The 138,915-nt window shown below is 34.9% G+C and overlaps 3 protein-coding genes across 7 annotated transcripts; all 3 read left to right on the top strand.

Moving 5' to 3' along the window:
- The first annotated feature begins 25,954 nt into the window (after window positions 1–25,954).
- On the top strand, window positions 25,955–77,711 carry LOC141406087 (ATP-binding cassette sub-family G member 1-like). Of its 4 annotated transcripts, none has more exons than XM_073991132.1 (11): window positions 25,955–26,082; window positions 33,831–33,948; window positions 43,481–43,816; window positions 43,885–44,123; window positions 70,485–70,602; window positions 72,814–73,149; window positions 73,204–73,442; window positions 73,530–73,774; window positions 76,586–76,754; window positions 76,834–77,090; window positions 77,168–77,711. In XM_073991132.1, the coding sequence occupies exons 1-11, from the start codon at window positions 25,977–25,979 to the stop codon at window positions 77,570–77,572; spliced, it is 2,568 nt and encodes an 855-aa protein (XP_073847233.1). In that variant the 5' UTR covers window positions 25,955–25,976; the 3' UTR covers window positions 77,573–77,711. The 4 variants fall into 4 exon arrangements, with proteins under 4 accessions (XP_073847233.1, XP_073847237.1, XP_073847236.1 ...); XM_073991135.1 differs by lacking the exon at window positions 25,955–26,082 and adding an exon at window positions 26,109–26,241; XM_073991133.1 differs by lacking the exon at window positions 25,955–26,082 and adding an exon at window positions 30,382–30,842.
- LOC141406102 (ATP-binding cassette sub-family G member 1-like) lies at window positions 45,132–46,208 on the top strand. Of its 2 annotated transcripts, none has more exons than XM_073991181.1 (3): window positions 45,132–45,292; window positions 45,352–45,608; window positions 45,694–46,208. In XM_073991181.1, exons 1-3 carry the CDS (start codon window positions 45,271–45,273, stop codon window positions 46,096–46,098), a joined length of 684 nt encoding a protein of 227 aa, XP_073847282.1. In that variant the 5' UTR covers window positions 45,132–45,270; the 3' UTR covers window positions 46,099–46,208. The 2 variants fall into 2 exon arrangements, with proteins under 2 accessions (XP_073847282.1, XP_073847281.1); XM_073991180.1 differs by having other exon boundaries at window positions 45,132–45,279.
- Window positions 77,712–87,856: 10,145 nt separating the features above from the next.
- On the top strand, window positions 87,857–90,068 carry TTLL12 (Tubulin tyrosine ligase-like 12). The gene has a single exon (XM_073957372.1). It carries the CDS (start codon window positions 87,864–87,866, stop codon window positions 89,835–89,837), a length of 1,974 nt encoding a protein of 657 aa, XP_073813473.1. The 5' UTR covers window positions 87,857–87,863; the 3' UTR covers window positions 89,838–90,068.
- The last annotated feature ends 48,847 nt before the right edge of the window (window positions 90,069–138,915 follow it).

Consider the following 138,915-nt stretch of genomic DNA (forward strand, 5'->3'; position numbering starts at 1 on the left):
TGTCAGATGCCACATATGTGATGAACCGTTAGGTGGTGATAGAGTTCGTGATCATTGCCACCTAACTGGTAAATATCGCGGGCCTGCACATAATCGTTGCAATCTGCAGTATCAACTACCTAAATTCATCCCAATTTTTTCCATAACTTCTCATTTTATGACTGTCACCTTTTTATTAAAGAATTATCTAATTTTGGTGGAGATATAAAAGTAATTCCTCAAAATAAGGAACTTTATATATCCATGTCTTATTTCATTAATATGAAAGATGATGAGTCGAATAACACTACTAGCTCCAATAGTAGTGTTGTTGTAGGAGAAGAGGATGAAGAAGAATTTAGTGATGAGGGAGAGGATTCAGAGGAAGAAGATGTAGGGGAGGAAAGACAATGTGAAAAAGACAAGAAGAAAAAGAAGAGACAAAACAGACTTGAACTACGTTTCCTGGACAGTTTTAGATTCATGCCTACAAGTTTAGACAAATTTGCAAAGAATCTGCCTAAAGACGATTTTCATGCGGTGAAATCATATTTCCCTAAGGAGAAAGATTTTACGCTCTTGACAAGGAAAGGTGTTTTTCCTTATGATTATCTTTCATCATTTGAAAAATTAAAAGATACCCAACTACCACCCATAGAAGAATTTTACAATAAAATGACAGATTCTGAATGTTCAGTAGAGGACTACAACCATGCAAAACAAGTTTGGTCACATTTTCGTTGTCAGACTTTGCAAGATTATATGGAGTTGTACCTGAAAACAGATGTCCTCTTACTAACAGACGTCTTTGAAAATTTTCGAGATGTCTGTATGAATATTCACAAATTAGATCCTTGTCAATATTTCACAGCTCCATCTCTATCTTGGGATGCAATGCTTCTCTGCACCAAAGTTGAGCTTGAGCTTTTTACAGATATAAATATGTACAATTTCTGTAAAAATGCTATTAGAGGTGGACTAACCCAGTGCTCAAATAGGCATTCTGTAGCCAATAATGAAGATGTCCCCAATTATGACAAAAGCAAGCCAGAAGTAAACATATATTATTTGGACGTTAATAATTTATATGGAACATCAATGACAAAACCTCTCCCAGAAAAAAATTTCAAGTGGGAAGAGGACTTGGAAAAATTTAATGATCCTAAAGTAATAGAAGCAATTCCAGAACACAGTAAAACTGGATATATTTTAGAAGTTGATCTCGAGTATCCAGTACACCTTCATGATCAACACAATGATCTTCCTTTTTGTCCAGAAAACAAATGTGTTGGGGGGTCAAAAACCAAAAAGTTAATAGCAGATTTGACGGACAAAACGTCATACACAATACAGTACTCTGCTTTAAAACAATGTTTGCAACATGGACTGATTCTTAAGAAAGTACATAGAGTTTTGTCATTTACACAACGTGCCTGGTTAGCTCCCTATATATTAAAGACTAATATGCATCGAGAAAATGCTAAAATGCATTTGAAAAAGATTTTTCAAATTGCTGAATAACTCGGTATACGGTAAGACTATGGAAAATATAGACAAGAGAAAAACTGTTAAAATTGTAACAGAGTGGGAGGACAAGAATAACAAGAAGAAAAGAAATGTAGCTAGCAAGCTAATTGCTAAACCAAATTTCCATAGTCTTTCTATATTTTCTGAAAATATGGTAGCTATCCAGATGCGAAACGTAAAAGTAAAATATGATAAACCATTATATTTAGGCTTTTGCGTGCTAGAAATATCAAAGGTGTTAATGTATGCTTTCCTTTATGACTTTCTGAAAGCAAAATTTGGTGATGCCTTTATTTTAAATTATATGGATACGGACTCCTTCATAATAACATTTATTGGACTGAATCTATATAGGGTATTGACTTTGAAAGAAATAGAGGAAAGGTTTGACACCTCAGACTTTTCCCCTAATAATAAATATGACATTCCTCTCATTAATAAAAAGAAATTGGGCATGATGAAGGATGAAAATAATGGCAAAACCATGCTTGAGTTTGTAGGCCCTCGTCCTAAAGTCTATGCTATCAAAGTAGTTGATAGCGAAGACGTGAAAAAATCTAAGGGTGTAAAGAAATCTGTAATAAAAAAATATACAATAGATACCTATAGAGAATGTCTTTATCAGAAAAAGTTTTGTATGATACAATGTATTCATTTAGGTCAAGGCAGCATACTATAACCACAGACAAAATTACAAAAATATCTCTAAGCCATCAAGATGATAAACGCTATATAAGAGAAGATGGCATAAGTACATATGCTTGGGGCCATTATAAGTTAAATAACATAAATGAGGATTTAAACTTGGATAATTTAGATTTACCTGTCCCAATGGACATTGATTAAAATGTAAATTTATTAAATTAAGGAATAAAATAAATGAAGCAAATTCATGTACATATATCTATATAAACAATAATTTAAATGTAAATATTAATTGTCTTATTACTAGTATTACAACTTATTATCATTAAAATATCAGCATTATTTTCATATTACTTTCTAGAAATTACACATGGTATTTGTATTAATCTTTTTAACAACGTTTTACTAAATAACAATATAATATTATTATTACTAACTTTACACATAAACACCATTATTTTTACTAAATATCTATGTACTATTACTAACTACATACATTTATAATGTTTTTTGAAAAAATAAAAATAAAACAATACTTCTTATATTTGAAATTACAAAACAATGTGTTTTATTTCATTATTGAGTTTACATGATATAAAGGTATGTATACAAAGAACTTATACTATTTTTCGAACGATTCCAGTCAATGGAACATACTTCACCAGACGATCATGGATAATTAAGCAATATGCTGAGGAATTGGTAATTAATGTTTATTCTTGGGTTTTTGTTGCAATATGAGAAACTCTGACATTCATCTCAACTCATAGCGGAGTTATGAAATTCAAAAGACGAACGAACCTGACCATCATCAATAATTTCACAAACTTGTGAAATTAATTGGGTATACATTGAATCTTATTTAAGATTATTTGCTTTTTATACGAAAACTGTAGTATGCTAAAACATGAATTTCACAATATTGTGAAATTAATTGGGCATACATATGTTAAGTTATGAACATGAATGAACATGCTCACAGAGAGACTGGCGGACGGACGGAAAAATCCACTTTGATTACGATCATGATTCGGCATGCTTACGGACAGACATATATTGAAATGTATTTTGTTTACATTAGCGATCAAATGTGGTTCTCTCTCAACTTCTCGGTCTGGCTCCTTCCCACACATATACAGGTTAAATGTGGTTCTCTCCCGAAAACAAGGTCTGGCTCCCTTCCACACATATACAGGTTAAATGTTGAAGAAGTTATTGAAAAATAACTTCGGTGGAGAATATCCACAAACAAGAAACAAGGGAACTGATGAGATCCAGTGGCGTGGATCGAAACTATAGTATTCCCTGCCTTACCCCTTGGCGAACAATGCCAAATCTTTTCCACTAATAAAATAGTTGTTTTAAAATATTAAAACAACAACAATGGGATTAAGCCAGACTATTTTGAAAAAACAAAATTGCAAACGCTATCCCAATAAAAAACGCCACAATGCTTCAAATTGAAGACACTGGCACGGCGTGTGTTGTTTTTGCTGTAAAGCAGACCAACCAAATTTTGGTGTGTGCATTCGTCAAAATTCGACGACACATACAAGTGGAAGAGGTTTGAATTGTTTCGCAGACACTTTCGTCGGAGTTGTATGAGGTTGCCAAGGAAAAACTTCTCATTGAACTTTTTTCTTTGCTTACCTTTATACTTCGAGCTGACGATTGATGTTTGGGTATAAAAAGTTTCTTGTTGAAGAAGTTATTGAAAAATAACTTCGGTGGAGAATATCCACAAACAAGAAACAAGGGAACTGATGAGATCCAGTGGCGTGGATCGAAACTATAGTATTCCCTGCCTTACCCCTTGGCGAACAATGCCAAATCTTTTCCACTAATAAAATAGTTGTTTTAAAATATTAAAACAACAACAATGGGATTAAGCCAGACTATTTTGAAAAAACAATATATTTTTTTTTAATTTTAAGGGCGAAACCTATAGCTCTGCGTGTGCGTTCAAAAATACAAAAACAAAATACATGTATTTCAAATTGAAAACAACAACAAATACATGTATTTTGTTTTTGTATTTTTGAACGCACACGCAACACGCAGAGCTATAGGTTTCGCCCTAAACAATAATAATTAGTATTCTTTAGGTTCTACCATAGTCCGTGTTTACACAGGGAAAGTTGATGGGAAAGAAAATTGAGTTTATGGGCGAGGGAGTAGAGAGGAATAAGAGGGGGTACACACACACCTCTGTACTGGCAAATTCTGTTTTGTTTCGTTTTTCTTCGTATACAACCTGAAGTTGGCAGCATATTTTGTTTTTGCATTTTCTTTCATTTTATTTTCTCTGTCGAGAAACAAACAACAGCGAAGACAATTGAAAAAATCCTTTTGGAGGAAAAACTATTTTTTTAAGCAAAAACAATTCGAAATAAGTAGAAATATCAAAATTAAAATGTAATTCAAGGGATTCTTTAATAATTAATTGTTTATCACTCACGTCCATTTGTACTTTTCATTACAATTTTGCCTTGGCTTTGTTTTTGAACGGCACAATGAGAAAATGAGTGTGAAGAAGAATAAGAACAATTATAAAATTGACACAAACATGATTTCCGTGTCTAAACAACAAGGAAAATTTTAAAAGAAATTGAGAAGAAAAATTTTCTTTCCAGTTGGAATGTCTAAACACGGTCATATGATGGAGGGATTTTGACCAGTAGTGGGATTCTGTAACTCATTTTTGCTGTTATCGATAATTGTCGGTAAAATTAAAATGCTTATAATTTCGATAAATAACGAAATTTTTCGGTAAGTTAACGATGAATAAAAAGTAGTCGCTAGCCTCTACCGACACAAACAGTGATACCAACTTTTATTTATGTTTTTAGTGATAATTTTGCGATTTAATTTTACCGATTTTTGTCGGTAACAGCAAAAATGAGTTACAGAATCCCACAACAGAGACTGGCTTTGAGTGCGATTGTGTATGATCGAACACTCATAACAAAAAACTAATTCAATTCAGTCAGACCGTCGGCTGTAAATTGTTTATTCGAGTCGCTCACACAAACACAAAAAATGTTGTAACCTAACTTGAATTGAATGAAGTTGGATGTTCACGTTCAAGTGGCTCGCTTGATTGCTTTGTTTACGAACTCATATTTGATTGCTACTAACGGGACGATCAGCCACAGCGAATGTTATTATTTTGATTTTTCCTTGTGAAGTGAGTGATTTGATCGCACTCAAACTCAGAATTTTTATTCTGATTGAAATCACAACAGACGAAAATAGTATGTGTGTGTGTTAAAAAAGGAGTTGCAGTGAATAATTGTATGAATGGTGGATATTTTCGATTTACAATATTTAAAATGTGTATGTAGGAAACAAAAAATTAATAAATTAGTAGAAATATATATATAAAACAAAAAAATCGTTTATTTCATTTGGATTTGAGACAACAGTGGTTCTTATAAAAGTACAACAAACATTAATTTCAATAAGTCCCGGTCCACACTAGAGTGATTTCATTATAAAAAATTGCATGAAATTATGTGTCTCTAGATCGACCTTCATAGTAGAGTAAAATCATAAAATTGCTGTAGTGGGGAATTCGATTTAACAACACCTAATTTCATGAAGCTTTTTAATGAAATTCACGTTAGTGTGGACCGGGACAAAAGTATGTACCTATATGATTTAAAAATTATGATTTAATAAATTAATTAATTCAAAATTAATTTCTTATGTTTCATATAAGTATATGATACTATACACATACTACAGCAAATGCTATTTAAAGTAAATATTTTATAAATATTATAAAAATATCAGTGAATTCATTTGATAGGTTCAAATTTCGTATTAATTTTGCATTTCATGCAATGAGAATTCATAAACAAAAAACTAACTGCTATTTACCGAAATGTTAAAAAACACTGAGTTGAGCGAACACGTGAACAATCATTGAGCCAGAGCAAACTCGATTGAAAACGAAAATCAGATTTATGAACGTTTACCAACGAGTCATATGTTCGATCATCCCTTGTTACTGAACAAAACACACAACCACAAACGGATAAAACTCATCAAACCTGATCGTTTTGTTCGAGCCTATTTAAAAACAATCATTCTATGCAGATCAAACACAACAACGTTATGAACAAAAATCGAGTAAATGATTTTGACATTAAATAACACCTTTTTTATTACTGCGTTGACAACCCTAATCACTAAAAACCGAGTGTTGCTAATTCGCAGCGACGAATGGTCAGCCGACTGCTAAATATGAGGCGTGGTTGTCGATTATGCCTAACGAAAAAAGATTAGGCGCAAAAAACGAAATAAGCAAAAATGTACCAAAATAAATATGCGTTCGGTTACTTATTTAGCCGTGTGTGTCAATATTGTGTAGCAGTTGAAGTGTACAGCTAATGCTAATGTTTTTAGATGCTGGCTTTTAAACCTTGAAAGAAATCAAAAACTTCATTTTGAAAAGGTGTCCGATTTCTCTCAGAAGTCCCCATACAGTTCACCACACTCAATTTTTTGGAATGAATAAAATTGTTTCATAGAATTTATGAAATGATTTCATAACATCAATGAAATTTGTCATTGTCACGCTACTCATACCCGTCCCTGCCGACCTAAGGGTGGCCACCTCCCCATAACGTAGGAACTATGGAGGGTTAGTCAGACTGGGAAAACTGGATACTCTAACTGTATCTGCCAGTTTAACATTAATCAAAATTACCACTATAACATATATGTAATAACAGAATCAAATATTAATAAATACACAGAAGTTATAAACCTGGCAATTATTGAGAATAGCTCTATAAACGAAGAATATAAGAAAAATTCAAGTTATTATAAATTTCACGGAGTGAATTACTTAATTCGTAATTAGATCTAACTAAAGACAGTTTTAGAGAGAGTTTTATATAATTAGGAGTCCTGCGGGAAAGCATATTAAAATTAATTTCACCACTTAAAACATTTGACAACGTAACAATATATCTTAGCATTATGCGTCTCTTTTCAAGTATCGGGAGATCTATAAGTGCTATGGCCTGTTTCACTAAGAAAATTTGAATTAAAATTCGTTCGAACTACTACCAAACTTCTGCTTATTGAAAACATATTTGTTTCATTTTTGTTTTTAAACAAACAAAAATTTTCCAATAACAGGAGCTTGGTAGTAATTCAAACGAATTTAAATTCGAATCGTCTTTGATAAACCAGGCCTTAGACGACTAACGTACAATGGATGTGCTACAGCTGGATCCCATGGTAAAACTCTAACAGCAAATAAAATAAATTGAGTTTGGACAGATTCAATTTTATTAGAATAATTTTTATCGAATGGACTGCAAGGTACACAACAATATTGAATCTATGTGGCAAATCCGATAAGGCGATGATGATCATATGATTTAATTTTGTTTTGATGACAATTTCTCTGACATTATTTTTCATATTTTTCGTTTGCAAAAACCTTCTGATTATTTATCTCGTCTCTAAAGAGAAAGGCAACAAAATTAAGGGATTTAGTTAGAACCTAAAAGTATGCTTTAAATTTGTAATTCTATTATTGTGCCAATGAATAACACAAAAACGTATTTAGAAAAAAAAAAGACAATTCACTTATCTGCAAAAATAACACTTGACGACCTAAAATTACACGTACCCACAGATATATAACCCTCAGCCTGTGTGAATCGAAACTTTCATCTATTGACAATATCGAATGGAATGCCAGATACCCAACCGAAATGCTTATTCCCAATAATTATGTATTTAGGAGGTTTTCAGATTTTGTAGCTACAGTGGCGGCCATATAATTAAGAACGACATCGTATTAAAAAGTATTTGACTTGCTACGTTCCAAATATTTGAATATTTATATGGAACAAAATTTGTAAATAAAGTACACGGTAAGCACTTTCAAATAAAGCAAAAACATGTTTTAATTCTCCCTCGTTTATACGAAAGAAACCACGATTTATTAAAATAGTCATAAATCGACCTGGCCACATAATTAAGAACGATATAAGTAAAGGTTACTTTAAGGTAATTTTCATACACAATATGTGAATATATCGTTATGTATTTTAGAAATCGGTTACTTTGACTAATTTTTAGTATCAAATGTCCTTCAATGGTACATATTATTGAGTCTAAGTTTGATAATTAGGGCATACCTAACGTTTTCCAAAATTTGCCCATAATTTGACGAATTTATTTTATTTTTGGAATCTAAAGCCACAGTTTTTGCTTTCTCTCATTCCCTCGATGACGATACCCTGTGATTGTCGTTCCATAGTCGGCGCTTATTTACCCTTGGGTTTTACCCCACTTCTTTGAGTCCTTTACGAGGGAATTGTCTGGGAAATGGTTTCGTATTAGCCATTTCCACCTTATAAATCGGTAGGATTGTTGTCTACAGGTAGTAGACAGGAAATAAAATTATAATTTCGTTTTGTACAAAAAATTGGCCTAACGGTATACCGAACAAAAATGAAAGGTTTAATATTTTGAAAGCCTTCATTGCACAATGTCTTTGTGGGTGTGGTAGGCATAGTTATGTAAGACTTTTTAATCAATGAAGCTCATATTAATATCAAAACCAGTCAAAGCAATAATTTTTAATGGATGAAAATACAATTTTTGTATAAACTAATGTCTGATGTACATACACAAAATTGTTGTGGAATTCGAGCATTCAAAACATTAGTTAATAAATGTTATATTCGGTGTGGAATTCTTCCAATTCGTGTATATACGTTATATTATTGTTTCATATGTTCTTTCGCTTCTGAAGTGGAAAAAATCATTTTCTGTTCATGTAAACAAACACCTTCGAAACGAAAATCTATGCGACAGACAAGCCATACGAAATAACACGTAAACGTACACTTTTCCATGTAAATTTGGGTTTATCAGGCATGTCACAGATTCCGATCGGAATGGTTTCAATCCCGTAATTTCATTTCGATCGTTTTTGTTTTAGCTTCTTCAGATTTCGATCGATTTGGTGAATTTTGAAAATCGTATTATTTAGTATGGCAGCATTAGAGGAATCAAAAGAAATAAAACAAAAACATATGCTTAGAAAAAAACTGTGCATGGCACAATAATACAGGTACAGCGGCAAAAACAGCTTATCTTCATACCAGTTCATGGTGGAATTAGAAGGTTTAGCGCCAAAAACATCTGATCATCATACTAGTTGTCAAAATGTATTATTGTGAATAACATCTCATACAAAATGTAAACAAGCAATTCACAGCAATGCATTATTGTGACCAAATTTGACGTTTGGTATGATTTGATGTAACACCTTCTTATTCCACCATGTACCAGTTGTCAAAATGCATTATTGTGAATAAAAACACATACAAAATGTAAACAAGCAATTCACAACAATGCATTATTGTGAGCATGGCACAACCATACAGGTACCCGCATCAGCCCAGCTGATGTACTGTGAGCTGTCAAAAAAGTTGTTGTAATTGAAAACACAAAATTAAAAAACAAAAATTTAAAAGAAAAATTGTGAAATTTAGTCGGATTTTTGTAATAATGTGTTTATTAATAACTGCCTAACATAATTTTCTTGAAAAAATTGTGTGAATCGCTTTATTTTTGGAAAACATTTTTGACATATCACAGTACTCAACCCGTTTTTGTTGTAGTTGTTAGCTGATGCATCTACCTGGTAATTGTACCATGATTGTGAGCAAATTTGACTTTTTGTATGATGGTGTTACTTCTTATTCCACCATGAAACTGTGGAAGCGAGAATTGTGAAAATATTCTGTTTAAAGAAAGTTTGTGTGCGCGAACAGAAAGTTAATTTTTATTTCGTACGGGTTTTCGTGCGACATACATAAGGTCTGTCTTGTTACCTTAAAACTTGCAACAATTTGTACCAATTGTTGCTGGAACTGTAACTCTTCTTCTTCCTGAAAACAATCAATCAGTTGTTTTAATTTATTCGGTGATTTATGTTTGTGAAAATTAAAAACAATTTTATTGTGGAAATAGCAAGCCTAATTGTATTGTTTTTTTTCGGAGAACAAAGTTGCAAAGTGGAAAAATTCCTTTTTTGGGTTATTTTCTTTTTTATTTTAAATAAAATACACGATTTTTGCTTCTTTTTGTTCTGTTTTGGCAAGTCAGCTGATTGCTTGCTGGTTTTTGCTGGGAAGGTGTCTGTTTACTTTTTACAATTTTCTTGCAAAAGAGAATAAAAACTCCTTACTCTCTGAGAAAGTTCTTGCTGGGCAACCAAGTGGGAAAGTGGAAGCAATGGTAAACGAGGAGGTAATGCATAAACACTATCAGGCATGTCACAGAAACCAATTCCGATCGAAATTGGAATTGATTCCGTATTTACAGGCATGTCACAGAAACGAATTCCGATCGAAAGTGGAATTTTAGCTTCTTCAGAAAACGAAAAACGAAGAATTTTTCGGAATGAAACCACTTTTGATTTTGCAAACGGAATTGTATTTTTATTTTGTTTGAATCTGCTACTTTAAAACACTCTAAAAACACTTAGAAATAATTAAAATGTTGTTTTATTAACAAATTTACATTTAATTTCGCATTTAAAATAAATAATTAAGTTTTTTGACTTCACAAAATCGATCGCAATCTAAAGAAGCTAAGACAAAAACGATCGAAATGAAATTTCGGAATTGCAACCATTCCGATCGGAATCTGTGACATGCCTGTTAGCTTCTTCAGAAACCGAAAAACGAAAAATTCTTTCGGAATGAAGCCACTTTTGGTTTTTAAAGTGGAATTGTATTTTTTTGGTAACATGTCACTTTAAAACACTCCAAAATCACTTGAAAATAATACAAATATTGTTTTATTAACACAATCACATTTAATTTCATATTTTTTATCATTTTATTGAAAAAATTCGGAAATTTCCATTATTTCTCAATCAACAAAACCAATTATGATTCGTATATTTATTTTTGATGGGCTTTTTTGGTCCGAAGCCCATCAAAAATAAATATACGAATCATTATAACCACCTGGTCACAAAAAAAGAAAAAAATTGGAAAACCAATTATAAACAAAGTGTTGCCACATAATTTTTTTTCGTGAAAATCAAGTTTTTCTTTGAACAAAGATTTGTTGTTTCTAAAAACTCAACAATCTGGCAATACGAATGATATCTTAAAGCAAACATAAAAAGAACAAAATAAGAAAGAACTCAAATACGGTATTTTTCAATGTTATGTTGATTTTTTGCGCCTCAGTTATAGTAAAAGTGAAAATCCAATAAAAATTAACAATCTTTTCGCACAAAAAAGCTTTCTGTAAACACTATATTTTTAGAATTGCCTCTTCCACAGTGTTTTCTAATCATTTGTTTTTGTTTTGTTTCTTTTGTTTCCTCTAATGTTGCCATATTTATACTAAAAAATACGATTTTCGGAATTCACCAAATCGATCGAAATCTGGAGAAGCTAAAACAAAAACGATCGAAATGAAATTACGGAATTGAAACCATTCCGATCGGAATTTGTGACATGCCTGTAAAGTATATAATTGATGTGTCTCAATGCATTATATTATTAGTACTTTAAAATTAGTTATATAATTCATTCCCCCAGAATACATTAAAAGTATGTTCATTAAATCTAAAAAATACATATTTTAATTCAATTTTTTATTAATAATAATCATAGTTTATATGAATTTTATATGCACGTATTCTTAGAATACAAAAACAATAATTGTGAATAAATATAAAAACATAAACATAAACAATAAATATAAAAACATAAAATTCTTTTATGGATATTATTTAAATAAATGCCTTTTTCACGCTACGATGTTTGTTGAGCTGTGATTTCTTAAACTGATTTAATTTAATCGGATAGAATGCCTTTTTAATCGCCTTTTTGTACTCTTTCTCGTCATATCCTTCGCTTATCGACACTTCTGTAATAATTTATATTAATATTTTTGTTATAAAAGTGTTTAATTACAAATGTTGAACAATTTTACATGTCATTGTCCAATGTCTTTACCGTCACAAAAATTAAACAAAACTAAACAAATTTACAAAAGTAAACAATAGGTCTGTACGATAACTTCGCAAGTGAAAAGTACTTGCAAGTACTCAGCAAGTTCTCAGTAACCTCTCTCCACTAATTTTACTGGAAGCACAAAATTTGCAGATTGTTATCGAACAGCAATTTGCCAACACTTGCAAGAAGTCAGCTGATTTGATAAACAAGAAGAAGAAGTTGGCGGGAAAGATTAAATAAAATAAATAATAAAATAAAAAAATAGTCACCACAAACTACAAAATAATTTATTTCACTTTTATTATCGATTTTCAAAATTTATTTAATATTTTTTCCATTTTTTATTTCTATTTATTTTAATAACCAAACGTTTGTTTATGTGTTTGTCAAGAAGTCCGCCATAAAGCATTCGAATTTAAATCAGCTTATCAAACTTGCAAATTCTTACAAGAAAAATTTTCCTTGCAAAAACTTGTAAACAAAACTCTCCAAAATTCTCTTACAATTTTCTCCAAATTCGCTCTCTTTTATGGGTACTTTACACGATATGTATTTTACATATGGGTTGTCACTTTTTATATACAAAATGTATACGAAAAGTGACAACCCATATGTAAAATACATATCGTGTAAAGTACCCATAAAAGAGAGCGAATTTGGAGAAAATTGTAAGAGAATTTTGGAGAGTTTTGTTTACAAGTTTTTGCAAGGAAAATTTTTCTTGTAAGAATTTGCAAGTTTGATAAGCTGATTTAAATTCGAATGCTTTATGGCGGACTTCTTGACAAACACATAAACAAACGTTTGGTTATTAAAATAAATAGAAATAAAAAATGGAAAAAATATATACAAAATGTATACGAAAAGTGACAACCCATATGTAAAATACATATCGTGTAAAGTACCCATTACTTTACAAGTTTGTTATCGTACAGCATTTAGTAAAAGTTTGTGCAAATTTGTACAAACTTTTGGGTTATCGTACAGACCTAATGACACGACAGGAAGTCGCCGACAACAACGGGATACAAAAATCAAGAAAAAACAAACTTTGAAACTACACATTCCATCATCTACAGATTCTGGAATATAGACGGTAATCAATGTGCAACTTTCGTCAAATGAAAGTACCATTTCATTTGGATTGGGATGAATAATATAATGCATCCTATAACAACAGTGTTTTAATAAATTTTTACTCAAATTGCGTTCTTTTCTAGATTATTTTTGACAAATTCTGTAAGGTTACGCTTGGTTTACACTACGAAATCCACTCTATTTCAAATGTCAATTCCTTTGCGTATACGTCAAATGAGAACTCATCTGAAATCCATTGGATTTCGTTCGACGTTTAATAAATGGTATTGACAGTTGAAATCGAGTGGATTTCGTAAATGTAAACCAAGCATTAACCATATAACGCAATAAATAATTTATTCTCAATGTAGTAGCTCATTTAGACTAGTCATAAATCCTCGACTGGATTTAATAAATCCAGTACAAATCTCATTGCATTTAGATATACATTTTGGAGGATTTAAATGGCAGTCAGCTGATTTTTGTTCATAGCACAATTACCATGGTAGATGCATCCGCCCATCTGATCGAATTTGAAACGTCAAAAGAACTTTTTGTAAATTGAATTCTTCTCAAAAAACATACGTCAACTTACAAATTTATTGTTTAATACTGCAAATGTTTGCACATTATGCTACTAATGATAACTTAAGAGCAAAAAAAGAATTATTTTATCGCTGTTTGCCCATCTAAAATAAATAAACGAATTATTTGATCGTTAAGACATCGTAAATATTAGTCTTGGTTTATTAAAATCAACTTTGTACATCAAAACAAATTTAATTTTTCCGCCTTGTTTAAAAATTTTTACATTTTAAATTATTTTTAGTGTAGCAATTCACCGATGCATCTACCTTGTTTCTTGTGCCAGCTTGCAACTTTTTGTATTTTCTAGCAACATGTTGCAAAAAACAGAGTTGTATACGAGGATTTATGCCAGATTTAAAACAAACCTGATAATGTGCTAAATCCGGCTAATGAAGTCATATCTAAATGGCATATAATGCATTCTCCATTTTCCCACTGGGAATTCTTGCTGGGAAAATAACCAGACAGACCTATAAACAGGCGGTTAATTGTTAATACCCAGGTTATAGTACGTTTATATATAACCGGATTTAACAAACCCACTGGGTTTCAAATGTCAACTTCTTTGCGTATACGTCAAATAAATCCTCATTAAGAAGGTTAACCCTACAAAAGGCTATAATATAAACATGGCCTTACACTTAACCGGATTAACCCAGTGGGTTTGGATTTCAAATGTCAATTTCATAGCGCAAACGTCAAATAAATCCTCTCGAAGTGGGTTAACCCGGCAAAAAAACTGTAGTGTAACCGTACTATTACTTTGATACTGTTTGTGTAAATATTTAATTCAATTTTTTTAATTAATTAATAATATGAGAATGTACCCAACATACCAAACAAAAATAAAAAGTAATAGGACTTGAGAATAATATTAGATTCGTTCCCGTACTATTTAATGGTAAAACTCGTAAAAGAGAGAACTGCAAAAAATTTGTTCTCACACACAAGTTTTTTGAAATAGTTCGGGAACGGAAAAATGGAAAATACGTCAAAAAACTGGAACAAATGTCAAAGTCGGCGTATCAGCCAATCAGACGCCGGCAACCATGTTACTATTTTTTTACTCGCCCAAGTTTGTCGTGTAAAAAGTTTTTAAAGAGAGCGTCATTCAGCGCCATTTTTGTTTAAAGAGAAGTGAACATTTTACAACTTTTTTGTGTACGGGAACGCTTTTTCGAGTAAAATGTGTAAAAGTCGTAAACATTTTAAAAACTTTTTAGTTCTGGGACACAGCTATTATAAAAATCGATAATTTACAATCAATTTGTAACAATGCTTGTAAAACTATTAAGCTGGGTACACATTGTCAGTTTTGAATGACAGCTTTGTTGTTGCTTGATAGTGTGGCCGTTCATTTTTGTCATTCATCATGCAACCACAAAATGTTTCGTGGTTGCTGGACGGTTTGACAGTTATCGATAATTGCGAAATATCGACATTCGAAACTGACAATGTGTACCCAGCTTTACTGGCACAAACTTTTCTAACCCTGCGTATACACATGACAGGACAGTTAACTTCATGTATTGATTGTCAAAATCCAACAACTTGCCTGTGTGACGTAGGCGTCCAGACAACTGCGAAAACAGTTGTAAAATTATGAATGAAAATCACCGATTTCTTTTTGTTTTCCGTTCACATATTTTGTTTTGTACACATTCTTTTGTTTTCAGCACATTTGAAATATCATCTCACTTCTTTTTCACAAAAATTCCAAAAATTTGTCAACCCGGCTGTCTGTGAAAAACTGATGGACAGCAGAGAGACAAACGACAAATGTATGCATGTGTTAGTAAATCAGAGTTGTATTTGAAGACAAACTGTCTGGTGTAAACGCCTAGTAAAGTCTGCCTGAAAATTATTTGTATATACATTGTTGTTGATTGACATATGTTGATAAATTAGTTTCGTAGATTTTTTTTTTTTTGTATTTTCCATCGATCTCTTAGTTTTTATGTGATTAAATGTACATATATCCGCGTTGTGTGAACTAAATAATTATATCCGTGTTGTGCTAAAATATAATTACCGATGCCTACAAAATTAATTAATTTTCTAAGGGACACGGTAGATTTCTTTCATATTAATGAGTGCATGCCGCTTCATATTGGCTTAATGACATAACAAGTATCGCCGTTTCCGAACGGCGTGTTTTACGACACCATTTGTATAAAAGTTTTTCATTGTTGATCCGGAAATGTCGTCTACATTACGCTGAGGGATATTTTGCCACGGTTGGAAGGTATGATGTTTTGCCCGACCTGAGAATCGAAACCGTGCATACAGAAAACTTAAATCACTAATCAACTTAATTTAAATTAAAAAATAACAATGATAAAATACACTACACATTTTGTTAATTTATAACTAAATCTCAAAATATGATCTGAATTTATAAAATTTTAGTAAAAATTTAAAAAGAATATATGTAAGCTTGTTTTACTATTACAAGGGTTATACTATGTTTACATTTACGAAATCCACTCGATTTCAACTGTCAATTCCATTGCTCAAACGTCAAATGAAATCCAATCGATTTCAGATCAGTTTTCATTTGACGTATACACAAAGGAATTGACAGATGAAATCGAGTGGATTTCGTAAATGTAAACATAGTCTAAGGTTAAGATAATATTAATTGGTCCCAATTTACATTAGGCGAGTTTACTTGCGGCAATTGTCAGTTTGTGGGTGAGAGAGGGTGTTGAGAGGCAAAGGGTTACCATATACCTCACCTCTCTCTCCATCAAACTGACAATTGCCGCAAGTAAACTCGCCTAATGTAAATTGGGACTTGCATAAGCTTGTTCTACAATTATAAGGGTAAGCTTATAAACAAGGGTTCCGCTTCGATTTTTCTACAATTATGACATAAGCTTTTAACAACTAATTTCTCAAGTCTTTTATAAGCTTAAGGCTTATGTTGATATGCTTATTATAATATAATTCTCAAGCTTTTTTGGTAGGTTGGGTAAAATTGTAGTTGCAAAAATTGTTTCTGCTGTTTTTCTTGACATTTAACATATTATATTGGCAGTTGTACACACAGTAAAAGGAGTTTCTATAGCAGTGGTGATCGAAATCGCGAGAGAGGGAAATTTAATACATCATTTTTCTTGACGTTTCTTTACTTATTTTAACATAATTTAATCATAAATATCGCCAAAAGACATTAATTTATTTAACAAAAAATGAATACACATCGATTTATTGATGGTTCAAAAAAACAGAAAGAAATTGACACCAACTTTAAAGTTGCCTAAAGCTCATGACTGTTCTATAGCATCTAATTGAAGTCGATTGAAAAAGCAACACATGCACACACGCTTGGAACAACAATAGTGGTGCTCTCACGGTGGCAAGTTCTTCGATACCGGATTGACCCGGAACCACACAACACCCGTGTTGCGGCCAGCGTCTGCCACCTCAGTGTGCACATGTTTGTATTTGTATCGTTTTTCTGTCTTGGGAGTAGCATATCCCGGAATGCCTTCTCTGAATTCGTTTAGTCCGTGCGGGGACGGAGGAAAATCCATGACCAATTTCGATGTGCTCAGTTTGTCACCTCCGCATCCACCACACTCAAAGTTCGGTGAGATGCAATGTTCTTGACCCGTCCATGTGAGGGACTATGCGTCGTCGTCATCATCAGAATACGCGACTTCCCCGCTGCCCACACAACAGCAGCCGCACACCCAGCACTTAACACCAGCCGTTGTTGTTCCAAATTCATCCTTTTTTGCAATTTAATTGTAATGACCTCAAGCTCAACAAAAACTGCAGCTTACAGCGTTTTGATGGTTACAACGTACTGAGGAAGGATCGCACCAGAAGTGGAGGTGGTGGATAAGCTTTCCTAATGCACCAGTCTGTTCATTACAGATCTACAGCAGGTACCCCCCCCCTCTTCGAAATGAAATCCTGCGTACGCCCTTGTTATTACTGTTGTTTGTATCTACAAAGCGACAAAAAAAAACAACTCGCTTAAGTGATAGAGTTAAGTAACTCTATTTAATTACTTATTAAATATTAAATTAATTACTTAATTGCTATTGATTCTTTCGTTTTTTATTTTTTACAGTATAAAACGCTTTAACTAACTTCTTTTGTAACGTAATTGAAACGTTTTAATTAAAATTGTTATTCGCTAGTTAGTTCCAAGCAAATGTCCAATAAAAAATATTCTGGCATTAAACGATTAAACTACGACTGCCGGCATAACTGGTCAAGGAAGGTTGAGCTTTATACCCCGGTTAAACTTAACCGGATTAACACAGTGAGTTTGGGTTTCAAATGTCAATTCCATAGCGCAAACGTCAAATTAATCCTCATGAAGTGGGTTAAACCGGCAAAAAACTTTAATGTAACCGTGGGTTAACCCGGCAAAAAACTCTAATGTAACCGTACTATTACAGTACGTTTGCATATAAACGGATTTAATAAATCCGCTGAGTTTTAAATGTCAATTCCATTGCGTATACGTCAAATAAATCCTCCTAAAGAAGGTTAACCCGGTAAAAAGCTAAAATATAAAAAGGTTATAACTTTTCATCTATCAGTCCTGTGGCTCAATTCTTGTTCCAAAGACATATTGTTTTTGCAAATAAAAATATACATATGTTTTTTTTATTGCATTTTTCCCGACGTTTCGTCGATGTTATGTCGACTTCTTCTGGGGAATTTTGTCTATTTAAATGAATTGAAATTACATTGTTCATAAGAAAATTTTATAACACAATAATTATAAACATGTTTACTTACAATAATATTAAGTTTCGTTTACATTAATTTATATTTAAAAGTAAACATAAAAATCTATGAAAAACGGCTTAAAATTATTATTACAGATTTTGTTTATGTTACTGCCACTCCATAACTTGCACTTATGTTATCTGTGTCTTCCTTTAAGTTCATCGTTACGTAAATTTTTTGTTGTATTCTTAAACTTTCTATTAGCAGTCTCTTCTTTTCATTGTTCTCTTTATCTAGAATTTTAACTCTGTCAAAATCCGGTATGTGGCCTGTGTTCATTACATGTTGTGATAGTGCTGTAGTCTCTTTTCCCTTTTCTATGTCTGATCGGTGTTCCCCCATTTTATGTTTTTGCTTGTTCTATGAAAATTTGAAATGAAAAGTTTTATAAAGGGAAATAAATGTCAAATGAAAAAATTTATAAGGCAAATACTAGAGCGAATTTCATTAAAAAATTTCACAGACATAGAACTAAAAAGGCATCATTTCAAAAACTGAGAAGTCAATTGATAATTCCCTTCGCCGGGATGAAATCATGATATTGGTAGCGATCAGTAAAATTTTGCAACACTGTCAGTTCGTTTTGAAAAACATTACTCTCTGTAATACCCTAGACAGACGGCAGCGTTAATTTGCATTAACTGCCTTAATTCAAATTAATTCGTGCATTATCCACATTCTTAATGCACAAAATCAAATTTAAACTAAATTTAGCAATTTCAATATGGCAACGCTGTTGAAAATCAATTGTCTTCTGTCAAATTTCCATGTTTAAGAAAATAAAAAAGAAAAGCAAATCAGCTATTTTCGCGTTTCTTCAAAATAAGTAGTGGTCTTTCGCGAGTAGAATAGCAGCTAATCGTTTTTAACGCCTTCTAACAAATCTGTTTTCAAAATTTTTATTTTCACAAAAATTTTTATTACCCACCATACCAAATCTATCGAAAATAATATCTTCCTCAAATGTTCCTTTAGAGTTTTCCGACATTTTTTAATATTAAAAGGACTCAAAAATATCGCGAATAAATTAAATTTATTTTTGCATTATCGTGGTGAAAGGGTCTATGGTAGAAAGTGTATTTGTTTCGCATATTTTGGCGAACTTTTGTAAAACTTTATGAAATGGTCTGCTGGGTACAAACAAACAACACAAACAGCTGTTTCATAAATGCAGAAACTATCGTCTGTCAGGGTGAAAAATTAATTCAAATTAGGACATTTTTAATGCAAATTAACTCTGCCGTCTGTCTAGGGTATAATAGAGAGTAATGATGAAGTTTAAGCCATTGGGGGTAACACTCCAGGCTTAAAAACAATCAAATGAGATTGAAACTTCAACCAAAAACAAAACAAGGACATAGAACTATAAAGACTAGAAAAGGTGCATAATGCAAAAATGTTTATGAAATAAAGTATATAAACATTTTGTCATCAACAAGGGTGTGTTAATGCTAAAAACCCCATTAAAGCGCAATTCGGGTTATACAAATTGTAGGAAAGCAAAAAATTTGGACTCAGCGTTATATTCCATAGCAGTTTCCACTTCATTGAGTATGAACTTACCGGTTAGAATCGCCTGTAGGCCTATTCTGTAACTTTTTAACAATCGTCCGATCGACAACGTTGTCGACACTAAAAATTGTTTGCAGTAACGATTATGCTATTCTGTAAAAATTTAGACAAATTGTCTATAAAGTCCCAATTTACATTGGGCGAGTTTACTTGCGGCAATTGTCATTTTGTCGGAGAGAGAGGTGAGGCATATGGTAACCCTTTGCCTCTCAGCACCCTCTCTCACCTACAAACTGACAATTGCCGCAAGTAAACTCGCCTAATGTAAATTGGGACAAACTTTCAAAAGCTTTCAATTTTGAATGTATTCAAAACATACACACAAACCAAAGGCAATTCCAATATTGAACATTTTTGTCGATTTTTAAACAACTACTATTTTTGTGTTGTTTTCATAACAACATTTTAAACAAAAGTTGTTAAAATTTGTTTACAGAATACAAAGGTTGTTAATTATGTTGTTAAAATGAGTTTAATAGGCCCACTGAAATGGTTAACTATTTAACAGAATGTTGTTATATCATAACAGCAGAGCTTAACTCCATCTATTGACAAAAGTTAACAATTCTGTTTTCCAATCTTTAGCTCTGTTCCAGAACTAAAAAGTTTTTACAATTTGATTGTCTAAGTCTGTAGTATTCCCCCATTGGCTTAACTTCATCACTTTCCTCTTTGCAGAGAAAAATGTTTACAAAACGCACTGACAGCTTGCAAAATTTACTGATCGCTACCAATATCATGATTTCATCCCGGCGAAGGGAATTATCAATTGGCTTTTCAGTTTTTGAAATGATGATTTTTTAGTGAAAACCTGAACTCTTTAAGCATCGAGTATTCTCATGTTAATGAGAATGATGCTCACTTTTCGGCTTTCCCAAAAAACACCAGAACAAAATATTTGCAAGCTGACAGCACGATTCAACTTTACAATTTTTACCACTTTTACACATTTTGCGTTCCCGTACACAAAATTTATATGAAAATCGTTTACGACTTTTACAACTTTTACCACTTTATAAAGTCGGGAACAGGCCATTTATGTATTTATATCTTTGAATTTCATAAAATTTGGCGTTCTTAGTTCCGGTCTACACTAGCGTGAATTTCATTAAAAAATTTCAAGAAATTTGGCGTTCTTCGGATTCCCCAGTACAGCAATTTTATGATTTTACTCTACTATGGAAGTCAATCTAGAAACGCATAATTTCATGCAAATTTTTCAATGAAATCACTCTAGTGTGGACCGGAACTATAATCGAGTTCCCCACTACAGCAATTTCATGACATTACTCTATTATGGAACTCGATCTAGGAACACATAATTTCATGAAATTTGTTCAATGAAATCCCTCTAGTGTGGACCGGGACTCAGAAACAAACTAACAATCAAAATGGCCGATATTACCAACATACAGTGACTGTAAACGTTGATAACTTGGAAACGATTTGAGATTTTTTAACAAGTCAAAAAACAATTTTTTAGGCTGAAAAGTTGTCTTTAAGATGGCATACAAAAATATCCCGTTTACAGTACCGTTATACTAAAATTTTAGCGATAAACAAAAAATGGCTATTTTTAAAATGAGCATTGAAAATGATGCACCACTATAATCGATTAATAATTTCAAAATTTTTCGCTTTTTATGCCATTTTAGTAATCAGAACGGTGGAATAATTTGTTCCCTATTGTTTTCAGTAGTTTTTTCATTGATTCCGATAGAAAAAATTATGTTCCTGACGTAATTTTGGCATGATCGTAGTTAGTGTCCCTTTGTGGCAATTTGGCTAGAAATTTCCACTTTTTGAAGTTATTTTCCAAAAAAAATACTATGAAAAATCATTACCGGTTATGTCTAGAGTACGTACAAACAATTCAATGATATTTGGAAAGTCCTGTTTTAGCCAGGTTTGCCCTATATTGTACTAGTATTTAACGGCGTTGCCCTGATAGAGGTAAAAATCAGGGTATAGAACAACATTTTTTGCACTTTTCTTTGAAAATATTTTTAACAATGTTTTGACCATGTTTGTTTTTATAAAAACAAAAAGTCCAACACTTTTTGTTGCCATTCAAGCCCAAACAGTGGAGAACTCAATCTAAGAACGCCTAATTTCATGAAACATTTTAATGAAATTTACGCTAGTGTGGACCAGGACATGTTTACACATTGGCAAATTTATAGGTGTGTTCGTTAATTCAACAATTTGTACAAATTTGTACAAGTTCAGTAACTTCTTGTAATCGGCTAAGGTCTTTTGCATTGTACTGTAGAGTAACTAGGCGTTTACACCAGACAGTTTGTCTTCAAATACAACTCTGATTTACTAACACAAGCATACATTTGTCGTTTGTCTCTCAGCTGCCCATCAGTTTTTCACAGACAGCCGGGTTAACAAATGTTTGACATTTTTGTGAAAAAGAAGTGAGATGATAAGTCAAATGTGCTGAAAACAAAAGAATATGTACCGAAACAAAATAAGTGAACGTAAAACAAAAAGAAATCGATGATTTTCATTCATAATTTTACAACTGTTTTCGCAGTTGTCTGGACGCCTACGTCACACAGGCAAGTTGTGGGATTTTGACAATCAATACATGAAGTCAACTGTCCTGTCATTTGTAAACGCAGGGTAAACGAACAACATCCAGTAACAATTCGTACAAATTTTGAGTAAACGAACACACATTATATATGGCCTGTTCCCGTACATTACAAAGTGGTAAAAGTCGTAAACGATTTTCATATAAATTTTGTGTACGGGATCGCAAAATGTGTAAAAGTGGTAAAAATTGTAAAAACTTTTTAGTTCTGGAACAGAGCTATAAGGTAAATGCATGAATTACAACAACTGACAAATTTACAAAAACAACATTGTTGTTATTGAAAATGTAAAGGCCTACGTACATAAGCTGCTTTGCCTGGTTGCCTCTGATAAAAGAATAAAAAAGAAAAGGGCAACCCAGTTCGAAATTTGATCGGCCTCCTTTATTTTTTTATTTTTATTATGTCAAAAATGAAGCAGGAAAGCAAGGCAACCAGGCAAAGCAGCTTATGTACCCAGGCCTTAAGGCCTGCGTACATAAGCTGCCTTGCCTGCTTACCTTGCTTAATTCTGATAAAAGAATAAAAAAGAAAAGTGCAACCCAGTTCGAAATTTCCTCGGAATTCTTTATTCTTTTATTTTTATTATGTCAAAAAATGAAGCAGGAAAGCAAGGCAATCAGGCAGAGCAGCTTATGTACGCAGGCCTTTAAGGTCAAAGAAAATATTGAATAATGGGGTCGTTCTAAAAATGTTCTCAGGAAAAACATAAATACATTTTGAAAATCCTCTAAAATAGAACAAATTTGAATCAAAATATAAATATAAGACATTCAGAACTGTCGTAGGTCATTATTATTACACGTTTAGGATGAAAAGAAATATTTTATGGTAGCAAATTTCGAAGTTTAAAATTTCATGAGTAGACCCTATTACATTTAAAAAAAACAGAATTTACAAAAAAAAAGGAAAAATACAGCTGATTGTCACTTCTACCTTATATAAATGTGCCTTGGTTGTTGCTTTTAGTACTTTTTAGGCTAAAAAGGAGATTTGTCTGGTTTCCCTAAAATTTGTAACAACTTGTACCAATTGTTGCTGGAAGTCGTCTGTTAACACAAAAGTCCAACAAAAGAGAGCTATTCGCGACAGACATTTTGACAGTTCATTTACGGACAGTTTGCAAATTTTTGCTGGACAAATTTCCCTCAGCAAGCACTTTCAAATCTTCTTCTTCCTGCAAACAATAAATCAGCTGTTTTTAATTATTCGATGATTTATGTTTGTGCAAATTGAAAACAATTTTATTGTAGAAATAAGCAAGTCATGTTTTTTATTTTATTTATTTATTTATATATTTGTGTATACCTGCACAACAAGACAAAGTCTTATAAATTACAGTACAGGTTTATAAAACAAAACTATTTCCATTTTTGAGAATTATAAAATTTTTGTAGAGATAAATGAAAAGTGTAACAAAATTAAGTGTCAATAAACATTTTTAAAGTTAATTAGCATTTATAATGTGATAAAAATAATAATAAAAAATAAATAAACATATATGAATGAAAGCAAGCAAAGATGATTACAATTATAATGACCACAATATTTTCAGATTAAGTAGGATTACGGAAAAGAGAAGGATTACGGAAATAAAGCTCAAGTGTACGTTTAAAGTGGGATGCGTTGTTGATTAATTGTAAGGGGTGTGGGAGAGTATTCCAAAGACGAATTGTACCAATGAAAAATTGCCAATCTGATACGAGGCTTCTACGGAGAAAGGGTTTGATCTTCCTTCCTCTTCTGGATATTGAAAGAGTAATTTTTTGATATAGATAGTTTGGGTTGTGAGTAGTTATGATCTTGTGCAAAAATTGCAAAGCTTTTATGTTAAGGACAGTGGTGAAACTGATTCCGTAAAGAGAATTGGTGAGATGAGATATATCCTGCGTTCTACTCAGCCCATAGACATAACGAATAATACTATTGAAAGCCCTGTTTAGTTTAAGACGACTCTGAGAGTCACAATGAGCAAATATTTCAGAACCGTACAGCAGTCCTGGTACCAAATAGGTTTTGGCCAGTAGACGACGTATGCTTAGAGGCGTAAAGGAATGGGTTAGCCATAAAGTGCGAATTTTTGCAAATGTCTGCCCAACAACAGTATCGACGTGATTTGACCAGCTTAATGAAGAGTTAAACACTACTCCCAAGTTTTTAGCAGAAGAAACTTGCTCAATTCGTTCATTATTTATACGAATATTAATGTTCTGGAAAGATAATCTTTTGTTTCTGTGGATGATTAGGCATTTGGATTTATTTGGATTAAGGAAAAGTCCATTAGATTTGGCCCAGTCGTGCACATGACATAGGTCGTCATTGATTTTTTCGACACAGTGGTTGATATTATTAATGTGACTACTCAAAAAGAGTTGAACGTCATCGGCGTACATATGTATATGACAGTTTTTTAATTGCTGGGGAAGGTCATTGGCGTACATGGAGAATAGAAGAGGACCAATTATTGACCCCTGTGGGACACCTGTGGGCACCGCTAGTGGTTCAGATATTTTTGTACGTGTGTACACCGATTGCGAGCGGTTCGCAAGATATGACCTTATAAGATTAGTCGAAGTAATCGAAAAATGGAAAAAATGTTGAAGCTTGTAACACAGATTATTATGGTCAACAGTGTCGAACGCCTTCGAATGGTCCAGAAGAATGAGGAAACAGACCATGTTGTCGTCAATGTCGCTTCTAATTGACTCCGCAACCTCAGTTAAGGCTGTAATGCAGCTGTGGCCAGCACGAAATCCTGATTGCAAGTCGGTTAGCAACGATTTACGATTTAAATATTCACTAATTTGGTTATGGATGATCTTCTCAAATATCTTGGAAAGATAGCAAAGAATTGCGATCGGGCGAAACTCATTATTTGTCTTGATGTAAAATGGATAGTTTATTTTTTCGGATCGATTTCTTTTTTATTCTTAATAAAATACAACATTTTTGCAGGGAAGGTGTCTGTTTACTTTTTTACATTTTTCTTGCAAAAGAGAATAAAAACTCCATAATCTCTAAGTTCTTGCTGGGAATATAACCAGACAGACCTAATTTAAAAACCCCCTTAGTCGTTATAACCAATAGAAATTTATGCATTGCATTTTAAGTGTTTTCTATGTCATTTTTGTTGTTGAAAAATTGCAAAATTATTCACCTAAAGCTTTCAAACATTTAGTATTGGTTTTGCTTTTGAAATGAACGGATAAGAATGTCGCTAGAATTGACTACCGTCGAAGAACCAGATGTATTTCGTTTAAGGGGCGTTAATTTAAAGTTTGTGGATCTAACGTTGTTTGCCACTAATGAAGATCAAAGTAAATAAATAAAAAAAAAAAAAAAAAAAATAAGCAGACCAGAAAATTATGCATACAAAAACTATGCAATATACTGTGAAATATTCAATAACTGTGAAGATGGAAAATAATAACAAATAAATCATTATAAACAAATAAAATATGCTATTAGTTTATACAGTATGCAAAACTCATACACTCTTCAAAAATGAATAAAATCGTTATTTATAGCAGATATGGCAGAAACAAGTGCATTAATTTATTGGATAGAGAATATTTAAGAATAATTTATATGAAACAAAAATATATAATAACTAGTTCTATCATTTAAGGTAGATGACGTTCAGAGTCGAGGCAAAATTCATATTCGAACACCTTCAGCCACAACATTTTTGCTTTGTTTGCAGGATTTGTCTAGGTACTTGATTATCCTTTCAGAGGCCTCTGAAACATAAAACTTAGTGAAGTTAAGGCCTGCGTACATAAGCTGCCTTGCCTGCTTACCTTGCTTACTTCTGATAAAAGAATAAAAAAGAAAAGGGCAACCCAGTTCGAAATTTCCTAGGCCTTCTTTATTCTTTTATTTTTATTATGTCAAAAATGAAGCAGGAAAGCAAGGTAATCAGGCAGAGCAGCTTATGTACGCAGGCCTTTAAAGTTGGAAATTTTTTAAAAATTGAACTGATAAAAGAATATAGTGAATTTTCTACAAAACTAAGTTATTTTGTTTAAGAAATGAGCAGTAATGGCAAATGGATATAGCTAAAAATAGCTAATCTTAGTTGTTCTATGACAAAATACGTGGTCCTTATTAAAGAGAAATGCATTCAGATCATGAGAATTTAAGTCTGTCTAAGCTTATGGTAGAACGTTTTTCATTTATACGCGTGAAAGTGAACACGTATCCTTCACTTAGTGGCATTTTAAGTTTACCGATTGTTGTCGGCAACTAAAACAATGAGTTAGAGAATCGCACTACTGATCATTACCATGATGACATAATGTGTTAAAAATAGGTCTGTCTGGTTACCCTAAAATGTGTAACAATTTGTACCAATTGTTGCTGGATGTCGTCTGTTAACACAAAAGTCCAGTAAAAGAATCGAGAGAGACATTTTGACAGTTCTTTTACTGAGAGTTTGCAAACTCTTGCTGAACAAATTTCTTCTAGCAAGCACTAGCAATTCTTCTTCTTCTTGAAAACAATCAATCATATGTTTTTTTAATTTTTCGTTGAATTATGTTTGTGAAAATTAAAACCAATTTTATTGTGGAAATAGCAAGCCTAATTGTATTGTTTTTTGGAGAACAAAGTTGCAAAGTGGAAAAAATTCTTTTTTGTGTCATTTTCTTTTTTATTTTTAATAAAATACAAAATTTTTCCTTCCTTTGTTTCCTTCATTGGCGGACAAATTGTTCTGTTTTGCAAGTCAGATGATTGCTTGCTGGTTTTTGCTGGGAAGGTGTCTGTTTACCTTTTACAATTTTCTTGCAAAGGAGAATAAAAACTCCTTACTCTCTGAGAAAGTTCTTGCTGGGAAAGTAACCAGACAGACCTAATATTTTGCACTTATTTCAACAACTAAATTTTGCTCAGTTTTATAGGTAGATACAAAATATTTTTTTGCATTATGTCGGCATGCTAATTACCAGATTACCATATTTTGTTGAATTAAAAATGCCTCATAACTCATCCTTCAAATAGATTTTCAATCTAATGACTCATCCAAACTGGTTAATAAGTAATTTAAGGAGAAATCTACACCCAGTGTATGGCTCTGAATAATGTCTGGAGTTATTAAAAATATAATTTTTGTCATTAAGAGCCAAATAAATATCATTTTTTTTGCTGCATTAACGAAAAATAAGGCCTAAAGCATATTATAAATTATTATAGGAATACTTCGGCCCCTTAAAGGACTTGCGGTGGGTGTAAAGCATGAAATCAGTTGAATACACTATAAACTAACTAATACAAGCAATTCTATTCCAAAACTGTGCATCAGTTAACCTTAAAGTTGATTTTACCAATTATGTCCCTAATTAGCTGGCCAGGTTAATATGGACCATTTTTAGAAAAGCGGAATGTCCCTCCCCATATATGGGGAATCTCAGAAGGTTTTTGACATCACTTGATAGTGCTCCTAGCAATTCTTTATGTAGAAAACTCATTTCATCAAAATCTTCACATGTTTAAATAAAATCGAGTAATCTACTGAATTTATTGTCCCTAATTAGCTGGCCACCATGGTACAATAATACAGGTAGCATTATCATGCCAGCTGATGGTAACATAATGTGTCAATTGCATTGAATTGATGTCAAATTTTGACATCTTATGTTGCCAACAATTGCCGATGCGGCTACCTGTGTATTTGTACCATGCTGGCCACCACCGTACATACATATCATGGCACAATTACCCAGGTAGTGGCATCGTAAAATTTTGAATACGTTATGTCAAAAATTTCTTTATGTTGTTGGGGAAATTACAACAAAAATAATTTTTTTATAAAGGGATTTGACTTTTCATATTCGATCAGCTGGTGTGATACCACTACCTGGTAGTTCTGCCATGATACATATACATTTGTCGTTTGTCTCCCACCTGTCCATCATTTTTTCACAGACAATAGGGAAGACAAATTTTAGGCATTTTTGTAAAAGTAATTGAGTTGAATTAAAATGTGTTGAAAACAAAAGAACATGAATAATAACAAAATATGGGAAACGGAAAGCAAAAAGAAATCGATAGTTTTCATTCCTAATTTCACAACTGTTTTTGCAGTTGTCGGGGTTTTTGACAATCAATGCATGATATCAACATAGGATTAAATATTCTCTATCCAATAAATGAATGCACTTGTTTCTGTCATATCTGCTATAAATAACGATTTGACTCATTTTTGAAAGGTGTTCGAATATGATACATCCATACATAATGCCTGTTCCAGAACCTGCAAGAAACTACTAATTTTTACTACGATAGCAATTTTTCCGTTATGATATCGAAAAAATAGTAAAAATTAGTAAATTCTTGCAGTACTGGAACAGACCAATAAATATATTGGTCCTGTTCCAGAACATGCAAGAAACTACTAATTTTTACTACGATAGCAATTTTTCCGTTATGATCCGTTCCAGAACTACAAGAACCTACTAATTTTTACTATTTTCTTCGATAACATAAAGGGAAAATTGTTATCGTAGTAAAAATTAGTAGATTCTTGCAGGTTCTGGAACAGAGCACATACATATGTATATACATTAGAGTGACCCAAAAAATCAAAAAAAAAATTTTGATTGGATTTCCTACCCCCTAATTTTTTTCCATGTGACCCAAAAACCTTATATATGAAATTTTATGACGATCGGTTAAGGTTAACCCGTGCCAACATAGCGATCTTTGTTTTCATAGGAATTTGTACGGGGCAAGAGGTGCCTTTTCACGACAATTCTCTAAAGGCCTTTAGAGAAACGCATTAGAGCTTTTTGCCGGGTTAACTTTTTTATAAAATGGGATTGACGTTTGAAACCAATTGGATTTATTAAACCTTAGTTTCCGTACTTCTTCAAAGGGGTCAAAAGAGCAAACCGTCGAAAATAATGTTGAAAACACACCCAACGTTTGAGTAAAATTTTTTGTTATTTCTGGTAGATGAAACAAAGACAAAGTGCCAAGTTGTAATTTTCCTTTATTCTTCTACCAGTAATGACACAAAACTTTACTCAAACGTTGAATGTGTTTTCAGCTTAAGTTCCATATGCATACACATTTGTCCAAAATGTACGGGTAGAGAAGAATGGTAGAAACGTCAAAAACACTGGAACAAATTTAAAAGTTGCACATTTTTGCTGCCCCAAATTTGTCGTGTAAAAAGAAAGCTATTCAGCACTATTTTTTGGTCTGTTCCAGAAGCTACTATTTTTTACTACGATAACATTTATTCCTTTATGTTTTCGGAAAAAAATAGTAGATTCTTGCAGTTCTGGAACAGATCATTTTTTTCAAGAGAGGCAGACATTTTGCATTTTTTTTTGTATAAAAAAATTAGAGGAGTTGTTAAAAGTGTACTTTGGGTATACATAAACTGCTTAGACTTTTTTTGCGGTTTGGACAGTTGTGACCAAAGGTTTAACTCGGTTTTTGGTGCTGAATTTATATTTTTGGAAAATTTTTATGTATATTCAATATGTTTTTGTGCTATTAGCGGTTTTCATTGTCATGGTAACATTGAAAACTCGCGAAAGAAAGAAGTATTGGTGGTATTCACTATAATATATATTTTTGGGACACCCTAATGTTGGATCACGCTAAAACGTGGATATTTTCCCGACACTGAGAACCAAAAAACATTATTACAGGTAATTCTGCAGAAAAAGGAGATATAATCTTATAAAGTACCGAAAAATTTAAAAATTTTTTTTTAAGTCATAGTTCGACCAATTTTAGCATTTTAAACTTTAAATAGCTTTTATTTATTCCAATTTTAAATAATCGTAACAGCAGCATTCAAAATTTACATTTTTACTCAAGTTATTAAAAAATTGAAAAATGTGCTATTCCGATGAAACAATTTAAACCGTACAACTTTTGGGATTTTTTAAAGAACATTAAAAAACTGTAACGGTACGTTTTCGAAGCCAAACCTTCTGTTGAAAGATACTTCATAAAATTACAAACCAAGATATATAAACTTTCCCGGGGTTATTCCACGGATATCGACTAAACTGAAGTAACAAAAAGTAATTTGAAATGTGCTATTGACATGAAACCGAGTGTAAGTAAATATTTAATTTTTGTTTTTGACGCTTTTTTGCGATTTTCATCATCCTGAAGATGCAATTCACGAAATTGCGGAATATTGATTAATAAAGAGATTTTTCAATATAAACATGACCTCGAGCTTGAATAATTACTCAACTTGATTTTCATGATTTGTTTGACTTTTGTTTTCAAAATTCAAAACACACACTCACATACACATATACAAAACATCCCAGCCTCCAAAGATGCAGTTAAATCATATGTACAAGTGATATGGATTTTCACTCATGATTTGTAAAAGAGCGTGACTACTGAAAGAGGCACTCCATTGCACTGCATTTTAACTGGCCCTTTGCCACTGCAATTTAACTAACCCTCTGGCACTGCATTTTAACCTTTGGGGTAGAATAGGATGCAGTCCAAAGCACGTGTTTTGATACAGACATTCTGCGGAATGTGTGCAAGCCATTACAAAATATTCCAGAACAAATAAAATGCATTTATTATTTGTGTAAAACAAAAATATGAAGAACTTTATTACATTAACACAAATTATGAAAATTCTCCATTGGACTCAATCGCAATCATGCGTGTTTCATCCGCTCTCCATTTATCCAAGCTGTACTGTTTTTGCTTCATCTGCTAAATGGGTTTGATATTGTCTTCCCATCACCAGTTAAGATTTCGACATGTACTCCAACAGCACTCCATTGGGAAGTTTTCTTCTCGTGAGTTACCGGAAAAATGTTCACAAATTAAATATTTTTTTATTTTATATTAACAAATTTTTGGAAATGCTAACACGCTTGTCTCTTTTTGAAAAATGTATGCCCCTGCCTGTAGAGATGTACAAACTGCTTTATGTACTTGTATAGATCTCTAAAAACATTGTTCCACAACATCCCATACGGGACAAGGGAGACTTCTCTCATATCAATGAGTGCACCCCGATTCATATTAGCTCAATGATATGGGACCTACTGTTTATCGCCGAGTCCGAACGGCGTGTCCTAAGACACCACTTATGGAGAAGTTTTTCAAGGCTGAAATACTCAGGAAATGTCGCCAACATTACTGAGGGGTATTTTGCCACCGTTGAAAAATGTTTGATGTTGTTTGGCCGGGGAATCGAACCCCCGACCTTATGCGTGCAAGGCGGGCGTGCATACCATTGCACCACGGTGTATAGATCTCTAACAACTAATAAAAGCTTTGTTCCTTTACATTTTTAATGGTTAGAGTGGTAAAAGAGAAAAGTGTCAAAATTGTTCAAAATTGCTCTCTCATGAACATTTTTACCAGAAAAGTAAAGGAACGGAAAAATGGTAGGTCTGGCAGCAATGTCAGAAAAAAACATAAAAAAATCAATTTTCGTCTTTTATTTCACAGTTTTTAATTTAGTGTTGTCAGTGTTCGACTTTTTCTTCGGGTTTTCGTCCATTTTGTGAAATAATCGTCAAACAAAAGTCGAAAAATCAGTTCTGCCATTTTCCACCTGCAGAAATTTTGCTGGTAGCCTGTGGTAGAAGAGAAAGCCATTTTCGCCCTCTCCCCTCTCACTCTCTTAAAAATTGCTTCCATTTTTGCCACTTTTCGGGGTTAAGGAACGCTTTGCAGGTTAAAAATGGTAACAAATGGTTAAAATGGTAACCTCAGGTAAGTAAAGGAACACAGCTAAAATGTAGCGAAAGGAGTGCCTTTCTCACGATTCCGTTTGGACTGCATCCGGATGCTGTTAAATTGTGAGGAACTGTTGTTCCTTTTTCACGTCTCCGTTGAACTGCATCCGGATGTTGTTAAAATGTGACAAGTGGATGTGATTCTTTGGATTGCATCCAAATGTGGTTAAAATTTGAGGAATGGATTGCCTTTTTCACGACTCCGTTTGAATTGCATCAAAACATGCCGTGAAAGAACTAGTCCACATTGCACTACTTCCATTTTATTTTGCTGGGTTAGGAATGGAGTGCCTCTTTCACGACTCCGTTTGAACTGCATCAAAACATGCCGTGAAAGAACTAGTCTACATTGCACTACTTCCAATTTATTTTGCTGGGATATTACACGTTCTGTCAGAGTTCAATTTTTGCAACATTAAATAAAATACGTTCGACGTATTTCGGCAGTACTCATAAGTCCCAATCTACATTACGCAAGTTTACTTGCGGCAAGTCTCTGTTTGTAGGAGAGACACGTAAGCGGAATGGAAGTGGAAAAAATTGCTCGTACTGGAAATTTTCAGACAATTCCTTTTATATTTTTCGTATTTAACATTATTTTCAATAGGCCTGTTCGATAACTTCGCAAGTAAAAAATATTTGCAAGTTCTTGCAACTACTCATTTCTCTTTTACTGAACAAGTTTGATATCGAACAGCATTTTGTAAAAGTTTGTACAAACTTTTGGGTTATCGAACAAACCTAATATTTTGAAAACAAGACTTGCCGTAACAGCATGGCAGAACTACCAGGTAGTGGTATCACACCAGCTGATCGAATATGAAAAGTCAAATCCCTTTATAAAAAAATTATTTTTGTTGTAATTTCCCCAACAACATAAAGAAATTTTTGACATAACGTATTCAAAATTTTACGATGCCACTACCTGGGTAATTGTGCCATGCGTAACAGCATTGCCTGTATAGGTCCATATTTATATTAGGAAATTTTCCTTGCGGCAATTGTCAGTTTGTACGTGAGAGAGGAAGTTGAGAGGCAAAGGCTTATCATAAGCTTCACCTCTCTCTCAATCAAATTGACAATTGCCGCAAGGAAAATTGCCTAATATAAATATGGACTAGACGCCGGAGGCAATTTTAAAAGGGAACGAGAAAAATTGCCGCAAGGAAAAAAGGCTAATGTAAATAAGCAGTAAGAATACATGTGTTCTACTTTTTTTACCACAAACGCTTTGGGAATACGGACGTATCTAGGCATGCCTCAGAAAAGCGCTGTATTAATTATTTAAATCAATTTTATTTGTGTTTTTGCTGCTGTAAAAGGTCAGAAACAAATATTAAAAGGTTTATGTGGTGAATTTCGTGCTGGAGAAGTAACAGCTTTCCTAGGACCATCAGGATGTGGAAAAACAACTCTAATAAATGTGTTGGCAGGTTATAGGTGAGTACAATTACAAGTATTCTGTTGTATATTAAAATCAGTCGTGCGATTTTAAAATTCCTTTTTTTTAGTTACTGATTGAAAATTTCAAATAAAAGTTGACAGCATTCTTGCGTTTGAATTTTACCGATTTTTGTCGGTAACTCAGAAAATGAGTTAGATAATCGCACGGCAAATGTTCAATTTTTCGGCAGTTGGTCCTAGTATATTCATTCACCTTTTCAAATTTGCCATTAACCCACTGTTTATGTAACTAATTTTTGTTCGTTCGTCTATATTCGTAATCCATAGGTCAGCCCCCAGATGACATACAGACCTTTGTAGACACGTTCCCTATATACATAGTTAAGAATTCCTCATTTAAAAATCAGCCGTGTACATTTGCACTAAGGCGAGTAAATCAACCTACAAAATGTGACAATTCGTGTGAAAAGAATAAAAATTGAAAAAAACTTTACAAACTTTACCCAAACGTTGGATGTGTTTTCAGCTTAAATGTGGTCTATAGAGCGATTTCTTTAAAATTTGTATGGGACCAAAGGCGAATTTGTATACATGCTTCTGTGTTTCGTGCACCCCGCAGTGAAGACATACATATGTTTCCAATCGAGTCACTATACTCTTCAAATATTTTCTTCGTGTTTTCTCTGTAACTGATTTGGCATTCAAGATTTGTGACGGGTTTATTTTGTATGAGAGCTTCTATGTACTGCGTTACAAACACTCCGCAATTGTACCCACCATCTTGATAGTCAATCGATGGAATTATAAGAGTCCAATCGTCAGCGTTATATTTTTAAATATTTTGAGAAATCTCTCGGCTGTGGTAATTCTGCGGCCAGGTTCGTATGAATTTAAATGGTGGAAAATTTTAATTCCTTGTGTCAAGGTAAACGAGGGAATAATGATGCGAATTCAGTATTGGTATGAATATTTTGTCATATGTATGTAGTTGTAAAGTAACATCTCCTGATTTGTAAAAAAAATATTCACCTTCATAACATGTTGTCGTGAAAGATTTTCTCTCTTTATCTCGGATTGTTAGTATTTTAGCATATATGTATGTATATCAACTATAGCATTAAACAATTGCTGGCCATCTTCCAAACCTTCAATTTCATCCATTCCAATGATTGTAAAGTATAAATGTATATAAGTATAAATGTATAAGCCTTCGTATTTGTATATTGCATAATGTCTTGTGGTTCGAATGTTCCTTGAAAATTTTTGGAAAGTACTGAGCATTTTATTAAAATCTATATACTTAGGTAATTTGGCTTTTTCAATATTTGGGGTACGCTCCCATACATTTTCTGCTTCTAGGCTTTGATGTACATCGTTATATTCATCCTGTATATACTTAGTTCTCTTAATTATTAAACGTTGTCGTGGTCATTTTTATCATCGGTTTACTTTTTGTGGCTCTATCTTTTTTATTTTTGTTTTTGGATTTAAATAAAAGTGTCTAATTAATTTAAGTTTGGCTTGTGCATAAACATATGATTTGCGAGTGTATTCTGTAGCTCGAATATGCATGTTTCTTCTCAACGTTTTGTTTTTATTTATATTGAAATAAGATTCAGCGGGGCTGTTGGCAATGCTAGTATTTTCCTTGTCAACGAAGCGTCCCATTATATTAGCCCATAAAGGGGCGTAGGGTATATATTTTGTTAAAACTATTTTTGCAAAGTCCTCATTATAATACTGATTATGTTTAACATCTTCCCTTATATTTTTCTTTACATCACAGTACATTTTTAAGGCACGTGTGTAAAAAGGGCTATTTTTATATATGTATTGACAACGGTTTAGTTTCTATTTTGGAAGTATCAATGTTAAAAGAAATCATACTCTTATGGTCTGTTCCAGTACTGCAAGAATCTACTAATTTTTACTATTTTTTTCCGATAACATAAAGGAAAAAATTTTATCGTAGTAAAAAGTAGTAGCTTTTTGCAGGTTCTGGAACAGAGCATTAATGTTAGACTTATCGATATTTTCAAGTGCAGATTTTTCATCAATCGATTTGTCACAATTTTCAAATTTAACGTTTTCCGTTTCAGCGTCTTCATTAAACTCGGTAGCTTCACCAGGAACAGTGTGCACTTTAGCAGGAGTTCACTTTTCAATTATCTGAAGGGATTTTAAAGCATCTTTAACAATTTGTGAATTCGTAGGGGTTAATAAAATTATAAATATGTATGTTTTGAACCCAAGCATAGAACTGATAGAAATCACTTATGTTAATAGCCACATATACTTGCCATTTCAGGTATTGGACAACTTTGACTTCAAAATGAAATTTTTGAATGTCGTTTACGACAACTTTCATGAAATGAGAGCAGCATAGTTGAACAATTGTATAAGACGGTTTTTTATTTTTAGAAATATTGACGTAGCAGCAGTTTAAATATTTGTCCATCGTTCATATATTGTGGATTTTATTGAATGTTATTAAAATAGAATTTATAGTTGGTCGACTTCAATCCGTACATATCCTTTTGGCGATGGGGCAGGTAATGTCATGTTTAAAACAATATGTCTCCATATATTGCAAAAATCGTACAATGTCGCACATATACGCCTCAGCAATGATAATTAAAACACCAGATTTTCCGTCCCTGCTTTGTCTAATATAGGATATTAGACTGTATAAATAAATTATTTTGGAAGTTTCTTCAAACACTTCCGGTGCTGTCGAAAAATAAGGTATTTCTGCTTAGTTCCATGATTCGCTGTTTCCTTACTTTTGTTAATTATTTTTGCTCCTTGGTAAACAAGTAAATGTTGTGAACTGGTGCATATTGTATATAACCAGACCAATTTTTGTCTCTCTGCTGTTTTATGAGATCGTAAAAGTTATCCTTATCTCTGTCGTTTTTTCTCATTTCCTCGGCTTTAAGTTTTCTGACTGCTTCCTGGATTAATAAATGCTGGTTATTGCCAACTTCCCATAAAGCTTCTGACATTTTATATAGACTGACATTTTATATAGACTGTATAAATAAATTACATATTTTGGAAGTTTTGTCAAACTTTCTTCAAACACTTCCGGTGCTGTCGAAAAATAAGGTATTTCTGCTTAGTTCCATGATTCGCTGTTTCCTTACTTTTGTTAATTATTTTTGCTCCTTGGTAAACAAGTAAATGTTGTGAACTGGTGCATATTGTATATAACCAGACCAATTTTTGTCTCTCTGCTGTTTTATGAGATCGTAAAAGTTATCCTTATCTCTGTCGTTTTTTCTCATTTCCTCGGCTTTAAGTTTTCTGACTGCTTCCTGGATTAATAAATGCTGGTTATTGCCAACTTCCCATAAAGCTTCTGACATTTTATATAGACTGACATTTTATATAGACTGTATAAATAAATTACATATTTTGGAAGTTTTGTCAAACTTTCTTAAAACACTTCCGGTGCTGTCGAAAAATAAGGTATTTCTGCTTAGTTCCATGATTCGCTGTTTCTTTACTTTTGTTAATTGTATTTGATCCTTGGTAAACAAGTAAATGTTCTGAACTGATGCATATTGTATATAACCAGACCAATTTTTGTCTCTCTGCTGTTTTATGAGATCGTAAAAGTTATCCTTATCTCTGTCGTTTTTTCTCATTTCCTCGGCTTTAAGTTTTCTGGCTGCTTCCTGGATTAATGAATGCTGGTTATTGCCAACTTCCCATAAAGCTTCTTCCATTTTATATAGACTGACATTTTATATGGACTGTATAAGTAAATTATTTTGGAAGTTTTGTCAAACTTTCTTGAAACACTTCCGGTGCTGTCGAAAAATAAGGTATTTCTGCTTAGTTCCATGATTCGCTGTTTCTTTACTTTTGTTAATTGTATTTGCTCCTTGGTAAACAAGTAAATGTTCTGAACTGATGCATATTGTATATAACCAGACCAATTTTTGTCTCTCTGCTGTTTTATGAGATCGTAAAAGTTATCCTTATCTCTGTAGTTTTTTCTCATTTCCTCGGCTTTAAGTTTTCTTTCTTCCTGGATTAATAAATGCTGGTTATTGCCAACATCCCATAAAGCTTCTGGCATATTATATAGTTGTTGGTCCCTCCATGTGGAAGGTTCTACATGTCGAATGGCTTCCTTAGCAATATCTCCCTGTAGGTTGCACAACTGGTGTTTTTGTTCGAAAGTTGGTGGGTGTACAACTTCCGGCTTCGTTGTGTACACGCAATAAGCATATAGGGTTATGGTTTTATTTTTGTTCATGCGTCTACTGTTACTGCAAACTTTATTTACTGTTTTAACCTTTTCACGTACAAAATCTTGGATGTATCTGTTGCAGTCTCGTAGAGGTCTGGCAGCGATATAGCCTAAGTACTGATCTTCGATTTTTGAAATGGCTATTGTCTTGCGAAAAGTAAACTTGTCACCTAATTCTTCTGACTTGAATTTTACTTCTACATTGGGCACATTGTCTATTTTAATTTTCTTTCTGACTGCCAAGTTATACTCTTGTAACGCTGGATCCACCGACTCTGGCGTTACATCTATAAGGTTTCCGGATTGTGTAGAAGAGAGAATGTTGCTTTTGGTAACTGTCGTACTGTATTCGGACTCGAAAACTTCGGAATGAGGACTTTTTCTTAAAGTTTTTCTTGGTTCAATAGGAGTCGATTGTCAAATTTTAACATCTAAAATTTCCACTTTATTATTAGGAATACTTTTGGGGCTTTTAATGTCTGTACTATAATTAACGTTATTGTCCTGAACAAAATATGTTCTTACTTCTTCATGGCTGAATAAATTTTCTACAAATTCATCAAATGAATGCGATTTTTTTTCTTGGTATTCGTGGATATTCCTCTCAATATTCTAATTATATTAATCCTCTCAATATTATATAGATTTTCTATTCTGCTATCTCCATCAAGGGTAATAACCCCTATTTCATTTGACGTAGAGGCAGCGTTAGTTCTTAATAGTTCAGGCAATGTTGATCCTTTTTTTACTTTCTCCACTTTTTGCGGCGATGTTGTCCAGGGTCTGGATTCTTGTTCTATGAAAAATTGAAATGAAAAATATTTCCTTTATAATTTTTTTCATTTGACAGTTTCCTCCTTTAGAAAAGTTTTCATTTCACATTTTCATAGAAACAGAATTGAGCCCCTGGATAACACCTTTGACATCTAGAGGATCCACTTTGCTGTCTAAATCAACGCTAGGTCTTGCTATTTCAGGCAATGTTGATCATTTTTTACTTTCTTCATTTGATACAATTTAGAAGACTTTCTGCGGAACCTCCCCCTGGAGTAAAGGTGAATAACTAACAGCAGAGGTGGATGTATGATTTGCCTCCCCCTGGAGTAAAACTACATTGTACACGTATATTGTTGGTGATTCATCAAGCTTCTTTTCAACACGCATTTTCTTCTTGTGGGTCATCTTTGGATTCGAATGCGGCAACTGGTTGTTCCAAGAATTACGCTGTGCTATTTATTTTGTTGTCCTCGGTTATTACTCACATATTGTGGTTAGTGCGGCCATGATACATGGACACGAGTTGGGCGCCAATATAACATCGTGCTGCCTTGGAATGGACAGCAAAACACAAGCGAGGATTGGTGTAGACCAAGGCACATAGAGAAGGTAGCCGATTCGGTGAATTGCTACAACAAAGTAACTTTTGCCGTAACATAATATGTCAACATTTGTAAAGAAAATCAATTCGCCTTGGCTCTTAAATTTGCAGCGAATTTGCTTCGACCAATCAGAACAAGATGTTTGTTTACATTTCAGAAATACAACAATTTGTTTTGACATTTCATGTTCAATCAGCTGGCGTGAGTCGGCAACCTTATGGTGTAGGTTATTATTATGATGTAGACTGCCGGATGAGCAAATTGTCTCATTGTGATCTTATCTGATAGCTACATAGCGTGTTAGAATGGAAATCACTCCTTGTGGTGTTAACTGATGGTTATGTTACGCGTTAGACTGTAGATCACCAACTGAGCTACATTATTGAATTTCCAAATTGAATTTCTAAATAAATAAAATAAACTTTAACATTCAAAAAGGATCAGTCACAATATGAAAGAGGAATAGTTACAAATTCACAATTACATACTTACAAAAAAAAAACTGTTCCTATTGAAATGTAGGAGTTTAACTCCTGCCTTTTTCTGTGTCAGCACCCGCTTGATATGCAACTCCACATTCGAGCCGAAACTCTACTCGCGGTTGGGGTCTAAACCACAGCCACCGCGATGATCCCACAAGGGGGCCAACACCAACTGCCAGGCCAGATCTGAAGATCTGGCGGCACCTGGCACTCGCGGTACCAGAATATAGCCTCCGGTCAGGCTTCGTGGCCAATCACCACTACCAGTTGGACTCCAAACATTCCTGGTGACCTCCTCCATTTAAGCCAGCGGAACAAACATACACGACTGGGCCACAAACAATTAACATGCTGTCCTCACGTACTGCACAATGGGCGCACAGGGACCGCGGCAACGGACAACAAACACAGTAGACGAAGCCACCCTCACGGATGACCGGCACGACATCCACACCAGGACCCGACGATACCCATATTGACTAAGTCCCTAATGTCATCATAGTGCCGGCATTCCGTCAGTATATGCCGCCAGTCCTCAGTCATCCCACACCCATATAAATCAGTCCCGGACAGGCCTCTCGCTCCCAGGTCAAAGGGCAGGTCGCCAAGTAGCACCGGCATTGCGTCCGTAGACACTTCCTACGACCAACAACAGATTCTGCTGCGGCACAAAATTCTGGCGCACCATATGTTGCACAGGCAACAAAGAGTCAACCATATATGGTGCGCACGAAACGTCTGCTCAAACCCCAGTCGGTCCGCAAGACCCTACTAACCATACCAGCTACAGCATTTAACTTGTCCTTCAAACGATCAAAGTTCGGCAGGAAGTTCATTCTCTCGACCATCGTTATCCCAAGGTACTTGACTTGCTTAACATATCGTATGCCGTAGTCACCAAATCGAACGTGGGGAGGTCGACTGTGCGCTAATCTGCCTTTCAGCAGCATTAGCTCAGACTTCTCCTCGGTCACTCCAGACCCCCACGATGCCCATGGCCTCCTCAGCACGACGTTCCAGTTCGACACGAGTCTCACCTTCGATGATGATGAGATCATCAGCATACGCACAGATCTTGAAAGTGGATTCTAACCCCCGCAGCAGAGAATCCATCGTGAGGTTCCAAATAAATGGACCACAGATAGACCCCTGAGGGCAGCCTCGCTCCACATCTGTCCAGACCGTCTAATTGGCTCCCACGACACAAGCCCGAGAACCAGAGAACAAACTCCCGACACTTGATCTCAGGCAGCTTAGCGAGCACGCTATCCCACGAAAGGAAGTCAAATGCGCCTTTAAAGTCAACAAATATGCCTAAGACATATTTGGCGCTTGACCCGCTCAGACTGTTCTGCACATGCATCCACCGTACCTCTACCCTCGACAAAGCCGAACTGATCCGGTGAAGGTTCCACGTCGTGGCACTCCCCAAGCCTTGCCACCATAATCCTCTTCAGCACTTTTCCAAGCACTGAGAGAAGGCTTATGCACCGATACGAGCGAGGATTACTCCTTACCCGATCAGGCGACTTGAGGAGCACCACGACGCGAGCTTCCACCAAGAACTGACCCAATATACTAAGACATGACCTTCCAGATGACTTTATACATCCTTCCGGTCATACCGTCTATACCTGGCGATTTTCTACTTCTAATCCGGCAGATACTGCCGGAAGTCCGAAAGCTCAAACGTACATACTTCGTGGTGCTTATTGTGGGTACCTGCCTACCCCACAGTGCTCTTAATCCGGGTGAATACAATGCGTCTACCAACGCCCCCGCACGGAAAGTACGAGTACCAATTCGCTCACACGCATTTGGACGTGATCGCCACCTTGGTTAGGAGCGGAGCCTATCTAAACTCCTGCCTTTCTATGGGTCAGGCACCCGGTTGATATGCAACTTCACATTCGAGCCGAAATTCTACCCGCGATTTGGTTCCAAACCACAGCCACCGCGATGTTCCCACAAGGGGGCCAACACCAACTGCCAGGCCAGATCCGAAGACGCGGGGGCACCTGGCACCCGCGGTACCAGAATATAGCCTCCGGTCAGGCTTCGTGGCCAATGACCACTGCCAGTTGGACTCCAAACAGTCCCGGATTGGTGACCTCCTCCATGCAAGCCAGCGGATCAACCTACAACACAAGACCACAGACAATTAACATGCTGTGCTCACGGACTGCACAATGGGGCCACAAGGACCGCGGCAGCGGACAACACAACACAAACAATGGACGAAACCACCCTCACGGATGACCGGCACGACATCCACACCAGGAAGAACGACGCCGCACCAACTCCAAATCTCTTCCAACACCAACACGCCCCAACTGTAGAGATGACTATGCGGAGGAATTACCTCCACTAAGTCTAGTCCTTCTCCTATCAAACACTTCACGTGCATACCTACTTAAACAACTAAAGGCCCGACTGTCTCCAAGTGCCCTACTGAAATCCCACCCCGCCCCTCCATACGTTATACCCATATTGACTAAATCTCTAATGTCATCATAGTAGGGACATTCCGTCAGTATATGCCTCCAGTCCTCAGTCATCCCACACCCACATAAATCTGTCCTGGACAGGCCTCTTGCATAGAAAAATGCATTTAGAGAGCCATGCCCCCTCAGTAAGAATCCCAGACTCATGCTGAAGCAGAAGTCTGGGCGGTCCAGTACGAACGTTGCGTCACGAATAAATTCGTACGTCACCCGCCCTTTGTCACTGTCCGTCCACCTAGTCCGCCACCTAACAGCAGCACGCTCCCGAAGGATTGCACTGCGCAGCCTAACATCCGCCTCCACCAAATCAGAAGGCCCGAGCCAATCATCCTCAGACAGCTGCGAACCACGCTTCAGCTTGTACAGAACCGTCCTACATCTCGCTTCCAGGTCAAAGGGTAGGGCGCCAAGTAGCACCTGCATTGCGTCCGTAGACACAGTGCGACACACTGGCAGACATGCTACCATGACCACTCGTTGACACGACAGGAGCTTTCTACGCTCAACAGCAGATTCAGCTGCGGCACACCATACAGGGACACCATATGTTGCACAGGCAACAAAGAGTCCGCAATATATATGGTGCGCACGGAACGTCTGCTCAAACCCCAGTCGGTCCGCAAGACCCTTCTAACCATACCAGCTACAGCAGTTAACTTGTCCTTCAAGCGATCAAAGTGCGGCAGGAAATTCATTCTCTCGCCCATCGTTACTCCAAAGTACTTGACCTGCTTGACATACCGTATGCCGTGGTCACTAAATCGAACATGGGGAGGTCGACTGTGCGCTAATCTGCCTTTCAGATCCAGATCTGTACGATTCCCGAATTTGATAGTGTATGGGACGCTTAAAATATGGATTTCTTCAAAATTGTATTTTTATAGCCACACACATATGTATGTACGAGTGCAAAGTTTTAAAAATCTACAATTTTCGTTTCAGAATTAAGCGTGCAACGGATAACATTTTTATTAACGATCGGCCACTGAATAGAGACACATTTTGTAAAATTTCCCGTTATGTCCTCCAGGAGGATCGTATGTCTCCATATTTTACAGTTATGGAGACAATGATTATGGCTTCCAAGTTCAAATTAAATCCTCGCTGCAACCAAAAACAACGTTCTGCCACAATCGCATCACTTTTGGAATTTGTTGGCCTGCAAGAACAGGCAAATACAAAAATATCAAATTTATCAGGCGGCCAACTGAAACGGGTGTGCATTGCAGTGGAACTAATTGCTAAACCCGGGGTGATATTTCTCGATGAACCAACAACGTAAGTTGAAGACTATTTTAGGGTTTTGGGAGTTTGTCTTTCGATCTAATAAATCTTTCCACTTTTAGAGGTTTAGATGAATCCACAGCCCATCAGTGTTTGTTGCTGCTAAAACAGTTAGCACAAAAAGGTCATACTGTCATATGTACCCTGCACGCACCTTCATTTCGATTGTTACAATTGATTGACAATATTTATATAATGGCTGACGTGCAGTGTGTCTATCAGGGTGCTGTTCAAAATATAGTCGAGTATTTGGAACATTTTGGTCTGAACTGCCCGAGTCATTATAATCCAGCGGATTTTCGTAAGTATTTTACTATGATGATGATGATCATGGTCCAACTAATGGGTACTTTACACGATATGTTTTTTACATATGAGTTGTCACTTCTCCCATACAAAATGTATATGCAAAGTGACAACTCATATCTAAAAAACATATCGTGTAAAGTACCCATAACCGGGATTGGGATTAAAGCAAAATAGTGTATTACAATTTGCTGTGGGATATGTTATTGGGCAATGATTCTAAGCGTTAGGTACGTTACAAAATTCTAACATAGCCTCTACGTCCATATTTTCTTCATATAGTCATCGAAGTCACAAGTCATGCCTATGGCAACTTTCATGATAAAATGGTAACAGCTGTAGATAATGGCAAAGTAATTGATTGGCGCCCAAATAATGGACAGATACAAAATAATATTGTAAAACCAGCGCAAAATCCTAAAATGGCATCCGATATGGAATTAAATGATTCCATTCAAATTTCATGGTGGTTACAATATAAGTGGCTAGTGCAGTGGATATTTACTAGCACTTGTCGTGATAAGGTAATTTTTAAAGCTATTTGATGCACAATAAAGGGTTCATACAACATCCGTGTTCTGGCCAGCGGCTGCCAACTCAGTGTACATACATATGTTTGTGCGTATTTTTTGGCCCGAGTCGGGACGGAGGAGAACGCAGGACCAATATGAATGTGCTCGGTTTGTCAGACCCACCACACTCAAGCTCCGGTGAGATGCAATAAATGTGGAGTGTATCGAGATTTTTCTGCCTTATATATTCTTGTTGACATACACATACATATTTTCTTTTCTATAGCTCAATATTGGCTTAAGAGTATTTGCCCATCTATTTCTGTCTGCATTAGTGGGCGTGGGATATCTTGGCGTTGGACAAAATGCCTACTGGGGAATGTATAACTACCACTTTAGTATGCTTTCGGTGGTGTTTTGTGCCTTTACAGCAGCGTCGCCCATAATATTTCCATCAATACTACAGCATATGTGTATGCATGGGTGAAAAAAACAACAACCACATGATATTCATCGTTTGTTTATTTACACTTACACTGTACGTGAGAGAGAGAAGCAAATGCAAAAACAACTCAGTGGGCGCCCTCACTATACTTCTTTGCAAAGACAGCGCGACCCTGCTTTACAGCAATGTCTCCAGTAATAGGATCAAGTATTGGAGTTGTTCTGCATTTTTAAAATCTTATAATATTGTACCCCATTTTATTGCAGCTGGATCCGAAATTAAATATCTGCAAAGACAAATCTACAATCAATGGTATTGTCTGAGTTCATACTTTATGGCCCTGTTAACAACACATGTCGTGATGGTTTTGATTATGTCAATATCGGCTTCAGCCATTCTCTATTTCACTACCTATCAGCCGCTGCAATTCTTTCGTTTTGCATTATTCACGGGTATCATTTTTCTCACATCGATGGTGGCATCAAGTTGGGGTTTACTATTTGGAACTAGACTAAAGCTGGAGGTGAGATTTGAAGGAATTACCACAAAACCGCTCAAACAAAATTCTTACTACAACTAAAATATTTGTCCACACTTTTTGTTTGCAGCACGCTTTTTTCATAGGCCCCTCCTCAATTGCAGTATTCATTATTTTGGGCAATTATGCTACCGAACGGGACTACTTGAATTTGTTTGAAAGAATTGCCATGAATAGCAGCTATTTGCGTCACTCGCTGGAAGGTATATTGGCGGCATTGTTGAAATTCAATCGTCCCGATTTGATATGCCCTTCAACGGAAATGTTCTGTTTAATGACAAAGCCACAGAGGCTGCTGAAACTAGTTGGTAGTTCACATGTGGATTATATCCAATCGGTGATATGGTTATTGGGTTTCTATAGTCTCTTTACAGCAATTTCTTATTTAGCACTCAGATGGCGTCTAATGGGTTCAAGAGTATCACATTTGCAGTTACAATCATTCTTAGTGCGTTATTTATGTTTGCGCAAATAAATATTATGGGTTATTTATTGGGTTTATTATTCTACATACATATATATTAATGTAATATTTTATTTTATATGATTTGTAATAAAAAAAAAACAACTAAATACATACCTAAATTAATAGCCTATTTCTATAATAGCTTTCTGTCGGGTTAACCTTCTTAACAGCTATAACTAACTCTCAGCGCGACGTACAAAAATTATTCACCAACCTACCACAACAACGCTCTCTGAGCGTCCGTATTACCCAAATACGTTGAGTCCAAAATCACATTTAAAACACAAAATCCGCGACCGAAGCTTACTTAAATGTTTTCATTCGTAAAACAAATAATTTTCCTTTGCAATTAATTGTATTTCATGTTTTGTTGGGCTTTTGTTTTTAAAATACCAAACATACACACATACAAACAATAACGTTTTGTCAAAGTTAGACTTTTTCAACTTAGAAAAAGTATACGCTCAACGTATTTCGGTAGTTCTCATAAGAATACATGTGTTCTACTTTTTTCACCACACACGCCCTGGATATACGGACGTATAAAGGTATGGGCCTTATGAGGATTTGTTTGACGTATACACAATGGAATTGACGTTTGAAACCCATTGGGTTTGTTAATATGTAAACGTTATGTGTGTGCATTTTATGCTCTGTTCCGGAACCTGTAAGTATGTAATATTTTTGAAAATTTAACAGCTCTTCCATGGCATACATAATAAGTAGACTGCGGAATCCTATGCAAATGCATATATGGTTAGGATGGTCGTAGAGAAAATCTGATTAGACAGAAACTCGTTTTATTACAAAATAAAACGTATTAGGCCCAGAAATTTTTGCATATTCTGCATATCGTGCATATTTTGACATATTTGAACATATCTGCATAAAAAGAGCATATGCAAAAATATATTCAAGGATTTGTGGTCTAAATATCCTACCAAAATGGCTGAAATTTGGTATTAAGTCTTCGTTAGGGGTATGCAACTTTACAACTGAAATCTGTCCGCATAGGTCCACGTCTTCATATAGGCCCCATAGAAAGGTACCTACCGATAGTCGGTATTTTGAAAGTTGTAGCTTCAATATCCCACCGAAATGACTGAAAACTGGTATTTAGTCTTCGTTGGGGGTATAAAGCACTCCACCTGAAATTTGTCGGCATAGGTCCACGTCTTCATATAGCCCCCATAGAACGGTACCTACCGATATTCGGTATTTTGAAAGTTGTAGCTTCAATATCCCACCGAAATGACTGAAATTTAGTACTTAGTCTTCATTTCCAGTATTAAACTTTCTCCCAGCATTTTTTCGGTATAGGTCCACGTCTTCATACAGCCCCCATAGAACGGTACCTCAGGATTTTCGGTATTTTGAAGGTTGTGGCCTCAGTATCCCACCGAAATGACTAAAATTTGGTATTTGGGTTTCGTTGGGGTATAAAACTTCCCACCAGAAATTTCTCGGTATAGGTCCACGTCTTCATATAGCCCCCATAGAACGCTACCTACCGATATTCGGTATTTTGAAAATTGTAGCCTTAATATCCCACCGAAATGACTGAAAATTGGTATTTAGTCTTCGTTGTGGGTACAAAACTTTCCACCTGAAATTTTTCGGTATAGGTCCACGTCTTCATATAGCCCCCATAGAACGGTACCTACCGATATTCGGTATTTTGAAAGTTGTAGCTTCAATATCGCACCGAAATGACTGAAATTTAGTACTTAGTCTTCATTTGCAGTATTAAACTTTGTCGCCGCATTTTTTCGGCATAGGTCCACGTCTTCATACAGGCCCCATAGAACGGTACCTCAGGATTTCTGGTATTTTGATGGATGTGCCCTCAATATCCACCCGAAATGGCTGAAATTCGGTATTAAGTCTTCGTTGGGGGTATAAAACTTTCCAACTGAAATTTATCGGTATTGGTTCACGTCTTCATATAGCCCCCTTAGAACGGTACCTCCCGGTTTTTGGTATTTTGAAAGATGTGCCCTCAATATCCTTCCAAAAAGGCTGAAATTCGGCATTAAGTCTTCGTTGGGGGTATAAAACTTTCCACCTAAAATTTGTCGGCTTAGGTTCAGGCCTTCATATAGCCCCCATAGAACGATACCTCCCTGTTTTCGGTATTTTGAAGGTTGTGGCTGTGGTTATACATTTCTCTATTTTATTGACTTGTCTGAAGAGAATTTTAAACAGAAAAATTGTACACATAGACATTTTTGTACATATTATTGAAATATTTGTTGCATAAGAAAATATGTAAAATGCATAAATTTTGCATATGCAAAAATTTATGCATTTTGCATAATTTTGCATATGTCATATGTTTCGATTGCAATGTAATCAGAAGCCAAAAATATGCCCAGTCCCAAAATTTGACATTAATCGGACCAAAAATAGGGGTTGCATAAAATTCCGCTGTCTAATAATAAGAGAGGTGGGAGCCAAATAGATACGGTCTGTTGAGTGACGCGTTGCGCGTTGAAAGCAACAACATGAAAAAAGTATAAGTGATGCCAATGTTCTTGAAATTTTCATTCTTGGTCTGTTCCTTTACTTTTAAAAATGGTAACAGTGGCAAAAAATGGTAAAAGTGGTGAACTGCTCCCATATAAGTTGCGTGCTTCTTAAAGTAAAGGAACGCTTTGCAAGTTAAAAATCGTAAAAAATGGTAACCTCAGGTACGTAAAGGAACAGAGCATCTGTTTTTGTAGTAACGCGGCGCTCAACAGACCGTATGTATTTGGCCCCGTAGCATTAGAAAAATCTGGTATGGCGACGCTTGCACTTTTATAAATAACTCAATTGTCAATTGAAATTGGAAATAGGGATACGTAAAATCGATTTCGGTTAATCGATTATTAACCGTAAAATTTCCAAAAGTCGTAGTCGACTATTGACTGTGCGAAAACCGAATAATCGATTATTCTTAGTCGACTTTCGGAGTCAACTATAATCGAAAAACCGATTATTGCAATTCATTGCGTATCCCTAATAGGAAAGTAATCCATAAATTTGTACGTACGATAAGAGGCATTTTTTATATTTAAAAACTGATAGTTTTCAAACTTTATGTGGATAATTTTTCGTTAATTTACAGATTCACACTAGGATTATAATTTTTTGCAAATATGATAAATGTCATTGCATAATCTTCACTGTTGTTAACGATCGTTTTTGGTGCATGAAACAAGAAAATAGCTTGAAATTGAAATCATATGAACTTGCAAAATACAAACGTAGTATGCATTTCTGAAAATAAAACATATGTTATATCTTACAACTACTAGTCTTTTCTATTTTAATCTTAAGCAAACATATGTATGCCTACAAATGTTGATTGAATGAAGACAACAATATTATATGTTTGCATGACTCTACCTCTATTATTGTGCCATGAGTTCTTCCTTTATAAATTTGTCAACAAATTCAAGAGTAGTCCATTGGCCTGTTCCAGATCTGCAAGAATCTACTAATTTTTACTATTTTTTCCGATAACATAAAGGAAAAAATGTTATTGTAGTAAAAAATAGTAGCTTCTTGCAGGTTCTGGAACAGAGCTCATATTATAAATAAATTTATGGTCTGTTCCAGAACTGCAAGAATCTTCTAATTTTTCCGATAACATAAAGGAATAAATCTTATCGTAGTAAAAAATAGTAGCTTCTTGCAGGTTCTGGAACAGAGCATTAGTTCCCATTCCCAAATCTACTATGTCCATGGGCTCAATTCTGTTTCTATGAAAATGTGAAATGAAAACTGTTATAAAGGAGAAAACTGTCAAATGAAAAAATTATAAAGGAAATATTTTTCATTTCAAATTTTCATAGAACAAGAATCCAGCCCCATATCTACATTAGCCAATTTTCCTTGCGGCAATTGTCAGTTTTTCGTTGAGGGCGAAACCTATAGATCTGCGTGTTGCGTGTGCGTTCAAAAATACAAAAACAAAATACATGTATTTCAAATTGAAAACAACAACAAATACATGTATTTTGTTTTTGTATTTTTGAACGCACACACAACACGCAGAGCTATAGGTTTCGCCCTGAAACAGGGTGGCACAGGGTTACCATATGCCTCACCACTCTCTCTCTCTCCTACAAACTGGCAATTGCCACAAGGAAAATTGCCTTATGTAGATATGGACATAGTAGATTTGGGAATGGGAAACCAATTTATTTATAATACTTTCTTATGTGGCTTACCTAAATAATTGCGTCTTGCGTTTGTGTTATTCAAAACGTAATACATGTGTTTTGTTTTTAATAACGCACACGCAATTATTTAGTTAAGCCCCTATAACTATACCTTATAATCTAAACAAAGTCTTATGTCAGACTATAAAAATTTTCAATGAAAACGTTTTGATATTTTCTTCCAAATTTCATTGACGTCTACACACATGTATGAAATCATATGAAAATTTTGATATTATCATTGCTTTGCATTGGTTTGATAGTTACGAATTTAAACACAAAGAATAATTTCAGATTACAGAACCTTGTGTACAGAGTTTCACCCCCTTCACACCTCTTGCCTATAAACTCATTTTCACGTACATGAAAATTTTCATAGTCTGGCATAAGACAAACATAACCAGTGGCTCAATTCTGTTTCTATGAAAATGTGAAATGAAAACCTTTATAAAGGAGAAAACTGTCAAATTAAAAAAAAAAAAATTATAAAGGAAATACATATTTTTCATTTCAAGTTTTCATAGAACAAAAATCCAGCCCCTGATGAACATTGAGCGTATTATGCTAGTATTGGTAAATGGTAACACATTTGGTAGAAATTTAAAGCTCAGAAGGTCTTCTACCAAGCAAAACAATTTTAAGTTGTCAATGTGGAGTCTGGATTTCACTGCATGTTTCATTCAGACCACATGGTTTCCTGAAAAGCAGCGACATATGTAATTTCCTACTTACATCAACAGAACATTTGTTCCATAAGCCGAACTAAGAAAACATCTCCATTCCTCTGTTTTTGTTGCTATATTTTGCCAATTCGGGATTAGAGTTGTGTCGTTCATGAACGAACGGGTTCCAAGGAACGATTCCGTGAAAAGAACGAACGGATCCGTATCCAGCACATTCGTTTATGTCGTTCATTTAGATCCAATGTGTTATTCTTTGGCACGGCGGTGCCGAAGTTTTTCGGCAATTTACACACATACGACCCGAATGCATAGAAAGAGCGTACGAAAGACAGATAATGTTTTGATTCGTTTTTGTTTTGTAGCGTGCGTACTGTTTAGTTGGGCAACAACAAATTCTCCAGTTCGATAGGATAAAATGTTGAGGTGAGGGAGGGGAAATCCATAGGTTAGACAAACGATAGCTCAGGTTACCGTATGTTGAGCAGTGGAGGGAGACAAGAATAAGAGAAATAAAAACAACCAGTATTTATTCTTAATATAAATATAATTGAAGTTTATTGTGATTCTTTTCAAACAACAAAATAGATTACCTTTTGTAAACGGTGGTAGTGGCGACAGAGGCATTTTAGTAATAACGCGTAGACGTTATTCTTCAACAAATGACTAATGACAAGTGAACGCAGAGGTTCTAAGTGATCGCAGAGGATCTCATGTCATATACTAATACATTTACAAGTTATTCCAGTGAGAGCAAAGTGTAACAAAGTGAGCAAACCGACAACAACCGATGCCCAGCGGCGATCCGCACACTACGGTATCCGCAGAGGGAATTGTAGAGGAGATGCCAGTGCGCCAATCAGCATCCGTGATTGATCGAGCAGGGGAAGTTGAGGGACAAAGTATCTAACTTATACATTGCCGCCCACCTTGATACACGTAAGCGTGGATCAACAAATAAAAGATAGGAATAGTTTAGTATAAAGATAAATACAATTCTTCAAATTAGGATTAATGAACGTAAATTCAGATTCCCAAGTGGGCTATAGTTCAAATTAGTGATTTCTATAAACGAATAATTAAGAAATGATCGACTCCGATATTCGCTCGATTCAAGAATATGGAAACGAGTCACTGAACAATTCAATTTTAGTTTTCAAGATGTAATAGCACAAGCGATTTATTTCAAAAATTGACTATTGAGGTCGATTTTCAATATTACTATCGGTTGCGAGGTTATGTGCTAGGGGCGGTACGAACTGAACCGGTAAGGAGGTACCCGAAAATAGATTTTTGGGCCAGCAGCGAGTCTAATACAATTTTAGGCGGTTCAGCTTCAAGTATCTTGGGATACAGATCAGCACCAAGTAGCAATTCTATTGGGCTGTCATCGAAAGAATCCGCTAATTCTAAATTAGGAATCCGAGCTTTTAATTTCGATATGTGTGGAGGCGAGAACAATTTCTGTTTGACGTAAGGTAAAACTACTGCCGATGTTTCTATAATTCTAGACGATTTTTAGGGGACGACAACTTAAGAGAACAAACTTCCCTTGGTGTACCAGATTTAGCGTTCATAGTCACAGGATGTGACGAAATTCCGATTGAATTTTAAAGTTTTTTAGATAAAATTGTTACCTCAGACGAAGGGTCAACAATTGCGCGTGCAGTGTACATTTTACCATTGTGAACTATATTTACTTTTGCGGTTCCCAAAAGCACACTACTATCTGGGGAATTGGGAACCGGGTGCTTGAGATTGTTTTTGTCCGATGTACAACCAGGTTCTCGGCTTTTGACGTTTGTAAAAGCCGGAGAGGAGCATGGGCGCGACAAAGAAGAAGTAAATACTTGACTTTTGACCTTAGTAAAAGCCGGATCTGAATTTGGTGGCGACAACTTACAATCAAAGGCTCGACTTTTGACATGTTTAAAAGCCGGAGAAGAGCTTGGTTGCGACAAAGTGGAATTAAGTTCTCGACTTTTGACATCAGTAAAAGCCGGAGATGTCTTCGACGTTGGCGAAGCAACAATTTTTCGAATTTGTGGCCGGTGGAGAAGGCTGTGATGTCTTTGCTTGCATGTGTTGCAACTATGTTTGCTGTTACAGTTTTTAACAGCATGACCACGACATAAGCAATTTATGCAATAATTATGCTTTTTCACAATCGAAAATTTGTCCTCAAACGATAGTTTAGAAAACTGGGGGCAGAGTCGCAAAACATGTCTCTGATTAGGACAAATTGGGCAACAAGATTTCTGGGCTGAATTATTCAATGAAGTTTTTGATTTGGACAACGATTTATTGGGGGATCTAGATGGAGCAACATTCTTGGGCGACGATTTTGTCAGTTGATTCCCGTACATGTTGTGAATACAAACCAATGTTTGTATCCTCTCTGTGAGAAAAGCATCTAAGTCTCGCGAAGAAGGCAACGAAGACTTGTTTTTGATACTTTGCTCCCACAGAGTCAAAGTTAACCTTGGCAAACGCTGCAAACAAATACAAACTATTATTGGATCCCAATGATCCGTGATGACGTCATAGACGGTCATTGCAGCTAGACAACTATTAATGCCGCTTTGAAGAATTTTCAAATCAGAACTGTTTCTTTATTAAAAGAAGGGAGATTAAGCAATTGCTGGATGTGACTATTTACCAAAACACGCTTATTGTCGTACGTATCCGACAAAGCTTTCCACGCTAAGGGGAAACTAGTGTTGGTGAGTGGAAATCTCGAGACGATTTCCCGAGCCTCACCGTCGGTTTTCTGCACTAAGTAGTACAGACGTTCAATGTCTGAAAGACGTGAATTTTTAACAAATAGAGTGGTGAATATGTCCCTGAAAGATGGCCAAGACATAAAATCGCCAGCGAAAATATCAATGTCGATAGGTGGTAAAGGCAGACTATGGGTATCGACAGTTGACTTGGAATGGTTTGCAAGAGGGGCAGTAGAACAATTTGTGGGTGTGATTTGAGGAGGTGAAGGACAGACATGTGAAGCATCAATCTGCAAAGAGACAGACTCCCTTAATAGAAAACCAGTTGAAGCCTGTTCAGAATAAAGGGCGAAGTCGTCAGTCTGGGTACTACACGATCTCGAATTTGCGTAAACTGGTGACATTTGAGATGCAACAGTTTGGGTGGTAGAGAGCTCAGAGGCCAAAGCTAGGGATTCGGTCAAATGGAAACCTGACGGTTGTGATTCTTGACAGACATTCAATGGTGAAGTACTGCCAGCTGATGTTTGGGGGATAGAACTGGATGTAGGAGAGGTGGTAGAAGAAACTGACGCTTCTAAAGGGGTCGATGGGGGAGAATGATTTCCATTGCCAGATGATTGTAATGCACTGAATTTCTGATCAATGGATGATGAACAGTTAAGGTATGCCTGATATGATCTGCTGTATTTCGCAGGAGCATTTATACTACCAATGTCTGCACCACTATTTGTTGTGAGATAGATTAAGCACTCCTCATAGGCGAATTTTGCCTTGTTCCACAAATTCTGAAGTTCAGAGGAATATATCTGTAGCATATGTACGCTATAGCAATTCTCTTTGCGTAATTCGAACGAAGCATCGAATTTTACGACTGCCTCGGTAGCTCTGATGAAGCGTGTAAGAGGTGTGACTGACATTTTGCAATGGGAAAGAGCAAAAACTGCAATTGAATTTGCAACAAATAACAAAAGAAAGATGGGAAAAGAAATTTAATTGGAGCACAAATTGCTACAGTTCAAAGGAAATAAGAAATCTCAACAAAAAAGATCCTAAAAGTCACAAAATGTACAAATATTGCCAAAAATTATCAAGGTGTGATGTATTTCAGAAATTAAAGTAGGGTGAAATAAGAGAAAATTTAAAGAAATTTCCTCAAAACGAACAACTACTTTAATTGAGCCAAAAGGTTCTAAAAATGGTCAGATATACCAAATTGTATATTGTGGTACCAAGTGTAGGGTGTCTGCCCAGGTGAGATATACTACTGGTAGGGTGTATTTGTCCAAAATCCAACGACAAATAACCTATTTGTCTGAAAAAGTAATGTTTGCCCAAGAAATCAGCGCAGATAAAATAATTTGTCAGAAATATATTTTATTTGGTTGACACATTGGTGCAAAATATGCCACAAGTGTATTTGTCCAAAAATCTTACCCCACTGTGCAGGGACATCAACGGATATAGCACAAAAGAGAATGAACACACAAGCAGAGAAATGACCATGCGTAAGCAGCGAAGCTCCCACTGATGAACAGACGTTGCAAACGACCAAGCAGTGTGTGGTGCTGATGAGCAGAATTTTGTAAGGGACGCTTAAAAAGGCGGGAAAGTTGTTGGTAGAATTACAATGCAATTTCTCCAATTAGAATTATTACCTGTTGGACAAAAGGGAGAATAGAAAAACGAATGTGGTTGGTGATGGACGATATATACAACAACAAAATCAAATGCAGCGAAAATTTGGATAGTGCGTTGTTATTGTAAATTTGGCAGTGCAAATTTTCAAAGGGATTTTATGTGAACGAGGGAATAACAACGCCAAATATTTTTTGGATGGAGAGGATCGTACCAATGTGTGTAATAATTTAACAACTCGAGAGCAAGAGTTATTGGAAGTTAACGATGTTGTTATTGCAAATATAACAAAATATATTTGCAAGTTCTCAGTTAAAATGAGAACAGCCACAATTAAAATTTTACGAAGTAACAACACCGAATGCTTTGTATGATCAACTCGACTGATCGACTTGATCAGTACAACTACAAAGTATTTGCAAGTTTAGCAACAACTAAGGGGTTTTATGTGGAGGAATGGAATAATTAACACAAGTAGTGGTGTTAATAGTCGACCAAAGTGACTTTTAGCTACAATCAGGAATTGCAAGGCTAGAAACGACGATTGGAAATTATGAGTGTTCGTTGTTATGGTGAGACCAAATGATCTGGAGCTAATCTAACAGGAATAACAACAACACGGATAGTGATTTGTATGATCAACGCGGCGTTGGATGATCAGTACAACAACGATTTCAACAATTTGTGTGGACTGTATATTAGGCGAAATTAGGCAACGAATTTAATTCACACGCGTAGGGCGATTGAAATTCGACCAATGATTTTTTATAATGCTCAAATTAGTAACCGAAACAAAAACGAAATGTACTAACACTCGCGGGTAGCTCACTTTTTTGGAAATCTGAGTTTACGTACCTGGTGTTAGTGATTTGTTGATGTAAAAATAGCAATGATATGTGATGTGAGATGATCCAATGATTTCTCCGTGCAAAGCAATAACAAAAGCTTCAATTCTCTCTTAAGAGAGGGGGAACAACAACAAGACTGGGATCTATCTGGCTCGATGCGACCAATGGTTAGGTTAGGCAACAACAAATTCTCCAGTTCGATAGGATAAAATGTTGCGGTGAGGGAGGGGAAATCCATAGGTTAGACAAACGATAGCTCAGGTTACCGTATGTTGAGCAGTGGAGGGAGAAAAGAATAAGAGAAATAAAAACAACCAGTATTTATTCTTAATATAAATATAATTGAAGTTTATTGTGATTCTTTTCAAACAACAAAATAGATTACCTTTTGTAATCGGTGGTAGTGGCGACAGAGGCCTTTTAGTAATAACGCGTAGACGTTATTCTTCAACAAATGACTAATGACAAGTGAACGCAGAGGTTCTAAGTGATCGCAGAGGATCTCATGTCATATACTAATACATTTACAAGTTATTCCAGTGAGAGCAAAGTGTAACAAAGTGAGCAAACCGACAACAACCGATGCCCAGCGGCGATCCGCACACTACGGTATCCGCAGAGGGAATTGTAGAGGAGATGCCAGTGCGCCAATCAGCATCCGTGATTGATCGAGCAGGGGAAGTTGGGGGACAATGTATCTAACTTATACACGTTCATTAAAACACACTAACACACAGTCATAAGTTGCCAATAGTTTTACTACATTCATATTTTGGTCTGTTCTCTTCTTGGTCACCCATGATTTCGATCCCTGATGGCCAAGACATTGCAGCTAACAAAATTAGCAGCAGAGCCACCATAATTACCCAGCAAACCAAATGCTTATTTATTTATTATAGTCAATGGAATTCAGTTTCCTTACAGACTAAGATAACAAATGTCTGATATCCGACACGTCTGAACAATTTCGGAAGCAAAGTCGTTCAGATTTCGTTCCGATTTCTAAACGATTTTTCGGAGAGGAAATAGTTCAGATTTTGTACCGATTTCGGAACGAATGTCGGAAAGAAATTTCCTTTCCGAATTTCCCAAGGATTTTCTTCAGATTTAGTTACGAAATCGGACCGAAATCGATCCGATGTCGCTCAGACATTTCGTTCCCAAATTATGTCAACCACTTAATACAACTTTCGTTAAGATATCGTTACGATTTCAGATCAGATATCGGATGTATCGTCCGTTAACGCAAGCATCACAAACTGACACACACAAAACAATCAATGTAAAGAAGAGGAACCATGAACGATATTCAAATAAAAATGATGGACTAAAATGTTTAATTGAATGAAAAAGAGCCAACGAACGAAGTGAACAACCCGGATCTTTTTGGTGAACGGAACGAAAAAGATCGATCCGCTTAATGAACGAGATTGCCCAACACTAATAGAGTTGTATAGTAGAGTTGTACAAACTAGTTCATTTGAAAGATCTAGTTCAATAGCTCAGCTCTTTAAACTGAACTAGGTCAGTAATCTAGTTCATAGTTCACTGTCCAGTTCAATCATTCGGCTAAAAATCGTTCACCGGCGGCTCTTAATCGGTCGTTTGATGAAAACGCATACATACACCAAATACAAACAAACAAAAGACTATAATTTAACTACTCCATAACAAAAATATTACATTTACATAGTTTTATTGCATTCTAAAAGAAAGATTAATTCATTTTAGAAAAAAACATCCTTCATTTAGGTGGCTGACAAAAAATTTTATGTTCTGTGTGTGTGTAGAAATTGCCATTGCGAAAAAGCTTTGTGCGTGTGTGTTTCTTTTTATGTTTTCCCTTTTTTATTATCCAAAAAGGCAGATTCATTAGGTAATCGATTCGACATATTGTAATATGTTATGTCTCTATGTTTTTGTAGAAATCTTCATTTTCGGACTGCTATTCCATGTACCTTGATCCAAAACGTAAACAAACTGATCACATTACGAAGGCATCCCTTAACATAGACGACGCCGTCACTTTATGTATTTGTGAACGACTTGTTGAACTAGATTGTGAATCGTTCGTTGATCGTACGGTCACCGACTGATTATAGTTCAATGAACTATTGAACTATATCGACTGATCTAGTTCGTACGCTCTTTTCAATGAATCGTTCAATTGAACTAGTTCGTTCATGAACTATACAACTCTATTGTATAGTTCACGAACGAATTAGTTCAATTGAACGATTCATTGAAAAGAGCGTACGAACTAGATCAGTCGATATAGTTCATTATAGTTCACTGAGCTCCGACCGAAAAATAAAAAAGCGACCAAATAAGGAACGAACGATTCAGCACGACGTTCACATATCAGAAGTGACGCCGTCGTCAGAGTTAACTGATGCCTTTGTAAAGGTAATATTTTTGTTTACATTTTGTATTTTACAGATACGCACACACAACTTTATTCATCGTAATTTTGTAATTTTAATATTTTCATTTATTTTTAAACATAAATAATTAAAAATTTTAAGATTAAAAAATTCCAAATTTGCTTTTTGATCACACCAAACATGTTTCCGTTGCTAAGTTCTTTAAGTTTGTTCCTTTTCGGTATACATATGTATGTATGAGTTTGTATACAAATGAATGAACGAGTCAGAGCGGCGAACGATAGAACGAAAAGACAGCTGACTGACAGAGTTTTTCGACGATCTACTGAACTAAAAGAACGACCTAGTTCGTTGTAGAGTTGTACAATCTAGTTCATTTGAAAGATCTAGTTCAATAGCTCAGCTCTTTCAACCGAACTAGTTCAGTAATCTAGTTCATAGTTCACTATCCAGTTCAATCATTCGGATCATAATCGTTCAATCAAATGCACACATACAGCAAATAGAAACAAACAATAGAATAGTTTAACTACACCAGAACAAAAATATTACATTTACGTGTTTTATTCCATTCATAAAGAAAGATTAAGTTGGTATTAACTTAAGAAACCACGTCCTTTATTTAAGTGGCTGGCAAAAATCTTGTGGTGTGTGTGTGTGTAGAAACTGTCAATGCGAAAAAGCTTTGTGCGTGTGTGCTTCTTTTTATTTTTTCTATCCAGAACAAGGCACATTCAATATGGGAATATGTGGAATTTGTTGTGTTTTTGAAGAAATCTTCACTTTCGAACAGCTATTCATTGTGCCTTGTACCTTGATCCAAAACGTAAAAAAACTCATCACTTAACACAGACGACGGCGTAACTTTATGTATATGTAAACGACATGTTGAACTAGATTGTGAATCGTTCTTTCATTGATCGTACGGTCGCCGACTGATTATAGTTCAGTGAACTATAATGAACTATATCGACTGATCTAGTTCATACGCTCTATTCAATGAATCGTTCAATTGAACTAGTTCGTTCATGAACTATACAACTCTAGTTCGTTGAAATGCTTACATGTGCACCGTCAACTGTTCTTTTTTTTTAACAAAACGTACCCGGCCGACGGTTAGCGTTAAACATACAACTCTCGGATTTGTACCGTACTCATAACTTAGTAAGGAGTAATATAAGTAGTTATTTTTGTTTACATTACTTTGTAATGGGTTACATAATGATTAACGGAACCGATTTTTTGCTGGGTTTCAACTTGACTGTCAACTTCTCTCTCTCTCTCTCTGTGTGTGAAGTTCTGGAATTTCACGCAGTCTAAAGAGGTCATAGAGTTAAATTCCTCCTATTTGGTTCTCCTGGCATTCCTATGAGGCGGTTGCCTCTTACACGGCGTTTATATTATAGATTTTTGCAGGGTTAACCTTCTTTATGAGGATTTAGTTGAAGTATAAGCAATGTAAATGACAAACCCACTGGGTTAATCCGATTATATGTAAACGGGGTATTACTTCTATACGAAACTTGAAAGTATATCGTCCTTTGATTAAATTTTTTTTTTTTTTGATTAAAATTTTGATTTGATTAAATCACACAGTACAACACAATTGAACTTTTTTAAAATTACAAGTAACCCCGCACAGATTATGAAAGTGGACCGAAAAAAAGAAGACACGTGTATCGGAGTTTTGAAAGTTTACGTCGGGAAGTAACCTAAATAGGCGTGGCAAGTTCCGCCTATTTCTACAGGTTTTGAAATATTCGACATCAGATTCCTTGGAATCCTTGCATTTTAGGTATAAAGTGTCTTTGCCAATATTAGTGGCAACAATGCGGGGCATCTTTTAATGATAAATTAACCCTCATGCGAGTCACTAAACTTGTCTTTTTGATCCCTTTTTTTCAAAAAAGTTTAAAAACTCCTTTAAAATGTGATCATATCAGATCAAAATATTCTACAAAATTATTTGTCATAAAATTTTACTATAGGTCCCCGAATACACCAAAATCGTACCTAAACACCAGGAATCTGCCAAAAATAAAGTCACATTTTAGGGTTAATGTTGTACTTTATCTGAGTTTATTAAGTTTTGTCCCACAAAACTTCATTCCAGATAGAAGACGTCAAAGACAAAAATATTCTCCATCAAATTTCAATATAAATCGCCGAAGAAATGTAATATGTATTTGCAATTTATATCAAGAAAATATATACATCAAGTTTGCCAACAAAACACCCAAATATTTTTTGAATAAATTTGTTTTGTTCTTTTTTCGAGTTGATGCACGAAAGTAACATGAAATTTAGTTTTAGACGAAAGGTGTTAAAAGAACAAATATTCTGCACAAAATTTCACCGTTAGTCTCAGAACAAACTAGATATCTAAGTAAAATACTTTGTTAAGAAAATGACGTTACAAAATTAGATATTACAGTTAGAAATTATTTGTTAAACTTTTAGATTCTTAATTAAAATTTATTCCATACTGAGTCAAAATCTCCTAAAATACTTCACTTTTTGGGGATTGTGTCAAAAGAAGAAATGTTCCAAATCAGATTTCATTATGGATCTCTGACCAAAAGAAATTTGTACCTATAATATTTAACGTCTCCAGAAGCTTTCGCTTTTTATACATGATTTAGGACCATATTCTATAAATAAATATGGTACCGTTTTTATTCACATTTTCGTTATCTGCGGTCACAAAATATATTTTATTGATGTATTTTTCATAATAAATTCTTTCAGTAGATTATGTGTGCCCTATCCAGTTTGTTTTTGAAATAAATATGGTAAATATACATAGGATAAAAATTGATAACCCAGATCGGACTTTCCTAAATACTATAAGGATGGCAGCTCGCCTGCTCTGAAAAAATTGACTGAATTACCCCTTGAAATCGAAGTATCTAGACATATCCTAACTAAATTTGTTAGGATCGTTCATGATACACACATTTATGTCAGTTTCTAGGGTTTATTCAGTAAATTTTATCAGAGCAGGAGTAGCTGTCATCATTATAGTATTTAGGACCACGCCAAAATCATGGATGTTAGGACTCGTATGTCAGATATATAGTTTGTTGGCAAACTTGATGTATATATTTTCTTGATATATATTGCAAATACATATTTCATTTTTTCGGCGACTTATATTGCAATATGATGGAGAATATTTTTGTCTTTGACGTCTTCTATCTAGAATGAAGTTTTGTGGAAAAAAAAATTAATAAACTCAGATAAAGTACAACATTAACCCTAAAACGTGATTTTACTTTTGGCAGATTCCTGGTGTTTAGGTACGATTTAGAGTTTTGGTGTATTTGACTATAGGCCAAATTTTATGACAAATAATTTTGTAGAATATTTTGATCTGATACGATCACATTTTAAAGGAGTTTTTAAACTTTTTTGAAAAAAGGGACCAAAAGGACCCGTTTAGTGACTCGCATGAGGGTTAATTTTTTCATAAAAAGATGCCCCGCATTGTTGCCAGTAATATTTCCAAAGACACTCTATACCCAAAATGCAAGGATTCCAACGAATCTGATGTCGAATATTTCGAAACCTGTAGAAATGGGCGGAACTTGCCACGTCTATTTAGGTTACTTCCCGACGTAAACTTTCAAAACGCCGATGCACGTGTCTTCTTTTTTTCGGTCTTCTTTCATATTCTGCCCGAACTATCTTGTAATTATTTTTTGTGTTGTACAGTGTTATAATTTCCGTTCGCTTACTTTAATACCCCGGTTACACTTAACAGTATTAACCCAGTGGGTTTGGATTTCAAATGTCAATTCCATAGCGCAAACGTCAAATAAATCCTCTCGAAGTGGGTTAACCCGGCAAAAAAATCTCTAGTGTAACCTTACTATTATTCTTATAAGCGAATTAGATTTTTTACTTTGAAGGCTTTAGTAAATGAACAACAATCAATTACAATTTGAACAAATTATGTACATATAGAGTAAACAAACGAATACCCATATTACTCATATTATTAAAAGACTATTGCGAGAAGACATACCAGTACTCGGATCATTTTTGGGCAATAGAACGAATGTGTCGTTTTCGATCATTCATTCAAATCGGTCATATTTGTTATTATAAAAGTGCAATTAATTCGTCGAAAGATTTGAAACATTCAGTGTTGTTTTTGCCTTTGAAATGAACGGACTAGAATGTCGCGCCTCGACTACCGTCGAAGAACGAGATGTACTTCAAAAATTATCGTGTGTTAGGGGCGTTAATTTGAAGTTTGTGGACTTAACGTTTTTTGCCACTAATGAAGATCGAAGTAAATAAAACAACAACATAAGCAGACAAGAAAATTATGCATGCAAAAAATAAGAAATTGAAATATTTAATAACTGTGAAGGTGGAAAATACTAATAAGATACAAAATAATAAACTTATATAAAATTGTGAAAAAGTTTATATTTAAATATATACAAAATAACTGTTGTGGGGTTCAAAACTGGGACATGATTTACTGATACGTCTGTATTAAATAAATTATACTTTGAGTTTATACTACATATCATTTGGAACTTGTTTTTTGTTTTAATCAAATAATATTCAAACTTTGTGTAATAGCACGTTTACATAAAACCGGATTTAATAAACCCACTGGGTTTCAAATATCAATTCCATTGCTTATATGTAAAACAAATCCTCATAAAGAATTTTAACCCGGGACAAATCTACAATATTAACAGGCTATAAATTGAGAAATAATACTTTCATTTTGTGGAAGAAAGAAATATTCACATAGGTTTTTTGAATACGAAATTATAATGAGGTGAACTGAATTAAATTATTAAACAATTGTCAAATATCGTTATTAATAGCAATTATAAGATTGTCAGTCCGATTTCAATGCAGTTAAGATGCATTTAAAAATAATATTTTAAAATCGTTTGTTTTCAGTGTCCACAGATAAGATAGCAGTAGCAGTTCCATTAAATTGCAATTCCATGTTTGCTATCAGTCCTGCGGTCAATTTTCAATGCCATCAATTTTTTAAACAAACAAAATAAAGCAGCAAATAAGCTTTCTGTGATTGTGGAAGAAAAATGCAAATATAACTCGAGATATGTTAAAAGTCGTTGCCCTCTTTTGCAAAAATATTTTGATCTGCGATAATTTTCAGTTCCAACAAATGCATACCACAAGTGTAGTGAATGCTATAGCTCCGTTTCACAATTGTGTTGAGCCCCATATACATATCTTGACGCTCCGATTGGACAGAATTTGGGTGTTTGGTGCACCAAATACTTTGAATCGGGCGAACATATTTTCGAGAGCTGGGGCTGAATTCTGTTTCTATGAAAATATGTCTCAATTTACATTAGGCGAGTTTACTTGCGGCAATTGTCAGTTTGATGGAGAGAGAGGTGAGGTATATGGTAACCCTTTGCCTCTCAACACCCTCTCTCACCCACAAACTGACAATTGCCGCAAGTAAATTCGCCTAATGTAAATTGGGACTATGAAATGAAAAATTTTATAAAGGAAAAAACTGTCAAATGAAACAAATTATAAAGAAAATATTTTTCATTTCAAATTTTCATAGAACAAGAATCCAGCCCCTGTATTCAAATCCGATTTCAACATAACTTGGCAAACTTGTTTCTAGTTTGAATTCAATGACATTTTCCAAATTGCCTCAAAATTGGACAGAATTTGGTTTTTTGGTACATCAAATACCTCAAATCAGGCGAAAATATATGTGAGAGCTATATCCAAATCTGAACCGATTTCAATATAATTCGGTAAACTTGTTTCTAGTTTGAATTCGGTGACATTTTCCAAATTTGGCTTTTAGGTCTTTAACTAATTAATTGCGGGTTGCCTGTGCGTTCAAAAAACAAAATAAATGTATGTACATATCGTCGGTGTCATGTTTAAGTGTTCCATACGCCAGTATTGACATTTTGAGATAAGGGTACCTTACTAGGTTTTAAACCATGCTCTTTCAGATATTTTTTCGGTTTTCTTCTATCTCCTATAGTTTTTGAGATATTCTGATGTCAATATGTTCCATATCCGCTTTGTGGCGCAAAAAGGTACAAAAATCATGGCGTTTGGGCCAAAAAATTGCCCAATTTTGTCAAGTTACAAGGGCTAAAACTGAAAAGTAATAGTTTAAAAATCTAATATTTTTATATATTGTATTGTTATATGAAAACCACAATTTATTTTCGCTTAAGTTTAACGTCTCCTATTTAATACAAAACATGAAAATAATTAAATTTAAGACAATGTATTTAAATATGATTCCATAGCCAGTGTCAATAGTTAAAATAACGACTTTGTTAATTGTTGGACTTTTCGAAAGGATTTATATATAGCCTTCTTAACATTATCAAATAATGTGTAACTTATAATTTAAAGCCTACAAATTTGTTTATTTCGCTTAAATGGGTTGAATGATAAATACCCTCCCTTATGGTGGAGGGTATAAAAATGAATGTTCGAAATCAGTAAAAATGTTAGTATAACGGTCCATATGGTCCATTGAGTTACCGGTTGGGAAACGCGACAGCCACATTGTTGTTTTTTTTTTCAAAAAACATGGCATTACCTATACATTTTTCATGTAAGGCGACACTCAACCATATGTTGTTTACTTTTACAGTTACACGTTGCTAAAGTTGAAGAATTTTTAACAATTTCAAAAATAACATAAAAAAAATAAATTTTCTTGTGTTTAAAGTGTAATATCTTTTTTCTGTGCATCAATAGTGGCCATTATAGAATGGAATCGTCAACTTCAGGTAGTTATCAGAATTTTAGAAAGATATAATTATAGCAAAAGTATTTTAGACACATATTCAAAATTAATTTAAAATTTATCCATATTTTCCCTATTTTGGAAAAGTATATCACCAATATTTTTGAAAATTTAACATAGCTGAAGCCAAGGTTTACCCTTTTAGAATACGCGACTTGTGATTGTATATTATACAAATTAAATATTTTTGGATAAAATGAAATGTTTTTGGATGTGGCAAAAAATATTGGCCTTAAAATATAATTTGCGTGGAAGCTGTGGCTACATTTATGTTAAAAAATGGGTAAAAATGGGTTGAAGCCACCATGTCTTTTTTTGTTTTCTCTCGATTTGTGAGTAAACCACACTTCTCTCGATATTCCTGTCAAAGTAAAAGTAGAAGCAAACTAAATAAGGATCATCTCACTAATGTATTACTTTTTAAAATTTGAACTGCTTCTACCATTAAATGATGCTGACATTTTGAAGCCAGATTTACAGTGTTTTTTGAAATTTTCTTCTACTGTCATTCCGCAAATAGGTTTTTCAAAAAATTATATAGAGGATTGTAATACTTGCGATTCTGAGTTATTTGATACGTATATTGTGAATGTAGCCTGCACAGCTTCATAGAAATCTGCATCCAAATGCGGAAATTTTGTGCGAACATTTTTCTAAAAATCATATTTTTCGGGTCTAATATTTGCAATTGTCTCTGGAATACCTCGTACTCCATTGCACATTTTAGTTTTTTACATTTCGAATCCAATAAATCATTCCTCGTGAAAATCTATCTACTAAAACGCGAGTTACGAGAAATTCCAAAGTAGAAAAATTACCTAAAATTGTTTTTGAAAATGTCGCGTATTTTATCGCGTTTTCTGCGGATCGTTTCCACTGCAATGAAAAAACTAGTGCAGCATCTTCGTTTTAGCGGAAACAGAGATTTGAAAACTTTACTGATAAGGAAGCTACATTCATTTTATCCCAAAAAATAGTGTGTGATGCTACATCCACGGTTCTTAATAGGGATAGGCAAGTCGACTTTCGATTAATCGATTAGTCGACTTTTTGGTTTGAAAAGTCTAAAAATCGAAGTCGACCTTTGGTTATGAAGAAATCGAAAAGTCGACCTTTCATGGTCGACTTTCGATTTTCTTACCCAACTTTTTTTATATGACAAATATTATAATAACACCCTCTGTTGACAGCAATATGTATCAAAAATGCTATAAAATCTATCAAAAATCGATTTTAGTCGACTTTGATCATAATCGAAAGATCGAAAAGTCAAAGTTTTTGTTAAAGTTGAAAATCGAATGACCGAAAAGTCGACTTTCCCGTTGAAGGTAAAAATCGAAAGATCGAATAGTCGATTTTCGGCTTCGATTACGTATCCCTAGTTCTTAATTGATCGCCTTCAAATAGATAAATATCGATGTAGATTTTCATGGTTGACATTGAAATCGGATGCGGACAAAAATTGAATGCACCTTGCGCAAATTAGCGATATTTTATAGGTTTTTTAATGCTAAGATGCAGCCGATGCTACATCTTAGAGTCCAAATTATATTTCGAAAAATATATAAAACTTTATAGATATGGTCTTGCTTTACATGAAAATCACATGCGGACAAAATGATTTTGATAATTACGCGATTTACACGTATTTTAAAATGCATATAAATTAAAATGGGTTATTTGACCTCTATTTCCATTTCAGAAGTTTTGAGATACATCCTCATCAACCCAATTACCTTCCCTAATGGAAAAGCTTTAATATGAATGTCATTAAAGCAAAATCCGTCTATTTTATTGGGAGATTTAAGCAAAATGAAGGAAGTATTCCTATAGATTTTTAAATTTTTTTCTACTACATAATGGATGTGAAAAAATATTTTTTCAAACAAAAAATATGTAATTTTTTTGACCAAAATATGTGCTTATTTTGGCTGTAACATCGAAACTATAACACCAATCTGTATTATTGTAGTCTCATTTGATTCGCCGTGAAGTTCTGAAGCACAACAAATTTTTATGTAATTTTATGACCACTAAATGGGCCTTAATTTTGAAAAAAGTTGACTTATATTCAATAATTTATCAATTTTATGTACATTCCGCGAATTCTGTGTAACATTTTGCAGGTATTATGCAATCTACTCGCTGAAGACACTTCGAGAGAACTTTTTTGTAACAATTGTGCTCATTAGCGTTTTTATAATATTTTCTTTCTTAAAAAGCGAAATAAAAGCGCCATAACTTTTGTCCGCAACAACCAAAAATTGGCTCGCGACCAGATTCGTACTGGGAATTTTTTTCTTAACCTACATATCAAAAATCGTTGATGTAGCGCGAAAAAATGTATCCTTTTTTTCTGAAATGGAATATTAAATAATTGACAATATTCGTGATATAGAGTATTAAAAAAAGTAGCGCGACGTAGCGTGATAATGATAATTTTGTATTTTAGTCCTGAGTGTTGTCTTTCGAAATCAACACAAAACTCGTGCCGTTTTTTGCCGTTATTTTTTTATTGAAGAAATGGTGAAAATAGTCATTCATTAAAAATCTGGGAATTTTGAACATAAAATATGTTGTACTCGTTATTGGAGCTAGGATTGTTATTTTTATATTGTATTTGTTGTTTAGCGTCGTGTTACTTGTATTTACTCTACGTACGACTGGCTATTATGGATCGTCATGGGGATATTGTTCTTGGAAATTTACGATAATTTCCTTTCAGAAAGTAGTCCTCTTTATGTACTTAGAACCACTGAATATACTTTTCACACACTAAGAAATATCCCAGCTAACAATTTTTTCCGAGGGCTCTGATATCAGATTTTTTCTGAGATTTTCTGATTTTTTTTAGAAATGTGGCCGATTTCTCTAATTAGACCGATTTTCTATAAGTTTATTTTAAGAATCTCTGCACAATTTCTAAAGAATCTTAAGAATCGTCATTCCGAATTCGTTCCGATTTCTAATGGATTTTCTAAGGGAATTTTTTTTCGGTTGATGTCGAAGAACAAAATGACTGGTCATAAAATTCGCATATACAATTTTACATTTTTTTTAATATAAATGCAACATACGATAATTCAAGCTAGTGTTGATAGCTTCAACATACTTCTGCACATTGTTCTACTGTTAATCATAAAATGATAACAACAGGCAAAATCATTAGAAAGTTTGAAATTATAATCTTCCATAAATAGTACATTAAAAGAAAATTGTCTCTGAGTGGGGTTTGTTCAGTACAGTACGATACGTGTTGTGTCAATAACAAAGGCGTCAGCGTCAGAATTGTTTCCGATTTTTTTCAGAAAATCTGAACTTTTCTCCGAGTTTTTCCAGAATTTCCTTCCGAATTCGGACAGATTTTCTTAAGAAAATCTAAATTTTTCATCGAATTTTCCAGAATTTTCTTCCGAATTCGGACCGAATTCTGTCAGAAAATCTAAATTTTTCTCCGAATTTTCCAAGAATTTACTTCCGAATACGGACCGAATTCGTCGCGAAACTCTAATATTTTTTAAGAATTTTCTTAGAAAATTCTTTCCGAATTCGGTGACCACGTCCATACAACTTTCGTACCGAATTCGATACGATTTCGGCATCAGAATCGGATATTTTTTCAGAAATTCTGTCCGAATTCGATACGAATTCGGAAAAAAATGTTAGCTGGGATATTTTGCCGTAAACTTATTAGGGTATCACTACAATAAAACGTTTAACAATAATTTTTACAATATCTATTCCAAAATATGTAAAAATTCTCCTAAAGGAATGGGCAAGATCTTCAAAATATGTCAAATTTGACTGCTCCTGTATATGGAGGTTATTCCAAAGCGAGAACATATGGGGACTATGTTTCGTAAAAATAATTTTAATCCCTTCAAAATGCACGATTTACAATTTAAGCAACTTTAGTTTCAATATATAGTTAAAATGTTCGAAAACCCCAACATTTGACTGTACCTTTACATGGGGGCTATACAAAAACATTGACCTATATTGAAAAATTTTCCCACGATGAATTCTTAGGCACTCAGAATTATAAATCCTAATTTGCAGAAAAATATACTAAAAAATGTGGTCAAGACCCTCGAAATACATAAAATCGGGAGATACCCTTATATGGCATCTACATTAAAAGATTGATCTAACTTTATAATTCATTGCCAAATATTAGCTTAAGTAGTAACTGAAAATATTAGAAGATTTTATCCTACTAAAATAAGAAATGTAGACAAAACCGTAAAAACACGTCATATTTTTATGGTACCCATTTATGAGGTCTTCGAAAATACCTCTCCAATCCCTTAACATGCACCAAACTCTTTTCCGTTATATTGATTGAGGCGTAAACGTTCCAAAAATATTAACATTAGGCCACCCAAATGCTTTCCTGAATTAATCTCCGTTTTATGGGATCTCACCCCACTGTGCGCCGTTTGGACTCGGTGGCAATTATTAAAGTTACACCCTTTATTCACACACAACTACACTTTTCTTAGTTTACACTAGTCCGCGGTCTGATTTATAACTCACTAACCCATCTGCAATTCCCCTTATTTATACTCGCTCACTGATGCATAGACAGCTTTAGCATCCTCAATCTAGTGCTTTGTTTACATTTACGAAATCCCCTCGATTTCAAATGTCAATTCCATTTCTTAAACGTCAAATGGAATCTCATCTGAATTCCATTGGATTTAATTTGACGTTTAATCAATGAAATTGACAGTTGAAATCGAGTGGATGTCGTAAATGTAAACCAAGCATAGGATGTTCTACAATGATCAAGCTAAATGGCAATCAATTCCCTCCAACATACCTACATATATGGATGTAGGATATGGCTTTCTATAACGTTTTCTTTGTTATTTTTTAAATACTGTGTCTGTATTATATTAAAAGCGTTGTGTTTGTAGTGTTTTATAATATTATAGCACGTTTATATATAACCGGATTTAACAAACCCACTGGGTTTCAAATGTCAATTTCATTGCTTATATTTCAAATAAATCCTCATAAAGAAGGTTAACCCTGCCAAAAGCTATAATATAAACATGGCCTAAATTTATGTATATTCAAATAATTTTTCATGTATGTTTTTGTTTTTTATAAAAGCTCCGAAACAAATATTAAAAGGATTAAGTGGCGAATTTCGTGCCGGAGAATTGACAGCCATCCTAGGACCATCAGGATGTGGAAAAACAACGCTTGTAAACGTGCTGGCAGGTTATAGGTGAGTACTCCATTATTAATGATACAAATGTGAATATGTGAATGTGAAAATTAGTAGTCTAATGTGAATATGGCTTATACTCGTAGTACGATTAGATTTACGAAATCCACTGTATTTCAAAAGTCAATTTGATTGATATATTTTAAATATTCACAGTGGTGTAGGTTATCATATAGTGGGTCCTGCCCGACTTTGATCCTTTCCTTACTAGTGTATGTTTTCTATTTTAAATTAAAATATATAGATACATATATAATTGTTTAGACATCTGATATTACCATCAGCCGGTGTGGTAAGGTTACTATGTTTCACATGTCTTGATTCTAACGGTTCAACGTATTGTCGGCATATGTTAGCTTAATAATCCAACGATAATAATAACTTGTGATAAAGCTGAATGAATCATGGTTATCATGAACGTTTTATTGCATGCCGAACATGCAGATTTGTTTTAACAATGCATTTTATGGCCGTCGTATAGCATTTGAGTGGACCCTCTAGTTTCTGTTGTGATATCTGCCCTGATTATCTGACGTTGAAATCAAAATCGAAGAAAAACAATGCAAGTGCATTTTTGACAGCCAAAGCGTTTGTGGTGAAAAAAGTTGAACACATGTGGTAAGGGTCAGACACTAGATACTACCAAAATACGTCGAGCGTATTCAATTTTAAGTTAAGGGGAGTACCAAGATCTATTTAACAGGTCACGTAAGTAGCACAAATACAACTCTGTTTTTGCCAAAAATTCTTCAATATGTCAAAACGTTTGTTTACGTTTTCATACAATTAATTCACAATAACAAAAAATTTGACAGATTGAAACCAATCATCTGGTCATTTTACGCCACCTTATTATTTCATCATTGGGAGTACACATTAGGTATGTCTTTTTACGTGATAATTTGTAATAATTATTACACAAAAGTTCAGTAAAAGAGAGCAAAGTGAGAGAAAAATTTTGACAGTTGTTTGCTGAGAAATTAGGTCTGTACGATAATTCAAAAATTTGTACAAACTTTTACAAAATGTTGTTCGATAACAAACTTGTTCAGTAGAAAATAAATGAGAGAATTTTTCAAAGCAACTTTTAGCAAGTTCGATCAGCAGTAGTGGGATTCTGTAACTCCTTTTTGCTGTTATCGATAATTGTCGGTAAAATTTAAATGCTTATAATTTCGATAATTAACGAAATTTTTCGGTAAGTTAACGATGAATAAAAAGTAGTCGCTAGCCTCTACCGACGCAAACAGTGATGCCAACTTTTCTTTATGTTTTTAGTCATAATTTTGCGATTTTATTTTACCGATTTTTGTCGGTAACAGCAAAAATGAGTTACAGAATCCCACTACAGCTGTTTTTTAATCATCTGCTAATGTTCAGCTGCTCAATGCTTATCTGATTTTTGTGGAAAAATACTACAAATATTACTATTCAGCTATATTTATTGACTATTTTATTAATATATTAATTATTTGTATTTATTTTGCTTAAAATTGAAGAACTTTTTCATTGCATTTTTTTTCACACATTGGCGCCAATGCTTTTGTTACCTTGCTAAAGTTTACTAATTCCTTTGTGTATACGTCAAATGAAAACTCATCTGAAATCGATTGGATTTCATTTGACGTTTGAGCAATGGAATTTACAGTTGAAATCGAGTGGATTTCGTAAATGTAAACATAGTATTAACCAACATGACCATGTTCGTTATTGACATATTTAACTGAATTAACCCCCAGTTTTTGTAAAAATTTTTATTCTTCTCACACGAATTGTCAAATTTTGTATATCGATCATGGCAGAACTACCAGGTAGTGGTATCACACCAGCTGATCGAATATGAAAAGTCAAATCCCTTTATAAAAAAAATATTTTTGTTGTAATTTCCCCAACAACATAAAGAAAATTTTGACATAACAAATTCAAAATTTTACGATGCCACTACCTGGGTAATTGTGCCATGATATCGATTTACTCGCTTTAGCGCAAATGTAGAGCGCTGATTTTTAAATGAGGAATCCTTAATGATATATGGAACGGGTATACGAAAAATTAGATGTGTATGTCATCTGGGGGCTGAGCTATGAATGCCTAAATTATTACGAATATAGACGAACGAACAAAAATAAGTTACAAAAACTGGGGGTAAATATGTGAATTACATACATAATTAAATTAATTAAAACAAATGTTTGTCAATTCTCGTTTTAGAATTCAACGTACAACGGATAAAATCTTTATTGACGATAGACCACTGGATAGAGCCACATTTCGTAAAATTTGCCGTTATGTGCTTCAAGAGGATCATATGTCTCCTTATTTTACAGTTATGGAAACAATGATTATGGCTTCCAAGTTCAAATTAAACCCTCTCTGTACCCAGACACAACGATCTGCCACAATCTCATCACTTTTGGAATTTTTTGGTCTTGTAGAACAGGCAAATACAAGAATATCAAACTTATCAGGTGGCGAACTAAAACGGGTGTGCATTGCAGTGGAACTGTTGAATAAACCGGTGATGATATTTCTCGATGAACCAACAACGTAAGTTGAAGAATATTTTATTTTTTTAATCAAAAATAATCTTGTCACATTTAGGGGTTTGGATGAATCCACAGCATACAGATGTTTGTTGCAGCTAAAGCAGTTAGCCCAAAGTGGCCACACCGTCATATGCACCCTGCACGCACCCTCATTTCGCTTGTTACAATTGATTGACAATGTTTATGCAATGGCCGACGGGCAATGTGTCTATCAGGGTGCTGTTCAAAACATAGTCGTGTATTTGGAACAGTTCGGTCTGAAGTGTCCGAGTCATTATAATCCTGCTGATTTTCGTAAGTGTTTAAAATTATAACCCTTCTTTTTAACCTGGGAGGATAAGCCTACCTTTAATAAAAAATTACGATATTTTCTTTATATAGTCATCGAGGCTACAATCCATGTATATGGCAACTTCCACGATAAACTAGTAACATCTGTAGATAATGGCAAAGTAATCAAATGGCGCCCAATAAATGAGAAAACCCTGCAAGATGGACATAAACATACATTTAAAATTAATGAAAAGGATTTCGATATGGAATTAAATGAATCCATTCAAATTTCATGGTGGTTACAATATAAGTGGATTTTCCAGAGGATACTTATTAACACATGTCGTGACAGGGTAAGTTATGAGAATATATTTAATGTATGTATAGTAAAGGCTAGTCGTCCCTGTGAGAGAAGCATTACGATGTACAGTGGTTGGACGATTATCAGTCACTGCTTATCGTGTCTATCAATCAATTTAGTTGGTAACCGTAGGTTTTTTAAGAGTTTTGGACTATAATGTAAGAAAGCATGGACTTGTCTACGAAAATCAGTAAACAGGACGACAAGGAGTACCTTCGGTAATAATTTCCAAACCCTCTTCAAACAGTCATTTAACAGCCCTTAAGCAAAAATGTTGAACTTTGTGAAGGAGGTACCCGAAGATGTTGTCTGATATAGACTTCCTTGGAACATAATCTACGTGTAAAAGACATTTCCGCAACGATCCTGAGTCTCGAAGCCTAAAAGCCTTCCTCTCTGACTGAAACTGGGATTATAATATCCACCGATCCAGGATCACATTCGGGGCTGAGAAGTGTTTTTGGTTGAACCGGTAATCAGTATTGTCGTAGTCCTTTGCACACGTGATAGTTTGGACAGTGACGCTTTATTTGCAAGTGCTTGCCACCAAACAAGTCCACCCCAGGTTAAGCCAAGCTGTTCGAGGATATAGAGAAGACTACCCTCCAGCCTTGGTTGAAATTTTGGATAATCAATTATATGTGTGGACGCCAGTCGTTTATGGTCGTTATACATAGCTGACTTAGTGCCATCCTTCTTAGGAATATGAAAATATCCGCCGCTAAGTTCACTACCACACTGGTCACCACTTAGACGGCTGAAATGAGGCTTCCACTGAACATATTGTTCGATGTTGTCCTGATTCCGGCCACTAACTGCGCCAACGTATTGGGTTTAACGTTCGATAGCATGTTTAAGTCGTCCGCGCAAGCCACAGCTTTTTGCGATAAGATCAGAAGTAGGAGCATGGTCCTCAAGATGCTGGCCTGCGGCACTTGGGGTGCTGACAGCGAAAACTTTCTGACCTCTTACAAAGCATTTGGCCGGTCTGTGGTAAGCTATGCGGCGGTTTGGTATGCAAATGTTAGCACTACGCAGTGGAAGAATATTCATACCTACCACAAGCCGCTTTGAGGATTGCAACAGGGTGCCTCTTCATGATACCAGTGGATCATCTTCATGAGGAGACGAAGGTTTTACTGATGCATCAGCACAACAGGATATTGTCGACGCAGTACCTGCTTGGGTGTTATCGCATCTGAGGACAGGCTTTCCCCACCCAGGCATGTCAGGGAGAGATTTTCGATCTAGATAGAGAGGTCCGAAGGTACAAACAAGAACCTCTAGACCAAGGCAGGCTTGAATAGCATTCACATCAGTGTGAATGCCTTACTTCAAGACCACGCCCCATCCATCTCAGCAGAAGTGATTTTAGTTTAGTTAAGGTCTGGACGATGCTGTAGCCTCAATTCCTATTGGGCCCGAATTGATGCCATGATATCGAACACATGACCCGCATGTGCATTATGATCTCGCACCCGGCACGTTGCATTTGTTTAGCTGCCCAACTAACCCCACTCACTTGTCCAGGTTGCAGAATTTTTGAGTCTGGATACAGAGGAACCAGAATCAGATAACTGAAATAATACACGTACGAACATATTTGCGTTGCAACAACAACAACCGTAGGTTAAGATAGACAGGTTCATGCAGAAGAAGAGTGCAAAAAGTACTTTCTTCGTCCGTTCCTCGATATAATTGTTCTATGTCAAACGGTAGTCCCAGTTATTTTGCTTCCGGAGAAAGTGTCAACCGTCCAAAACTGGAGGCTGAAAATCGGAAATATTCCATTTCCTTGTGAATAGCACAAGTTTCGCCTTCTCTGGGTTTAATCCAAGACCATTGTCATGGACCCAGCTTGTCAGTTGCAAAAGAGTACGTTGAATAAGGTCAGACAGGATTGGTAAAAATTTACCAATTATCACTACTACCACATAATCGGCATATGCCGCCACCTATTTTTCAGCCGGTTGAAACACAAGAATTTTGTATCTCATCAAAAGTCGAAGAGCAGAGGTGAGGGCTTTGAATTTACTCCAGTCCATTTTCCTGGGATTTCTATGGAGACTCTGTATTATGCAAAGTTTAGAGATTTGTAAAAGAGAAGAAAAGCTTTTCGGATACCCTCCAGTTCTCTATATCAGAGTCGTCCATGTTGGTGAGGTCGATCACTTCCCCCCTAGTCGGTTTTGAAATGTTGGGGTCTTGCACCTGTTACATATTCTTAAATTATTTTATAAAATAATGTTAAATATGGATACACCACTGATATTGGTGTCACTGCTTCCCCAGTGGAAGTGAAGAGTTTTTTCATCGCATCCAAAAATAACCGAACCTATGCTCACCAGTTCGTCTAGTAGCTCCTGCGTGATCTTGCCTGTTGGGACGGGGCCTCATAAGGCATGTAGATCTGCTCCGCAATACTTCCATTCGTACCGTAGTGATGACACCTCTACTGTAAGTACACAGAAGGATATAATTAAGGTTGCTTGTAGCAACTATCCATACTCTCACCTTATCCAAATTTGAGGTGAAGAACACTGTATCGGTCTTGCCACTTGGTCTGCTGACCTTAGGTGTTTTGGAGGGATTCCGAAGCATAACCTTCCTAACCCGAAGTTAAGCACCCCCTCGACTCCTTAAGTAGTCCACTGTAAACTTGTTGAGGCAAACTTGATGACAAGACCGTCGTTCCATTAGCCTAAAACCTGAGGGTATAAAAACAGTGTATTATGTCACATTTCCATATGGATTTTCCCTCATTTAACGATTTATATTTCATTTATATTTTCTTTATTTATAGTTCAACATTAGTTTAAGAGTATTTGCCCATCTATTTCTGGCCGCATTAGTGGGTGTGGCATATCATGGCGTTGGAACAAATGCCCAGTGGGGAATGTATAACTACCACTTCAGTATGCTGTCGATGGTGGTATGTGTCTTTACAGCAATGTCACCCGTAATAGCATCAAGTAAGTATTCGAGTTATTCTTTACTTTAAGAACTTAAACGACATATTTTAAAATTGATATTCTTTCCCACATTTTGCAGCTGGCGCTGAAATGAAATATCTGCAAAGACAAATCTACAATCAATGGTATTGTCTGAGTTCATACTTTATGGCCCTGCTAACAACACATGTCGTGACTGTTTTGATTATGTCCATATCGGCTTCGGCCATTCTCTATATCTTCAGCGATCAACCGATGCAATTCTTTCGTTTTGCATTATTCACGGGAATCCTTTTTCTCACATCGATGGTTGCATCAAGTTGGGGCTTAATATTTGGAGCTAGACTAAAGCTAGAGGTGAGATTTGAATGAAACATCATTAGACGCTCAAAAAAATTATTATAACTCGTAAATGTATGTATCCTTATTTGCAGCAAGCTTTTTTCCTAGGTCCCTCCTCAATTGCAGTTTTCGTAATTTTGTCCAATTATGCCACCGAACGGGAGGACTTGAATTGGTTTGAACGAATTGTCATGAACAGCAGCTGTATGCGTCATTCCCTGGAGGGTATTTTGGCGGCTTTGTTAAAATTCAATCGTCCCGATTTGATATGTCCTCCCACGGAATTTTTCTGTTTAATGTCAAAACCCCAAAGACTGCTAAAGCTAGTTGGCAGTTTAGATGTCAATTACAGCCAATCAGTGATATGGTTATTGGGTTTCTATGCCCTCTTTACAGCAATATCATATTTCGTTCTCAAATGGCGTCTAACGGGTGCAAGAATATCACATTTGCAGCTAAAATCGTTTTTAGGTCGTTATTTATTTTTGGAAAAATGAATAAATAGTGTAATTTATTAGATTTGTTATTCTATTTAATAGCGTAATATTTTATAAGATTTTTAATAAAAAACAAGTGAGAAAAGGCTATAGTCGGTACGGGGCCGACTATGTAATACCCTACACCACTACCTCTGTGCATAATCTTTTCACTCGAAAACATTTCTTTTATGGAGATACGAAAGTTTTCACCTATCTGGCTTTTATACCAAATGACTTAAGGCGAACTGATTCAAAATAATTAATATTTAATTTTATACTAGGCTACTATCGACATCACCAACATCAATATGCTTCTATCTCTGTGAGCAAATTTCGTGATGATCCGATCAAAATTCCGACCTGTAGTGGTATTGCAGAAAAAGTGGAAAAAGGGATGTATTAACGACTATTGCGATATCTTTATTATTTGACTACCTACGCCAACCTACTTTGCATAATTTTAAAGATGGGATTTTCTACTTTCTTAGTCGGGCTTTGCTTTTAGAAGGTCCCCAACCAAAGGTGTGATATCCGTCATGTTTATTAAAATCGCAAAAATGAAAAGTTGGGTTCTATTAGCGACTATTGCGATATCTTCGTTGTTTGACCGCCTACGTCAACCTACGTTGCATCGTTGTAAAAGTGATATTTTCTACTTTCATTGCCAGGTTTTGCTTTTTGTATACCCTTATAGACACTGAGATATTTGCTTTGGAATAAAGTGTTGACTTTTTCTCCAAATAAAGTTTTTGCTCATTCCGACCCCTTAATATTATTCGACCATCACCAAAATCAATAGGCTTCTTTCTCTGTGAGACCCTCAGTAACCCTCGTGATGATCGTGACGATCCGATCAAAATTGCGGCCTGTAGCGTGATTTCCAAAAAAATGGAAAACTGCCAGTTGTATTTGTAAGGCCGCCATCAGACCATCTGCTTTTTCACATGTATGGGATCAGCTGTTCTGTATATTAGTATACCCAAAGTGACTACATACATGTGAAAAAGCAGATGGTCTGATGGCGGCCTAAACAAAACAAGGAAATGTCTATAAATTATTGGAATTTAAAAAACTAATAATTTTTCACATTTGGTTGAATATTTTGGAAAACATGAATGAAAATTCGTTACATTTTCAATTTTTATGTTTCCACATCATTCCACTAAATGCATAAATTCTCGCAGAAAGTAGAATTCTTGCAGAAAAGTTTGGGGTCGCTGGAAATTCATAGAAAAAGGAGAAGCTGTTTCAATGTTTTGTTTTAGAAATCAAAGAAGCACATGTTTATTAGGGCTTTATTTTTTTTAATTTTAACAAAATACCTCACATATTAACAAACATTGTATAGCCTCTACAAGCGGGGATTTACTGCGCGGCTTATCGTTCGAACTTAGAGGAGGTTACATATCATTGATATGAAGAAGTCTTTCTGGGAAATGTTTTTTCCGAATGATATATTTTTTTCTCAAAAAATATATGTCCCCAATGTACATCGAAATAGAAATAAATGTATAAAATGTCATATGAAATTTGACACTAACGTTACAACCCAGTTCAGTCAGCTGTGTATTGCTGCTACCTTTTCTTATTCTACCAAGAAAAAACTAAGAAATTTGCATTGCATGAATCTGACATCTCTAAGTCTTATGCCACACGACGAAACTTGCATTAAAAACATTCCTCCGGCGATTATTTCTGTTTTTTGTATTTTTCTTATCTATGAACATTGCTGTTTCAGAATCCGCGAAATCTTCCCATGTGTAAGCGGTTTTCATCAAAAGTTAGTTAAGACTGAGCATGATATTAGGTCTGTACGATAACCCAAAAATTTGTACAAATTCGTAACAATTTTTACTGAATGCTGTTCGATAACAAAATTATCCAGCAAAAGAGAGCGAGTTTGGAGAGATTTTTGGAGAGTTTTGTGACTGAGAACTGCGGGACAAATTTTCCCAGCAAAAATTTGCAAGTCTGATCAGCTGACTTTTAATCACCTGTTCAATGTAAACAACTCGAAATGTTAACATTAGGTGTGTACGATAACTTTCCCAGCAATAATTACTCAGTCGTTGAGTCTCAAACGATGACAAAAGTGAAAATAAATGGTTAAACAACTTGCAAAAATTATGTTTAAATTATTTGATACACATTTGTGTTGAAATTCCTATTATTCTGAATAAATATAGTGTGTGCGTGTGTTTGTGTTATTGTATATGTGTGTATGTGCGATTGTGTGCGTAAGCAAATGACGCAAAAAACAGATGCACTTCATTTGATTCTAGGATTTCGTAAAACGAAATCATTTAATGTGCATAAGTAAATTGGACTTAAGCAACAACAACTACCATGTAGAATTCTCTTCAATTTTCTAGTTCTTACTTTACCTTTCATTAATGTGCTTTTGTTTTGCCATAATGATGTAATTACCGTTTAGTTTGCTACTTCTTGTATTTTGTTGTTGTTGTAATTACGTCATTAGTGTGATTTTCCACTTGTATTGCTCTTCGCACATGTATGTGAGTATGATTGTTCGCTTAGGGGTAGTTTACACTATATGTAAATGTCATATGACATGCAATTTTCCATCGTTATATATTCGCTAATATTTGCAATATTGGAGATTTTCCTTACGCCATTTACTCTGTGGGCCCACACCAGCAAAACTGTAAAAAAAACTACGTCTCCACATTGCCTCCGTGGGTAGATATGGAATGGTTTTTTTTCGTGTCATATGACATTGATAGATAGTGTAAACTATCTCTTAGTGCGAATGTGCGTCTGTGTGTTCGTTGCACAGATTCGCGGTGTTACCAGACGTTCTGGAAAATTCCCCAACAGGGAGATTTTGGGATAAATACAGGTGGAAACAGCAACGACGAGTCAATTAAAAATTTTATCGCGAAGTGCGAAGTGTAAACTTCGACTAGTAAAGAAGTAAAGTAAAGCTGTGTACTTAGCTATAACAGTCAGTTCCGAATAAGTGTAGTAAATTAAATAAAGCATTGTAGAAATAATCTAAAACGAATCCTGTTTTATTTGGTACAAATCGTACTGGGGAATAAAACAAGGTCTACACGGAGATTAGTTAAATCTTATTTAGCTTCACGTGTTTGGAGTAAACGTGTAATCATTCATTTGCATTCAAATCCAATTTATATAAGAATTATACAAGGAAAACAAAATAAAAGCTCTGTTCCAGAACTAAAAAGTTTTTACAATTTTTACCACTTTTACACATTTTGCGTTCCCGTACACAAAATTTATATGAAAATCGTTTACGACTTTTACAACTTTTACGACTTTTACCACTTTATAAAGTACGGGAACAAGCCAAATGTCAAAAATTGAAGTAAAAGATTTGGCTCATTTGAATAGAACCCCCCTTTAAAACTTGGGAATACAGAAAGATTGTATTAGAATATCGATATTCACTCTATATTGAAAACGAAGTACTTTCACTAATATTCAGTAAAAGTATATCCCTCCTGATTAAGGATACACCCGCATATCCTGCTTTGGCAAGGATTCTTTAAATAATTAAGTATAATGCCTAACAAAGCTTGCTTTTTTCTTTCAACGAGTTTATTTTTGGAAGCGAACTGTGTGTGTGTGTAGTTTAGTTGTAGATTCTTGCAGGTTCTGGAACAGAGCAATAGTTGACCAATGTAATATAGATTTTAATTAAGGATTTTTGTTGGGCTTTTCTTGGTCAGATTATTTGTATGACAATAAAAACGAGTTTTATTTAATTTTCTGCTCTACGTTTCGGTGGATTTTTCCACCTTTTTCAAGAGTTTTTTATTGAAAATCTGGTAACAATATATAAACAAATTTTTAAAACTGAATTATCAGGTATGTGATGGAAATCGATTTCGAGCTCAAAACGAGTCAAAAACGACTGTAGGTGTGATGTATGTACATTTTCCGACATCGAATTGTTTTCGATATCGGTTTCATATTCCATTTTGTTCTATGGAAAAATTGATCAAAAAGACGTGTGATGCAATTTGATAATTGTTTATTTTTCTCGTTTTGAAAACGGTCATATTTTTGTGGTCGAATTATAAACGATGTAATGAATTTTGACATTTTTTAAGGAAAAAAGCTTGAAATTTAAACACAGATATAGAATAGATAAATTTACATTTATTTGCCTTATATTTAGTATATTTTGTTAAGAAAATATTTGATATTTCGATAAAAAAAAAACACGGGTAAAAAATATACTTTGAACATGTTTTTTTCCTCTTTAATATGTTGTTTGCACTGTTTGTAAAGTTCTCCTCATCGCCAAGACTAAACAAGTGTTTTTTTTTTATTTTTCTTCTTTAAACTGCAGATTAGGGATCACCAGTCCGTTTTTTGTTTGTGGGAATTTAATGAAATTGAAACAACGTGAAATTGAAATTCGATGCGGATCCCATCACATCTAAAAGCAATTTACTCGATTTGGGCAAATCGTTTTCATTGCAAATCGATTCGAAATTCATCACATACCTGTATATTATTTTTCTATTGCATTTTAATTTTTTACTTACATTATTTATCTTTCATAATTAACACATAAACATTGTTCCACAACATCCCATACGGGACAAGGGGGACTTCTCTCATATCAATGAGTGCACCCCGATTCATATTTAGCTCAATGACATGGGACCTACTGTTTATCGCCGAGTCCGAACGGCGTGTCATAAGACACCACTTGTGAGAAGTTTTTCAAGGCTGAAATACTCAGGAAATGTCGCCAACATTACTGAGGGGTATTTTGCCACCGTTGAAAAAATGTTTGATGTTGCCTTGCCGGGGAATCGAACCACCGACCTTCTGCGTGCAAGGCGGGCGTGCATACCATTGCACCACGGTGGCACCCATCTTTCATAATTATATATTCTTATTAATATTAACAAGTAAAAAAAGCGTTATGTTCGGTCGGGCCGAATTTTTTATACCCTCCCCCACGATTTCGTTTATGAAAGTACTAAACTCTTCCTTTTATTGCAGCATTGCGAATTGAGCGAAATACATAAAATTGGGCAATACCGACTAGACCTAAACCTGGATATTCTGGATTTGGATAGTTAACAACATATAAGCTCTGTTCCCAACCGAAAAATTTCAGGTGGAAAGTTTAATACCACCAACGGAGACTAAATATTAAATTTCATCCGTTTCGATGTGGGATATTGATAACACAACATTCAAAATACGGAAAATCGGGAAGTACGCTTCTATGGGGGTTATTTGAAGAAAAGATCTTATACTGATAATTCTCTTCTGCAATATTTTATACACCCATGCAGGTTAACTACTAAATTTCAGTCATATCGGTGGTATATTGAGGCCACAACTTTCAAAATACCGTAAATCGGGAGGTAAGGTCCTATGGAGCTATTCGAAGTGCGTCGACCTATACCGGCACATTTCGGGTGGAATGTTTCATAGCACTATCAAAAACTTAATACCAAATATCAGATATTTCAGTGGGGAACAAAGACTATCTACCTAATGTCAGTCATTTCGACGGGATATTAAGCAGCAACCTTCAACATACCGAAAATCGGGAGGTACCGTTCTATGTAGACATGGACCTATACCGACAATTTCAGGTGGAAAATGCTGCACCACAGCTAACACTGAATACCAAATTTAAAAAATTTCGTTGGGATATTTAGGACACGACCTTCAAAATACCGAAAATCGGTAGGTACCGTTCTATGGGGGCTATATGAAGACATGGACCTATACCGACAAATTTCAGGTGGAAAGTTGTATACCCTCAACGAAGACTAAGTACCAATTTGCAGCTATTTCGGTGTTATAATGAGGCTAAAACCTTCAACATACCGAAAATCGGGAGGTACCGTTCTATGTAGACATGGACCTATACCGACAATTTCAGGTGGAAAATGCTGCACCCCAGCTAACACTGAATACCAAATTTCAAAAATTTCGTTGGGATATTTAGGACACGACCTTCAAAATACCGAAAATCGAGAGGTACCGTTCTATGGGGGCTATATGAAGACATGGACCTATGGGGGAAAGTTGTAGACCCCAAACGAAGACTAAATACCAAATTTCAGGTATTTCGGTGTGATAATGAGGCTAAAACCTTCAAAATACTGAAAATCGGGAGATATCGTCCTATGGGGGCTATATCAAAACGGGGACCTATATAAATATTTTATGGTAGAAATGTTTCTTAGCCTCTGGAAACACAAAATACAAAGTTAAAACCTGTAGTCAAATGGGACTAATATCTTAAAAATTCCTTAAAACGGCGGCGCGTCACTTTGTATGGGGGCTATACGAAAACGTGGACCAACATAGCCCGCTTTCAATACCAAAAGAACTCAAAAGAAGATAAAGATAAAACCAATCTTCAGTATTCCATTGCAATAACATGGTGCTCTTGTAGCAACTTTAAATGAAAGGTACTTGCACCTGGGAAGTTTTTGCGGATTCTGAAACTACAATGTTCATAGATGAGAAAAATCAAAAAAAATTGCGATTCAATTTGACATTTTTAGGGATTTTTAGGTTTTCACGATTTTCCTATCCAAATGGAACTAAAGAAAATGTTGTAGCTATAAAAATTGTCTACATGATTGACCTTTATGATAATTTCGTAGGTTTCACCGTTATTGAAATATAGAAGTTCAAATTGGAACAATGCATTGACTGTATCGCCTCCTTATCAAATAATGTCATGACTCGAAAAAGGTACAACCTAGAAACATTTAAAAAATCTTGTAGCCGCATATGAATTCGCATTTAAACAAATTCATCGGTTACGTTTATTCTTAAGGTAGGGTCACATTAGGCAAATATTTGCCGAAAAATGACAAATATTTGTTTGCTTCAATCTGACCAGCAAATATTTTTTAAGGGCAAACAAGAAAACAGCTGATTTTGGGGAAACAAAACCATTTGCCAGCAAACAAAAAATTTTCCAGTTTGCCCATAATGTGAACACTCTTGAGCAAATATTTTTCACTCTTTTGAGCAAATATTTATTTGGTCTTACAAAAGTTTTGTAAGAGCAAACAAGGGCAAATATCTGCTGAAACACATTGTTGTCACCTATTAAAAAAGGATATTATGAATATAAATAAGTTAACATTACTTGTAAATATATAATACAAAGCGAATATTTAATGAATAAACAAATAAACAATTGAAAGGTGAGTGTGTATTCTCTGATACTGAATGATGCCCAAAATCAATTTTTCCGAATTCTTTGGACCAAATCTGATACAATTTTAGGTGTAGATTTGTTAGGTATAGGAATAGGCGAGCTGTTTTTTATAACCGAAAATAGAAGAGACAAAACGCGAAATTTTAGAGATTAATTGTGGAATCTATCGTTGATGAATGTCTTGCAAGTAGAATATCGCTATCCAAACCAAAACTTTGGAAAACCTCATAATTAGAGAAAATATTTCTAAATTTAGTCAGTGGGACATCAAAAATGCCATTAACATTGATTTCAATGCTTGCATTACAATTAAATAATTATTTTTGTTATTATTGTACTACTTCGTGGATTTATTTTTTAGTGTCTGTTGTCTTCAAAGAGTCGGCCAATTTTTACAAAAAAAAACTGCATCTTTAGCACGGTGCGCCTCAACCAAATTTAAATGGTAGGTGCTTACACCTGGGAAGTTTCGTGGATTCTGAAACGCGTTGCCGTTTAAAGTTCACATTTTTTGGGGTTTTTTAGGTTTTTCATTTTGCTTGGAAACAGCAAGTCCTATCGAAATGGGACTAAAGAAGGCGTTGAATGGAAATTCTCTTCAAGAATTTAACTTGAGGTCTTATAGAAATTGGACTAGAGATAATCTTATAGCTGTGAATATTCTCTACAACTTTTGTAATTTTTTCCTAGATTGCAGTTATAAGCAGTCGATGGAGTCAGTGCATTGTCCCAATTTGAACTTCTATATCTCAAACATTGTAAACAATAGGAAAAAGTCATAATGGTCAATCGTGTATAGAATTTTCAATGCTACATTTTCACTTGCGGTTTCCAAGCCAAATTTTGAACGCCTATAAAGACCCGAAAATTTGGACTTTGACCGCGACATATTTAAATATCGCTTAGGCGATCTTTTTTTTTGATTTTTCATTGAACATTGTAGTTTCAAAATCCGAAAAACTTCCCAGGTGTAAGCACTTTCCATTCCAAACTGATTCAGGCGCACCGTGTTATCTGTCAATTTTAATAAATTAACACAAAAAAAACCTTTTTTGGTTTTGAAAACATTACATTTCAAACTAAAAATTAAAAGCTGTTAATAAAAATAATATTCCAAAGCACAATGTCAATGTGCCATAATATACATATGTGCATATGTATGTACATACATTCGCAACAATACGCAAATAAACTCATTCCGACAAGGCACTCATTGCCAAACAGATGGTATTTTATTCCCATTCTCCACAACAAACAAACGAAACGCCATATTTTTTATTTCTCTCTTTCTATTTTTCTAGTCCAAATAAATTTATGTTTGTCGACAGTTTGCTCAAACAGTTTTTGGGTGAAAATATTTTTTCAAATGTGAACACATCCCAAACATGTTTGCCCGTTGCGTTATTTGTCACTGTTTGAGCAAACAAAATAGGCCAAATATTTGCCTCTAATGTGAACGCAAACAAAAATTTGCATGAAATTAACATTTGTTTGGGCAAATATGAGGAAACAAATTTAGAGCAAATATTTGCCTAATGTGACCTTACCTTTAAGCTCTGGTCGTCATAAAATTGGGGAAGAGTTCTTTGTTTCAATACAAAGACCTAACCCTGCGTTTACACATGACAGGACAGTTGAGTTCATGTATTGATTGTCAAAACCCCAAAACTTGTCTGTGTGACGTAGGCGTCCAGACAACTGCAAAAAGAGTTGTAAAATTATGACTGAAAATCATCGATTTCTTTTTGTTTTCCGTTCACATATTTTGTTTTTGTTCATATTCTTTTATTTTCAACACATTTCAATTCTCGTTTCACTTCTTTTTTACAAAAATGTCAAAAATTTGTTAACCCTACTGTCTCTGAAAAAATGATGAACAGCTGGAAGACAAAAGACAAATGTATGTATGTGTTAGTAAATCAGAGTTGTATTTGGAGACAAACTGTCTGGTGTAAACGCCTAGTAAGAGAACTGATGAGTCCAAGTGGCGTTGGACGAAACTTGTATCCTTTGCCTTTCCCGAAATTAAATCAAATTTAACTACATCCCACCATGGTAGAACCTATAGTTAATACTACAACAAATACAACTCGAACAACAACCACAAAGGAATTTGTTTTTGTTTGGAACGTTAGTGTCAAATATAAATGTAAACAAACTAAGGAAATGTCTATAAATTATTGGAATTTAAAAAACTAATAATTTTTCACATTTGATTGAATATTTTGAAAAACATAAATGAAAACTCGTTAGATTTTCAGTTTGAATGTTTCCATATCATTCCAATAAATGCACAATATCACGCAGGAAGTAGAATTCTTGCAAAAATGTTTGGGGTCGCTCGTAATTCATTAAAAAAAGAGAAGCTGTTTCAATCTTTTGTTTTTGAAAACAAGAAGCACATGTTTATTAGGGCTTTATTATTTTCAAGTTTAACAAAATACCACACATATTAACAAATATTGTACCGCCTCTATAAGTGGTGTTTTAGTGTGCGACATGTCGTTCGGACCTGGAGGAGGTTACATGTCTATGATATGAAGGAGTCTTTATGGGAAATTATTTTTATTTCAGATGAATAATTTTTTTCTTAAAAAAATATATGTCCCTAATATACATCGAACATAGAAATAAATATATAAAATGTCGTATGGAATTTGACACTAACACTACAGCCCAGTTCAGTCAGCTGGGTATTGCTGCTACCTTTTCTTGTTCTACCATGACATCCCACTTTAAATAAAACTTGTTTTTTTTAAATTTTCAAGACAACAAAACCCGAGATTGAGCTTGAATTATTTTGCAACAATAACATAATACACATCTCAACAAAGCTGCCAAAGTGAATCTAAAAATAGACACACAGCACGGGGACGATTGTTTGTTGTTTTTTACAACAAACCATCAAAATTTGTTAAGCGTTTCTTTGCAATGCAAAGTCCATAACAGCGGCCGATTATTTGAGCAAAACTGACAGTCAAAACTGGTCGTGTGTACCTCACTTCATGTGTCGAGGCCCTTACTTTACTTTCAATTACTTTACGATACGCTATTGAGTAATTGCAGCAAATCATTTCAAATGTAAACATAACCTCACTGGCAAAACATATGTTCTTTCCAGACCATTCGTTCTATCACTTCATTGGCGGAGAAGTTTATTTATTCATTAAAAATTCATTATCCTCACAAATAATGGACGGCATCAACCTATTTCATCAATTCGTCGCACGACACAAACCCCAGCTGGAAGCGTCTAACGTCCCACAACATTTTTGGCAATCGATTTATCGCAAAGTGACTACAGAAACTTTTGATGCCGGTGTAGTGTTGCAGTTGATGCTAATTGAATATGATGAAGAGGATACAGAAGAGACCAATGTGACAGATGATGAGAAGGAATGTAGACCTGTGTTTGCCCTTTCTGTTGCAGCAGAGGGTGGGTTACGTGCCAATGATCCAAATGCCGTATTTTTGGTTGATCATGCATGGACATTTAGGACAAATATTGCACGCCGACAATTGGAGCAATATGACCATTTATTGAATCGCATGTGTGCCATTACTGGTGTGGATTTGGAGGATGAACAACGTCTGGACAAAGTGTTATCCAAAATCTGGAAATATGCACAAGCCTATACTCTCAACAGTGAGCAATTATCGGACGAAGATCGTCAACCTATTTGGTATATTATGGATGAAGTTGGCTCTGCTGTGGTCCACTCCGATGATCCCAACTTTAGATTAGTACCATTTTTGCATTTGGACAGCCAGGTAACCTATAGTTTGCTGTTTCCCATCAAGGATTGTGAACAAGGTGATCAGGTGTGCCGTGACTTTGTGGAATATGTGGCCAAAGATGCTGAGGAACGTAAAGCTCTGCTATTGCCTTGGCGATTTACCGATTTAACTGATGAAAGTTTTGTACAGTCCGAACCCTCTGCTGAATATTTCTCAGCTGGCCACATACCCGAAACGTATCCAGATGAGGAAGAATTGTTGTGTGAACCACAAATTGATAGAAATGATCCGCTGAAGGTATTTGCTGAGTATGACATAGTCCAGCAACATTTAACATCGCCTTATTTTACATTGGTTGACAATCCCGAGGAGGCTGATGTCTTGTGGTTGACAACACATTTCAAAGATTTCGCCGAGTTGGCTCGCACTACTCCAAACAAATTTGTCAATCAATTCCCCTTTGAATATGTGATTACCATTAAGGATTTACTAAGCATCACCTGCCGCAGGGCAGCAACAGAACATCACAACAAAGAAACATTGGAAACCTATCCCACATGGCTGCCCACTACCTTCAATTTGAAAACTGAACTTCTGCAATTTGCCTCCTACTATCAAAACAGAGCAGCCAAAGGGCTGGACAATCATTGGATTGTAAAACCCTGGAATTTGGCCAGAGGTCTTGACACACACATATCCAACAGTATCAGTCATATAGTTCGCCTACCCACCACTGGACCCAAAATTGCCCAAAAATACATTGAAGATCCAGTTCTCTTCTATCGTGACAATCTCAGTGCCAAAGTTAAATTTGATGTACGTTATGTGGTGCTGTTGAAAAGTGTAAAACCCTTGGAGGCATTTATACATCGTAAATTCTATTTACGCTTTTCCAATAAACCCTTCTCTCTGGACCACTTTGATGATTATGAGAAGCATTTTACCGTTATGAACTATCAAGATAATGCCGAACTGCATCATGTGAAGTGTGATGACTTTTTGGAATTGTGGCAACAGCAATATCCGAAACATTCATGGTCAGACATTGAAGATCGTATCTGTACGATGTTATATGAGATGTTGGAATGTGCCACCAATGCACCAGCACCTTGTGGCATTCAACCCTGTTCCCAATCAAGAGCTTTATATGCTGCTGATATAATGTTGGCATGGGATAATAAATCCGCTGTTACTATACAGCCTAAATTGCTGGAAGTGAACTGGACACCAGATTGTAAACGTGCCTGTGACTACTATCCTGACTTCTATAATGATATATTCAAGTTGTTATTCCTTAACGAGGCTAACGATGATGTATTCCGACCATTGCAAAAGGAATATTAGAATACCCACCCTCCCATTTGGCATTTCTAGACTTCTCATAATATTGTTACCACCCATTTGCACTCTATAAACCATTTTTCGTATTACGACAGGGATTACCAGTTTTGGAAGAATATTCAGCTGTCGGCTTACTAGTTTTTTATTTTAAATGTATTTATTACAGCTTATTACTGTTATTATTGTAATTAATTAAGAAGCTTTTTAATAAAACAAAAACTTTTTATAACCAAACATTAATCGTTTGTTAAAGTATTTATTAAAAAATAACTGATGAATTCCTGAGGCGAGGATCGAAACTATAGCCTACCCCTTGGCGAACAAAGCCAAATTTTTCACCACTAATAAATTCGATGTTTTAAAATATTTTTTTCTTTATTCAATAATATAAAAATTTTAGGTTTTCCTCAGCGCCAGTTATAGGCAACTGTTTGGCTGACTTCCGAAACGTCAGTTGCTTTTTTTTCGTGCATGAAACTAGGGGTTCTTAGGTCGAGTTCCATACTAGAGTAATTTTTATGAAATTGCAGTAGTTGGGAACTCGATCTAAAAACCCCTAGTTCTATGCACGAATACAAAGCAACTGACGTTTCGGAAGTCAGCCTTTTATATTACAAAAAAAAAAAAAAAACAAATTATGCAAAAAGTTATGCTAGAAGCAAAGCCCGACTTTAATCCTTTCCTTACAGGTGTTTGTTTTCTATTGCTCTGTTCCTTTACGTGCCTGAGGTTACCATTTTTAACCAGCAAAGCGTTCCTTTACTTTAAAAAGCATACAATTTATATGATAGCAGTTTACCACTTTTACCATTTTTTGCTACTGTTACCATTTGTAAAAGTAAAGGAACATACCATATTTTAAATTAAAATACATATCATGGTACAAATACACAGGTAGCCGCATCGGCAATTGTTGGTAACATAAGATGTCAAAATTTGAAATCAGTTCAATGCAATTGACACATTTGGTCTGTTCCTTTACTTTTGAAAGTGGTAAAACCGGCAAAAGTAGCAAAAGTTGTAAACTGCTCCCATATGAATTGTATGATGTATGAAGTAAAGGAACGCTTTTCGAGTAAAAAGTGGTAAAACTTGAAGATTCTTGCACGTAAAGGAACAGAGCTATTATGTTTCCATCAGCTGGCTTGATAATGCTACCTGTATGATTGTACCAAGATACATATGTAGATAATAGGTGTATCTTTTTACGTGATAATTTGTAATAATTATTACGAAATGTTACTAAATGCTGTCTTTTTACACAAAAGTTCAGTAAAAGAGAGCGAAGTGAGAGAACAATTTTGACAGTTGTTGGCTGAGATATTGCTAAAAGTTGCTGAAAGAATTTTTCCCAGCAACATTTAGCAAGTTTGATCAGCTGTCTCTTAATCATCTGCTGAAGGTCAGCTGCGAAATGTTTATCTTATTTTTGTAGAAAAATACTATAAATATTACGATTCAGCAATATTTATTGATTATTTTATTAATATATGAATAATTTTTTATTTATTTTGCTTTAAATTGAAGAACTTTTTCATTGCTTTGGAGTTAGTTTTTCTTTCATGCATTGGCGCCAATGTTTTTGTTTTGGTTATCAACTGTTATCTTGCTAAAGTTTACTAATAATAGGCCATTTAGATATGACATCATTAGCCGGATTTAGCGCATTATCAGGTTTTATTCGCTAAATCCGGTCAAAATCTACCAGATTTACCATACAAAAATAAAACCTCGTATTGAGTGGATTTGTTTTAAATCCGGCATAAATCCTCGTATACAACTCTGTTTATTGCAACATGTTGCTAGAAAATACAAAAAGTTGCAAGCTAACACAATAAACAAGGTAGATGCAGCGGTGAATTGCTATAACAAACATAATTTAAAATGTCAAAATTTTTAAACAAGGCGAACAAATTTTCTTTGATATACAAAATTGATTTTAATCAACCAAGACTAAAATTTACAATGTCTAGACGATAAAATAATTCTTTATTTGCTCATTAGTTAGCATTAGTAGCATAATGTGCTAACATTTTCAGTATTAAACAATAAATTTGTAATTTGCCGTATGTTTCTTGAGACGAATTCAACTTACAACAACTTCTTTTGACGTTTCAAATTCGATCAGATGGGCTGAAGCATCTACCTTGGTAATTGTGCTATGAACAAAAATCAGCTGACTGCCATTTAAATCCTCCAAAATGTATATCTAAATGCAATGAGATTTGTACTGGATTTATTAAATCCAGTTGAGGATTTATGGCTAGTCTAAATGAGTCTCTTGCTCTCTGAAAAGAAGTTACTGAATAATTATTACTGAAAAAGTAAAAAGACACAGCTAATAATTATTTTAGACATCTCATATTACCATTAGCCGGTGTGGTGAGGTTACCTTGTTTCACATGTCTTGATTCTAAAGGCCTGAGTACATAAGCAGCCTCGCCTGATTGCCTTGCTTTCCTGCTTCATTTCTGACATAACAAAAATAAAATAATAAAGAAAGCCAAGCCAATTTCGAACTAGGTTGCCCTTTTCTTTTTTATTCTTTTATCAGAAGCTAGGCAAGCAGGCGAGGCAGCCTATGTACCCAGGCCTTAACAGCTGATTACAATTTTTTTCTTATTATGGCCTATTGTCTTATGCCAGACAATGAAAATTATCATTAGCATGAAAATGAGTTTATAGGTAAGAGGTGTGAAGGGGGTGAAACTCAGTACACAAGGTTCTGTAATCTGATATTATTCTTTGTGTTTAAATTCGTAACTCTCAAACCAATGCAAAGCAATGAAAACATAAAAATTTTCATATGATTTCATGTATGTGTGTAGACGTCAATGAAAATTTGGAAGAAAATGGCAAAACGTTTTCAATGAAAATTTTCATAGTATGGCAGAAGACATTCTGTCAAAAGCAGGGTTCACATTTTTTTATTGTTGTTGACCATGGCACAATTATACAGGTACCGGCATCAGAACAGCTGATGTACTGCAAGCTGTCAAAAAAGTTGTTGTAATTGAAAATGCAATATTAAAACACAAAACTTTATTTAAAAAATTTTGCATTTTTATGAATTTTTGTAATATTGCGTTTGTTAGTACCTGCCTAATGAAATTTTGTTGAAAAAATGGTGTGAATAGCTTTATTTTTGGAAAACATTTTTGACATTTCACAGTACTGTAGTGCGATTCTCTAACACATTTTTTGAGTTACCGACAAAAATCGGTAAATTTAGAGAATCGCACTACTGAACTGGTTTTTGTTGTAGTTGTAGGCTGATGCATCTACCTTGGTAATTGTTCCATGTTGTTGACATTATGCAATAATAAAGGTAGATGCATCGGTGAATTGTTCCAACAAAAAATTCTGCTGCAACATTATATCCTAAAATTAAAAACAAGAGCAAACGATTTTTATTTGCATGGCAAAATCAAATTGTTAGTTTTTAATAGTGATAAATACTTGCGATAGAACAAATACTGATATTAATTGAAATTTGTTCCAAAAGTACGGTAATGGAGAAATTACAAATATTGTAAAAATTTTAGCTGAAATGTATCTGCAAATCGGATGCCAGCAATCACGATGTTAATGGGTACTTTACACGATATGTTATTTTACATATGTGTTGTCACTTTGCATATTCCTTTTGTATATAAAAAGTGACAACCCATATGTAAAAAACATGTCGTGTAATACCCCGGTTACACTATTGAAGGTTAACCCACTGGGTTTAATAGATCCAGTGGGTTAATCTTTGCTGGTTACACTTAGCTTTTTGAGGATATAAACTGTCAGCTGATGTTTGTTTACGTATACATACAAAATAACTAATAAAGTCGTGTTTAACACTTTTACAATTTCTCGCATGAGATATCGTCCCCTCTTTGCTCATATTGGTATATTTTACACACAGGGATACATTTTTGTATCAAGGTATCAAGCGTACTTTTTGTTAAAAAAGTGTCTAATGTAAAAAAATAAAAAATTTTATGATTTTCAATTAACTTTAGATTTGTTAACTCCATAAAATCTCATGCGACCAATCGTAAACGTGTAAAACACGACAAACTCTGTTGCAAAAACAGTTGCAATTTTGGTACTTTTTGAGTAGAGTTGGATTTTTTGCACAAATACCGAATACAACACTGTATTTTTGGTGGATTTGTGCCGGATTTAAAATAAACCCAGTCGTGAGAGGATTTAATTTCGGTATGGCAAATCTGGTCAGATTTGACCAGATTAAGCAATAAATCCTCATAAAGTGGGTTAACCCGGCAAAAAACTGTAGTGTAACCGCACTATAAAGTACACTTAAGCTGAAAACACATCCAACGTTTGTGTAAAGTTTTGTGTTGAGCGTTGAGAAAAAAACAACAACAACAGGGCGATGCCGATTCCAAAGTCCAGCGTTGATCTGTTTGCGGCATATATTTCAAATGAATTTGAATATTTCGGCATCATGCTAGAGCTGGCAAACCATCGATATTCCCAACATTCGATATAATAGTTTAAAAAATCGATTGCTATCGATATTATCGTTACTTTGTTACCACCATTAATTTGGAAATGAAAATGGCTGAAATATCTACGCTTTTGTTGACATTTTGCACAAATAGTTTACAGAAATCAAAAAGGAAAAAAAAACAATTGCTTTTATTTAATAAAAATACATTTTACTTTTTCGAAAAATTTGTACGTGTGACTACCAACTTACTTTCTTACATCCACAAAAACGAAAAGCCGCGAATTTCTAGTAATTTCAATGAATTTTAGGTTAGGGGTTTTTAATCCGATAATATCGATAGACAAATCTATCTATCGATAGCTCTACATCATGCCCAACAATGTAAAACCGGCCAAAACGACACAAAACTTTACCCAAACGTTGGATGTGTTTTCAGCTTTAGATCAGCAAAACTTGTCAAGTAGAAAATAAGAGAATGACATTTTTTACTGTCATAAATTTGGGTACAACTTTTGTTATTTCTGGAACACTTTTCTAGCAACAATATTCTGGAGTCTAACTAAAGTAATTATTATTACTTTTAACTCTATTTGGTAATTTTAACACATAAACTGAGCAGTTCTATATTCCATATGTTTTTGTAAAACGGACTAATAGTAAGTTTACATTTACGAAATTACCATTACTTAAACGTCAAATGAAATCCAATGGATTTCAGATGAGATTTCATTTGACGTATACGCAAAGCAATTGACAGTTGAAATCGAGTGGATTTCGTAAATGTAAACCAAGCATAACTATGCAGTTACATCTACCTTTATTATTGCACTATGCCATTTGACGTTTTAAGCCATGGCTGCAGGGTTGTATTTTTCAGCGATTTTCATACCTGTCCTACCTCTACTTTATTGTATCATGGGTTCAACGTATTGTCGGCATATGTTAGTATAATAATCTAACGATAATAACAACTTGTGATAAAGCTGAATATATCATGGTTATCATGAACGTTTTATGGCATGCCGAACATGCATATTTGTTTTAACAATGCATTTTATGGCTGTCCCATAGCATTTGAGCGGACAATCTAGTTTCTGTTGTGATATCTGCCCTGGTTATCTGACATTGAAATCAAAATCGAAGAAAAACAATGCAAGTGCATTTATTTTTTATTTTTATAAATTTATTTGGGTTCATGGCAGAATAAGAAGGTAATCTCATTTGAAATAACCGTCCTTGAGCTGTCAAATACAACCATGCATTCGAATCAATATGAAAGTTGTTGTTGTTATTGTATGTCAATTACAACAAAACGACACAATGTTTGTTTACGTTTTATTTATATTTTTATTGGAATAAACATTTTAATATTTCGCGAGAATGTGTGAAAAGTTTACTTTTCCGGTATTGTATTGGTCCATAGAGAACGTTTCTGGGAACAAGTGTCGTTTATGGGCACCTCTCTGATCGGGCTGATCCGTCCCTTGGGACGCTGGACACAATGATATATAGTTTTCCGTGGGGAAGTCCATACTTCCCGAGATATAGGTCTTGACATTTCGGAAATTTCGTACTTGTAACACCATTATGGGACAAAAGTGGACTACGCCATCAAAACTTTCTTTTTAATTGAAAGTGTTCTTACCCAGCAAAAAATTTTGGAAGTTGTGCAATTAGAGTTATGATTTCACAACGTCTTTCGATGTAGTCCAACAGAGTTATGAAAAATGCACTCCGTTCGATCCATTTTATAAGTAGTTGCTGTAGAGATCCCTACAGAATAAACAGTTGGTTGATCCCTACACATTTCTTTAAAAGATAAACAAGAGTGTATACATTTCGAAGAATTTGTTATAAAGTAAAGAAATAACAACTTAAGTTGCGAACATTTTTGCGGTAATTCACGAGAAGGAAATTTTTAATGGAGTGGAGTTGGTGTCCATGTCGAAAGCTTAACCAGTGATGGGAAGGCAACATAAAAAAACTTTAGGATGATGAAAGAAAATCAGATGCACTTGGATTAGAACGGAGGAAGTAAGCTCAAATGTGATTGAATTTAATGGAATCTTTTTTTTAATTTGTGTTTATATAATAAAGTTCATTGTAATCTTGTTTTACACAAATAATAAATGCATTTTATTTATTTTGGGATATTTCGCAATGGCTTGCATTTTAATTGCATCTTTAGACTGATTAAAAATGCAATCCGAAGAATGCATATAAATTCAATCCAAAGCACTGCATCTTAAGTTGTGATTTGGATCGAAAATGGAGTGCATCCTAGCTGTATGCTGTGGAAGCGAAATGAAGTGCAACCTAGCTGCGCGCTCTCTTGTAAAATTTATAAGTGAATTCATAAGAAAAGAAACGGCAAATGTACCGTACACTTGTAGTGATTCAATTGCATCCGCGGATGCAAACTTTTTGCTGGGTAAGTAGCCGCAATATTTAAGAATATGTACATATATAAAACCAACTTTAGGAAACCTTAACCATCTATGTATGTTTTGTCTTTATTAGATAAATAAAAACTTCCCAAGGAAAAAAGATATAATGTTGTAGGCATTCTAGGTACACGTTATTATATACATACATACATGATTATACACGCCGGATCTTATTTGGGGAGTCATTTCAATATTTATCGTGCCAAACATCCATTTTAGTGTCACCGTATAATTTTTTGAGATTTGGATCATTGACCCATGTCAGGGGAATATTCCGATGTGCACAGGTTGGACCAGCCATTTATATTGATCGCTGTCGGCAAAATCAATACCATATTGTCTGAAAATTTAAAAATTTTAAATTAAATTAGTTTGGAATTTGAAATGTACATAAACCTGACATGCACATAGCCCAGAAAGTCTGCGTTCACCTTACTACTTTTCAAAAACGATGCTTAAAACTTTAATAAATATGTAAATGAGATCAGTTTTTCTTTCATAAATATGTTATTGGCACTCTTTACTACCAGAATAAAAAGAAGAATTCCAGAAAATATATTATTATTACGAAGATAACGGTAAAAAAGTGTTACACCTGCTAAATTAGAGCCCCAAAAAGTCTGCGTTCACTTTTATGTTGCAATAATACCGTTAGTTTTTTTATTTTTTCTGCAGTTTTCTCCCCTTTTTAATCAATATTGTCACAACTGGTCATCCTTTGAGGTCGTTTGCACACTTAACATAAAAAAATAAAGTATTTCAAGAATGGAAAACAAGGACAAAGAAATTGGCATCGATAAAAGGAAAATTCTAGGTAAATAATGGAAAAAGCTATCGAAATATTGGCGAAACTGTAGGTAGAACATATTAGTCTATACATAGAGTGATGATTAACTATAAACAAATCGGAATTTTGAAGTCAAAGCCCAGATCTGGACGGTCAAAGCTCAGTTTTGGACGGTCAAAAATATTATCAGAACGGGAGGAGCGTAACATAACTAATATAGTTAAAACAAACAGTCCGATAATTACTTCGAAAATTGTTGAAAATGTGAGAATGGCATCCAAAAAAGTATTTGTGCACAAACCGCCAGAAAAATACTGCATAAAGCTGGATATCACGGTATAGTCGCATGGCGAAAGCCGTACATATCACTAGTGAACAGGCAGAAGCATATTGAATATGCTAATGAATACATAAACAAGCCTCCAGTATTCCGGAATCAAGTCATATTTTCGGACGAAAGCATGTTCTATATGTTTGCAATGAAAGGACTTCAAACTGCTTGGAGAAAGCTCGAACAGCGCTTGAAAAACAAAATATTGTTTTACACTGTAAAAAATGGCGAGGGTCATGTTTTGGTTTGGGGGTGTGTAGCAGCTTCTGGAGTGGGCCAACTTGTATTTAATGAATCGACAATGGACAAGTATGGTTACCTAAATATCATGAAGCGCAATTTGAACCAAAAATGCAGAAGAACTTGGTTTAGCTACGAAATTTTGGTTGCAACAACATAACGTTTCAAAGCATACTGCTGAGATTGTAAGGTTTTGGCTCCAATATAATGCCCAGATCTGGGTTTTGACGTAAAAATTCCGGTTTGTTTATAGTTAATTATCACTCTATGTATAGACTAATATGTTCTACCTACAGTTTCGCCAATATTTTGATAGCTTTTTCCATAATTTACCTAGAATTTTCCTTTTATCGATGCCAATTTCTTTGCCCTTGTTTTCCATTTTTAAAATACTTTACTTTTTTAAGTTAAGTGTGCAAACGACCTCGCAGAATGACCAGTTGTGACAATATTGATTAAAAATGGGAGAAAACTCCAAAAAAATTCATAAAAGCTAACAGTATTATTGCAACATACAAAGTGAACGCAGACTTTTTGGGGCTCTAATTTAGTAGTTGTAACACTTTTTTACCGTTATCATGGCAAAAATAATATATTTTCTGGAATTTTTCTTTTTATTCTGGTACTAAAGAGTGCCAATAACATATTTATGAAGGAACAACTGATCTCATTTACCTATTTATTAAAGTTTTAGCATCATTTTTGAAAAGTAGTAAGGTGAACTCAGACTTTCTGGGCTATGTGTATGTAAGTTTTAACATATACATACAAATGGTCTGTTCCTTTACTTTTGAAAATGGTAAAACCGGCGAAAGTAGTAAAAGTTGTAAACTGCTCCCATATGAATTTTATGGTGTTTGAAGTAAAGGAACGCTTTTCGAGTAAAAAGTGGTAAAACTTGAAGATTCTTGCACGTAAAGGAACAGAGCTAAATATTGTCAAAATCATTTTGTCAATGAAGGGACGGCAAAGGGAATACAACTCTGTACCATGATTTGGGTTGTTGGCTGCTTAAAAGACACCGCCAGTATACATATGTACAAGATTACATTCGAGAAAACATAAATGTCACAAGTTTTCTGGATAAAGCTCAAATGATTTTTAAGTTACTACTGGACAACGCACATGCCAAGCGTTGGCTTAACATAGAGCCTTTTTCAACTTATATGCTGTTTATATTAGAGCTTTTTGCAGGGTTAACCTTCTTTATAAGGATTTGTTTGAAATATAAGCAATGGAATTGACATTTAAAACCCAGTCGGTTTGTTAAATCTGGTTATATATAAACGGGGTATTAAATTTAAAGCCCGTAGGCACAGTCTCCACATTGAAATGTATGTCTTCACGGTGAGCCGTCCGTTATGCTTTTGACAGCCAAACATGGCTATAATTAAGCGGCATGCCTAAATACGTCCGTATACCCAAAGGGTTTGTGGTGAAAAAAGTAGAACATATCATGGTTTAATAAGAAAGGTTAGGTAAAGCTTTCTGTCAATTAAATTTTTTTCTTTCGACTGTTCCCAAAACGTCAAAACAATATACACAATCTGTGTATGTGTGTGTGCTGTTTAAATAATATGTCGAACAATTTTAAAAACAATCGAATTCAATGATTTTTAAATTTGTTTTTAGAACATTTTATCATATCCACAACTCGATTATGTGGAGAAACTTTGAAACTTCATTCATTTTTCACGTTTTTTATAAAATGCTCAAAAATGGTATTAGGCCTGTTCGATAACTCTGCAAGTAAAAAGTACTTGTAAGTTCTTGCAACTACTTGCAAGTACATCCCATTTCTATTTTACGAAACAAGTTTGTTATCGAACAGCATTTTGTAAAAGTTTGTACAAATCTGTACAAATTTTTGGGTTATCGAACAGACCTATTGTAAACAAACCCACTTGTTGATTTTGTGTTTACTAATGGTCTGTTCCTTTACTTTTGAAAATAGTAAAATCGGCAAAAGTAGTAAAAGTTGTAAACTGCTCCCATATGAATTGTACGGTGTCTAAAGTAAAGGAATGCTTTTCGAGTAAAAAGTGGTAAAACTTGAAGATTCTTGCAAGTAAAGTCCCGGTCCACACTAGCGTAAATTTCATTAAAAAATTGCATGAAATTAGGCATTTCTAGATCGAGTTCCATAGTAGAGTAAAATCACGAAATTGATGTAGTAGGGAATTCGATCTAAAAACGGCTAATTTCATGCAATTTTTTAATGAAATTCAGGCTAGTGTGGACCGAGACCAAGGAACAGAGCTTAATATTGACGTTTTAGGAATTCAGGAAAAACAAGGGATCTATAGATTGTTTACATTACCAGGTATATGCATCAGCCAACAACTACAACAAAAACCAGTTCAGTACTGTGAAATGTCAAAATTGTTTTCCAAAAATAAAGCGATTCAGACAATTTTTTAACAAAATTTTGTTAGGCAGATATTAATAAAAGTATTATTACAAAAATCCACCAAAAATTCACAATTTTTCTTTTAAATTTGTGATTTTTAATTTTGTGTTTTCAATTACAACAACTTTTTTGACAGCTTGCAGTACATCAGCTGGGCTGATGCGGGTACCTGTATGATTGTGCCATGGGCATATGGTAACCCTTTGCCACCCTCTTTCAACGACAAACGGACAATTGCCGCAAGGAATATTGCCTAATGTAGATATGGACATAGTAGATTTGGAATGGGTACTATATTTATTTATAATATGGACTACTCTTGAATTTGTTGACAAATTAATAAAGGAATAACTCATGGGACAATAATAGAGGTAGAGTCATGCAAACATATGATTACAATTTGTTTTATAATGGCTATATCACACCATATGCTTTTTCACATGTATGACATCAGCTGGTCTGTATATTAGTATACCCAAAGTGACAACATACACGTGCAAAAATTATTATTATTATTGTTCTATTATCATAAATTAATCATATAAAATTAGCTAAATAAGCGGATAGTTCATATTACAATCAAGCCTGTACTGTAATTATAAGATTTTGTCTTGTAGTGCAGGTATTCAATAAATGAAATAAATAAATTTGTTTTCACTAAGTTTATCATCATATCATAACCGACATCAGTTAATATCCTATGCATATGATTTTATTTCATATATAATATCAATTAAAAGTGATTTGTGCGGGACCTTTTTCAATATTTAAACGGCATAAACGCTATTTTGGTCATTAATAGGCAAAAGTTTATTCATACCTGTGCTGTAGGAAATCACTTTTGAAAAAAAAAATGATAAAAAGTCACAACCCTAATGTACATACATACTATGCATGTAAGTGACCCGACTTATCATTCTCCAATCAATGATGTGACCATTTAGGTCATGCACAAAATTTAATTGAATTTGCATATGGATGTACGTACATATTTAGTATTTAACATCTTGGTTAAGTAAAACAAAAATAAAAAGAAACCTATTTTTACTATGCATCAATAAGAACCATCATTACAATTTTCACAGTCACACCATTATTTGAAAACATTTTTGTTTGTTTTAATTTTTATCAATTCAAGAAAATAAAATAAAAAACTGATGAATAAATAAACAGTGCAGTCTAAAAACTAAATTACAGAGACATATGGCCTGTTCCCGTACTTTATAAAGTGGTAAAAGTTGTAAAAGTCATACACGATTTTCGAATAAATTGTGTGTAATATGCTGTTTATATTAGAGCTTTTTGCAGGGTTAACCTTCTTTATGAGGATTTGTTTGAAATATAAGCAATGGAATTGACATTTTAAACCCAGTCGGTTTGTTAAATCCGGTTATATATAAACGGGGTATTAAGGAACGCAAAATGTGTGAAAGTGGTACAAATTGTAAAAACTTGTTAGTTCTGGAACAGAACTATACATACATATATTTAAAAAGAATAATTATAGCTGTGTTCCTTTACTTACCTGAGGTTACCATTTTAACCATTTGTTACCATTTTTTACCTGCAAAGCGTTCCTTCACCCCGAAAAGTGGCAAAACTGGAAGCAATTTTTAAGAGAGTGAGAGGGGGGAGAGAGCGAAAATGGCTTTCTCTTCTACCACAGGCTACCAGCAAAATTTCTGCAGGTAGAAAATGGCAGAACTGATTTTTCGACTTTTGTTTGACGATTATTTCACAAAATGGACGAAAAACTGAAGAAAAAGTCGAACACTGACAACACTAAATTAAAAACTGTGAAATAAAAGACGAAAATTGATTTTTTTATGTTTTTTTCTTACATTGCTGCCGGATCTACCACTTTTCCGTTCCTTTACTTTTCTGGTAAAAATGTTCATGAGAGAGCAATTTAGAACAATTTTGACACTTTTCTCTTTTACCACTCTTACCATTAAAAAAGTAAAGGAACAAAGCTTATATATGAGGTTCTTATAGCTCATTTAGACTAGCCATAAATCCTAGACTGGATTTAATAAATCCAGTACAAATCTCATTGCATTTAGATATGCATTTTGGAGGATTTAAATGGCAGTCAGCTGATTTTTGTTCATAGCACAATTACCAAGGTAGATGCATCAGCCCATCTGATCGAATTTAAAACGTCAAAAGATTTTTTTGTAAATTGAATTCGTCTCAAAAAACATACGTCAAATTACAAATTTATTATTTAATACTGAAAATGTTAGCACATTATGCTACTAATGCTAACTAAAGAGCAAATAAAGAATTATTTTATCGTTTAGACATCATAAATATTAAATGATAAGTCTACTGTAGTGACTGTAACATCGTATTTCGGATTCTAATCGGGTGGAAGAGCCCCACGAAGAAAATGATTAATATACATATGTCAATATTTTGGTGTATTCCAGATTTTTAAAATTTCTAGCAATTTGCATACATATATAAAAATGTCAATCTTGGAAGCAATATGCATGTTCCTTCATGTTATCGAAAAAATAAAAAAATGTGTAGATTCTTGCAGTTCTGGAACATACCAAAAGTGTGAATTTTGCATTTTTAGTGGCACTAGAGTATGTGAAATGGTACTGAATTGGCTGTGGGGGTACTTCGGTACTTTTTATAATGAAATGGTACTGAAAAAATTACTATTGTACTGAATTTTCCATCCCTGTTAGAGAATCAAAAGAAACAAAACAAAAACATATGATTAGAAAACACTGTAGAAGTGGGAATTTTGAAAATATTAGGTGTGTTTTTTACGTGATAATTTGTAATAATTATTACGAAATTTTGTTTTTTCAAAATAGTCTGGCTTAATCCCATTGTTGTTGTTTTAATATTTTAAAACAACTCCCAACATACCATAAAAGCTTGAGAATTATATTATAATAAGCTTACCAACATAAGCCTTAAGCTTAATAAATACTTGAGAAATTTATTGTTAAAAACTTATGCCATAATTGTAGAAAAATCGAAACGGAACCCTTGTTTATAAGCTTACCCTTGTAATTGTAGAACAAGCTTATGCAATTAATATTATCTTAAGCTTACCCATGTAATAGTAAAACAAGCTTACATATATTTTTTTTAAATTTTTATTAAAATTTTATAAATTCAGTTCAAATTTTGCGATTTAGTTATAAATTAACAAAATGTGTAGTGTATTTTATCATTGCTATTTCTTAATTTTAATAAAGTTGATTAGTGATTTAAGTTTTCACTCTATGGTATAATTAAAATAATTATATTTACAGTTACGTTTTTTGGTTTTATTATTGTTTCGCATCTTTATACGATTTTTCGCGAACCGTCTTGAATGAATGTGTCGTTGGAGTTGCGGCATCTATGAAAAGTAGAAATTTAATGATAACTTTTTCAGTTAATTTTGTAAATTGAACTTACTTTATATAGCTTTTCTTGTGTAATAGTTGTGCGTCTTGCACTCTGTATGCACGGTTTTGATTCTCAGGCAAAATATCCCTCAGCGTAAGGTAGACGACATTTCCGGATGAACCATGAAAAACTTTTATACAAATGGTGTCGTAAAACACGACTTTCGGAATCGGCGATAACAAGTATGTCATTAAGCCAATATAAAGCGGCATGCACTCATTAATATGAAAGAAATCTTCCGTGTCCCTTAGAAAATAGGGTTGGGAACATATGTATGAATGTCAAATATATAATTATTCATAGTTTCGTCACTTTCACTATTGGTCTGTTCCTTTACTTTTAAAAATGGCAACAGTGGCAAAAAATGGTAAAAGTGGTGAACTGGTTTCATATAAATTGTATGCTTTTTAAAGTAAAGGAACACTTTGCAGGTTAAAAATGGTAAGAAATGGTAACCTCAGGCACGTAAAGGAACAGAGCTTATGTTCGCATTCACTTCATCACAACCGCTATTTACATCACCAATCCTAAAAACTTCTTCAGATTCATATTTTTTTATGATTCAAATGTTCAATGACTTTTTTTGTCTCTTAACACTGTTTTATATATTGTAGCCATCGGCAATTATATTTTAGCACAACACGGATATAATTATTTAGTTCACACAACGCGGATATACATTTAATCACATAAAAACTAAGAAATCGATGTAAAATACAAAAAAAAAAATTCTACGAAAACTAATTTATCAACAAAAGTCAGACAGACTTTAGAAAAGTTTGTGCCAGTAATTGTTTTACAAGCATTGTTAAAAATTGATTGTGAATTTTCTATTTTTATAATATTATTCTCAAGTCCTATTACTTTTTATTTTTATTTGGTATGTTGGGCTAGTTTATTAGTGGAAAAGATTTGGCATTGTTCGCCAAGGGGTAAGGCAGGCCAACCAAATTTTGGTGTGTGCATTCGTTGAAATTCGACGACACATACTAGTGGAAGAGGTTTGAATTGTTTTCGCAGACACTTTCGTCGGAGTTGTGTGAGGTTGCCAAGGAAAAACTTCTCATTGAACTTTTTTCTTTGCTTACCTTTATACTTCGAGCTGACGATTGATGTTTGGTTATAAAAAGTTTCTTGTTGAAGAAGTTATTGAAAAATAACTTCGGTGGAGAATATCCACTAATAAACTAGTTGTTTTAAAATATTAAAACAACAACAATGGGATTAAGCCAGACTATTTTGAAAAAAAACAAAATTGCAAACGCTTTCCCAATAAAAAACGCCACATTTTTTCTAATTATTACGAAATCTTACTAAATGCTGTCTTTTTATACAAAAGTTCAGTAAATGAGATCTAAATGAGAGAACAATTTTGACAGTTGTTTGCTGAGAACTTGCTAAAGGTTGCTAGAAGAATATTTCCCAGCAACATTTAGCAAGGTCGATCAGCTGGTTTTCAATCTGCTGTTAATGGTCAGATGTTCAATGCTTATGTAATATTTGTGGAAAAATGCTGCAAATAATGCGATTCAGCTATACAGTTTGACAACAAATGTATTGCACAGACCAAAATTGTAAAAAAAATCATAATAATTGTTCGTTTATGGCAACAAATTATCTTAAAACTATACGGGTTTTTGTGTAAATCTCTTGCTATTGGACCTCAAAACAATATTCCGTCAAAATATGCAAAGTTTATTTGCGATTTATAATAAATACGGCCAAAAATATGAATTACCTACTACTTTGAGGTGACAATAAATGTATTGCAAAAATTACCAAATCTATGATTTATTGGAGAATTACCAAATAAGTGTTCCTCAATAAGTTGTTTATCCACTTTGCACATTCATTGGAGCTTTAATGAACTTAGTTAACCTAAAATTAAGGCTCGGCATGTTCCACTCTAAGGGTACTTGATTCCCCAATTTTTAGTAAATCTTGATTCTGCGTTGGAGGATATTTTTCGAGTTTTTTATACCCTCCACCATAGGATGGGGGTATATTAAGTTTGTCACTACGTTTGTTACTACTCGAAATAATCATTGTAGACTCCACAAAGTATATATATTCTTGATCAGCGTGCAATTCTACATCGATATAGCCATGTCCGTCCGTCTGTCCGTCTGTGGAAATCACTCTAGCGTCCGCACGGATTGACGTAGGTTGATGAAATTTTGGGAAAATATGTTATATTTACGTAGGACTTTTGGTATTGAAAACGGGCTATGTAGGTCCACGCTTTCGAATAGCCCCCATACAAAATGACGCGTGACGCGTCGTCGTTTTAAGGAATTTTTAAGATATTTGGCCCATTTTACCACCGAATTGGTTGTAATTTGGTACTTTGTGTCTCCAGAGGCCAAAAAATATTCCTACCACAGTTGGGTTATATATGTCCACGTTTTGGTATAGCCCCCATATAAGGCCCCATATAAAGTACGCGTCATTTTAATATATTTTGAATGTATTAGTCCCATTTGACAACAGAATCGGTTGTAACTTTGTATTTTGTGTTTCCAGCGGCTAAGAAACATTTCTACCATAAAATTTTTATGTAGGTCCACGTTTTGATATAGCCCCCATAGGACGAGATCTCCTGATTTTCGGTATTTTTAACGTTTTAGCCTCATTATCACACCGAGATGGCTGAAATTTGGTATTTAGTCTATTTTAGGCGTATAAAACTTTCCCCCAGAAATTTGTAGGTATAGGTCCACGCCATCATATAGCCCCCATAGAACGGTACCTTCCGAATTTCGGTATTTTGAAGGTTGTGGACACATTAATCCACCGAAATGGCTGAAATTTGTGGTGGAGGGTATAAAAATTTCGGCCCGACCGAACTTAACGCTTTTCTTACTTGTTTTTCTTAAAATGGATCCAAAAATTTTATAAGGGTTGATATCAGGATATAGGGCCGAGATATTTATTAGTTTAGTGTTGTTATATTACATCAGCAATTTACACAAATAAGAATTATATGTCATGATCTGGCCTTTGGAATGTCTGTAGTTGAACTTGTTTGAGTCTCTGGATACCTTTTACTGACTTTCAGAATAATGACTATTAAATATTTCATAATTAATTGACATATATGTATGTCAGTGGGAATGTCTTTACAATCATTATTATGTCCGTGAATTCGATTTCGCATACTTGTTTGCTTGATAAAGAATATCCTACCCAAAAATTCGGTATTTTAGCTTTTCCAGAAGGGGTTTAATTTCCATATTTGATAGGTTTTACTGGGTTTAGCACACTTTTTGTGATTTATTATGATAGTAGAGGGTAATATCTATGTATTTTGTACAAATTAAGGCTTTCCAATACTATTGAGAGAGTAAATAGAGCTCTGTTGTTGGTCGTTTCAAAATACTGCACTGCGGGTCTATTTTTTTCCTATACTTTCCAGAGGTATATTTATGTTTTCAAAACCAAAATCGGACTGTTTTGCATTGGTCGATTATCCGACAATACATGTTGAGTCAAATATTCATTCTTTGAATAGTTCTCTGTGGCCGATTTGTCATTGTTTACTGTTAATATGGTCTCTGGTCGTAGACCCATACTTATATATACCAAAATGAATGTCTCGACGAGCTGAGTCGATCTGGCAATGTGTGTCCGTCCGTCCGTCTGTCCATCTAAACTTTGTAATCACGCTACAGATCGCAATTTAGATCGGATCGTCACCAAATTTTGGATGTTTTGGTGATGATCGGATAATATTCAGGGGTCGGAATGGGCAAAAAACTTATTTGGAGAATAAGTCAACGTTTTATTTCAAAGCGAATATCTCTGCACTTATAAGGGGTATATCAAAAGCAAACGATGTATAGTAGGTTGTCATAGGTGGTCAAACAACGAATATATATATATCGCAATAGTCGCTAATACAACCCAACTTTTCATTTTTGCGATTTTAATTATAATGACGAATATCACAGCTTTTGATGGTGAGCTTCCAAAAGCAAAACCTGACTATGAAAGTAGAATATCCCATCTTTACAATGATGCAAAGTTGTTGTTGTTGTAACAGTGTTTTTATTATGTTTGTATGTTCGTTCCTCTGTTCAATCTGGCTCTGGGTCTATCTCCAGTTCCAGATAAATGGCTGTTTCGATGGGATGTAGCCACAGATCCACTGAAGTTAGATGGGTAGGTTTGGCGGGGCAGTTGAAAAAGTGTTCTGTGTCGTGCGGGCCCAGGCCGCATACTGGGCAGATGTCTTGCACGGCGCGATCGATTTCCGCCCAATAAGAATTTAGGCGACTGCAATATCCCGAGCGTAGTTGAGCCAAAACTACTCTGGTTTGTCGTGGCAGCTGACGCTCCTCAGCTGAAATAGATGGGACATGTATTTCGAGGATTTTTTTCACACTATAATTGCTTAAGGCCTTGGCAACTGCGTCCGTGTGAATGCTATTCAAACCTGCTTGATATGCTTGTTGATCTAGAGGTTCTCTCCTGTATCGCTGGACCTCTTCCTCTAGAGCATGGATATCCTTCCTGATCTGCCTGAATGTGTCGGGCCAACCCACAAGATGGTGATTGGGATGGCTCACATCCAAGCGGGTACTGCAACGAAAGCATCTCATTGTGTTGCTTTACTGGAAGAATCTTTGCCTCCTCATTTACATGGTCCACTGAAGATTTGAGGAGGCACCCTGTTGCTGTTCTCAGGGCGGCATTCTGGCAAGTTTGAATCTGTTTCCAACTCGTATCACATAATCTCGGGGACCAGACTGGAGCCGCAGAGCTTACCCCAGACCGACCTACCGCGTTATATATGGTCAACAAGGTTTCTTTATCTGCACTCCAAGTGCTGCCGGCTAGGGACTTGAGGACCTTGTTCCTACTTTTCAGCTTGTCGCAGATAGCTGTGGCGTGTGCGCACGACGTGAATGTAGTGTCGAATGTGACCCCTAAAATTTTAGGGCAGTTAAATAGATGTCACCAGGATAGGTACCCGACGCCAGGATCGTGCAATCATACGCATACGTTACGATCTCAATGCCGTCTGGAGGGGGCGGAATACAGGAGAGGTAGATGCAAAGTAGGATGGCGTAGGTGGCCAAATAACGGAGATATAGCAATAGTCGGTAATACATCCCATTTTTCATTTTTTTTTCGAAATCGCGCTACAGGTCGCAATTTTGATCGGATCGTCACGAAATTTTGGGGGTTAATGGGGGTCCCACAGAGGAAGAAGCCTATTGATTTTGATGATGGTCAAATAATATTCAGGGGTCGGAATGGGCAAAAACTTATTTTGAGAAAGGTCAACGTTTTATTTCAAAACCATTATCTCTGTTTCTTTAAGAGGTATATCAACCCTGACAAGAAAAGTAGAAAATATCACCTTTACAATGATGTAAAGTAGGTTGTCGTAGGTGGTCAAACAGCAGAGATATCGCAATAGTCAGCAATGCATTCCACTTTCCGATTTTTTTGTAATCACGCTATAGGTCGCAATTTTGATAGGATCTTTACGAATTTTTTGGGAGATGATGCGGGTCCCTCAGAGGAAGAAGCCTGTTAAGTTTGGTGATAGTCGGATAATATTCAGGAGTCGGATAATATTCAGGAGTCGGAATAAGCAAAATGCTTATGTGGAGAAAAGTCAACGTTTTTCTCTTGTGCGAATATCTCCGCTTCTGGTTGGAGTATTCCAAAAGGAAAGCCCGTCAATGGGAGAAGAAAAGATCTTCTTTATACTGATGCAAAGTATATTGGCGTAAGTGGGCAAACAACCGAGATATCGCAAAAGTCAGTAATGTATCCAATTGTTCCATTTTTTGTAATCACGCTACAGGTAGGAATTTTGATCGGATAGTCACGAAATTTTTGGGGGTAGATGGGGGCCCCACAGAGGAAGAAGCCTATTGATTTTGGTGATAGTCGGATAATATTTAGGGGTCGGAATGGGGAAAACTCATGTGGAGACAAATTCAAAGTTTTATTCTTTGTGAATATATCGGCTTCTAGTAGGGGTATTCCAACGGAAAGCCTGTCAATGGAAGAAGAAAATATTACGTTTACATTAGTGGAAAGTAGGTTGGCGAAGGTGGTCAAACAAGGGAGATACCACAATAGTCGGTAATGCATGCAATTCTTCCATTTTTTTGCAATCACGCTACAGGTCGTAATTTTGATCGGATGGTCACGAAATTTTGGTTGCTTAGTCGATGGTCAGACTAGCAAGGTTTCCTGAAACCAATTTCTTTCTTTTAAAGTTTCTTTTCAAGTTTCGTTAGTGTCCACACACGTTACCTTGAAATTTAAGATTTTTGTGTGACCTCTTTATTTTACCATTCGCGTTTGTTGTGTTTCTCATACCAATAAAAACAAAACAAACATAAACTAAAAAACAACGCAAAATAATTAACATTAAGAATGAAATTAATATTAATAGTTAAATTTTCACTATTTCATTAATTAAATGTTTTTATTAAATCATTTTATGTTTGTTTTGCTGTTAACGTTTGCTTGAGAAAATAAAAATGAAAGAAAAAGGAAGAAAAAATCTTGCAACGAATAACAAGAAGAGGCAACACAACAAACACAGAAAACCATGTACATGGGTTTCACTACTTCACACCCCTCGCCTATAAACTTGACGTCGCCATGTTAAAATCGCGCTAGTCTGGCCATCGACTTATGGGGGTCCCAGAGAGATAGAAGCATATTATGTTTGGTGGTAGTCGGATTATATTCCCTAAAAGAAATGTTTACCAGTGAAAAGCTTATGCACAGGGGTAGTGGTGTAGGGTATCACATAGTCGGCCCCGTTCCGACTGTAGCCTTTGCTCACTTGTTTTTATTTATTTTATTTAAAATTCAGAAGTTTTTTACTGCTTTAGATTAAGTTTTTCTTTCATACATTGACGCCAATGTTTTTGTTTTGGTAATCGACTGTTATCTTGCTAAATTTTACTAAATGCTATCTTTTTACTTTTTTCTCTTTTTCCGTATAATTGTTCTTACTCTCTGAAAACAAATTACTGAGTAGATCTTACTGAAAAAGTAAAAAGACACAACTATTGTGTTTAAAAAACCTTTGTTTGTGCCCAATTCCTCACAATTTAACAGCATCCGGATGCAGTTCGTTCTTAGTTAGTAGAGATTTATGGTGGTTTTTAACACAAACTGTCTGTAGCGATTTTCAGCTATAAACAGTTGGCATCCCTGATAACAACACAACAATAAGTCCCAATTTACATTGGGCGAGTTTACTTGCGGCAACTGTCATTTTGTAGGAGAGAGAGGTGAGGCATATGGTAACCCTTTGCCTCTCAGCACCCTCTCTCACCTACAAACTGACAATTGCCGCAAGTAAACTCGCCTAATGTAAATTGGGACTAAATTGGGACTTATTGTTGTGTTGTTATCAGGGATGCCAACTGTTTATAGCTGAAAATCGCTACAGACAGTTTGTGTTAAAAACCACCATAAATCTCTACTAACTAAGAACGTTTTCAGACGATAAGGTTTGACTGCTCAAAAACGTGGTTTCCGTTTTGACTCTCATTCGTAATTTTCACATCTACCCAGCAAAATAAATTGGAAGTAGTACAATGTGGACTAGTTCTGTCACGGCATGTTTTGATGCAGTTCAAACGAAGTCGTGAAAAAGGCACTCCAGTCCTCACATTTTAACTGCATTTGGATGCAATCCAAAGAATCACATCCACTTGTCACATTTTAACAACATCCGGATGAAGTTCAGCGGAGTCGTGAAAAATGCACTCCAATTCCTCACAATTTAACAGCATCCGGATGCAGTCCAAACGGAGTCGTGAAAAGGGCACTCCGTTCGCTACATTTTATCAGCAGTTGTTAGAGATCCTTACATGTACATAAATCAGTTTGTACATCTCTACAGGCAGCGGTATACATACATTTTACAAAAAGAGATAAGCGTGTTAACATTTCCAAACATTTGTTAATACAAACTAAATAATATTTAATTTGTGAACATTTTTCTGGTAACTCACGAGAAGAAAATTTCCGAATGGAGTACTGTTGGAGTACATGTCGAAAACTTATGTCCAATTTACATTAGCAACTTTTTCGTCATTTGGAGTTGTTTCGTCATTTATTTGCTAAAACAGGCAACATTTTGCGTCATTTACCATACAAAAATAAATGACGATAGCTGCGTCATTTATTCTAATGTTTAGTTTACATTCGGCGTCGTTTCGTGATTTCGAAGGCGTTTCGTGATTTCGCGCGGAATCAAGCTAATGGCAAGTTTACACTTGTGCCAAGTTTATACTGTCCACTGGATTTCACGAAATCCTGAAATACACCCCGGTGTTTACACTTATTTTTTTGTTGATTTCAAACATATCACAATGATCAAGGTGGATGCATATGCGCAGCTGATCGAACATGAATTTTCAACACAAGTTGTTGTAAATTGAATTAAGCATCAAAAATATACGACAATATAGAACTTTAAAACTTTATTTGGAAAATTATCGTAAAATGATCTATATATCGTATTAATTGTGTATAGTACTAACAAATGAAAATATCAAAAAATGATTTTATCGTTGAGACTTCGTTATAATAAATTTAAGCTCTGTTCCAGAACTAAAAAGTTTTTACAATGTTTACCACTTTTACACATTTTCGTTCCCTTACACAAAATTTATATGAAAATCGTTTACGACTTTTACCACTTTATAAAGTACGGGAACAGGCCATTTGATAGATAAAAATTGTGCTCAGAACCTGCACAAAATTAGTACTTGCAGTAGTTTTCCCGTTTAGTGCTAAAAATGCGTTCCCATACTCCGAAATCTAGCAAGACTTGCACTTCTCTTTATACAAAAATAGCGCCGAATAACACCCTCTTCTTCTGTTTTCTGCCATACAATTTTGGCCTAGTAGAAACTAGCAGCAAGCATGTTCATTGGCATCTAATATGATAACCGATACGTTGATTTTGATATTTATGCTGGAGTTTTTGCAATTTCCGTCATTTTTCCGCGAAATCATGATAAATTTTGCTTGATTCCGCGCGAAATCACGAAACGCCTTCGAAATCACGAAACGACGCCAAATGTAAACTAAGCATTGCGCTCCAAAATCCACTGGATTTCACGAAATCCTGAAATACACCCCGGTGTTTACACTTATTTTTTTTTTTTTTGTTGATTTCAAACATATCACAATGATCAAGGTAGATGCATATGCGCAGCATGATTTCGCATACAAAAATGAAATCATCTCATTTCGTGATTTCAGCGAAATCAACATCAAAATCACAGTACACATGATATACAACCCTGTTTTTGCCTAAAAAAGTACCAAAAGTTGCAACACTTTTCACGTATCACAATAAACAAGGTAGATGGTCAATTGCTGCAACAAAAAATTTTAGTATCAAAATTTGTGAACAATGCTATTTTTCATTGTGTTCCCGTACTTTTTTAATGGTAATGTTAGAAAAAAGAGCGAATTGTAAAAATTGCTTCCCCATACAAATTTCTTAAAAAATTCGGGAACGGAAAAATGACGGAAATTGCATAAATGTCAAAATCAACGTAGCTATCATATAAGATGCCAATGAAAATACTTGCTGCTAGTTTCTATTAGGCCAAAATTGTATAGCAAAAAACAGGAGAGGAGGGTGTTTGTTATTCAGCGCTATTTTTGTTTAAAGAGAAGTGCAAGTCTTGCTAGATTTCGGAGTACAGGATTTGTAGCACTAAGCGGGAAAATTACTGCAAGTAGTAATATTTTGCAGGTTCTTAACACAACTTTTATCTATCAAAATTTTTTTTTATTTTTTCATTTGTTAGTACTATACACAATTAATACAATATATAGACAATTTTACGATAATTTTCCAAATAAAGTTGTAAAGTTCTATATTTCTATATTTTTTATGATTAATTCAATTTACAACAACTTGTGAAAATTCATGTTCGATTAGCTGCGCATATGCATCTACCTTAATCATTGTGATATGTTTGAAATCAACAAAAAATAAGTGTAAACACCGGGTTGTATTTCAGGATTTCGTGAAATCCAGTGGATTTTGGAGCGCTAGTATAAACTTGGCATAAACAACGCACGAAAACACCATACTATTATAAGCAGCCCTGTTTATTTTTGTCATAAACTACCAAAAAATGCAACTGTTTTATGATGTCTTTGTTTGTTTGTGTGTGTTGTAGAAAAACAAAAATACTCAAACGATGACAAAAGTGAAAATAAATGTTTAAAAAACTTGCAAAAATATGTTTTTTGTTTATAGATGGTTTGTTCCAGAACTGCAAGAATCTACTAATTTTTACTATTTTTTCCGATAACATAAAGGGAAAAATGTTATCGTAGTAAAAAATAGTAGCTAGAATTAATTTAAGCTATTTGATATTTGAATACCCAGCAAACCAAATGTCTGATGTCCGACACGTCTGAACAATTTCGGAAGCAAAGTCGTTCAGATTTCGTTCCGATTTCTAAACGATTTTTCGGAGACGAAATAGTTCAGATTTTGTACCGATTTCGTTCAGATTTCGGAACGAATGTCGGATAGAAATTTCCTTTCCGAATTTCTTAAGGATTTTCTTCAGATTTCGTTACGAAATCGGACCGAAATCGATCCGATGTCGCTGCGACATTTTGTTCCGAAATTATGTCAACCACTTCATACAACTTTCGTTAAGATATCGTTACGATTTCGGACGATACGTCCGACATTTTGTTCCGATTTCGTTACGAAGTCGGTACGATTGGTTTGCTGGGTAAATATATTGGGTGCGTGTGTTTGTGTTATTGTATAAGTGTGTATGTGCGATTGTGTGCGTAAGCAAATGACGCAAAAAAACAGATGTAAATACACTTCATTTGATTCTAGGATTTCGTAAAACGAAATCATTTAATGTGCATATGTAAATTGGACTTTAACTGGTGATGGGAAGACAACTCATTTAGCAGATGAAACAAAAACATTGAATGGAGAGCGGAGGAAACACGCATGTTTGCGATTGAATTCAATGGAGAATTTTCATAATTTGTGTTAATGTAATAAAGTTCTTAATATTTTTGTTTTACACAAATAATAAATGCATTTTTTTTTGTTCTGGGATATTTTGTAATGGCTTGCACAATTTCCGCAGAATGCCTGTATCAAAACACGTGCTTTAGACTGCCTCCTATTCTACCCCAAAGGGTTAGTTAAAATGCTATGCCAAAGGGTCAGTTAAAATGCAATGCAATGGAGTGCCTATTTCAGTAGTCACGCTATTGTAAAAATCATGAGTGAAAATGCATAATTTGATGCACTTCCAGATCACTTGTACATATCATTTAACTGCCTCTTTGGAGGCAAACTTTTTGCTGGGTACTTCCGTTGTTTAACCGCTACGTTATTGAAATTTTTACCAATTTCACACAAAAGTTTCAGTCCATTTAACCCGCTAAGTATTATCTGATCTTCACGTTGGTTTGTACGCTTCTTCTTCATCATAAACTCAAACTTTGTTTAAAATTTTGCGGGTTATTATTTTGACCCACAGAGCCGCTACAAAATTGGTTAAAATTTTGTTTTTGGTCCATTTCATCCCCTGAACATTTCACGATCATCACCAAAAACTAGTCATTCCTATTCTGGCCCGAACCCAACCTCCTTAAAAAATTCGTTACAATCGGTCCATAATTGCGGCCTTACGCTTGTTTACAATTTTTAATGGACGGACACATATCGCTAAATCGCTTTATCTCGTAGAGATGTGAATTTCGGCATACCAAACAAGGAGTCTAGGACGAAAATTCGTGGTGTTACATAAACTTTTGGAGAGACAATAAGTAGCATGGATAAACATGTGGTTCTCTACACAGAACCCATTATATTTTAGGCCCGTTATCTAGCAAACACTTTATTGCAATTTACATCAGAGGAAAGGTCAGTAGTTTTTTTCCATATGTAGGCTACTTTGCGAAATATAATATCCTCAAGGAATTAAAATATCGACCAAAAATAAAATTTTTATATTTTTCATACAAAAGTAATGGTCCATTTCACCCGCTAAAGAATATCAGATCATCATTCAAAATTGTAGGCATCTTTTTCGACCTATACTCTTACCCGGTGCAAAATGTCGTGACTATTGATGTATAATTGCGACTTCTATCGAGTTTATTATTACACTACAAACAAATAACGGAATATAGTAGGCTGTAACTATGTTATCTGATCATGCCAACCAACATAATTGGCATCAATTGAAAGGTCAAGCGTTCCACTTTCAACTATATCTCACTTGTCCGGAATGTCACTTCCAGGATTTAAGATATAAGCTGTATATTAAAAATTTTCACAATTTTGAGACAAAAGTTTTGGTCCATTGGTCTAAATATTATCCGATCGCCATCTCAAATTGCAAGCTTCTCCTTTGTGATATACTCTTACCTTATTTAAAATTACGCGAAGATTTGTATACCACATTGGGGGACTCCGACGAATATTTCGCGGTGTTACAAACTTATAAACCCTTTTCCACATTGTGGTATAGGGTATAATGATCTTCGCCCTAACAGGGAAAATTTAAAAAAATAAAGAACAGGCTGAGCCCGATATGTCTGAAGACCTGCCCAACTAACAGCGAAACTAGTCACATAATTTGGTGGCTGTGTAGGTTCGAGTCGTTGGTTTTCCTTTTTCACTTGCAAAAAAAAAAATCGATCATCAAGCTAAGCTCTAAACGAGAAAATTAATAAAAATTTATTAAAAATGATATTCGCCCTTTGTTGGATTTTCAGTTTTCTATTGTTTTTGTAACTGAGGCGCAAAAAATGAAGATAACATTGAAAAATACCTTGTTTGAGCTCTTTCTTCGTTTATAAAATTATAAAAAATATGAAATTAAATGTGATTTTGTAATAAAACAATATTTTTATTATTTTTAAGTGTGTTTAGAGTGTTTAAAGTGACATGTTTCCAAAATAATACTATTCCACTTGAGAAACCAAAAGTGGTTTCATTCCCAAAAAATTTCGTTTTTCGGTTTCTGAAGAAGCTAAAACGGAATCAATTCCACTTTGGATCGGAATTGGGTTCTGTGACATGCCTGATTGCCACATAATTTTTTCGTTGTAAATTTGTAAAAACTAAACAATCTGCCACTACGAATGATAAATTAAAGCAAAGTTAAAGAAAACAAAAGAAGAAAGAACTCAAACAAAGTATTTTTCAATGTTATGCGCGGTGCTCTTGAATCAAATTTAAATGGAAGGTGCTTACACCTGGGAAGTTTTTGCGGATTCTGAAACTACAATGTTCATAGATGAGAAAAATAAAAAAATCGCCGGAGCGCCTTTTAAATAAATCGCGATTCAAGTTGACATTTTTAAGGGTTTTTTTAGGTTTTCACGATTTTGCTTCGAAACCGATATAGAAGTTCAAATTAGGACAATGGATTGACTGTATCACCTCCTTATAAAACAATAGGTGTGTTCGTTTACTCAAAAATTTGTACAAAATTGTACAAGTCCAGTAACATCGTGTAATCGACTAAGGTCTTTTGCATTGTACTGTAGAGTAAGCAAACGAACAACATCCATTAACAATTTGTACAAATTTTGAGTAAACGAACACACATAAAGTCATAACTGCAATTTCCCAACTTAAAGGTATATATCTCAAAAACGGTACAACCTAGGAAAAAATTACGAAAGCCAATCTTGTAGAGATGTTTTACAGCAACAACATATTCTTTAGTGCCATTTCGAAAGGATTTGCAGTTTTCAAGCTAAATCCTGAAGACCTACGAAAAAAATTTTAACATTTCTGAAAAATTTGAACATCTGAACCTTTATATCTCATAAATGGTAAAACCTAGGAAAATATCAATCAGCCAATCTCGTACAGAATTTTCACTGCTACAACATTTTTCTTAGTCCCATTTCAATAGGACTTGCGGTTTCCAAGCAAAATCGTGAAAACCTAAAAAAACACCTAAAAATGTGAACTTTGACCGCGAATTATTAAAAAATTTATTCAGCGATTTTTTCTTGTTTTTGGATTTTTCTCATCTATAAACATAGCTGTTTCAAAATCCGCAAAAACTTGCCTGGTGTAAGCGGTTTTCACTTAAAGTTAGTTAAGGTGTACTGTGTATAACATTGCACAGTGGTCCCACTTGTATGGGAAGGTGCGACAAAAATCAATCTGATTTTTTTCAGTATATGCTAAAAATAAGTCAAAAATACTTTACCCAAAAAATCATCAATATGGGTCCAGTTTTTCCTATAGCCACCATGTAGCGGTATCACCTGATTTCAGGTATTTTGAAGCTTTTATCTACATTTTCAGCCCTAATTGTCTGTAATTTGCCATTTGGGGTTCTCAATGATCAGAAACCTTCTGCGCCAAAAATTGTGGTCTTAGGTCAAGGTTTCGGTATAGCCCTCATGTTACGGTACCTCCCTATTTCAGTTATTTTGAGGTTTTTATCTACATTTTCGGTTCGAATTGGTTGTAATTTGCTATTTGGAGTTCTTACTGGTCAAAAAACGTCTCCGACTGGTATCGTGGACGGGAAAGGAAACAAATTATTCCATTTGAGGTCAAAATATTTCATAAGAAAATTAGATGCGACCGAACTTTACATTTTTACTTGTTTTTCATATTATACATATATCAAAAATATACAAATGTAAAAAATACACTCATAAGTAGATCCCAAAACAAAAATGTCTACATCTTTAAAGAAAAAAACCAAAACAAACAATTAAAACCCAAAACACAAAACAAAGAAGAAACTGAGAATACAGTAATACGGCATATTCACTGAAACGACCAGAGGCATCGTCAGTATTTTTAATGTCACACACGGAAATGCAAATATATGCAGCTGGAACCAAATTTTTTGTAAACTTGACACTATTTCGAACATTCTTCAAAAAATTTGGAGAGTGGAGAAAGATGGCGAAGTTAGTAAAACTCTACTTCAATTTTTAGAACTTGGAAAAAAATCCACAAAAAAGGTATTATAAAAAATGTGATTTCCAGCCCATTTATGGGAATAATGTGTACACATTTTTATCTAAAATAATTAGAAACCCTTGTACTAAAACTTCCATTTCGAAAAAAAAAATTTTATCCTCTCAATTTTGAGTTACTTGCCTTGTAAGAAGTCGCAACCTTACTGATGCTATTAAAGTTTTTAAGAGATCATACGTAAATGTCAACTTCTTCTGTTTTGTTAAATACCGTTATAAATTACAAAAACAGTGTTGGAATATTAAAATGTAATATGTTTAGAGAAAATTTGCTGAGTTGTCGCAGAGATTTGCGGATATCAATTTTTCGATTTTTGTCGCAGGTTGGGACCAGTGTGCATTGTTTTATAAGGAGGCGATACAGTCAATCCATTGTCCTAATTTGAACTTATATGTCTCAATAACGGTAAAAACTACGAAGATATCATAATCATAAAAGTCAAGCCCTCGGCACATATGGCCCCGGCACATACGGCGCGTTGAGCGTTGCGTTACAACAACCACATGAAAACTTCAAGAACAAACTTGGCATCACTTACACATTTTTCATGTGGTTGTTGTTTTTAACGCGTGACGCGACTCACAACGGACCGTATGTGCCGGGGCCTATACGGTCCGTTTAGTGACACGTTGGGACAACCGTTGTCGCAAAAAAGTTAAATTAAAGTGAGGACGAAAATCGTCCCTCATTTTCGGCCACACAAAAGTCCTACGTCGAAACGGGATGACTTTGTGAAGTCCAGAATTTGTTTTTTTCGAATTATTATGTGTGTTCGTTTACTCAAAATTTGTACGAATTGTTACTGGATGTTGTTCGTTTACTCTACAGTACAATGCAAAAGACCTTAGCCGATTACAAGAAGTTACTGAACTTGTACAAATTTGTACAAATTGTTGAGTAAACGAACACATTAAAGCTTAATTAAAGCTTAATTCTACATTACATAAAATGTTTCATTATTGCCGAACCGGGTGGGCAAATCTACAGGTACAGTTGAGCCCAAAACACATGGCTTGGGATCGACCAATTGTTTCGTTGCCAACCAGGTCCCCTTACTCAAAACACAAACAAGGTCCCGTTATCTGAGAGGCCACGTGGTGAGAGTAGAAGCAGAGAGGCAGCGTCGGAAAGGCTATTGGAAAGAAACCTGGAAGTCAATACCGTGGCCATAGCACATCAAAACTCATTAAATTTTCCCGCGAGTCTTTGAGTCGACGTGACCATAGACTTACTTACTTACTTAGCTGGCCCATTACAGAACATTTGTTCTATAGGCCGAACTAAGAAGAGATCTCCATTCCTCTCTATTTGTTACTTTGCACTCTGGAATACCGCGCCTTGTCATCTCATCATCCACTTGTTTGCGCCATCTATTCCTTGGCCTGCCAATTCTGCGTGCACCGCCATGTGGCATGTATTCATACGCCTTTTTAGCGGGTTCATCATCGCTCATTCTTATGATATGGCCTAGCCAACGCAATCGCTGCATCTCGATACGTTTAACAATATTGATGTCGTTGTATAGCAGATACAGCTCGTGGTTCATGCGACGTCGATATCCACCGTCAACGCAGATTGGTCCGTAGATCTTTCGAAGAATTTTTCTCTCAAACACACCAAGCACTGCCATGTCTGCTTGCGCAAGTACCCAGGCTTCGGAGCCATACATCAGCACGGGTAGTATCAGTGTTTTGTAGAGCGTTATTTTTGTTTGACGAGATGTGGCTTTGTTTTTAAACTGCTTACTTAATCCAAAGTAGCATCTGTTGGCCAATACAATTCTTCTTTTTATTTCACAACTGATGTCGTTTGTTGTGTTGACGGAGGTGCCGAGGTAGACGAAGTCTTTTACTACCTCAATATTATAGGAACCAACTTCCACAGTCGGTCCGAGCTCAATGGACGCATTGCGCGTCGACACCATCAACTTGGTCTTCTCACCGTTTACCGCCAGACCCACTTTAGCAGATTCTCCTTCGACCTTTATAAAGGTATCAGTTACTTCTTTTACTGATCGACCCATGATGTCTATATCATCAGCATAAGCAAGTAACATGTGACTATTGGTGTAGATTGTGCCACTTCTTTTGACGTTTGCCTCTCGTACAACCTTTTCTAGCAGGATGTTGAAGAGGTCACACGAAAGGCTGTCTCCTTGTCTGAAACCTCTTTTGGTACCAAACTCTTCGGAGAGGTTCTTTCCTATTTTAACTGAGGACCTCGTGTCAGTTAAAGTCATTTTACAAAGCCGGATGAGCTTTGCGGGAATACCAAATTCAGACATGGCTTGGAATACCTTTGAGCGCAGCGGACTGTCGAAGGCTGCTTTATAATCGACAAAAAGGTGGTAGGTGTCGATCTGCATCTCTTGGGTCTTCTCCAGGATTTGCCGCAGGGTAAATATCTGGTCAATGGTGGACTTGCCAGGTCTAAAGCCGCATTGGTATGGTCCAATAATCTCGTTGACCATTGGCTTTAGTCGTTCGCACAATATCCCTGACACGATCTTGTAGGCAATAGGGAGTAGACTTATGCCCCTATAGTTAGAGCATACAGTCTTATCTCCCTTCTTGTGGACGGGGCACAGGATACTCAGGTTCCAATCGTCGGGTACTCGTTCTTCCTGCCAGATGGTGCTAACTAGCTGATGAATACACCTTATCAGCGTGTCGCCTCCGGTTTTGAACAGCTCGGCTGGTAAGCCATCGGCCCCTGCTGCCTTATTATTCTTCAGCCGATTTATTGCTGTCTTTACCTCATCTTGGCTGGGCGGTATACATTCAATACCATCTTCTGGGATTGGGACTGTGGTATCTTCGTCGTCTTCGCTGCTATTGGATACCAACAGATTTGAAAAATGTTCTTTCCATATCCTGAGTACACTATCTGTATCAGTTACCAAATTACCTTGCTGGTCTCTACAGGAGGATGTGCCTGTACCAAAGCCATCAGTTTGGTGCTTGACTCTTTGGTAGAATTTTCGGACTTCATTCTGGCTCCTGTACATCTCGATTTTTTCACACTCCCGCTTTTCCATCTCTCTCTTTTTCCTGCGGAAAAGACGTTTCTCCTCTCTCCTTTTCTCCCTGTATCTCTCTCGTGCGCTACGCGTTGCTACGGATTGTAAAGTAGCCTTATATGCCGCATTTTTCTCTTCGGTGGCAGCACGACACTCCTCATCATACCATGGATTCCTTGGTGGAGGTCTCTGGTATCCAAGTATGGATTTTGCGGCTGTTTGCATGGAGTGGGCAATGCTTTGCCATTGCGCTGATATGTTATCGGGATGAGGAGGGCTTTGATTAAGCAATTGGGCTAGTTGAGTGGAATATGCTGTGGCTATCTGTTGTGATTGCAGCTTACCGATGTCTAACTTTCGTGTTGTGTCTGTTCGTACTTTGTTTGCTACGTTTAAGCGGGTGCGTACCTTTGCTGCAACAAGGTAGTGGTCCGAATCAATGTTTGCGCCTCGGAACGATCGTACATCCAACACGCTCGATGAATGTCTTCCATCTATCACAACATGATCAATTTGGTTTCTTGTTTTCTGATCTGGAGACAGCCAGGTGCCCTTATGAATATCGAGATGATTAAATCTGGTACTGCTAACTACCATGTTTTTTGCAGCTGCAAAGTCTATCAGTCTCATACCATTGTCAGATGTTTCACTGTGGAGACTGAATTTCCCGACTGTTGGGCCAAAGATATTCTCCTTTCCAATTTTGGCATTAAAATCGCCTAGAATGATTTTAATGTCATGGGCAGGGCAACGGTCATATGTTTCTTCTAAGCGCTCGTAAAATATATCTTTGGTCTGTTCATCCTTTTCTTCAGTGGGAGCATGAGCGCAAATAAAGCTGATGTTGAAGAATTTAGCTTTTATTCGAATTGCAGCAAGTCTTTCATTCACTGGAGTGAAGCTGGATACAAGATGTTTTAGTCTCCGACTAACTACGAATGCTTTACGTCATGGCAGCTATAATACAGTGCGTCACCTTTAGGTGTTGTTGTGACGCCTTTCCCAATCCATCGTATTTCCTGTATGGCAGTAATATCGGTCTTGTACTTTTCAAGTACGTCTGCCAATGCGAAGACTGCACCTTCTCTATAAAGAGTGCGAACATTCCAGGTGCAGATTCGCAGATCATGGTCCTTAAAACGTTTGCGGGGTTCGTCAACTTTAGAGGGGTTTGTTTTTCTTTTCTTTCGTTTTTTCATAGTAGGCTGTTTTTTCTAGGGGAGGGTTACTAACCCGACGCCCAAACCCAAGTTTTTAACGTTCTTATGGGTGAACGCGCGGCACATGTTAGCTCACTACCTTTAACGGGTGTTAAAGGCAGTTCCCCAGGTGACACCACGGGGAGGTCAGTGTCCACTTGGGATGAAAGAGGGACCAAGATAAATCCTGGGCTTTGCCACGTTAAAACCGGTCAGGACCGTTCCTTGGTATCTTCCATCCCCTACGTCACCCAATACCGCTTTCTACAATGATGAATTCCGCGCTGTTTCCGAAGCGCTCCCTTTTCCTTAATAAGGTAAGTGAGCGTGTGTGTTGTGGTAGATTTCTTATTCACCCACCTAGGTAAATTTGTTTTTAGAGTATGTGAGTGTTAGTTTGGCGATTACATACTCTAAAGCCACACGCTTTCCCATTATTTTGGCGTTTATAGATCCAGTTCCATACTAAAGTAATTTTATGAAATTACTGCACAGAAAAAAAGCCACCCTGAAAATTTTGATTAAAATCTTTATCACCATATTTTTGTCGAATGGTGATAAAATATTACGAATATATAGGGAAAATGTTTATCAAACATGAAAATGTTACTAGAAAGCGATCGATAAACGATTTCAAACAAAAAATTTATTGAAATTTGTTTATGGTTATTAATGAATTTCTGTTGTTAAAATGGGTTTCAACGTTTGTCGCATGTTCTCGCTCTCAAGAGCGAGAGAAAAAACTTTTTTACGGCATAGAGAGAGAGAGAGAGAGAGAGCGCTACAACAATGTGCTGTGTTTTTCATGAGATGTGAGTGTCGTTGCTATGGGCATTTTTGCGGAATGGAGGAATGATGCGTTTGTTTGGCATTTGGTTTGTTTATCTACTTGTGCTCGGGTGAAGGCTTGTATGTATACAATAAGTTTCTTACTGTTTTTATGAAACTAACAAACGAAGAGGGAAGGAAAAAATGGTACGATTTCTCATGTTTTGTTCTGTTTGGTGGTTAAGTTAGGCAGATAATATTTTTTAACCGTCAGTTTGGTTAATTTTGGCAGTCTCTTTAAAGCAGTAGTTGTGTGTGGATCGGTAGCGCAGAAATAAATCAGTGGTTCTGTTTCTTAAAGTAAAGGTGTCTTTCAAGTAAATTAAATTCCCAATACATTTTATAATTGAATTCACGTATCTGAAAAAGGAGAATAAGAATATTTTATTGGACAAAGAAGCAACCGCATGTGATATTGGTAATAACGTCAATGCATTTTATATATTTGAAATATGTATTTAATATACATATTTGTAATTACAGATATCCATTTTTCCGCTGATGATTTTCAATGTGGCAGAAAAATGTGTTTTATTTCACAACTAACGAGAAGCGTTCAACGATGTTCCCTGTATTTTATATTTAAAAGTGATTTTTTTGTTTTCTTTTATTAAAATTGAAGTGTGGCACCAAATAATTATTTACTTCTGTTATTTATTATTCCATTCCGTTTTTCTTTCTTTCATCTGTTATTTCTTGTATGGATCTGTTATTTTTATGTACCTATGTGTGTGCTGTTGCTTTTTGTTTGGCATTTTTATGCGTTTTAATTAAATAAATAACCACCACCACCATTTATAAATGTGTGTATGTATCTTTTTTGTGGCTTTTGGGTTTGTATTTAACAAAAAAATGCATTCAACAATTTTTTTAATCAAGAAAATTCTTTTTTTTTATCAAGCAAAATTTGGAATATTTTGATAAATATTTTTGTCAATATGTGAAATATTTTATCAGTTCAAGATAAACAAATTCGATAAATATTTTAGTCAATATTACAATTTTATTTTATCAAACTGCCGGAAATCGATAAATTTTTGGTTGAATCTTTGAATTTCTTTATCAAATGGCTACAATTTTTTTTCTGTGTGTATTGGGGAACTCGAGCTAAGAAGGCCAAAAGAATGGGAAAGTTTCGTATGAAAGTTTCAGCGTGTGGCTTTAGAGATACATAATTAGTTATTACACTGTGCAACACTGAAAATGCAAACAACTTCTAGTGGGTATTTTCTGAAAGTACATATTGAGACTACAAAACCCCTAGTTGGTTTTCGTGTTTTTAGATCGGGTTTGGATTTTATGGCTCATCTATATCGAGCTAAAACGACAATTTTTTCCATTGATCCGGGCTTTATCTCAGAAACTAATAACGATTTTATTTCGCGGTCTTCAGCAATATTGTGGCCATAAAGTACTAGAACTTAAGTGTCAAGCAGACGAACTAGGAAAACTTCATCTAGAGCACCAAAATCGTTAATATATAGACAAATTTACATAATTTCTGGAAAAAAATTTGTTGTATGACCTGATTTTTACCTCTATCAGGGCAACGCGGTTAAAGACTAGGACAATATAAGACAAGTTTGATTAATACAGGACTTTCCATAGTCATAGTCATTTTTTGGAAAATAAAATTGCCTTCAAAGGAATATTAATTACAATCATGCCAAAATTATGCTTGGTTTACATTTACGAATTGAAACCAAGCTTTACGTCAGGAACGTAATGATTTAACAAACCCACTGGGTTTTAACTGTCTATTCCTTTGATTATATGTCAAATAAATCCCCATAAAGAAGGTTAACCCGACAAAAAGCTATAATATAAACAGGCTATTAGTATTATATGTACAGTTGAACCTCTATTATCCATGAATCGATTATCCGGGAACCTCCATTATCCGGGATAGAAAAGAAATGTTGATATTTTTCCATTTCCTCTGTATTTTGTTATAATCTTCATTAACCGCCAGGGGTAACAATCTTGAAGCGATGCGAGGGATTAAGGTCACAATTTCCTCTACTCAACTATTCTGGAACGTTGAGTGGGGGAAATTGTGACCGACCAAAGGTTACCCACGTAGCGATCTCCTACGAACTTAGAGTTTTTAACGTTCTTATGGGTGAACGCGCGGCACATGTTAGCTCACTACCTTTAACGGGTGTTAAAGGCAGTTCCCCAGGTGACACCACGGGGAGGTCAGTGTCCACTTGGGATGAAAGAGGGACCAAGATAAATCCTGGGCTTTGCCATGTTAAAACCGGTCAGGACCGTTCCTTGGTATCTTCCATCCCCTACGTCATGACCATAGACTAAAACATATTTAAATTTGTTAAATTTTACCGCGAGTCTTTGAGTCGACGGGGCCATAGACTATAACATATCAAAATTTGTTAAATTTTACCGAGAGTCTTTGAGTCGAAGTGGCCATAGACTATAACACATCAAAATTTGTTAAATTTTACCGCGAGTCTTTGAGTCGACGTGGCCATAGACTATAACGTATCAAAATTTGTTAAATTTTACCGCGAGTCTTTGAGTCGACGTGGCCATTGACTTTAACATATAAAATTTTGTTAAATCTTCCCGCGAGTCTTTGAGTCGACGTGGTCATTGACTCTAATATATCAGAACGTACTAAATTTGCCCGCGAGTCTCTGAGTCGACGTGGACATAGACTACAACATATGAAAATTTGTTAAATTTTCCCGCGAGTCTTTGAGTCGACGTGGCCATAGACTATAGCATATCAAAGTTTGCTAAATTTTCCAGAATTTGTATCTCAAACCATATAGTTTCACTCTCAGTCACTGCAAATATAAATTTTCTGTGGCGAGCCCTACCCCGCGAGCGTATCCCAGCAACCGGAGGTAACTTGTCGTTACAAACTTTAATGCGTCAGCCACATTGTTGTTTTTCAAAAAACTTGGCATCACTTACACTTTTTTCATGTGGTTGTTGTACCGCGACGCTCAACGCATCGTATGTGCCGAGCGCTTCAATCTTGTAGAGAATTTCCATAGCTACAACCCTTTTTTAGTCCCATTTCGATAGGAGCTTTGTTCCTTTACTTTTTTCATAGTAAAAGTAGCAAAAGAGAGAAGTTCTCTATTCTCTCAGAAAACTGTGAAAATTGCTCTCACGTAACAAGTTTTGCACAAAAGTAAGGAAACGGAAAATAATAGATCTGGCAGCAATGTCAAAAAACAAACATGACTGCTTAAAAAAAATAACAAACAAAATAAATTTCACAGTTTTTATTTTTTTATTTCACTGGTTTAAGTTTTTACTATTTTATTGTACTTCTTTTTACTTTGCTTTGACAAAGCGCGTAGTTTTCTTTTTTTCCTTTTACCTTAATTGTCAAATAAATGTCAAATCAGCAGTTTGACAGATTTTCCACTTTTTACACAACGAAATTTGTCGAGCAGAAAGTAGTAAAAGAGAAAGCCATTTTGGCTCTATCTCCTCTCCCACTCTCTTAAAAATTGCTTCCATTTTTACTACTTATTGGGGTTAAGGAACGCTTTCCGAGTTAAACATGGTAAAAATGGTAAAACTTGAAGAAACTTTAACGTAAAGGAACAAAGCTAGGACTTGCGGTTTCCAAGCAAAGTCGTGAAAACCTTAAAAATGTCAACTTGAATCGCGCTTTATTTAAAAAGCGTTCCCGTGATTTTTTTAGTTTTTTGTAGTTTCAGAATCCGCAAAAACTTCACAGGTGTAAGCACCTTCCATTTAAATTTAATTTAAGAGCAGCGTGTAGGTTGATTACTTTGTGCCTCGATACAATAGAAAAATTAAAATTCCAATAAAAATTAACTTTCTTTTCGCACAAACGAACTTTCTTTGAACAGAATATTTTCACAATTCCCACTTCTACATTGTTTTCTAAGTCCCTGTCCACACTAGAGTGAATTTCATAAAAAAATTCCATGAAATTAAGCGTTCTTAGATCTAGAAAAATTCGAATTACAAAAGAAATAATTCGAATTACAAATGAAACAATTCAAATTACAAATGAAATAATTCGAATTTCAAATGAAATTCTCAAATTACAAGTGAAATGTTTCGAATTACAACTGAAATTATTCGAATTACATGTGAAAATGGTGTAGAAACACATAATTTCATGATATTTTTTCAATGAAATCACTCTAGTGTGGACCGGGACTAATCATATGCTTTTACAGCCTGTTTCACTATGTCGAATGAAAATGAAAGAAGAACAACTAAACTCGTGTATGATTTTTAAATTTTGTAGTTGTCTTAAAGCAAACACAAAATCAATATTGCCATGAAAATCAAAGTTTAGGTGTTTTTCGTTCGCAATCATTTTCTTTCGACATAGTGAAACAGGCCCTTATTTTAATTCCTCTAATGTAGATTCCTTTATTTTATACTAAATAATACGATTTTCGAAATTCACCAAATCGATCGAAATCTGAAGAAGCTAAAACAGAAACGACCGAAATGAAATTACGAAATTGAAACCATTCCGATCGGAATCTGTGACATGCCTGAATATCTTTCCAATTTTGTGTTTGGTGAGTCAAATACATGAAATCGGGCGAAAATATATGACTGTATATGAAAATTGGACAAATACTACGGGTGAATATATATGGGAGCTATAACCAAATCTGAACCGATTTCATTATAATTTGGCAAATTTGATCATAATTCGGAAACATGTGGGTGTTTGGTGCATCGAATTCATGAAATCGGGCGAACATTATACGGGAGCTATATCCAAATCTGAGCCCATTGTAGGAGTTGCAAAAAAATGTTTTTTGGTCACTCTAATGTACATACATTTATCCCTCAAAGGAACTATAGGTCTATCTAGTTCTCTTTTGCATGTTACATACAAATGCAAAAATACATAATACCTCTTAACACAATGTGGTCTAGGGTATGAATAGTGAACTACTCCATTAACCCAAAAGTTATATAAGCAGTGTTCCTTTAAGGCCTGTGTACATAAGCTGCCTCGCCTGCTTTGCTTTCCTACTTCATTTCTGACATAATAAAAATAAAAGAATAAAGAAGGCCGAGCAAATTTCGGACTGGGTTGCCCTTCTCTTTTTTATTCTTTTATCAGAAGCAAGCAAGGTAAGCAGGCGAGGCAGCTTATGTACGCAGGCCTTTACTTACCTGAGGTTACCATTTTACCATTTGTTACCATTTTTAACCTGCAAAACCTTATATGGAACTTAAAATGAAAATAAATTTAGGTGTTTTCCCATCTTTGTACAATTTTTTTGTGGCCCTACGCACCATAGAACCAGTGTTGCCAGTATTGGGGATTTGCCCCCAAATGGGGATGAAAAATTTGAATTGGTGATCTGGGGATTTGATGGGGAAATAAGCTCAAAAATTGGGGATTTTATGGGGATTTTTTTCTGCTTTGAAATGACACCTGCTTTGAATAAATGAAGCATTTTCTGGCTCAGATGCTTAAACGTTAACCAGAAATGTGCGGTTTTATAACACATACAAAGAGTTTTCACGCAATATATGTTGTAATCCTCTGGAGCAAACAAATTTCAGTTCCATAAGAGAATTTTTGGAACACTTTGTAAATACGAAAAACTCAATGAACCTTGTTGAATCACAGTGAAGGAAACTCCCGTTAATAAAATAGAATGATATATATTGAGAAGATACAACCAATAATTTAAACACATTTTGGAGCAGGGTATATTCTTATCAAAAATGCAACATGATCAAAGCCTTCTGATCAACTTGCAGAGGTGGTTTTAAACTCGCTTTCGGTGTCAACCAGCAATGCTTGCGTATAATATGTCAGTTATGAATCTCCTAAAGAAATGATAATACTGCTGATTCAAACAGTGCATTTTCTGAAAGTAAATATTGAGGCTACAAAAATCTTAGTTGGGTTATTTGTTGTTGGATTGGGTTTGGATTTTATAGCCTTATCTATAACGGGCTAAAACGACTACTTTTGCTCAGATTAAAGCTATATCTCTGAAACTAATGGAAACCAGAAGCAATATTGTGGCCATGGAGTAGTGGAACTAAAATGTTTAAAAATGCTAGCATATGAAATGAGTAGTACAACTTTGTACTACTTTTTAGTAAAGAGGCTTTTTATTTGCATTTTTTATGTTTGTTGCTTTTTATGAGTAATGCGAAACATATACCTACTTGTCTGTGAATTGAATTCCACTGTACAAATATTAATTCAAATAAATATATTCTCTTTGGTTTTTCATAATGCGTATTAGGGGATTTATTTTGGGGAAATTCAATAAAATTTGGGGATTTTTGGGGAAAAATTATTTTGAAATTGGGGATGAGAGACCGAGAAATACTGGCAACACTGCATAGAACCTTCGCCGTGGACCAAAAATATCAGCAACCGCCACTATTTTACAATTTTTGTTGAATGAGGTATGCGACGTAGAGGTCCCAAATATATGTTTGAAGGGGACACTTTTACTTTTGAAGAACTAAAGGAAGACGATGATGATAGTGAAATTGACTGTCAAAGTGATATTGATGAAGATAGTGACACAGTGTGCTTTACAGCTAAAGACGGCTCTTTATGGAAAAAACGTCTCTCAACATTCAGTCAAACGTGTATTCGATTTAGAGGACGCTAATGTCCGATAATAAAAAAATTGAAATTATGTCAAAAGCAAGTACATTCAAATGTTTTCTAAGCTTAGAAAGGGCCCTTATTATTGTACGCAACGCAAATAAAAAAGTCAATGATACAAACGTATACAACAAACAAGAATAAAAGTGAGGAAAATGAGGAACGTATGTGGAAGACTGTAACCGCAGAGGAAATATATTATTTTATCGGAATACTTATAATGATTAGGGCAAATCATTCCAATAAAGACAACGTAAAAGATGTATGGTCTTCAAAATCTTACCCTTTATATCGGCCAACTATGGGTATATAAACAGATTCTGGTCAATATTGCGGTTCATAAGGTTTGACGACTCTAATACCCAAAACCAAAGAATTATTGCAGATATTGCAGCAGATATAGGAGACATATGGGACATGCTGAATAAAAATTTGTTTTTGCATTACAAATCTAGTGAAAATCTCACAATTATTGTTTAGATAAAACCAGAAAAGAAGCTACTAAAACCAGGGAAATATGTGAGCCGTTTGCAGTAAAAAATCAAAAAGACTACGACATATTTCCTTTGTACAAACACTTAATTTAATTCTACACCTTTTTCCTAAAAACTAAAACAATAAAATAAATTTATTACCACGCATAAAAATTTAATCCGCTGTTTTTACTACTATTCAATCAAAAACAACATTTAGAATGTTGTGGAGAATAGCCGGTTAGAATTCTGGTTGTGAGTATCTAATTTTTAATCATTCGATATAAGAATACATAATAACAATGTGAAACATTTTCAAGGTAATTTTGTGCAAACAACTTCTAATGCGGTTTTTATGAAAGTACAGACCCAATAGACAAAAACCCTCATTAAGTTTTATTTTGCTAGATCGAGTTCGGATTTTATGGCCCTATCTAAACATGGCTAAATATTGACTCTTTAAAGGAAGTCGGGGCTATATCTTTGAAACCAATACGAATCTTTCAATGGCATCCCCAGCAAACTGGTAGATAAGAACAAGAAGAAAGTATTTGGAAAAATAATGAACACGAATAACCTCATTTATTGCATCAAATGTTATAATATATCTAAAAATTCCGTAATTTGTGTATATTTCGCAGCGTATCTCCAAAACGGTTAAAACTTTCATCATGTTATCTTTGGGAAAAATATTCGCTGGGATATAGTACACAACTCTTCCGAACATATCATTGTTGTAAAATGCCTCTATCGCGTTGTTCCTAGCCTATTTTTGAACGACAATTTGATAAATACATTGAAATTTCAAATATAAGAATAAACAGCCTGTGTGAACGTTTGTAGAAAGTATGATATGAAATACCACCTAAACAACCTGAAATAAGTGTTTTGCAGTTTCACAATGTCCTGAAGAATTGCTGAGCACATTATTTGGACAATTTTTGCCAAATGTTATTTGGTTCAACTCTCAATAGTTTGGATGTAACTGACCCTAATTCCAGAAGTTATGTAAACTTTTCTATACTTTATCAATTTTGATGCGATAGGTGCGGTCTTTCCTAGCTGTTTGACATTAAATCTACTACTTTAGGACAACAATATTGCCGAAGACCGCAAAGCAAAATTCTTATTAGTTTCTGGGATACAGCCCAGATCAGTGAAAAAAGGTCATTTTAGCCCGGTATAGATGTTGCCATAAAATCCGAACCCGATCTAAAAACACTTTACTTTCAGAAAATGCCCACTAGAAGTTGTTTGCATTTTTAATGTTGCACAGTGTAATAAGTTGCTTTTACTACTCTCCAAGCAAAAACAACATTTGTAGGTACTATTGGAGAGTAGAGGGTTATAACCAGGGATGCCAACTGTTCCGAGGTAAAAATCTCTACAGCCACATACGCACCATAGGTCTGTAGTGATTTATACCTTAAAACTGTCAAAAATCACCACAAGTAGCGGGAAAACCATCAAGTTGGCACCCCTGGTTATAACTGTTATTTTGAGAAGTTTACTATAATTCAAAACAGTAGCGATTGCTGACATTTTTGGCCCACCACGTAGGTACTATGGTGCGTAGGGCCACAAAAAATGGTAGAAAGATGGGAGAACATATTAATTTATTTTCACTTTAAGTTTCATATAAAAATTAATGCCCATTCCAAAGATATAAACAAAATAATAGGTATGTTGTTGAACAAATAAAATTCCAAGTGCTTTGTTCCAGCTTTTTTTCTTCACATTTGCATCAATTTAAAATTATAGCTGGCATCCTTACAGACCAATCTGCAGAAAACCCCGCATGAATATCTCATTTTTTCAACGAGTTATTTTTAACCCACTTAGCGCCAGATTTTTTTTTTTGAAAATTTAATTTTGTTATTGAATTCAGTTTTATTTTCATTTGTAAGCATTGTTTAATAAATAACTTTTTTTCTTAAAACTTATAGTTTTTCTGGAATCGGGTGTCCGTTAAAACGGACAGTGGCAAAATCCATTACCGTAATTTTGTATGGGAAATTGGTGTTTTATCGATGCACCCTTGCCGTAATTACCCAGCAAAAAGTTTGCATCCACGGAAGCAGTTAAATCACTGGTGCAAGTGTCACGAAGTGCTTCTTTTTCTATGAATTCCTCAGTGAATTTTACAAGGGAGCGCGCAGAAAGGAAGCACTCCATTTTGCTTCCGCAGCACGCAGTTAGGAAGCACTCCATTTTGCTTCCGCAGCACGCAGCTAGGAAGCACTCCATTTTTAAAATTTTTACCACTTTTACGAGTTTTGCGTTCCCGTACACAAAATTTGTATGAAAATCGTTTACGACTTTTACCACTTTGTAAAGTACGGGAACAGGCCATTAATAAGACATTTTAATTTTATTCTTATAGGCCGTTTATATATAACAAGGTTAACCCAGTGGGTCTGGGTTTCAAATGTCATTTCCATTGTATATACTTCAAACAAATCCTCATAAAGAAGGTTAACCCTGCAAAAAACTATAATATAAACGCCGTATTACTTTAATTTCATTTGTTGAATGAAAATTGAATTTTTTATCGTTTATACATAAAAGTGCTTGTTGGATGTAATCCAAATGTGAGGAAAAGGATTGCCTTTTTCATTAGTCCACTGGAAGCGCATCCATGCATGTAATGAAATCCTCACTCCAACTTGCACCACTTCCATTTTTTTTTGCTGGGTATCAACATCGAGAGTTGTGAAAAATTATCGGAAGGGAATATTCACAAGTAAATTCAATTTTTTTTTTGCAAAGTGATTTTCAAGACTTATGCCAATATCATTATTTGAAATGAAATCATTAAGATTTTTTGTATTTTCTAATTGTTTGCTCATTTGTCTGTCCTTCCCAGTTTATAAATTGACAGTTGACCTGTGTAGTTTCTCGCGGTTCGGTCATAAAGAACTCATAAAGAAAGGTCAACTGTCAATTTATAAACTGGGAAGGACAGACAAATGAGCAAACAATTAGAAAATACAAAAAATCTTAATGATTTCATTTCAAATAATGATATTGGCATAAGTCTTGAAAATCACTTTGCAAAAAAAAAAAAAATAGAATTCACTTGTGAATATTCTCTTCCGATAATTTTTCACAACTCTCGATGTGGATAATTACGGCAAGGGTGCATCGATAAAATGAAATCTTTGTATGTCGATAAAGGGCCATACTATAGCACTATGAAAAACTGATTTAATGAATTCAATCGTGGACGACACTCGTCAAAAACCGAAGGTCATGAGGGTCACCCAAAATAGGACGTTGTGCCAGACAAAAATAAAGCCGTGCGTGAACGGATAACTCAAGATCGCCATGTTATATACCGTTAGATAGAGGTACCCTTGGTCATTTCTTCCACCAACTAACAGTTTATATTGCATGAACACCTGGTCGCAAAAATGGATTTTTCTTGCTAGATCCAGCAAAATTGGCTCTTGTATTGGTGAAAAGAAATTGTGAATAAAAACAATCGCGGCACTTCAAACGACATAAGATTGTCACCGAAGACTAATCTTGGATCTATGCTTAGGAGCACGAAACAAAACAGCAATCGACCGTTTGGGTCTTCGAAAGCTAGCCAAATCGAACGAAAGTTGTTCATGGAAGAAGACCTTCGAAGCAAATGGTAGCCTGTTTCTTTGGCAAAACTGACCGTGTGGCGGGTATACGGCTTGGAAAATGTAGGAGGTTAATTCCTACTGTTACACTACAATTTGTTTGCCTGAAATCTCCTTAGAAATTCGAAAAACGAACAAGAGAAGACGAATCGTTCTGCATCATGAGAATGCGTGCTCTCACACAACGATTCAAACCAGCGCCTGTTTGACCGGACAAAACGTGGTATTGATGGGACATTCACTGTATAGCCCTGACTGGGGATCCAATGACTTCATTTGATTACAGCATATCAAGATAAAAAGGCTTGGTCAACGATTTTTGTCGCCAGAAGATGATGTACAGGCGTTCAAGAACCAATGTTTTGGCGTAAAGCCACTGTAAACAACCCAACACATAATTGTATGTCAAACTGTCCTGAGTGTGCTTAGACTAAAAGCTGTCAAACTTTATTTAAAAAAATGTCAAATGACGCCTGGCGACACTGTCCTGAGTATGCTTAGACTAAAAGCTGTCAAACTTTCCAAAAAAATGTCAAATGACGCCTGGCGACACTGCGTGTTGCCTAGGCCAGAAAGTTTTCTAGTGTCCCTCGTATGGTTTTTCTTTCCAAAAAATGGACCAATATTTATAATTTTCCGAAATGAGTTTTGTATCCTTTAACAACACACAAATACGAAAATACAGCAATCTCGGTTAGAAAATTGGACAAGAAATCCTCGAAATACATAAAATTGGTCAAAACCGGTTCATGAGGCCTACAATAAAACCGGATATACATGGAAAGTTTTTTTCCGAATAGGTTAGGTTGAAAAGAGAGGTGATGGATGATTACATGTCCGTGTGGGGACATAAACTCAAGCAATGTGGAGGCCTGTTTTGCGCTCTAATTTGGGGTCAGGATGAGGTTGTATATTAGATTATAATTTTCCCGATAATTTTGTTGACGTTAGTTTACATTTATGACATTTTTTTTTTTTATTTTTATTTATTTTATTTATAATACATTTCATAATTGGGCCTCAGCGCCAAAGTGGCATATTTGAGGCTATTGACAACATTTTATATACTCAAAATAAAAACAACATTAGAATAAATCTAATAACAATTATAATAACTCATAAATTTCATTAGAATAAGTCTAATAATAATAAAAAACTAAAAAATTTAAATATTTTTATAGCATTTATGTTAAAAATGTTTCTTTTATTGAACATAAATATTGCCTGCAAGCATATTTAAAATCTGAAATACTTTCAATAGCTTTTAGTTCTCTAGGTAGGTTGTTATAATATCAACTACCATTGCAATCAATTCTTTGCTTAGTTTTATCAAATCTACACCTAGCAATTCGCAGATTACTTTGATTTCGAGTATTAACATTGTTTTGATTTTGTGATATACATATTTATTGTTTGATGACCGATTTGTTTAATATTCTTGAAAACATATAAAAGGGCATGATAAACATGTTGTCCATATATTGGTAACACTTCCGTTGCAAAGTCTTTAAATAATGAGATTGTTGGATGTCGAAGTGACAACTTATACATAGTTTTTAAGGCTCGATTCTGCAAACATTGTAGAGATTTCAAAGCGTTGCTGCGCTTGTTGTATGCATATGCGATTGCCAAGTAACTCAAGTGGGATTGAATAAGTGCTTCAAAAATTAAAAACTTGGTTTTCAAGTTTACCTTATTTTGGAATTTATCTAAGATTCCAATAGCTGGAGATATTTTATGATTAACGTTGTCTATATGAATATCCCAACAAAGATTACTCTGAAGTGTAACACCTAAATATTTAGTTGACGATTGTTCATAAACTAAATCACCATCCACGTAAATGCTAAACGGATCGGATCTCGATATTTGAGGACGAAAGCGAACCAATTTGGTTTTATTTGGATTGATTATTAGTCTATTTAAGCGGGCAAATTCCACAATTAGAGCTGCATTCCATGCGGGCTCTTAATTCCACATCATATTTGTAGCGATAAAGCAAACATATGTCGTCGGCAAACATTATTAATTCGCCATCCAGGTTTAAATTTGCTATATCATTCAAATAAATTGAGAATAGCAAGGGGCCTAATCCACTTTCCTGTAGTACACCGAATTTAACCGATCCCATGCTACTTTTTGCTGAGTTAATGTGAATGTACTGCTTCCTGCGTAACAAATAGCTTTTAAATAACTGCTGTTCCTTCCCAGTTATACCATAATATTTCTATCAAGTCCCCAACAGACATACTGAACAACATTTAAAATTGCATCCACGGTGCCACAACCCTTCCTAAATCCAAACTGTTTTCCGTAAATTAAATTATTGCTTTCGAGATAATCTGTCAGACTATCAGATATAACTTTTTCAATAATCTTGTATACTACTGGCAAAATAGCAACTGGGCGATAATCATCTAATGAGTTGGCATCATTCTTTTTGGGTATAGGAATTACTTTATGGACTTTAAAGGCGTCTGGATATAACGCAGTAGATATCATCTTATTAAAGACGTTGACAATTAGTGGAGATAATTCCTGAACACATTCCTTTACAAATTTTACTGATACGTTGTCGTAACCCGGACTCTTATTATTTTCCATTTTCGATATAATTGTTAAAATATCGCCATGATTAATATTATTAAATTGAAAATTTGTGCTAACTCTTGAAAGAGTTCGCAATGTATTTACATGATCATCGGGATTGATACAAATTTGTCTTCTAAGGTCGGAAGCAATATTAAGATAATAATCGTTAAAAAGGGAAGCTTTGTCATTATCATTATCTAAAAGTGCTCATGAACCTTGCTCTCTCTCTTCTTTACTTTCCGTCGCTTCTTCAACAACTTTTGTTTCAACATCATAAGTTTTTGTAGGTTCCCATTAATCCACGAGGATACATCAAATTGCAATTCAGTTTTTATCGTTTCAGTTACTGAGGACTGTTTCATTGCAGCCTTCATACAGGATATGAGTTCTCCTGTCAAAAGTGAAAATTCCAAATCCCTAGTATATGTTGGTAGCATATTCCGAAGAATATCTCTGGCTTTCCCATAATCACAAAATTTTTGGTAATAGCTAAATCCCTTTCCTTGATGTTATTGGTTACATACTTGCAAGACAGTAAGTTATGATCTGTAAGGTCACACTCTACTGAATCAATACACAACTTCTCAGAAATATTACTAAAAATGTGGTCAATGCATGAGCCGCTTTTCGATCGAGTTACCAAGTTATGTGCATTGGAACACCCATAGTTTTGAAACGTAGACTCCAACTGTACGTAATAACAGCTGCGAAATGCATAAGTCAATATTAGAATCACCAAGGATTATAATGGGATTACGCGCATTATCTCTTAATACATTTTCAAGAATATCAACAAAATCTACTACAGAACATTTTTGAGAACGATAAAAAAATGTAAGCTTCATAGGTTTATTGTTTAGTTTAAAATTGTTTAAAGTAACAGTAATTATATCTACAAATCTCTCACTTTTACAAATATCAACGGAGTATTGAAACATTTTATTAAGGTATATAGTAGTACCACCGTAACCATCTCCTCTACAAGTGTGTACGGCTCTAAAACAAGAAATACAATATATTTGTGTATCATTTGCCTGAAACCATGTTTCCTGTATTGCAATTATATCAGGCAACTTTGAAAAACCGGATAAAATATCCTTAAATTTGTTAAATTTGTCAATAGAAGAAACACTTCTGATATTAATGCTAATAACATGTAGATAATTCAAGTTTAAGCCATCAGCATATTTCAAAAAACTAGAAAAATGTTTAAAGTATTGATTTTTAATCATAAAAAGAAGAAAAATATGCATTAAAAAAGATTTTTATTTTTAAAGTAAGCCCGCTTAATCACATATTTCTTGTTTTCAAATTTTAAAAACAACAAGTTTTTAAAGTGGGTGTAGTTAAAATTGATTTACGAGTCGTCATAAAATTGGGGAAGAGTTCTTTGCTTCAATGCCAAGAACTAAGAGAACTTAAGAGTCCAAGTGGCGTTGGACGAAACTAGTATTCTCTGCCCTTCCCTAAAGTAAATCAATTTTAACTACACCCACTTTAAAAACTTGTTGTTTTTAAAATTTGAAAACAACAAACATGTGATTAAGCGGGCTTACTTTGAAAAAAAAAAAAATTAAACACACATCACAACAAA

Source organism: Musca autumnalis, unplaced genomic scaffold (genome assembly GCF_047663935.1).
Source record: "Musca autumnalis isolate F117 unplaced genomic scaffold, ASM4766393v1 scaffold_5, whole genome shotgun sequence".
NCBI classification, from domain to species: domain Eukaryota; kingdom Metazoa; phylum Arthropoda; class Insecta; order Diptera; family Muscidae; genus Musca; species Musca autumnalis.

Bases quoted from the DNA above. Each gene is read 5' to 3' on its own strand.
- LOC141406087 (XM_073991132.1), top strand. From the start codon at position 25,977: ATGTCGCTAGAATTGACTACCGTCGAAGAACCAGATGTATTTCGTTTA. The intron at 73,150-73,203 runs GTAAGTTGAAGA...TGTCACATTTAG, and splicing joins TTTCTCGATGAACCAACAAC to GGGTTTGGATGAATCCACAG. The intron at 76,755-76,833 runs GTAAGTATTCGA...CACATTTTGCAG, and splicing joins GTCACCCGTAATAGCATCAA to CTGGCGCTGAAATGAAATAT.
- LOC141406102 (XM_073991180.1), top strand. From the start codon at position 45,144: ATGATATTCATCGTTTGTTTATTTACACTTACACTGTACGTGAGAGAG. The intron at 45,280-45,351 runs GTAATAGGATCA...ATTTTATTGCAG, and splicing joins GCTTTACAGCAATGTCTCCA to CTGGATCCGAAATTAAATAT. The intron at 45,609-45,693 runs GTGAGATTTGAA...TTTTGTTTGCAG, and splicing joins GAACTAGACTAAAGCTGGAG to CACGCTTTTTTCATAGGCCC.
- TTLL12 (XM_073957372.1), top strand. From the start codon at position 87,864: ATGTTCTTTCCAGACCATTCGTTCTATCACTTCATTGGCGGAGAAGTT.